The sequence below is a fragment of the Phyllostomus hastatus genome, unplaced genomic scaffold, assembly GCF_019186645.2.
Source record: "Phyllostomus hastatus isolate PE091 unplaced genomic scaffold, TTU_PhHast_1.1 phas_contig_40, whole genome shotgun sequence".
In the NCBI taxonomy this organism is placed as follows: domain Eukaryota; kingdom Metazoa; phylum Chordata; class Mammalia; order Chiroptera; family Phyllostomidae; genus Phyllostomus; species Phyllostomus hastatus.
Window position 1 is genome coordinate 63,534,255 of NW_025333872.1, and position 144,179 is coordinate 63,678,433.

At 36.5% G+C, this 144,179-nt stretch overlaps 5 protein-coding genes and 1 pseudogene across 12 annotated transcripts in view; 3 read left to right on the forward strand and 3 right to left on the reverse strand.

Annotated features, from left to right (window-relative positions):
- The first annotated feature begins 551 nt into the window (after positions 1–551).
- On the forward strand, positions 552–13,194 carry RSPH4A (radial spoke head component 4A). Of its 2 annotated transcripts, XM_045843712.1 has the most exons (6): positions 552–1,312; positions 4,266–4,500; positions 6,453–7,187; positions 8,496–8,631; positions 9,426–9,543; positions 10,935–13,194. In XM_045843712.1, exons 1-6 carry the CDS (start codon positions 648–650, stop codon positions 11,155–11,157), a joined length of 2,112 nt encoding a protein of 703 aa, XP_045699668.1. In that variant the 5' UTR covers positions 552–647; the 3' UTR covers positions 11,158–13,194. The 2 variants fall into 2 exon arrangements, with proteins under 2 accessions (XP_045699668.1, XP_045699669.1); XM_045843713.1 differs by lacking the exon at positions 8,496–8,631 and having other exon boundaries at positions 10,935–11,068.
- A 143-nt stretch (positions 13,195–13,337) lies between these two features.
- On the reverse strand, positions 13,338–41,655 carry ZUP1 (zinc finger containing ubiquitin peptidase 1). Its single transcript, XM_045843714.1, has 10 exons — positions 41,413–41,655; positions 39,824–40,393; positions 34,294–34,404; positions 30,644–30,765; positions 27,299–27,467; positions 24,501–24,689; positions 23,831–23,996; positions 19,985–20,136; positions 16,341–16,561; positions 13,338–13,456 (listed from the first exon to the last, which is right to left on the reverse strand). The coding sequence occupies exons 2-10, from the start codon at positions 40,377–40,379 to the stop codon at positions 13,409–13,411; spliced, it is 1,734 nt and encodes a 577-aa protein (XP_045699670.1). The 5' UTR covers positions 40,380–40,393; positions 41,413–41,655; the 3' UTR covers positions 13,338–13,408.
- On the forward strand, positions 34,579–38,699 carry LOC123821423 (annotated as a pseudogene).
- A 2,552-nt stretch (positions 41,656–44,207) lies between the features above and the next one.
- On the forward strand, positions 44,208–94,503 carry KPNA5 (karyopherin subunit alpha 5). 5 transcript variants are annotated; one of them, XM_045844059.1, is made up of 15 exons: positions 44,208–44,397; positions 47,062–47,191; positions 49,927–50,060; positions 53,358–53,459; positions 53,588–53,687; positions 57,735–57,829; positions 59,572–59,703; positions 61,539–61,627; positions 65,482–65,581; positions 69,871–70,034; positions 72,029–72,107; positions 76,851–76,976; positions 83,716–83,843; positions 86,431–86,609; positions 91,130–94,503. In XM_045844059.1, exons 3-15 carry the CDS (start codon positions 49,932–49,934, stop codon positions 91,315–91,317), a joined length of 1,611 nt encoding a protein of 536 aa, XP_045700015.1. In that variant the 5' UTR covers positions 44,208–44,397; positions 47,062–47,191; positions 49,927–49,931; the 3' UTR covers positions 91,318–94,503. The 5 variants fall into 5 exon arrangements, with proteins under 5 accessions (XP_045700015.1, XP_045700014.1, XP_045700012.1 ...); XM_045844058.1 differs by having other exon boundaries at positions 47,082–47,191; XM_045844056.1 differs by lacking the exon at positions 47,062–47,191.
- Positions 94,504–98,375: 3,872 nt separating this feature from the next.
- FAM162B (family with sequence similarity 162 member B) lies at positions 98,376–106,610 on the reverse strand. 2 transcript variants are annotated; one of them, XM_045843789.1, is made up of 4 exons: positions 106,388–106,610; positions 106,142–106,250; positions 102,852–102,960; positions 98,376–99,406 (listed from the first exon to the last, which is right to left on the reverse strand). In XM_045843789.1, exons 1-4 carry the CDS (start codon positions 106,557–106,559, stop codon positions 99,308–99,310), a joined length of 489 nt encoding a protein of 162 aa, XP_045699745.1. In that variant the 5' UTR covers positions 106,560–106,610; the 3' UTR covers positions 98,376–99,307. The 2 variants fall into 2 exon arrangements, with proteins under 2 accessions (XP_045699745.1, XP_045699744.1); XM_045843788.1 differs by having other exon boundaries at positions 106,142–106,253.
- Positions 106,611–124,494: 17,884 nt separating this feature from the next.
- The window catches only part of GPRC6A (G protein-coupled receptor class C group 6 member A), a 21,086-nt gene continuing 1,401 nt past the window's right edge, over positions 124,495–144,179 (reverse strand). Inside the window, exons 2-6 of one of the 2 annotated variants that reach the window (XM_045843593.1) lie at positions 142,259–142,562; positions 138,965–139,801; positions 132,392–132,604; positions 129,301–129,424; positions 124,495–127,011 (exon numbers count right to left, since the gene is read on the reverse strand). In XM_045843593.1, the coding sequence (XP_045699549.1) occupies positions 125,897–127,011; positions 129,301–129,424; positions 132,392–132,604; positions 138,965–139,801; positions 142,259–142,562 (2,593 nt within the window). In that variant the 3' untranslated portion in view covers positions 124,495–125,896. The remainder of the gene's footprint in view (positions 127,012–129,300; positions 129,425–132,391; positions 132,605–138,964; positions 139,802–142,258; positions 142,563–144,179) is intronic. The other variant, XM_045843592.1, reaches the window with a different exon arrangement.

Consider the following 144,179-nt stretch of genomic DNA (forward strand, 5'->3'; position numbering starts at 1 on the left):
CTTTGTCTCTCTCTCTCTCTCTCTGTCTCTCTGTCTCTCTGTCTCTCTCTCTTTGTCTCTCTCTTTGTCTCTCTCTCTCTCTCTCTCTCTCTCTCTCTCTCTCTCTCTCTCTCTCTCTCTCTCTCTCTCTCTCTCTCTCTCTCTCTCTCTGTCACTCTCTCTCATGTCTTTGTCACACATACACACCTACGCCCTGTAAATGTGCAGTTCCTCTGCTAAGGAACAACTCGCCCCTCACCGAGCCACTGGAATAAACTTCTCAGATCTTGAAACTCCTCCGGCACCGGGTCGTGGCTCCTCCTCCTTTGGGCTCCGGTGTCCTACACTTGCTCTGGTTTCCAACCAGACCGTGGACTGCAGGTTGGATTGGCTGAGCTAGGAAGAGGAGCAGAAGCTTCACCAAATCACAAATCTAGGATTTTCATCTTTCTTGGTCTCCTCCCTAGAATCCTGGCAACCAATGAGCTCCTGCATTTCCCTTCCTGGAACCTTGCCTGGGGTTGCTATGGAGACTGGACGCCGCCACTTGCAGAGCAACTAGGACCCAGAAATCGCTCAGCAGATCTCTCAGCAAAGCGACTGTCCTGTGTTGTCTCCTTCCATTTCTGCACAACGTCTTTCATCCAGAACCTTTTTGTTTTGACTCTATGGAAGACTTGACCGCCCAGAAGCAAGAAAAAGAAAACCAGGAATCAGGGGAAGAAGAGAGGCCATTGGGAGAAATAACAGCAGCTTCTTCCCAAGATCTTAAGTCTGGGTTATCTGAACCTCTGGAGTCGGAGCAGGGGCCTGAGACTGGACCCCAGTCCCGCAGCAGCCCGCCTGAGAGCCCGCAGTCTAGAGACAGCGCACCTCTCGGTGACCTCACAGAACCGGGTGCATCATCTCCACCTTCGCCTCCTGAGGAGCCCTCTTCCACTCCTCCTCTGGCTCTGTCCGGACAGGGCCTTGAGGCACCACTGCAGGCACACCAGACCACTAGTGTGATTCCCGAAGCTGAGACGCCTCACTCTGATCATTTGAAACAGTCATCTGATATAGGAGAATCAACTCATCAAACATGTCAGTCAACGGGGAACGCCTTCCCACAGTTTCAGCAAACAAATGGTTATTTGTATGAACCAAGGGATGTGAGCTGTAGCAACTCTAAACAAAAAGAGCTGAGGTTTGATATTTTTCAGGAGGAAGACTCAAACAGTAACTACGATCTGGATGAGGCTGAGCCCGAAGCGGCCCCCAGTGTGCTTGAGATTGCCATTCAGAACGCCAAGGCTTACCTCCTGAAGACCAGTAGCGAGTCGGGCTTAAATCTGTAAGTCCTGGAGAAAAAAAAAAAATTAAGAGCAAAGTATGGCTAAGAAAAGCGAGTGTGAGTATCTCAATGTGAGAGTGTTTCTGTGGTTGAATGAAAATATATTTGAAAAGTCTGTGTTAGTAAGAGTTAGTGACTTAATAATCTTTAACATCACAGGACTCAACATAGATCATTGATGGGTATTCTTCTACTTCTTGAAAGATCCTTGGCATTGAGAAACAAAACCTAGGAATTATGGAATCTTGGGTTTGAAAGAGACCATAACGATAGTGAAGTAAGTACAAGCATCTCTCTGAGATGCTTGTAAAAAGTAACTTTCTGCTGGTGACAGGGAGTGCATGCCTCTACTCTAGACATTCTAATGCTTCTGTGGCTTGGTTTTGAGTCTCACGCAAGGCAGTCCGGGGTGACCAGATCTCTCAGTTTTTTGGGATCTATCCTGACTGGAGCACTAAAAGCTCTGCATCCTGAGAAACGCCTTGGTCTGGGCAAACCAGGAGAATTAGTCACTGTAATTTTAAGGTCTAAAGAATAAAAAAAATTAACACTTAATGTGTGAAATCTTTAACAAAACTCAAGAATGACAATTTAAAATACAACTTGTACATTACTGTTTTAAGCTTTACTTAAGCTTCAGGGATGTGGCCTGCTGCTCACAGTGGACTCTACTTGGATTTCTGATGTAAACTTATCCTAATGCCCTAGGTTAAATAACAAGCCTGAATTTACAAATTTTGTTAAAACTCAAAAAGAGCTTATTATAAATGCTTGAACTCTCACTATTTAAAACAATGCACAAAACACAAAAGTGGGAATTTTCTTTATTGAATTGTTTAATCAGTGATATTGCTTAAATGCCTAAGTTTTATTCTCTTTCCAAATGCTACATCTCTGAGGTAATAAATAAATATTTTCTATAATGTTCATTATTATCTTCTAAATTCTTTACAGCTTGAAATTAAAAATGGCTTCCTAAAAAATAAAACCCTCAGTTTCTTATATGCAGATGACAACCATAAAAATGACTTTTTGTTGTAATTAAAACAATCTTTGACTAAAATACAAGATCTGGTATTGGTTTTTATATTGCTGCAAAGAAAGCCTTTAAAAATTGCTTTCTCCTATTCCACTAAAACAAAATATTAATCCTCTTAAATTGAAAAAACTTTAACTATGAATTAATATCTAAAACATATTTCATAATTTGGCAAAAAAAGATAGTTTTACAAAATAGTGTGGACTCTTTAAAAAACAATATCTTCCCCAAAGAACTATGAACGAAGCACATATAGACATTATATTAAAACCTGAAAAATAAAGTAAATATTTGGACTTAGAGTCCTTCATTTGATAGCATACATAGCCCCTTTTCGAGCAAATTAAAGACTCCAGTTGCAACTCCAGCCAGTGCTTACTAAGCAACAATATTTTTGGTCTGGAGGCATTTCTATGAGTTTCAATACTTAACAAATATTTAGAAAGCTTGAGTAAGTTTCAAACAAATCCCTAGTCATAACATTCCTGTTCACTTACAAGAATAAAAATATTCTGAGAAATAAATGATATATTCTTTATATATATTATTTTAAAAACTGCCCTTTAAATTGGTTGTGCATATAATCTACATATTTTGCTTTGACACTCTTAAGATCCATTGGATAAACACAGATAATAAATAAAAGATAAAAAATGATACTTAGGGTCAATGAACAAAAAATAAGCAATTATTGAGCATCTATTTTGATTCACTATAATAAGGAAACACATTAAGATAACAATAAACAAAGAACAAAAACATAATTTTGTCAATGTAAGAACCTAATGCAGTTGCTGAATGGGAAATATATAATGAACACACACATATAACAGTGTATTTGTGAACTCAGAAAGGCCCCCTCCAAACTGAAGAAGAATGGTTCAGGGATGTCCTCAAGTCTCAGGGATGACTTGAGGACAAGGTGGTTCCAAATTTTTTCTTCAGAGAAATGATATATGTGGGATAGCAAGCAAAGTCTCTCAGATTAGATTTAGCAACTATATAAGAGTGATTTTTAAGTAGATTTACCTCACTGGGAGAGTAGCTATAATTGAACTAATTGTTAGGAATGAAATTGGAGAGAAACAATACTTATCTGCCAGAGAGGAAATTTACGCAAGTTTCTATATTGGACTGAGAAGTTTCTATTTAACCTAAGAGCACCTTGACAGACAATTTGGCTCTTAAATAGTACATTCACATTGTAAGTCTGGTATTTGAAAAGGCACACCTTAGCCCTTCTGTATAAAATGTAATGAATTAGTGAGAAGTTAGAGGATGTTTCACTTACTCAGTTATAAAATAAAAAGCTAGGACAGTGTTTTTAACAGAACAAACATAGTAGAATGCATTACATTTTTTATAAAGGTGAATAATATTTATGACATTTTTCTTTCAGTTGTATGTGGGCAGGGGTTGCAATATGAAATGTATTTCCTATAGGTTTAAAATACACTGAAGTAGATTATTGGCCTAGGAAATGAAACAGAAGAGAACATATGTTTTAAGAGAGTCAGTAGAATTTAGAAATCAAATTGGATTTGGCACGGGTGGGGAAGGGGATGGAAAAGAAATTAAGGTAAAAAGAGAAAAATGTTAATCACTTTAAAATATATAACTAAGAGATTTCGGTCTCAAATAAAATGTGAAAGTGTTCCTGGTGTAAAGTATGTATCTTTTAAAATATGCTTTTCTTCAATATCTTAAATATTTATAGCATATTGGAGATATTTCCTAAGAAAAATTCTAGAATAGGCTTTTCCAGCAGTGGTAGAAGTTACTGTGTTTATTCACTTAAAATTTACGAAGGCTCTGACCCATGGACACTTCCTAAAAACCAGCTGAGTCTGCATGAAATGCTTCTTCTAAAGCTTTTGACAGGTGTATTATCTGTAATTTTCTCTTTTCGGGTAGATATGATCATCTTTCTAATGTGCTGGCCAAGATCTTAGATGAGCGACCTGAAAATGCTGTGGACATCATTGAAAATATTAGCCAGGATGTGAAGATGGCACATTTTAGTAAAAAATTAGATACACTCCAAAATGAGAATGAGATGCTTCCAACATATGAAATAGCAGAGAAGCAAAAGGCTCTTTTTCTTCAGGGACATTTGGAAGGAGCTGACCAAGAACTGGAAGATGAAATAGTAAGTCACTAGTAAATTTGATTAGTTCAATCTTAAGGTTTTATTCGAGGTGAGTGGGTGTGGTTTTACATTCACATCAATAATCTTATAGCTTTCTAAATGGTATTTTCATCCTCATTTCACACAACTCATTGCCTTGTTTAGAGCTTATTTTTTCACATTGTGTTTGTGTTTCACAGGCACATGTGAAAGTCGAAGTTACTCCTTGATTCATTGGCTAGAGAATGGAGGTTGTGTTAGCAGGCATGAAAACAATATAATCTCACTGTACATTTTCACCAAGGCTCCAGTCACCAGGGGTTATTGTCAATGAGCCAGAGTATTTTGATAGGAATGTTTTCTTTCTCTGGGCAGTAAATCCAACAATTCATTTAAAATATTCACCTATCTATTTTGTAAGCAGGCATGCTGTGATTCAGGCTTTGTTCCATGTATAGAGAAGATTTAGCATAATTCTTCAGGATCCTAGGATTTTTGGGATTGTAAAAAGGGATTTGCTTCAACTTAATGTCACCAGCTGCATTAGGTCCTATTAAGGGTCGGCCTGTCTTTTGAAGCCTTGAAGCCAATCATCGACATCTCCTCTCTAGCTATCAAAGTCCAAATGGCATCTTCTTCCAATTCAAGGCTCTTCATCTACACTGAAAACCTGTTGTTTAGGTTAGCCACCTGCATTAGTTATCTTAGCTAGGTCTCAATAACTTGTTACAGCTTCTGCATTAACACTTGCTGCTTCACTTTGCACGTTGCTGTTATGGAAATGGCTCCTTTCCTTCAACTTTATGAACCAACCTCTGTGAGCTTCAACCTTTATTTCTGCAACTTCCTTACCTCCCTCATTCTTCACAGAATGAGGAGTTAGGGCCTTGCTCTAGATTAGGTTTGGCTTAAGGATATGTTCTGGCTGGTATGATCTTCTATCAACAGCACTAAAACTTTCCTCATAATAGCAATAAACCCATTTCACTTTCTTGTCAATTATGTGTTCACTAGAGGAACACATTTAAATATTTCAAACACATTTCCTTTGTATTCAGTTTGGCTGTTTGGTACAAGAGGCCTAACTTTCGGCATACCTTGGCTTTCAATATGCCTTCCTCACTAAGCTTAATCATTACTAGCTTTAGATTTAGAGTGAGAGATGTGCAGCTCTTGAGGCCATTGTAGTATTATTAATTTGTCTAATTTCAATATTATTGTATCGCAGGGAATAAGGAGGCACAAGGACAGGGAGAGAGATGGGGGGCAGCTGGTTGGTGGAGTAGTCAGATAAAACAACATTTATGGATTAAGTTTACTGTCTTATGTGGTCATGATTTTTGGTGCTGCAAATAATTGCAATAACATCAAAAAGCACTGATCACTGATCAGGATAACAGATATAATAATAATGAAACAGTTCAAAATATTGCTAGAATTACCCAAATGTGACACAAAGACATGAAGGGAACAAGTGCTCTTGGAAAAATTCTGATAGATGCATTTGATCCAAGGTTGCCACGAACCTCTAATTTGTTAAAGAAAAAAAGTGGTATCTGCAAAGCTCAATAAAATGAGGCATAACTCATTTTCTAAATATGTGTGTGTGTGTGTAGGTAGGTTTTGATATATTTTATTATTTCAGGATAGTATGTGGGCTACTTAAACATTTTATATAAACAGGGAATGTTGAATTTTTATCATTTATAATTATTAAACTTTTTTCTGCCTAAGATACATACATACATGATTATTATAATATTTGGTAAATGTAAAACACAATGGTAGAAGCCACATTTATAAGTAATGAGATCATTGAAATTTGGAAATTAACAGAGTGAACTAAATCTTGGAAGAAATGTCAAAGAAGTGGTATAGAGAGAAAGTACAGCTAATATGAAGACATTTAGCAGGGAAACAGGAAGCAAGCAGTTCTTTTTATAAAGTGATAACCACGGCATTTGCATCCCCAGGCAGGAAACTCTCTTCCAAATGTAATGGAATCAGCGTTTTACTTTGAACAAGCCGGAGTTGGATTGGGCACAGATGAGACCTACCGCGTATTTCTTGCCCTCAAGCAGCTTACTGACACTCACCCTATCCAAAGATGCCGTTTCTGGGGCAAGATCTTGGGCCTGGAAATGAATTATATTGTAGCTGAAGCGGAACTTCGTGAGGGAGAAGATGAAGAGGAGGCAGAAGAGGAAGATGTAACTGAAGAGAGAGACAATGAAGACAGTGAAGGTGAGGAAGATGATGAATTACCAAGATCCTTCTACAAGGCCCCACAGGCTGTACCAAAAGAAGAAAGCAGAACAGGTGCCAACAAGTATGTCTATTTTGTTTGCAACGAGCCAGGAAAACCATGGGTGAAGCTACCATCAGTTACACCCACGCAAATTGTTATTGCAAGACAAATCAAGAAGTTTTTCACTGGGCAATTGGGAACTCCCATCATAAGCTACCCACCTTTCCCAGGAGATGAGAGCAATTACTTACGAGCACAAATTGCCAGAATTTCAGCAGGGACCCATGTCAGCCCTCTAGGTTTCTATCAGTTCAGTGAAGAGGAAGGAGAGGAGGAAGAAGAAGTAGAAGGTGGGCGAGATAGTTTTGAAGAGAACCCTGATTTTGAAGGCATCCAAGTGGTTGATCTAGTGGAATCCCTGTCCAACTGGGTTCATCACGTACAACATATTCTCCCTCAGGTAGGGGCTTTGCAATTCTCAATCTATCAGCCAAGCAGCACATATTTATTAAATTCAGTCTACAAGATATACATATGTTCAGACTCTAGACAGAGAAAGAGACCATTAAAAAAGTCAACTAAAATCCCTGGCTGGTGTAGCTCAAAGGATTGAGCGCGGGCTGCAAACCAAAGGGTAGTAGGTTTGATTCCCAATCAGGCAGATGCCTGGGTTGCAGGCCAGGTCCCTAGTATTAGTGTGGGGCACGCGAGAGGCAACCACACATTGATATTCCTCTCCCTCTCTTTCTCCTTCCCTTCCCCTCTCTCTAAAAATAAATAAATAAAATTTAAAAAATAAGTCAAATAAAAACACAGAGTACTATATAATTAGCAAATACTATAAATCTGGGATCTTCAAGCAGACTTTTATTTACAAACAGAAATGATAAGTATTTCTATGAAGTATTTGACAAGTCATATAAGGATTTCAATCTAAGTGTGTCATAAAATTATCTTTTTATATGTTAATATAGATGGTGCACCAATTATGGAATTATTCATTTTATTCTATTTCTATAATATATAGATTTTATGCCAAGCAATAAAATATTATGATAAAAACAAAAACAAGCAAACAGTGCTAAATAGCAGTTACACACTACACATTCTGCTAGGTGCCCATAGTTGCGCTTCATATGCATTACCTTACTTAATACTCATAACTGTATGAAAGCTAGTACTATCCTTAATTTACAGGTGAGAAAATTGAGGCAAAGTTTAGGGAATGTAAAAGTGGTAATATGGCTAAAAAGCAACAAGGTCAGATAAGAATAGGCAGAATGGACTGAGAGTCCATCTTAGTCAGTCTGCTCTACGGCCGTATCTGCAGGTAGAAGAATCTGATTCATTATACTTTGACCTGTATATGAGATATTCTTACACATCTTTAGATAAGTTAATTAGATCAGAAATTAAAACCCCAAATCTCCATACCTAATCTTATCACATTTGACTTTTTATTATTAATAACAGTACCTTATCTCTTTCTCATAAACCTATTACAAATTAGTAAAATGCATTATTCCTTTTATTTTACAAGGCACTAATTTTAAAATGTAAATGTTCTGTAACTTAAAATTCTTGAAATAAATAGTACAATCTTTTGCTTGAAAAAACCTAGATCATAATAGCACTTGGCAAATATATGTGGAATGAATAAATGAAAGATTAAATTCCCACAGAGTGGAACCTTGTGCAGATAATTGCTTTGATGTAAATGAATACTCTTGATATTTGAAGGTCCTCATCTTGCAATATTCATACTCAGGGTCGCTGTAATTGGTTCAACCCCATTCAAAAAAGTGAAGAGGAGGAAGATGATGATGAAGAAAAAGAAGAAGAACTTGACTACATAGAACAGGAAGTGGGGCCTCCTCTCTTGACACCAATCTCTGAAGATTTAGGTATTTTCACAAAGTTTATATGTAATATACTATGTGTATATGGTATTAAGTATACATAGTATATACAACATACTATATTTTATATAGCATATATGTATACATGGTGTGTATATTCTATGTACATATACTATATCCATAGATTTACACACACACACACTATAGCATATGGTGATGAATAAAGAATACACCTGGACGAACCACCAACTTTCTCTGACAGAAGTTAAAGAAGGGCCAGGCAGGGAGGAAACATGAGTTGGTTGTAGCTTTCACTGAAATGCTGATTGTTATCTTGTGTATGGCTCCTGCCTTGCATTCTGCAGACCATAAACAGATGACCATAAACACATGACATTATGATATAGTGTGTAAATATCCAAGTTTCATTGTTCCAGAATGCTCACAAAATTCCCTCCTAATTTTACGTCAAGCTGCTGTTTTTTTAAAAAAAATTTTTTAGATTTTATTAGTTTTTAGAGAGGGGAAGGGAGAAATATAGGAAGAGAAACATCGATGTGTGAGAGATATATTGATTGTTACTTCTCGTATACCCCAAACTGGGGACCCTGCCTTCAACCCAGGCATGTGTCCTGACTAGGTATCAGACTGTCAACCTTTCGGTTCGCAGATCAGTGCTCAGTCCACTGAGCCACACCAGCTAGGGCAAGCTGCTGATGTTTTTAACTTTTCTATGTCAAGTGTGTGTGCTTTATGGTTTATAAAAATTGCTTCTTTGTTATACTACATATCCTTGTCTATTTAGGAGCTAAGTTTTTGAGTTTCTCACTGATTTACAGAGATCCAGAGAATACCACCTTGGACAACACGACTGTGTTCAAACCTCATTCCTCAATATGCTATTGCTGTTCTCAGATCCAACCTCTGGCCTGGAGCATATGCCTTTTGCAATGGCAAGTAAGTAAATCACAGCTTTCAAAGTTATTTTTGGAAAGCATAAGTTATCGCTGGAATCTTACTATTGTTTTAACTCATTTCTAGTAAGATTTATCCACACATCATACAATAAAGCATCAAACTAAATAAGAATATTTAGACTTCCTTCTGTTCATCTGAATTAATGAAGCTAAAATATGGTTTTGTTTATAATTATTTCAATAACTGACTTATTCATTTAATGGAAGTAATTCTGAGCAGTGTTTAAATTAATTTAAGTCTCCCATTATTTTTGTTGAACATCTTGATAAAAGGTAATTTAAAATATGTGTTATGTAGGCTGTCATTTTCAAGAGAATTAGGATCAAGAAGATACTAATTGTCCTTTTATCCCTCACTCAGTCTTATGCTTCCACTTTTTACCTAATAACCCAATGTCAAAAGATCAGCTGGGCTGAAGAGAGAGCTGAACTGCTAAATGTCAGAGTAACCATTAAAGCAACAAGCCAAACAACCAAAAAAAAAACCTTCACAAAAACAAAAAAAAAAAGATTCCCTCCACCCCGCCCCCTTTTACTTTTTCCCCATGAAATGGTATACCAGTGGAAGGTCTGGTGGATCAGCTTAGAGATATGGGGGTCTTCTCAATGATAAGGAAGTCCCTGACACATGGGTGGGGGGAAGAGGAGGAACACTAGGGAAAAGTACTGGATACTGAGAGTGGGGAAAAGTGCCTTTAGGGTTTCCCCCTCTCCCACAACTGCCATGAAGAGGCCTTGGCAGAGGGACCCGGAAGACCTCTTCTGAAGGTCTCAGAGACCTAGGAGTGAAGGCACCTGTGCGAGGAGCGGAACTATGTGAAGAGCATGAGGCCAGAGGGTCCACAGTCCTGACACAACTCCCCTCAGAGACTGCGGGGCACTGAGCATGCACCAAGCCTGGGGTGGAGAGGGCAATTTTCCCTTTAGGCATGTGGGGAAGAGCCTTTGTCATTGCCTGTGGCTGGGCCTGAAAATTCACACATAGGTCTTTAACCACAAGCCCACTTATCACCCAGACAAGCGTTTGCTAAACTTTTGAACTTTTTCTAATTCTAACGAAGGTAGTAACTTTTTTAGTTTTTTCTCCCAAGAAAATAAATAATCAAAGGTTGTGGTTTCAGTATAGGGTACATTGTGACAGGGTCTGGCCCCATGGTTTTTTTAAACAGCTTAAGCTGGTTTGGGTCATAGAAATTTCCTGTGCTAGAAGAATCATTTAGGGATATTTCATCTCTCATGCATTTTAAATGCATTGTTTTAAAATTATGGGACTATGATACTTTACGCACTTTATCATTACAGAAGAGAAAGGTCAACTTTTCTTACTGAAAAATAATACAATAATCGTCTACGTTTTTTAAAAACTTATAGGAAGTTTGAAAATCTCTACATAGGCTGGGGTCATAAATACAGTCCAGAGAGCTACACACCCCCAGTTCCACCACCAGTTTGTCAAGAATACCCCAGTGGACCAGAGCTTACAGAAATGGATGACCCCAGTGTGGAAGAGGAGCAGGCGTTCAGGGCTGCCCAAGAAGCAGCTGTACCTCCAGCTGAAGAAAATGAAGACACTGATGAAGAGGACTATGACTAATAAAAATAAAATTGAGCCCTTACGTCAGCAGCAAATATAGTAAAATTAGTCTAGTTTTATGATTTACATACATACTCCTTGTGGGTCTAATTACATATATGTAGTTGGCAGCTATTCATGTGCAAAATGTCATTCTCTGAAAATAGCAAACTTGGGATTTCATATTTGGAACTATTAAAATGTGCTTATAGAAAAATATGCAAGGGATTATCCAGAGGCTAAATGACATGTTCCACATCACAGTTCTGTTACAATTAGTGAAATGTGCGCTCCTGTATTTTTTTTCAAATCTCAGGTTTCATTTCTATCGTGGCAGACACGAAACTGTATAACCCACATAATGTTCTTGGTGACTTCAATTTTTTTTTGAGTGTCAAGGGGTGCTGAGGCCAAAAACATTGATTAGGAGAGAATTTATAATTCTACCACCTGCTCAAAGGCTTCAGAAACTTTAAAATTTTTAACCTTTTACCTGTTACTGCTTAAAGAACTTTCTCAAAGACACCATTATCCTACAGAAATTGGTTTGCTTTGTTTGGGGGAAAAATGGTTTGCACAGAGATGGCTAGCTGGGATACCCAGAGATTTCAGACTAGTATTTTCTACCACTGCTTCTCTAAAACTGTGTTTTCATTTCACTTAAAAAACTATTTTTAAGCCCTGTTATATGTGCACTGAGGCTACTGACCAGCAGTTTGGAGATCATTAATCTACAAACATTGCTTGTCAAACACTTAGAAGGTACATTTACTCAAACTTGAGCAGTACAGGAAGCCCTTCTAAGTGGTGGGGAACTAAAGGTAGAAAGGTCATAGGCACAACCAACTATATTTTGGGAAGGACTCTGGGTTAAAAGGAGTGGAATTTTGAGTGGTGAGAGACAAGCTGGATAGGTAAGCGGGGCCCAGACTGTGTGGGATATCTGGATTTTATCCATGGACGAGGAAGAGGACTCCACTAGGAAGTGACGAAATCAAATTTGTAAGGAATGTTTTGGCTTCAAAGTAGAAGAAAGACTGACAGGATTGACACAGGGAGACCAGTTAGTAGGCTGTCGTTATCTAGGTAAAGCATAATGGTGGCATGAAAGAGGATTAGTGCACAGGAGATGGAGCAGAAGCCTGCTTACTGGTCTAAAGAAAAAAATATTCGAAAAGGAGATTTCCAGAATTTCCTACTTGGCAATACTGTTCATTTTGGAGTGCAACTTTCAGTATTTGATAGAGCAGTTAATATTTGTAAAACTTCACCCAAGTATATTTTGTTCACTTTTCATGGTATAGTAGACATTTGCTGCTTTCTTTTTTGATGTTTCATATCCATTTCCACATCCACACTGACTCCCATTTGAGAAACTGCCTCTGTGCATGGCATGCCTCATGACATCAGACATGCCCTCTGGAATCTGAGCTGTGGGCAGAGCCATTCTACCCTGGCTCCTAACCTCATTCCTGCTGTAAAGTAGACCACAGTCTAGCCTCTACAGTTGCCTCGGTTCCTGCACACAGCCCTAGTTCCTATGGATTCTGTGAGCTTCTCTGATAGTCTTTCCATGAATTCCCTTCTGCTTAAATCAGCCAGAGTAGGATTCTTTCTTGCAACCTTATATGGCACATCCAAGTCTGAAAGTTTCTTTTCCACAGGACACATTCAAAACAAGACTCTAAATCTGTTGTATAGGTAGGAGTGAGAATATTTAACAAAAGCAAATCCCTCTTTTCAGAGCCATACCTGTTAAATATTAAGGTTATTTTTTAAGTGGCAAGGAGGGAATTTCTACAAAAGAAAATAGAATGTTTTACTGGTAAGAATTTGGAAGTGAGACAGCCTGGGTTCGCACTCTGGATTATGATAATTTTCCCAGCCAAATTATTAATTTGCAGAACTTCAGTTTCCTCATACAGCTAATAAGAGTACTTGTGTCACAGAACTACTTTGAAAATTAAACTAATTAATATACGAAAAAATACTAAGAATGCCTAACACAAATAAGTACCCAATAAATCTTACATATGACATACTACAAAACCAGTTTATGAAATGTGGATAAGAATAGAAATATAAAAGCCACAATGAAAACAAGATATTTTTTGAAATAATTTCTAAACAATGAATAACTAAGAATATAATTTAGACATTTTACAAATTAAAGTTGAATATTTAGAAAATTCACAGATTTGTAAGTTGTATTAAGGACTTTAATATTGAATTTGCAAAATAAAATTCCACAATCACTGAAATGCTTTATTCTTCAAGGAATCTTCTCGGCTATAAAGACTTGAGATGCTTGTCTCCTGGCCTTGAAAAGAAATTTTAAAAAATTGTTACAAGAAATCAATTAATTAGAATACAAATTATCATTCTAATATTAAAAAATAAGATTTGCAGTGATCCAAGGGGTGAGGGGAGGGGATAATGGGGGGAAAGGGTAAAGGGCTTACAGGAACAATTATAAAGGACATATGAACAATAATAAGGAGGGGGTGGAAAAGGCAGAAAACTACTTAAACAATAAAAAAAATAAAAATAAATTAAAAATAAAAAATAGTTCTAAGTTTACAGCATAATTGAGAAGAGTAGAGTTGCTATCATTCCATATCGTATTATTAAACATGTTTCAAATGCTAAAAATAGAAAAATAAAAATCACAATCTTTCATTTAAAAAAATAAAGCATTATGAGATAAAAAACATGGAAATTTTTCAAGATAATAACAATTTCTTAAGTAAAATTATGATTTTAAATTTAACAAGAATAACATGTTTAAATTTAAGCCATAAAAATAATTAAATAAAATTTCAGAGAAAAACAAAACAGAAATAAAGGGAAAATCTCATTTTAAAAATGGAACAATGAGTCAAAAATGAAAATGCTGGCTTACACTCAGAGAAAGAATTAAAAACAGAGAGAAGGAGAAACAGAGAGGGCTATGAATAGAGAAACTTTAAAAAAATTATCTTATACATTATGGCCTTAAAAATGCCACCTAAAAGACTTAAATATCGGTGCTACTTCTACAACTTGAGTTACAAATCAAGGCATATTATATAACAAACTAAAACAAAGTTAAACCAAGTTAAGAGTAGATGGGTCACACGATGTAAGCAGTGATGTAATTTACCTCGAACATATTAAAATGTGAAAAAGAATTGAAGAATATGGCTATTAAGTAGATCTATATTTATTATTATTGATTGAATTTCATTAGGAGGTACTTAAAATAATTGCTCCAACATCCAGAACAGAATTTGGAATTGCTATTACCAAATGTTTGTGGCAAAAATATGGTAATTATAAGAGAATTACCAGGATAAAATTTTTTGAAAAACTGACTTACTCCTTGAGTAACAGCCACATGATTATTAAAATATACTAAATGTAAGCCCAAATATGAAGAACAAAACATAAAATGCTGTTATACATATCTACATTTTAAGATACTTTAAACAGCAATCTTGTTCTGAAATTCCTACAATTTAAAACTGTAATTATCACTACAGAGAAAAAAGATGTTTTAAAAATGAGCTGTAAAAACACACATAAAAGTAAAAACATTATTTTGCCCATATTTAAAGCTGCATATTTCTATCTGAAGATATAAATCAGTACATCAATATTTGCTAAATTCCTACAATGTAGAAAGCACTGTTAAAAAGAACAGAGTAACTGTAGGGCAGATAGTAAAAAGAAAAAAATTAAAACACAACTTTTAAAACAATATGCAAAAGCAATGTTATATTAAATTGGTTAAGATTTTCTTCATTTTTCAAAATATAATATACTATCTTTTCAACAATACACTGTGACACTGTTCACAAAAAAGCTTAGCAAACATAAAACTATGGGACTCTGTATTCTCACAGAAGTAACACAGGGCAAGGCTGTGTAAAGTGCCTAAACTGGAACCCGGATTCTGTTACTTAGTCCGGATTAGTGTGGCTTTAGGAATGGAACAACTTCTCTGAGAAAAGGCATGCTCATCTGTAAAATAAAAACCATGACTACTTTACAGGGCCATTGTGTGGATTAAATTAGTCACTATATGTGAAGTGCTTAGGATAGCACGTAGAAGAAAGTAAGCATTATACAAATGTTACTTTTATTACTATAGTAAGTCCTCACTTAACATCATCTATGAATTATGTGACTTTAAGTGAAATGATGTATAACAAAACCAATTTTACCACAGGCTAATTGATATAAGCAAGGATTACGTTCCTATGATATCTCATCACTGTTATTATAACAAAATGACATTGAACAAAACAATGTTATTTGAGGGCCTGCTGTATTACAATTATAATCATAGTATTATCCCTTCTCTATCTGGCAGCACTGTACACTGTCAGCCCAGTTTGGATTCTTATGGTTCAAGATACAGCTATTCTCCATGACCCCTCCTCCCAAAAAAGAACAGTAATGAGTGTACATTTTTAGTATTCGAACACTACCAAGGTCTCGGTTTCTAAACCAGAAAGAGAATAATTAACTAAAATGTTCAGCTAGACTCCATGATAGTATTTAACCTCATCTCTCTCTTTAAAGGGAAACAAATCAATGTGAAGTACCCTGAGGGGATATTTTTTCTTTAAAATTCTGAGAACTATACATTTTCTAGACTTGATATGCTACCACGTATCTTCTTTATACCAAGTGGAGGGCTTGCAATCCCTAATTTTTTTTTCTACAATGTACCACTCATCACTTAACTGATAAAGAGGCAACTATCTGGAAGTTAAATTCTAGAGCTGTGAGTATCCAATAAGCCCAAGTGAATAACACAGAGCCTCAGAAATCACATGAATCACACTTAATACACATTAATTGCAAGGTCAACGTGAGCTAGGTTTTTTCTCGATTAAATTAGGTTTTCTTACCATATATCTTGTATATGCTGGCATTTTTAATCACTCACCTGACATTAAAAATTAAAGTATTTTCTATAAAATTAAGTATTTTATGAAGCTCTGAGAAAAATATTTGAAAGTAATAGGTACAATTTGAAATGTAAAGATATCCATTAGAAAAATTAAATGACATAGAAACAAAATATCTTTGTCAACTTAATGATATAGAATATATTAGGAGATACAAAAGGATAATAATGTTGATTTTAACTAAAAATTTTAAACTCTGAAGTTCAACTTGTTTAAGCTTCACATAATAAATATTTAGACACTTACAGTTTTCTCCTCTGCAGTAAGAACACCCTCTACTGCCACTATCTGGTATTGTTTATGCTTTAAATTTCCCACAAATTTCCGAAGTTGCTTGAGACTGCTTGCCTCCATGTCTTGCTTTAGTAGTTTCTGCATTTCTCGAGAAGGACATCCAGGATCAAATATTAGCAAGCATAATGTTCGGTTTTTTCTTTCTTCAATTCCAATAACTGTTCGACTATGACCTATCAAAAAGTAAAGTAACAGCTAACAGCTATACATATGTAAGTATAACTATAACTATTCTCTATAACTATTCATACAGATAGAAATAACTATGTATACACATACTACATAATCTCTGTGTATGCAGAGTGTGCAGAAATGTGTGTTTAGAAAATAAATACAGCTAGTCCCTCTGACGTGGAGGTACCTGAGCTCTCAATCCTAAGATGTAAGAGTTTTAATTCTACTTTCTAACTGTCAGTTTTCCTTTGTTCAATTTTAGTTTTCTAAAGCTTTCATTACAAAAAATTCCCTACCGTGCCATGCATTTTAGTTTTTCTTTCCTAATTCTTTGATCCTTTCAATTTAGGTATCTCAAATGCAAGGATCTGAAATGTATCTGTCACAAAACAAAGCTCTAATGGTTCTAAAAGGTAAACAAAAGTAAATCTATACAAGGAGGGGCAAAAGTAGGTGTACAGCTGTATGTGAAGCACAGTTTATTCTCGTATTATAATTTATTAATTATTATATTATTTTCCATGTGAATAACTATAAACCTACATTTGCCCCACCCTGTATATATTGGGTTGGCCAAAAAGTGTTTTTCTATATGATGGCTCTACCAGCACTTAGTTGTCTTTAACTCCATTCAAAACAATTTTGTTAGGTTGTATTGTGACAGCTGTTATATCAGCGTGTATCTTCTAAAAACTTATCAAAATTGGTGAATATTTGTGTAGCCATTTTAATATTGAAGATGGGATAAAATATGGAACATTTTAAGCACATTATGCTTTATTATTTCAAGAAAGGTAGAAACACAAAAAAAGATTTGTGCAGTATATGGAGAAGGTGCTATGACTGATTGAACAAGTCAAAAGTAGTGCTTTCTCACTGGATGATGCTCCACCCTTGGGCAGACCAGCTGAGGTTGACAGTGATCAAACCAATGTATTAACTGAGAACAATCAATGTTCCACCACAAGGGAGATAGCCGACATACTCAAGATATCCCAATCAAGAAAGTTATTGGAGAAAATGAAAAATGTGCCTTTTACTTTATGAAAAAACTAAATGAATTTCTTGGCCAACCCAATATTTTGACTACTTTTGCTGAAATAAAAAGCCGAGTGACAATTTTCCCCAAAACAAAGGGACATTCTGCCCTCTTAGATAAATTCAATCTTCTCCTGAGAAATATAAAATATGCTATCAATTTTAAAACAAAAAGTTCTCATAAGTCCCAACGCCCAATTAGCCATCAATTTAAAAAGTACTTGTGTCCTGTTTCATATGGGGAACGCTGTTATATTAAAAAAAAGATTTATGAAGCGAAGGGCATTGGTGGTACTTGGTAGCAATGCAGAGTTCTATAATAATTGGACATAACTCTTATGTAATGCTAGGCACAAATAATTTTAAGTGAAAAATATATTAACATTTAACATCCTGCAGTGAATACTAATAGTAACTATACTTTACATAATCAATGTTAGGCACAGAAAAGTTACATGACTTCCCCAGTTAATAAATTGGAACTGAGATTCAAAACCAGACAGCCTTGTGAAGCAATCCTCACCTTCACATGTCTAAAAACAGCCAAAAATGTCAGGGAATATAACACTAAATACCCTGGTTCTGTAGAAAACCTACTGGAAGTCAAAAGACTTGGGCTTTAGAACTTACAAAACTAAGTTTTTACTCTTAGCCCATTTTATTTTTTAAAGTGCCCCCCATCTTCTTAAAAGATTTTATTTATTTTTAGAGAGGGAAGGGAGGGAAATAGAGAGAGAGAGAAGCATCAATGTGTGGTTGCTGGGGGTCATGGCCTGCAACCCAGGCATGTACCCTGACTGGGAATCGAACCTGCGACACTTTGGTTCACAGCCTGTGCTCAATCCATTGAGATACGCCAGCCAGGGCTCTTTTAGCCCATTTTAACTCAAACTGATATTCTCTTGGTAATTCCTAATTCTCAAGTGATTTTTGGCAACTGAGAAATATTGAGATCATTTCATTCAGCATTATGGTAGACAGAAAAATAGTTTCCCAAAGATGTCCACATCTTAGTCCCTGAAACCTGTGAACATAGTATTTACAGGGCAAAAGGAACTTTGCAGATATGATTAAGACTATGGATCAGGAGATGTAGAGATTTTCATGGTTCATCCTGATGGGCCAAATCTAATCACATGAACCCTTAAAAGTGGAGAACTTTCCAGGGCTGTGTCAGAAAAATGAAATGTGAAGATTCAGTTGGCCATTACTCGCTTTGAAGATGGAGGAAGGGGCCATGAGACAAGGCATGTGGTGGCACCTGGGACATGGGAACAGCCATCATCTGACAGCCAGCAAGGAAGCAGGATATCAGTCCTACAACCACCAGGAAGAGACTGCTGCCAGTGACGGAATAGGCAGGAAAGGACTATCTCCTAGACCTTGAGAAGAAATTCCAGCCTGCTGACCTCTTAATTTTAGTCTTGTTATACCCAAAGCAGACTTCTGACCTAAAAAAGTGTAAGATAATAAATCCGTGTTGTTTTAAGCCACAAAGTTTGTGGTAATTTGTTATGTTAGCAACAGAAAAGTAGTACAAGCACCCGGAGCTAACATTTGTAAGTGTTCACATGACTTCTTCTCCACCATTCAGGGACTAGGAAATCGGCTAATTCTTTCACCTTAATTAAAGAATATTAAAGAGCTATCACTTTATGTCCACAGTGTATCATCCTGTTACATGTCTGAGGAAATGATACACACGCTGGACACACCCACACGGGTACTGAAGGTGCTGCCAACCCAATACTCGAATTTCAATATGGAGGCTCAACCTTCACAGCTTGTGTTCCTAAATGATAAAATGCCCAACATTTACTTTTCTATATTCCTGTCAATCCAGATCATCCGTTCCAAAAATTTATCACATATGCGTGTGCCAGGCACTACTATAGGCAGTTAGTGATACAGGAGCGAACAAAACAAACATTCCTGCTGTCCTGGAGCTTAAATTACAGTAGGAAGAAATACTCTATAAACAAGATAAGTAAGTATGTATATTATGATATATATATTTTTTAAAAAGTTGTGATAGAACTAGTGGTTGGAGGTTAGGATAGTGAGATGCGATTTTAAAATAAGGTGGTTAGGGAAGGCCTCATTGAAGTGACATACGGGTAAAGACTGAGGGTGGTGGGGGGTGGACGAATAAACAAGAAAGGAAGTGAACCAGGCAGCCCTGCAGATACAGGGATATCATCTCTCATTACCCAGGAATGAACTGTAATGAAAATGTAACTATGAAAATCAGATGGACCATTGTCACAATACTGCCCTCCTCTTTATTAGCAGAATTGTAATCTGTCCTAAAGCAAAAGCCAATTCATTGTCTTTTAAAAAGATGGTCTTATAAACTATACTTATTATCCATGAGATTTACTAACCTTGATGCTGAAGATAGATAGGAGGTTTAGATGTACAAAGTACTTTTGGACCCCCTTCCCTCTCCGAAGAGTAATAGTTCAATATCCATTCAAATAAGCGAGGATGTGTACCCAAAGGACCAGTTGACTTGTGAAAATCCACAATACGGCACCTACAGAAAAAGGACAAAATAGATTATTTGGAATATATTTTTAAAATTATTTTCATCAGTGGAGTTATCAAATACAAAAAAATTTTAGTTTAGAACTAATTCTATCTTATTTTCTTAGGAGAAAAATATACAAAATTTTATTATTTACATAGAAAACTATCATTTATGAAAAAATAATTATTTAAATAACTTCATAAGGTTGATTATCTAAAATTTACAAAGATTTTCTGACATAAAATCTCTATGAATAGTAAATGAGGATATTTTATCTTTAAAAGTCATCAACATATAACTTGAGACACAGCTTTTATTCTAAAGCCTCTGAACCTGATAATCAATTAGAAGCAGAATTCTAATTTTAATTCTTCAACAGCCATTCTTATCTACCAAAAAATATCCTGAATATTCTTCTTGTCAGCTCTCCAAAATTCTAGTAATAAATGAGAAAAGAATACCTGTAAAAATCATAGAAAAACCTGGATGTATCCCTATCTAAACGTCCGTCTATCTACCCATCATCTCCCATTTGTCACCAGACTCCAGGGGTGGTATTGTTTCCTCAAAAGGAAGCCAACCTTGAATAAACAAAATTATTTTAACCAGAAACACTGTTTATATTCTTCAACAACTATTTTAAAAAGGTCAGGTATAAACAAAAACAATTAAAACCTTTATTTTCACTTTAAAGTATAGCACAGATATTCTGTTCTTATCTCTCTTGGCAATAAAATCTTCAAATATACCCAAATTGTAATGGTTGTTAATCTTGAACTAGTAAGTTTAATGCTGATAACTTTCAAACTGATTACTAATGAGCTTTAAATGTTGAAATGAAGTTTTGTATAATTGTTAAAAGGTAGAAACAGTGCTTGGGTTAGCAGTTGACTGCATTATTGATATTTAGAATGTGAATAGTAACTAATTCACAGAGTGCAAAAGGAAGACACTTAAATAACTAGTAAAGAAATTCAAGGTTAGTAATAAAAAGGCTTTCTTAAGAGGACGGCTAAAGTATTTCAGGTATCAAGAAAAGAAGCTGGACATATCAAGTATTTTAGATGGAAAATTTCCTTTCCTTAAAACTTATTTAAAAGCTGAAACATAATAAAAGAAAAAAAAAGGATAAAAGAAATTTAGAGGGCATAAAAATAGTCCCTTCAATTCAAGTAATTCAAGAAAGTTATTATACACATTAGTTTTTTTATTTAAATTTTAAAAAATAGCTTCACCTCTAAACCTAATCAATTAATATGGCAGAGATGGTGTAAAACCCTGGCTAAATTACCTAGGAACAAACATAAAAGAAAATATGGATTCAGGATGCTTAAGGCAAACTTTCCATTCAAGATGCTCAAGAGTGTATACCTCTGCTCCCTCTTCAGAGTCCAACAACATAATAATGAAGGAAAAAGAGATTCAAACACCCAGGGACAAGGAGAATGAGGAAAGATAAGAAACTGCCACACAATTCAGAAAAGTGGAAAACTGCATTAAACTGAATGTAAAGACACAAAGATAACTGTCTTAAAACCCCACAGAGGCTGAAAGGTTAGAGGCACAAGGTAGTGGGGAGAGTAGCAGTGGGAATAAAAATTTGACATGGACTGTAAATTTGCATAAAGAAGGCAAATCATTCCTCACCCCCTTCATTTGTTCTACCCCCCCAACCACGCACACAAAGGCAGGAGCTATCACAGCAGAGTGGAGAACTCTTCTCTGAATGGCTTCTGAGAAAAGATCTCTCTGTATGGATATTTGACACTTGCCCAATCAAATAGCGAGTTTCCACCTAAGACTCCTTAAACAAAGTCTGCTAATCTGCAAGCTCCATGCAATCCTACAGGACCTCCAAGCAGCTTTTTAGAACCCCATTCCTAACTTTAGGAGTAGAAAATTAAGGGTTTACAAAAGTTAGAATGCCTTCAAAATGGAAAAGACTAAAATAGACATGAAAACAAATTAACATGGAGGAAAGAGAAAAATGCAAGGAATAGAAAGGTACAAAATGTTGGAAAAAAACTGTGCAATCACAAAAGAATATGATGCTATAAAATTGAGCCTTAGAATTAAATACATGATTGCTAAAATAAACATTTCAATACAGTAGCTGGGAGGTAGAGTTGAGTGAATCTAGACAGTAAAACAAAAAGTAAATATAAAAAATGAGACATGACCAATAAAATTACAAGTTAAACTGGTAGCTGTTACTACATTCCTGTCACAATTCCAAGCACTTTATTATCTCATTTAATTATCACTATAACTCTATGAAGCAGTTACTATTTATATGTTCTTTTATCAGGATAGAATTACTCTGTACACAAGGTAAATAAGGGTTAAGTCACAGAGCAGGTAGACTAGAAAGCCTGCAGCATTTACAGGTAGCTTGACTCCAAAGTCCAGCTTTTATATACTATATTGAGATCTTACAACTCACCATTTCAGATTCAGAAGGAAAACCAAATACTCAACACAATATACCAAAGCCCCACATTCCAGAGTGAAATGTCATCTTATCAGGGCTAAAAGAAGATGCAAAAAACTCCCAAAGAAAGTAAATAGATTATATATTCAGGAATGAAAGTCATGTGGCATATTATCTTTTCTTTTCTTAAAAACTTAAGGTTTCTCTTTTTTAAAGCTTTTTATTTATTTATTTTTAGAGAGAGGAGAAGGGAGGGAGAAAGAGAGAAACATCAATGTGTGGTTGCCTCTCACGTGGCCCCCACTGGTGACCTGGCCTGCAACCCAGGCATGTGCCCTGACTGGGAACTGAACCAGCGACCCTTTGGTTCACAGCCTGTGCTCAGTCCACTGAGCTATATCAGCCAGGGCTTCTTTTCAATAGTAATACTAACTGCTAGAAATGAACAGAGTAAAAACTTAATATGGTCTGAAAATGATTCTAAATTTAGAATAATATAGTACATTTAAGTAATAGGGACTAGGCACCTTTTTTTAGAAAGTTGATGAAGGAAGTGTTTAAGCAAAAGGCAGTAATCCTAAAAGAGAAAGACATGGAATTTAGGAAAAACCCAGTCTCCAATTCAAGAAAAAAGTGCTACATGATTAGCCATGGAGAGGATCTAGACGTGAAATAACCCAGACTGGAGCAGAGAGGATGGATGGCTTCACGTGGAGGGGTCCAGGAATAGGCGTGCCGCACATTACATGGCAGCAGAGTGTTCAGAAAAACTTAAGACTGCAAAGCAGTGAAACAGTAAAAAGGAAAAGGAAAGGCAATTTTTAACTCAAGGAACAAAGGTTAAAACCTTCAGGAAAGAAAATAAAATCAGTGATGAAATGTTTACACAGTCATAATGTAAACTCAATGAACACTGAGATTCAACCATATTAGGAGGATTGTGAGTGAACAAGAGGGAGATGTGAGAGGAACGCAGCAGCCGATGTCTAAAACTGATAATCAACAACAACAAAAAAAGCCATGAAAGCATGTTATTTAAAAACAATGGAAGCAACAGCTAGCTGCCTCTAAGAAATGGGACTTGATAGGAGAGAGGAACATGAAATAGAGAACGAATTGCTGGTTTGCTGGTTTTCATTATAAACCTTTTAGTGCTACTTAAATTTTATTTTTTAACTATGGCTTTGATAGAAAAATAAACACATAAAAAGGAACAATAAAACCTGCCAGATGTGACAGTAATAGTAACCTGGCTTTTTAGGTACATACTTTACCCTTAGGGAGGTCAGAAGTGTATATATTTCACATGCTCCAATCCAGGCCTTTGTTCCCTGTAACTTGTTATTGAGTTGAGAGGCACCCTGAGGATCAAAACCTTCCCTCCATGCATCTTCAATCATAGACTGAATTTTTGGAATACAAGGAATTGACATACCTAAAATCATACAAGCAAACACGTTACATGACAGGTACTGAAGTGCAGAATATCATTTAGCAGTGTACCATTTATTCTAGGGGAGTCAACAAAACAGTTTTTAAGACGATTATTCCTGACATCTTCTTCTTCTTCTCTTTTTTAAAAAGACTTTATTTATTTACTTTTAGAGAGAGGAGAAAGTGGTTGCCTCTCACGCATCCCGTAGTGGGTACCTGGCCCACAACCCAGGCATGTGCCCTGACTGGGAATTGAACCAGCTATCCTTTGGTTCGCTGTTTGAGTGGCAGGCTGGTACTCAATCCACTGAGCCACACCAGCCAGGGATGACATCTTCTATTGTATCAGTTTCTCTTCTTCCAATCAGAATTCAGGATTTTAATGTAAATATCCAACAAAAGACTTCTTCGTTAAAGCTATTAATTGTGCCCACTATGTGTGAATTCACTCCATATTACATGTAGTGCATCGGATGACAAGTTCAAAGTACTGCACTTCACATACCTTTCAAGCAATCATCATAAGCATCATTTTGTAATAATGATGACAGGAGCATTTGGAAATTTCTGTAACCGCAACCCCAGCCTTTGTCACCATAAGATGAATGAAAGTGATCCAGCACTGCAGAAAGCCACACACGTCTCACATCTGGGGCAGCATTCTGATAATACCTATAAAGTGCTTCAATAATTCCTAAAGTAGGAAAGAGATTTAGAAGATTAAGAAGAATTAGTTATCTTCCTATGGCTGTCTAATATGTCTCTAATATTAATCTGTCCCTCAAGCACCACATCTAAAACCTGTCAATTCCATCTTGTCTTTTTTTTTTGTTTTTTTTTTCCTATAAATTTTAGAGAGAGGGGAAGGGAGAAGGAAAGGGAAAGAAACATCAATGTGAGAGAGAAACACTGACGGGCTGCCCTTCATATGTGCCCTGACTGGGAATCGAACCAGCAACCTTTTGGTTTGCAGGACAACGCCCAACCAACCAAGCCACACTGGCTGGGTCTTCTTTATCTTTTTACTGATATAACCTTAGTTCATATCCTGCTTTGCCATTAAATCAATCACTTCTAAACTTCAAGGCAGCTTATCAAAAGGACATATTATATGATAGTGCTATGTTCTATAATCTTTTACATTTATATTTATTTTAAATTATATATAAACTAGTGGTTCTATAGTAACTTTAAATATATATGCACAATCCTGGCTGGTGTGGCTCAGTGGATTGAGTGTTGGCCTGTGAACCAAAAGCTCGCTGGTTTGATTCCCAGTCAGGGCACATGCCTGTGTCATGGAGAGGTGATGGACTGATATATCTCTCACACGTTGATGTTTCTCTCCCTCTTTCCCCCTCCCTTCCCCTGTCTCTAAAACTAAATAAATAAAATCTTAAAATATATGCACAAATGGAAATGAAAGAATGACACAAATTAAAAACAAATACAAGTTCTAATATTTTCTCCCTGTACACCCCAATGGAATCATGTTACACATTTCCCAGGATCTACTTTTCCACATAGAAACTTTTTATGTGAAGACCCTTAGAGAAGTGTATGTGGAGAATGTGCAGAATCACTAAGTTGGTGCTGAGAAAAATAAGCAATAAGAAATTTAACTATTGTTATAAATAAAGGGAAAATATTTGATCCATACCTTCTCTTTCTCTCCCACACATATATGTACAAATAAATTCCAAGTGGATTAAAGCCAAAATATGAAAATAAAAGTATGAATATTTAAAGAAAATAAAAAGAAACATGTTTATAATCTAAAAGATGGGGGAGTTTCTTAAACAAGACACTTGGGATACAAATAAAGGGAAAGATTGAGAAATCTTATGTTCAAATGTAAAACTCTGCGTAAGACATCCCATACAAAAATACTAAAAATGGTCTTATGATCCAGCGGTTCTACTTCTGGGTATATATCTGAAGAAATCCAAAACACTAATTCAAAAGAATATGTATAACCCCAATGTCCATCACTGGATAACTGGATTTAAAAAAGCTGTGGTATATATATGCAATGGAGTATTACTTGGCCCTATAAAAGAATGAAGTCCGACCACTTGCTAGAGCATGCATGGGCCTACAGGACATTATGTTAAGTGAAGTAAGTCAGTCAGACAAAGACAGATCCCATATGATTTCCCTTGTATGTGGAATCTAAAGAGCAAAATAAATGAACAAATAAAATTGACAGACCGAGATACAGACAACAGACTGATAATAGCCAGAGAGGAAGGAGTTTGGGGGACTGGGTGAAAAAAGTAAAGGGATTAAGAAGTACAAATTGGTAGTTACAAAACAGTCACAGGGACATAAAGTACAGCATAGTGAATACAGTCAGTTATACTGTAATAACTGTATGGTACCAGGTGGGTACTGGAAATATCAGGGGCACCACTCTGTAAAGTACGACTGTCTTACCACTATGCTGTACACATGAAACTAATACAACGTAACACTGACTATAAACTGTAATTGAAAGTTAAAATAAAAAAAATACATACTATATACAAAATTTAAAGGCAAAAAATTATAGACTTGAAGATATTTACACCTCATAAAATCAGCAAAAAATTAGAATTCTGAATACTAAAAGGAGTCCCACAAATTAATAAGAAAAACAATCCAACAGAGAAAGGACAAATGAATGGAATAGGTTATTTACTAAAGAAGCTCCTGCCTCAGGAGTAATCTAGGAAAGGCAACAATACAGTTGCCACAGCAGCCATTACCTACACGGGGCTACTGAGTGCTTGGAATGTGGCGTGCCCCCTGGAGGTGTTACACCCAGGATAAAACACATGCTGGGTTCTGAAGAACGCACAAAGACTGCAAAGTATCTCATTAATAGTTTTTAATGTTGATTACATATTAAAATAATATTAGGAAACAAATGGACTTAAAAAGTATTAACATTAATTTTACATGGTCCTTTTTACTTTTTTTAATGTTGACTACTGAAAATTTAAAATTGTATCTGTGGCCCACTTATACTTCTATTAAATGGCATTTATCTATAACATAGGAAGCACTTAATAAAAACTTTTTTAAACAGTTAATTTTCAAATACGAAGTAAATTTACACAACATAAAAGTAAATTATTTACTATAAAAACAGAAGTTTAAAAGTTTCAAAATAACACATCTTAAAAATTATTTGAACACAGTCTAACCTAAAATTATATAAACTGTGGATTATGAAAATTAGGCGAACTTCCAATAATTCCAATTATTACTTCAGTAATATATATAGTATTAAAACCGTGGTTTCAATGTTTAAGTACTCACCAGAAGTTCTTGTTTTCCCATCATCAATACCAACAGCTAGTGATTCCATCATGTCAGCTTTCCTTCTATGAAACTCAGACGGAGGCATTCTTCCATGATTCACTTCCCTCTCCAGACTTCGGAGGTGCTGTTGCTTGTACCCTCCAGAACCGTCTAAACCGTATTGTTGCTATTGAACATAAAAACAAGTAACTTAATTTTTATGTGATTTTATGTCTACAATAAAATTGTGGAAGGAGACTTGCCACAATTTTATTTATCTTAAATTGCATTTTGAAACATTCTGGTTTACAGACTTTTATAAAAGTCAACTTCAAGATTTTTATGAAAAAATAAATCACACACCCACAGAATCCCTGTGTTAGTAACAGCCTTTCTCTAGAAACAACCATCATGGCAAGAAACTTGCTTTTCTTGAAGTAGAGAAAGTAGAGAATCCTGTCTTCCTACTAGAAGAACTGCGAAAGGCAGACGAATTCTGAACATACTGCTGATTTTTTCAAGGAAACCTGTCAGTACTTGATATTGGGTTCCCAGGCAAGCCTACAAATGCCTACTTAATTCATAATTCATTCAGGCATTCATTCTAGTAAATGAACTGTTCTGGCACACTGAACAGAGAATCTCAAATATGTATAATACAGCTGTCATTGAAAGAGTGTCAGAGATCTAAACAACTAACTTGCAAAGTTACATAATAAAATTAAATCCCTTTTAATATTGGAAACTTTTTGTATTCATAATGTTCAAAATTACATTAAGCAAGAAAACTTGGGAAAAGCCAAATATTTTGCAAGTAAATGAATCACCGATGAGAAAAATAGCCTAAATTAGATATTCTGAAGTAGAATTAAGCTACACTGTTCCTTAGGCCCTGATCCACTGAAACCAGCAGAACAGAGAGACAGCAGAACAAGGGGGGTTCAGGGTTCTGCCCACCTCAGCGCCTAGACAGAGCTGCTCTCTGAGCCAAGCAGGAAAGAGCCACCCCTTTACACAGATTGGCTCCTCACAGGAAATGGACAGCTAATTTACCTGAAACCACACATATTGGAAAAAACCTGATACCGACCAAGTCGTGTAGCAAGGGGGCAGGGATGCATTCCCACTATCTTCCCTGAAAACTGAACAGCAGCCCCTGAGGGGGTGCCCCAGGGTTTCCACTCTCCCAGTTGGAAGAGGCCCCTCTGGAGGCAGGTGGAGAAGATACTGGCAGTCCCCTTGGGTCATTAAATGAACCACTCCTGGGCCATGGGCTGATGCAAAACTAGCACAACAGAACAGTGGAGACTAGTCAAGCCTGCAGGGGACAGCCAGACTGTGGATCACTTAGTCTCAAACAGGATGCCTAGGGCCAGAGTAGGACATCATCTGACATTACCAGGGGCAGATCCAGAAAGAGAAGATAGTGGTAAACACTGGATTCTACGGGCATGAATTCCACTGTGGTCTTTTTCAGTATTTGTGTTATTCTTTCTTCTGCATAGCTTTTTAACATTCATTTCTTTTCCTTCAAGTTTGTGCCTATTCTTTTACTAGTTTTTTAATTTTAGTTTATTTCAAATCTCATAGTTTGCTCCTCCCTTCTCTTACTCATTTTACCTTCTTTATTCCTCTTATTTTTATTTTAAATTTTATTTTTTCTCTGGCTACCACTTGTTTCTATTCTGCATTCTTACTATTTCTCCCCACTCCAGATTCTCAAAACCATTTTTCCTATCATTACTCATCTCACATTCTTTATCCTGTTCTTAAAATACCAGTATTTTCTCTCCACCTTTATCGATCTTCACTTGTTGGTTATTGATATGGTGGTTGTTGCATTTCTTCAATTCTATTCCTAGATCTTCACTATTTTTGTATTTCAAATCTCAAATTTTAAAACTCAAAACAATTCAAATACATGGAGACTGAATAACATGCTATTAAAGAATGAATGGGTTAACAATGAGATCCAGGAAATCAAAAAGTATCATGAAACAAATGAAAATGAACACACAAGAGCGCCAGACCTACGGGACACAACGGAGGCAGTCTTGAGAGGCAAGTTCATAGCAATGGAGGCCTACCTAAAAAAGATAGAAAAATCTGAAATAAACCACCTAACCCTACAACCCTATAAGAACCAGATGAATGACAACAAAGCCCAGAGCAAGTAGAAGGAAGGCAATAATCAAGATCAGAGTAGAATTAAATGACATAGAGACTAAAAAAGCAATTTAAATGATCAATATATCCAGGAGCTGGTTCTTTGAAAAGATAAACAAAATTGACAAGCTTTTAACTAGACTCATCAAGAAAAAAAGAGAAAGGACCCAAATAAATAAAATCAGAAATGAAAGAGTAGACGTTACAACCAATACCACAGAAGTACAAAAGATTGTAAGAAATTACTACAAACAACCATGTGCCAAGAAATTGGACAACCAGGGCAAAATGGACAAATATCTAGAAACATACAATCTTCTAAAACTGAATCAAGAAGAAGCAGAAAGCCTGACTAGACACATAACACCTGGTGAAATTGAAGCAGTAATCAAAAACTCCTGGTACACAAAAGCCCTGGACAGGACAGATTCCCTGGTGATTTTTACCAAACATTTAAAGAACACAGCAGTGTTATTTACAGTAGCCAAGTGCTGGGAGCAACCTAAGTGCCCATCAGTAAATGGGTGGATCAAAAAACTATGGTACAGTTACACAAGGGACTACTATGCAGCAGAAAAGAAAGAATGAACTCCTACCTTTTGTGACAGCATGGGTGGAACTGGAGAACATTATGCTAAGTGAACTAAGCCAGGTGGTGAAAGACAAATACCGTATGATCTCATCTATAAGAGGAACCTAATGAACAAAACAAACAAGCAAAACAGAACCGGAGGCATAGAAATAAGGAACAGATTGACTGAGACCAGAGGGGAGGAGGAGGGGGATAACTGTGGAAAGAAGGGGAAGTGACTAGTCAAGGAACATGTATGAATGACCCATGGACAATAGGGTAAGGAACGACAATGGGAGAATGGGGTGGGGTGAGCTGGGCAGAGGAAAGAAAAGGGGGAAAAACTGGGACAACTGTAATAGGACAACAATAAAATATTTAATAAAAAAATAAAATAATTTCTTCATGGAGTTGTTGTAAGGATTTTGGGATTTATAAATGAAGTGCTTACCCCAGTACATGACCAGAATGAGTACTTACAAATGGTGGCTGTTATGAACTATAAAATATTGAATAGGTATTAAAACTATTTAGTATAATAACTTGGACAAAATACACTGAAGTCCTGGCAGCACAACTGAAAATTAAGAATTCTACCAGTATTATAACAGTTACAATCTATGTACCTGCAGCTTCTGAAATTCGTCCCTTTCTTGTATTGATTCTTCAGATCTCCTCTTCTGGTCTTCTTCTTGTTGAAGCTGGTGAGCCAGTTCCAGATCTCTAGAACACTGAATTCTCTCCATGCCTGGTGGATACTTTTAGTGTTTAGAATAACTACTGAAATCAAAGCTTATCTATTATATACCTATATATATTTTTAAATGGAGTAAATGCTATCACTTTGCCATCTGTACATGCCTGTAATGTCACAAAAACAGTATATACAAATTTGGCAGAACTTAATCTATAAGGGTATAAACTCCATTTAAGTCACTAATATTCACTGAGTGTTTAGGTTGTGACAAGGACTTTTCATTAATTACCTCATTTGGATCCTTCTAATAATCTTAGAAAGATAGGTTATCATCTTCTGAAGAAACCAGAACTTAAGAGATATTAACTAACATCCTTCAGTGGTGTTCCTTATTAACACAAATCAGATAAAATACAGGTATCAGATCATACAGGCATTAATTATAGTCTGCTCCAAACAAATAATACAACTTTACAACATCTTTGCTCCATTTCCTCTCTATATCCAGTGTTCCACAGGTCCATTGGTTTCTGGCCAGTATCTTATCTTCTTAACCTCCCAATTTGGTGGTTTATGTATTTGAATATTCTTTCTTTCCTTTCAAATCTCTCACCTTCCACTACACCTTCCTATTTTTTTAATATATTTTATTGATTATGCTATTACAGTTGTCCCATTTCCCCCCTTCACTCCCCTCCACCCTGTACCCCCTCTCCCACCCACATACCCCCTTTAGTTCATGTCCATGTGTCATACTTAGGAGTTCTTTAGCTTCTACATTTCCTGTACTGTTCTTGCCCTCCCCCTATCTATTTTCAACCTACATTCTATGCTACTTATTGTCTGTACCTTTTCCCCCCTCTCCTCCTCCCACCCCCCCTGTTGCTAACCCTCCATGTGACCTCCATTTCTGTGGTTCTGTTCCTGTTCTAGTTGTTTGCTTAGTTTCTTTTGGTTTTGCTTTGGGTGTGGTTGTTAATAATTGTGAGTTTGCTGTCCTTTTACTATACATGTTTTTTCTTTATCTTCTTTTCTTAGATAGGTCCCTTTAGCATTTTATAAAATAAGGGCTTGGTGATGATGAACTCCTTTAACTTGACCTTATCTGAGAAGCACTTTATCTGCCCTTCCATTCTAAATGAGAGCTTTGCTGGATAGAGCAATCTGGGATGTAGGTCCTTGTCTTTCATGACTTGGAATACTTCTTTCCAGCCCCTTCTTGCCTGTAAGGTCTCTTTTGAGAAATCAGCTGACAGTCTGATGGGAACTCCTTTGTAGGTGACTGTCCCCTTATCTCTTGCTGCTTCTAGGATTCTCTCCTTCATTTTTACCTTGGCTAATGTAATTATGATGTGCCTTGGTATGTTCCTTCTTGGGTCCAACTTCTTTGGGGCTCTCTGAGCTTCCTGGATTTCTTGGAAGACTATTTCCTTTGTCAGATTGGGGAAGTTCTCCTTTATTAATTGTTCAAATACATTTTCAATCTGTTGCTTTTCCTCTTCCCCTTCTGGTACCCCTATAATTCGGATGTTGGAACGTTTAAAGGTGTCCTGGATGCTCTTAAGCTTCTCCTCATTTTTTCGAATTCTTATTTCTTCATGCTTTCCTGCTTGGTTGATTCTATCTTCCTTCTGGTCCACTGTATTGTTTTGAGACCCAGTTTCCTTCCCTTCACTATTGGCTCTCCTCCGTGTATCTTCCTTCAACTCTTTTATGGTAACCTGCATCTTTTCATCTAATTTGCGCCCAAAATCAACCAATTCTGTTAGCTTTCTTATCATCAGTGTTTTCAACTGTGCATCTGATAGATTGGCTATTTCTTGGTCGCTCAAAAGGATGAGTCCTGGGGGACTGATCTGTTCTTCTGTTGGAAACGTCTCTCCCTGTCTCTCCTTTTTTTTTCCCCTTTTTTTCCGGTCTGGTTGCTCTTGTTATGGTGGGGGGCGGAGCCTTAGGTGTTCACTGGGGCTGGGCACCCCAGTCTCTAGACTGTGACATTATATGTGGGGTGGGGGCAGGGACAGGAGGGAACAATGGCAGTAGTTCCGTTCTCCTGGGATCTCAGTCCCTTCTCTGGGATCCTGGGCTGCCAGCTCTGCCCTGGTCCACAATCGCTGCCTCACTGGGTCCGGCAGCTGCAGCTTGCGAACTCAGGGACCACCGTTGCGTTCTTGTGCGCCCCAGATGGCCGAGTTCGCGGCAAGTTTTCCCTGACCTCCGCCCGCCTGGCTCATCCTCGGCCCCTCCTACCAGTCTGGATGTACGGGTCTACTTCAACTTCTTGGCTGACCGACTTCCATTCAGCTAAATCCACTATCAGTTTTGGGTGTTATTCTGGCTGTAAATTGTTGTTGTTCTAATCTTGGTTGTGCGTGGAGGTACGGTGCATCCACCTATTCCTCCATCTTGCCGGAAGTCCCACACCTTCCTATTTGGTTCCCACATCTATTGTTGGAGATATGCAATTCACAACTGATTTTTAGTGTATACTTCTGGGGCTGTCTGCAGTGATAGTGATATATTCAGATCATATGTTTCTCTCATTATTCACTATGGGCTTACAGAATAATTTATTACCCACAGAAAACCTACCATAAAAAAAGTAAGAATGACAAGATATTAAGCTTCAGAGGGTTATTCTTCTACAGTAGTTAGTAAAGAACCAACAGAGTAGAAAACTGTTCCACCCTGGCTGGTGTGGCTCAGTGGATTGAGTGCCAGACTGTGAACCAAATGATAGCAGGTTTGATTCCCAGTGTAGGGCATATGCCTGGGTTGCAGGCCAGGTCCCCAGTAGTGGAAGAGGCAATCACACAGTGATGTTTCTCTCCCTATCTCCCTCCCTTCCCCTCTTTAAAAGTAAATAAAATAAAATCTTAAAAAAAGAGAGAGAGAAACTGAAATCCATTAGAACACAATTGGTTTTTCTTAGGGTCTACTGTACATTTCCTTTCAGTGGGACTATGCAACTCACATAAGATTTTTCCACTTCAAAGTCACTGTAGTGATTACTTAAACAATACATTAAAAATATAGGAGACAGAGGAAAACTTATTGTAGAGTCGCTTATAAAACTAGTAAGTGGTAATGTAAGAAATGGGGCTAGCAGCTGGAAAGGCATTTGAAAAACCTTTTAGTCACAGAGTTCACCTTCTTTCTAAAAATTACAAACACCACATGGCAGCTTCCTTCCTACTTCACCAATAATTCTGGCTGACAAAATGCTAAATTCAGTTACTTCCAGCTGCTGATAAAATAGCCTCAACTTACAAATCAAACAGAATTTTTAAACTGCACAGCATTTCATTGTCTTCTGAATATTGTTGCTCCAGGGCAAAACCTGGGATGCACATTTCTATTTCAGTTTTCGGTCACATTAGTTAATTCTTCACAATTTCTCTGCAAAAAAACGTCTTTTAAAAAGGTGGAACTATATTAGAATTATTTAAAAGGACAGATTAACTTTTAACCAGTATGCTTTTTCCCCTCTCTACATCACTAATCTAAAAATTAGATGTGTCCTAGGAAGTGGAAATTAAATAAGTAATGACATTCTTATTTTAAAACATATACACATACCTTGTCTAAAGTTGCTTTCTTCCAAATGCAAGTCAACATGTTCCTGGAGAATATGGTAATTTGTACAGATGAGCCCGCACATAGGACAGTCATATAGTGGCTGGTCACAGTCTGTATTAGAGATAATTCAATTGGTTTTATTTTAGAACTCCTAGATTTTCACCCCCAAGTCAAAGACTGTTTTGGTGTCATGCCAGAGAATATCTACAACTTGAAAAGTTGAGTGTTTGAATCCTCCTGTCTGAGGATTTGAAGCCACAGTTTAGATGACAGACATATACGGATATGCTCCAGCACACTCGTTTCCTCCTTCTATCTTCTCTAGTTTCAACCAGCACACAAGAGATTTTCCTGGTTTGTAAGTTTAAATACAAATAAATAAAATATCTGTTTTCCCACTTAAAAAAAAGAAAAGGAAGATTTTTCTCAGTCACTTGAAAATTTAAAAACAAAAAGGAAAAATCTGATGCAGCACATGTATTCTCAATTTAGGAAAGAACTTGGGAATATTTAGTTATATTATCTGTATGATAATAGTAAAGCTGCAGAGCACATCCAGATAAGCAAAAACACTAAAATATTCTTCTTTCAGTTTTGAGATACAATTGACACACAGCAGTATATATCATACTTTTTGGACTATAAGATGCACCTGCCCCCCAAATTTGGGAGGAATAATGGTTGTTAATGCTGCTGTTGAGTTCTGTTTACATTTACATTGGTGAAATATTATGTTATTTATGTTATTAAACATTTTACCACATTTTTTGTTTCAAAATTTTTTTTTCCTATTTTCCTCCTCTAAAACCTAGGTGTGTCTTGTGGTCTGAAAAATACGGTAAGTTTAAGGTGTACAGCATAATGACTTGAGATACACATATTGTGAAATGATTCCTACAATAAGTTCAGTTAGTGTCCATCATATCATACAGAAATAAGAAAAATTATTTTTTTTTCCCAATGTGATGAGAACTTTTAGGGTTTACTTTCTTGGCAACTTTTAAATATATCATACAGCAGTGTTAGTTATAGTCAGCATGTTATACATTACATCCTCAAAACTTATTCATCCTATAACTGAAAGTTTGTACTTTCGGCCACCTATATCCAATTTACTCACCACTCACCCCTGCCTCTGGTAATCACAAACTGAATCTTTTTCTCTGAGTTTATTATTTTCATTTTTCAGATTCCACATATAAGTGAGATTGTACAATATTTGTTTTTTTATGTCTAATTTATTTCACTTAGTATAATGCCATCAAGGTCCACCCTTATAAACACAAATGGCAAGATTTCCTTCTTTTTATGGCTAATATTCCATTGTACATATGTACAACATGTACCCATTAAGCTTGTTAAATAAAGGTTCTTTGTAGTTGGATTTAAAGCTATTTTTCTACTTCTAGAGTCAAGATGGAAGATGAGTATGATCACAAACCTTTCTTACCACTATAATAAAAAAATAGTATCAATGACAAACATAAGATCTGTACTCAGAACAAGAAAAGTAGAAAAGAAAATTAAAATGGTAAGTAGGGGCCTGTCTAGAAAATGGACTTCATGGACTAAATGCTCATTGTTCTCCAACTAAGCAGTAAGATACAGAATTCAAGCATTCAGCATAAAGCTAGCAATTTGGAGTCTTCTACCTAGCTGGGAGCAGGAAATCAAAGAGTTGGATCCATCAACCAGCACCGAAGAAGTGGTACCTCTGCAAAACCAAGGTACAGAGACTGGGCACCAAAGAGGAACTCAGATACACACAGTGAAAGCCTGAGTAATTCATACACTAAGGTTTGGTTTGGAAGTGGAATAACTACATTCAGAAATTAGTTTAGACAGATGCATAGCTGTTTATTTCTGTGGACAAAATGAATGTGACTGGTCTCATTTTAGCTGGATCAGCTGACTTTAAAACTGAACTAAGTCAATCTGATACGTTTGATCAGGGGTTGCAATCACATCTTAAAAATTAGTTGATATAGAGTTTCTGGATTCCCGGGAGCCGCAGGGACCATGGCCACCTCCTCCGTGTCCAATGGCTGCTTTGTGTTTAAGCCAAAATTAAAGAAAAGAAAGACCTCTGTGCCTATAGTTACAATTTATTAAGATTTGGTTAGACTTCCAGCCAAGATGGAGACATAGGTGGACACACTGTACCTCCACACACAACCAAGATTGGAACAACAACAATTTGGAGGCAGAATAACACCCAGAACTGACAGAAAATTTATCTGAATGGAAGTCAGATAGCCAAGAAGTTGAAATAGATCCGTTCATCCAAACTGGTAGGAGTGGCGGAGACCAGCAGCCAGGCACGGGTCTTGGCGCGGAGAGCAGAGAGTTGGGCGCATAAGGCATCCGGGAGTGTGTAAGATCGCAGCGGGTGGACCCTGAGTATGCAGGCGGCAGGTGGCAGACCCAGTAAGGTGGCGATTGTGGAGCAGGGCAGAACACACAACCCAGAACCCCAGAGAAGGGACTCAGGTCCCACGGGGAACAGAGCAACCTCCATTGTTCCCTCTCAACCCTGCCCCCACATACAACATCACAATGTAGCGACTGGGGTGCCCAGCCCTGGTGACCACTGAAAGCTCCGCCCCTCACCATAACAAGAGAGACTGGAACAAAAAAAAAAAGAGAGATGGCTCAAACAGAAGAACAAATCAATGCCCCAGAACTCATCCTTTTAAGTGACCCAGAGATAGCCAACCTATCAGATGCACAGTTCAAAACACTGATCAGGAAGCTCACAGAATTGGTTGATTATGGTCGCAAATTAGATGAACAAATGCAATTTACGATTAAAGAAATGAAGGAAAATGCACAGGGAACCAATAGTGATAGAAAGGAAACTGGGACACAAAACAATAGAGTGGACCAGAAGGAAGAAGGAAACAACCAAACAGGAAAGAATGGAGAAATAAGAATTCAAAAAAACGAGGAGAAGCTTAGGAACCTCCAGGACACCTTTAAACATTCCAACATCCAAATTATAGGGGTACCAGAAGGGGAAGAGGAAAAGCAACAGATTGAAAATGTATTTGAACAATTAATAAAGGAGAACTTCCCCAATCTGACAAAGGAAATAGTCTTCCAAGAAATCCAGGAAGCTCAGAGAGCCCCAAAGAAGTTGGACCCAAGAAGGAACATACCAAGGCACATCATAATTACATTAGCCAAGGTAAAAATGAAGGAGAGAATCCTAGAAGCAGCAAGAGATAAGGGGACAGTCACCTACAAAGGAGTTCCCATCAGACTGTCAGCTGATTTCTCAAAAGAGACCTTACAGGCAAGAAGGGGCTGGAAAGAAGTATTCCAAGTCATGAAAGACAAGGACCTACATCCCAGATTGCTCTATCCAGCAAAGCTCTCATTTAGAATGGAAGGGCAGATAAAGTGCTTCTCAGATAAGGTCAAGTTAAAGGAGTTCATCATCACCAAGCCCTTATTTTATAAAATGCTAAAGGGACCTATCTAAGAAAAGAAGATAAAGAAAAAACATGTATAGTAAAAGGACAGCAAACTCACAATTATTAACAACCACACCCAAAGCAAAACCAAAAGAAACTAAGCAAACAACTAGAACAGGAACAGAACCACAGAAATGGAGGTCACATGGAGGGTTAGCAACAGGGGGGTGGGAGGAGGAGAGAGGGGGAAAAGGTACAGACAATAAGTAGCATAGAATGTAGGTTGAAAATAGATAGGGGGAGGGCAAGAACAGTACGAGAAATGTAGAAACTAAAGAACTCCTAAGTATGACACATGGACATGAACTAAAGGGGGGGATGTGGGTGGGAGAGGGGGTACAGGGTGGAGGGGAGGGGGAAATGGGACAACTGTAATAGCATAATCAATAAAATATATTAAAAAGAAAAAAATTAGTTGATATATTTTACAGTGGTGAAAATGAAAAGGAAAGTAGTGAGATACCTATTTATGTCCTCTCCAAGGTGAATTTATTCAAAAGAAGAAATGAATTCAACAATACCTTGACAAGTACTCTGACACAGATAAGTACTGTTTTGGAGATTAAGATACACTACAGGCTTTGGAAGTAAGAGCTGCACAGATTTTAACAGTTTATGAAAATCTGGATAAAAAGAGATACGTTTCTCATTGCCAAGGCATATAAGGGGAAACTTCTCAATCTAACTATAGAACAAGACAAGTATACATTTTATTTCACAGGAAGGAGAGAAATATGAGCTGAGAACATGCCACTGTTGTAATGGGCTGCTAACCACTATAAAGAAATTTGGAGCCCTGAAAACTCACAACAAGCATCTCAGTGTGTGAAAGGCTTTATATGAATTCGAGTTATCAGGCAGTACCAAGTAGATTTCCAGGGAATGGAATTCCAAGGAGGAAACATAATTTTTTGTTTTTTACCTTGGTGAATACCAGGTAGTTTTCATGGGTTCTGTAAAATGTGGCGCTTCACCCTCTAGCATCCAACCCAGGGAGCATACCCCTTGTGGAAGCCAAAGAGATCCCTGCCTTACCTCTGGAATATTTCCAGAATTTAATATGCGAGTATTAGATGCTGAAAAGAAGATAAAACCATACCTAACCCTACATTTTGGTTTGTTGTAGTGTTAGCATAGCAGCCTATGGCTCAGTTCCCAAACATCACTTTGGACTAATTTAAAAAGAAATCCAGTTTTTGCTTTTATCTGATGGCAAAATTGGCCGCTCCTGCATTTTATGGGGAGAAAAAAAATATTTTTTAACCTTCATGCATACAAGTAAAAATACATTCAGTGCTATAAATCTGAAAGCTAACAGAATTAAAATCGTAAGTGAAAGAAATTCTAGAGATAAAACACTGACAGAAGTATTTGATGGGCTCATTAGCAGGCTGGATATGACTAAAGAAAGTTTGAACTTGAGGATATCACTAGAGGCATTTCCCAAACTGAAAAGAAAAGAAACCAAAACAAAAAAGGAAAAAAGGAACAAAATATCTGAAAAACTCTTAAAAATCAACAGGAAAAACAAAAACCAGATTAAAATATGGGCCAAGGACCTCCACAGACACCTCACCAAAGATATACAGGTGAGGTGCAAAGAAGCATATGAAAAGATGTTCATCATATATTAGGAAATTGCAAATTAAAACAAGATACTACTACACACACATTAGAATGGCCAAAATCTGGAATACTGAAAACAGCAAATGCTGGCAAGAAATGAAATCATAGTGTCCTTTGATCATAAGAGAATCAAATTAGAACTCAATGAACTCAATAACAAAAAATCATAGTCTGAGACAGCGCAGCTGCCATTGGGTTGGTGTTGTTTCTCCTCAGAAAGGTAATACAACTATTCTCAGTGTAGTTGAAACATTTAGTATTAGCATACAAATTCTTTTCCACTATTGTATTTTTATATTGTAACAACTGCAATAATACACATTGACTTTTAAAACACGGTAGTAACCTGATTTAAAAACCAACTTTTAGGACACCACATGTTAAAGTGAGACTAGTGCTACTTATTATATAAGATGAGAATTCTTTACCTTCTACTGCAGTGTCTAAAAAATTGGCATGCTTTGTCTTCACATGAGTTTCCATATCTTGAGAACAATCTTCTGTTTCCCCACAGAATGGACATTCAGGAGGACTATACATTGTGTCATAAATTGATCCTTTTATCAGGGATAGGTTACACTGTTTTCCCTTACTTCTTGGTTTTCTAGATTCAGTCAAGTTCTCTGAATAAAAGGCTTTATGTTTTAAAGTACTGTCCTCAGGCAGGATTTGAGCTGAAATTTTTGGATTAGACGCACAAGCGGAAGGCATACTTGAATTAACGTCCATTCTGCACTGCTGGCTGTTATCCTTTCTGTTGTCAGAAGTCCCGTACTGTATTTTATTGGTCTTCTCCAAGTTTCTTTCTAGTTCATTGTGCTCGAAATGAGCAGTTTCGATATGAAAACACACTTCATCATAATTCACACCTGACAACTTGCAAAATGGGCATATAACTTCGTTTTCCATGTGAACAATCAGGAGATGAGACTTCATGTCCAGTTCTGAGGTTACTGTTTCACCACAAATATCACAAGATAACATGGTATATCATGTAGCTGTAAAAGAACACAACATTATTTTAAGTTACATGGTAAGAATTAGAGAAAAAGAAAATACATTTTATAAACTGACCTGGAACGATGAAATGTACTTAAAACTTGATTATTTAGATGAATACATTTTCAATGTACTTACTGTTCCTGAAATGTACAAACTTAATATATCTCAACCAAAATTTCCGTTTCAATTTTGATTTTAATAAAGCAAATGCAATACTAATAATGAAAATTAAAACAACTTTTCAAATACCTCTAAAAGTGTGATTTGAGGGAGAGAAAAGTAACATTTACAAAATCATCTAGGTATATATCAGACAAGAGAAAACCAAGAAGCCTTATCAACTACGTATCTAAATACAGAAACTTAAAGTTGTTAACAATGGGGAGGATTAATACATCTTAATAATAGCAGTTACCAGTTAAAGACCTTTATATATATCAAACTAATTTAGGTGTAATTCTACATGGAGGACATCCTAGCTCAGGTATGTCACCACGGCTAGAAAATGGTTAGCTAGCCACAGTGCTAACCCAGACAGGCTCCAGAGTCTGTACTCTCGACCTGAAGAATAGAAGCGGAGCGAGCACAGGACAAAAGATCACTGACTCCAGAGTCCAGAGAACCGGATTATAATCTCAGGTATCAGAATTTTAGGTAAAACATCTCACCTCTTTGATGTTCGGTCTATAAAATTAGTTGTGAGAAATCAGCAGTCACTTTTGAGCTTTGTGTACTAATAAGGTACTAGCTACAGACAAAAGATGATTTTGCTAAGATATAATTTTTTAAAAAGCAGTCACCGTCACAACCTTCCTACTCCAGTCCATCATTCAGCTAAGCGTTAGTTTTAAAATAAGCAGGAAAAGGTAAGAAAACTATTCCCATCATTCAAATAAATTTAGTTTCATAAGAACTCCCTACGCTATCTTTTTCTCATTTCCCTTCAGACAAGTGAAAACAGTCGCTGGATTTTGATGGAAATTCCCCCACAGCACCAGTGGAAAGAGCGTCGTACCCAGAGATCCCAAAGCGGCCACAGTGCCCTGGGCTGGGCTTCCTCTTTGGTTCCGCAGCTGAAACAGTCTGGCTGCCCGCTGCAGAGTGCGTGTGCGGCCTCGATGACCTTTCCCGGCTTGAAAGGCGAAGGCAGGCCCCTTCCTCACCCAGAGGTTCACAGTTAACGGAGAAAGAAAACAGCGAATCCAAAAGCAAAACACTTTTGTGGCCAGTATCACATTCAAAAGAAGCTTTTCCTCTGGTCCCCGGAAGGAAAAGATTCCCAGCATCCACCGCTCCACGCTGGGCGGGTTGTGGTGCATTCTGGAAGACGTAGTCATTTTTCCATCCTCCTATCAGGGCTCGGAGCCCTAACTTTCTAGGAGAGACCGGGATCTGACATCTTTCTGAATGAAAGGGCGGGTCCTAGAGCATCACTGGAGTCCAAAGCACCCACTGTCTAGGGCCTGAGTAGCACTCTATTGTATTATCAATTAAGGCATTTTAATGCTACTAGGTGTCACACTGCAAACTGTGCTCTGCAGGTGGAGGGTGACCAAGACAGCTTCTTGCCTCAAGGATACAAGATCACACGTACCTTATTTCTATGGTTCAGCTCTTATTTCACTCAACAAATATTTAATGAGTGTCTATTAGAAAGGTATTCTTCTTGGAACTGGAGCTGCAGCGGTAATCAAAATACACAAAATTCAGGTCATTTGCAGGTTACACTCTGAGATTGAGAGAAAATGAACAAATAAACTGATCATGATAGGTACTATGAAGGAAATAAAACTGGGTTATTTATAGAAAGGACAAAAGTAGTTAGCAGAAGTCTTTCTGAGGTGGTGAGTGTGCTTATGAACAAACTTTGCACCAACAGGAGGAAGAGTATGCCAGGCAGAGAAAATAAAAATAAAAACAAAGCCTTTAAGACTGGAGCAAAGAGAACAATGTTATTCATAACATTCTAGAAGTGGTTAGAACATGAAGTCAGAGTTGCAGACAGGGGCCAAATAAGGTAGGGCTTTGTAGAAAACTATTGGAGTATTTAAATAGGAGAGTAGCATGATCTGATGTTGTACAATATATGTTTTAAAGATTATTCTAGGTGTTGAGTAGTTAAACATGGTAGATTGAACACATATAGTTATATCCACTACCTCTCAAAATCTACTAAAATGACAGTAGAAAAATAAAAATAAATGCTAGAAAAAGGATGGCTGAGAAGTAACTAAATAAATAGAGGAGTCCACAAAAACAAGTCAATTCATATGCCAGAACTCTGGGGATGTTCAGAAATTAAAGAGGAGATATTTCTGAGAAAGATGGTAAATTTGGGCCCAAAAAGAAGAAAATTTTGCTGAAGTTTTGAATAAGGAGCAGTTAGAACCTTCTTTCCACATGTCCTTCCCCCATCACAAGATTGCCAAGTGACTCATCTGTTCCTCCCAGACAGAACACTACAGGTTTAGTTTATGAAGAAAATGAACCAGAGAGGCTATGAAGTGAGAACTGTGCAACTAAGAGTGAGGATCAAGGTGTTGGGCTGAAAGTGAGGAATAATGAAAGCTAAATACTGATTATGAGGTCCCTAGCAATTTCCTCCCATCACATTCCGATGTCTGATGTGTGCCTCCAAGTCAGGAGACTGGAGAATTCTCCACGGAAAATTCTCCATTGGTCCAAGATCAAAGACCTACACATAATGGCTTTTTGAGAATCCTCCAATGAAACAACCAAGATCTCATTTTATCACTCGGTGGGGAGGCCTACAATCAGGGAGTAAACAAGCCTCCCTGATACACTGGCTTCCAAAATAAGTTTCTTTAGTACCTCATTCTTAAATATGGATACTCAAGAATCACCAGGCCTTGGAGTGCAGCTTATCGCAGGGAAGATAAAAACCAAAATGATAAAGGAAAAAAATAAGCTCTGAAGAAACATAGACAATGAATAAAGGACAAAAATATTTCAAGGAAACTACAATTAATATATTTAGAAAGACAAGAAAAGATATTTAATCCTTGAGTCAAAAATAGAAAGTAGCTTTTGAGATTAAAAAAAAACACACACACATATATATTTAATAGAAAGCTGGAAGATAACCAAAAAATTTCTCAGAAAACAGAAAGAACCAGAGATGGAAAACAGGAGCTTCTTAGGGGCAGGAATCATGTGTTTTCATCTTGTGTATTCTGTCCCTAGAATTGAATCTGGGAAAGTCAGTTTTCAATACTGTCTGTTGAACTTGAGGATGGTTTACAACGCTATACCTGTGTTATAATAATTTAGAGTACTTTATCTGGAGTTTATTTCATATAGCAGTGACTACTCTTTTTTTGTTAAAAATCCACAGATGTGATAGAATTCAAGTTTAAATAAACGGCAAATTAAAAAGCTTGAAACAAAGGGGATCATATGGAAAAAAAGTGAATGCAGCTGAAGACGTAAAGAGCCTTTGTAAAGCTCCAAGATGTTGGTATGTTTATCCGTTGTGTACGCTGTTGAAGCTCTTCTATCTGAAATAATGCCTGGCTCTGATTAGGCCTCCATCAACACTATGTTGTAGGATGGATGGAGGATGGATGGATGGATGGACCGACGGACGGACGGACGGACGAAGGAACGAGTGAATGATCGACTGAGAACTTGTCCGGAGGACTGGGTCTGTAGGACAAACTGCAGCCACCTGGACCGCACGGGTTTAAAATCTCGCAGTCGGGGCGGACACCGGCTCCTCCTTCGGTGGGTGCGGCTGGGGCGCGCCTCCTCTCCGCCCCTCTGCGGGTTTGTGCTGCAGCAGCCGCCGCCGCGAGCAAGGGCTTCTGGGAGCCGAGCCTCGGGGTCTCGGGGAAGGGGCGCAGGTGGACGCCATCTTGAGCTGCAAACCTGGTCGCTACATTCAACGCTAGGGGCGGAGTGGCGACCCCACAGTTAACCCGCAGCAGACGCCGCAGCGGGGGACTGGAAGTCAGGGCACCGGGTAGTGCCACATTAATGGGTAAGTGGGAGTGACACAGGCCAGGTTGACTGAACCTCAGGTTTGGTTCCTTTGGTAGCAACTAGTTCCTCGGGCCACAGTTTTTATTTACCCCTTTCCTTGCCCAGGGTTCAGAACCAGACCAGCCGGGGTGTTCTCGGGATCCCCTGAGGGAAACACGGTGGCGGGGGTGTGGCAGCAGGACTGTTCTCTGAGTCGCAAAGGTGCGGGGAGTCCAGATCCTCTTAGACTGCCAGGCTCACCCTCGGAAGAAGCTTGAGGCAGCCAATCTCATCTTCTCGCCGCCGCTCTGCTCCATTTCTCGGTAGTTTTTCTTCTCCGTACGTGGTCTTGCAAACGTTCCCACTCCCTGCTGGGCTCAGCGTTTGCGTCCGGCAGCTTATTAGGAGTACGTAGTGTCCGGAGTAAGGCAGGTCTGTCCTGGGGGGCCCACAAGTCGCACCCTCTACCTCCGCCAGCAGCCCTCTCCTCCGCTGGGATGCAGGTGCCTGCAAGGGCTCGGTCCCTGTCCGCCAAGTGTGGGTCAGATGCCTGTCTCTACTAGTCTGTCTACGAAAGTTGAATAGTGTTTCCTCCATAATGCCTAAGAGGCGAAAGGATCTGGAAGCTGTGAAATCGGATAGTGATACTTCAGAAGAATGTGACATTAACATTTGCTCTTGAACTTTTTGAACAAATTTAAAAAACTCTGATTTGATGTCTTTTCGTTACAACTCTGAATGACTCACATTCTGTAGGAAAGTGACTTCCTTTCTGGGTAAACAAAAAATGGTTCTGTCCTTCAGATCTTGGAGCTTGTTCAGTGGTGGGGTCTGTAGTCGGCCCACTTTCCCCTTTATATCAATCCTGTAATTTTACTAGTAGGCACCCAAACTCATGGAGGTGGAGGCTTTATTGATACAAGAAATTACGATGAGATGTTAGAAAAATTTTAGATTCCAGTTATTCGCCCAACCTCAACACAGGTTTTCAAAGAGCTGAGTCAAAAATAAGCGTATGACTGAAGAAATTCCCCTGTTCTCCAACTTTAGAGTGCCTGAATAGGGTTTCTTGTATTTTTAATAACTTGTACAGGACAGCAGTCTTTAAAGTATAGTCTTCAAAACTATTTTCCAGAGAACAAAACAATACCATTGGTTGAGGAACCTTTAGAGATCATTTTCCTTAGAATTTATGTCCTCTTTAAAGCACCTGCAGTGAGGAGGCAGGCAGAAAGTCACTACTGTAGAAGAAAAAGTAATGATACATTAGTTGTTGGGACTAGATTTTATTTGGTTAACGTGTTTATATAAAAAGGTTGTAATGTGGCCACCTAGATCAGCAACTTCAACGGGTGTGCTGCAAGAGACACACTGGTGTGTCACAAGAATTTTTAAAACATAACTAGCCAGGGGCACTGACCTCATTTCCCTTAGGTTGTCAAAAAAATGACAACAGCCAACACAACAATAGCCGTCTGGTGTGACTGAATCAAAATTATACCTTTTTTTATCCGATCAACAAATAATTTAATATATTTTTTGGTGTGCCGCAGATATTTAGTAATTAGTTTATGTGTGCCATGAGATGAAAAGATTGAAAACAGCTGACCTAGCTTAATGGTTTTGGAATAGGGTCTAGTGTATGTGTTGGGTAGGCAAAAGGTGATTTATTCAGATGGGGAGTAAATATTAGAACTTGATTAGTTTACCTTTTAAAACTATTACTTAAATTTTTTTTCTATTTGTGAATTTTGTAATGGGTAGTTTATTAGGCTAGTAATACACGTACATAAATAAACATACTGAGAATTAATATGCAAATATATTTTGCATACATAAGGATATGTGATCTAAAAAGTTTAGACTACTAGATGATGTCTAATGTGTAGGTGATAAATATTTTTAAGAGCATTATTGCTTTGAAGATTTTGTTAAAATATTTTATACTTATTGAGCATACCGGGTGGGGCAAAAGTATGTTTACAGTTGTGAGTATGGGAAACAAGTGTTTAGTCTTGTATCATTTATTAACTATTGTATTATTTTCCATATGCCAACTGTGAACCTACTTTTGCCCCACCCTATAATTCAGCAACTAATGGTGAAACACAGTCTTTTGAAAATTAGTTATGCACTCTGGTCTCGACTTTTCCCCTCCAAGAGACTAAGCTCTTATCCAGACAATTTTTATATACAAGATAATTAGAGAACAGTGCTGAACATTATAATTAATAAAGCTTGACCAGCTATTTCTAATGACAAATATTTATTGGTGTACACAATATTGTTGAAATCAGTTCATTAAATATTTTAAAGAGGGATTTGGGTAGATTATAAATATAATTTAATTGCTATAATACACATGTTAAGTTGAAAGACACAGAGTACCTTTTAAATCACTCTGAAGTCCTCAGTCCATTCTATTCTACCTTTAGCTCCACCACAATTTCTCTATTTTTAGCAGTGACAATTATCAAATCTTATGTTTCATATGATACTTGGCTTATTGCAGACACATGTGCTGGATGCATCAGTGAATACAATGAAATTGAGTGGCCTGTTTTTGGTGCTATTATAAGTGAAATATTCCTTTATCTTTTGAATTCCCTTCTCTTTTGTGACTTACTTTCTCCTGATTCTTTCTACCTATTTCTTTTATTTTTTTATTTTGTCTTCACCCAAGGATATGTTTATTGATTTTAGAGAGACAGTAAAGGAGAGAGAGACAGAGACATTGACATTGATGTGAGAGAGAAACATCGATTGGTTGTCTCCCATATGCATCCTGGCTGGGGATGGAAGCCACAACCTAGGTATGTGCTCTGACCAGGAATGGAACCTGCAACCTTTTGGTGTACGGGATGACGCTCCAAGCAACTGAGCCACCTGATCTGGGCTGACCTCTTTCTTTTTGGCTTCCTTTGTTCTTTTCTCTTCCGCTAAAATAGGAACATCCTCAAGATTTTTCCTTTGATCATATTTCTTTTATAGCTCTATATGGTGTTGGATGATTAATCAAGGCCATTCTCCTGAGTTTTGAACCATATTTTTAATCATCTATAGATCAGAACCTCCTATATGTGCTCTAAGTACTATAAATTTAACATAATTTAAAATGAACATCACCATACAACTATTTGAATGGCTACAATTAACAACAACAAAAAAATGCTGACAGTACCAACTGTAGACAGGATGCAGAGCAACAGAAACTTTTATACATTGCTGATGAGAATTCAGAGTGGTAGTTACTTTTCAGTTTGGCAGTTTGTTATAAGATGTGAAGATTACACTTGCCATATCATCATCTATCAATCCTATTCCTATTTACTCAAGAAAAATGAAAACTTATATTTACATAAAAACCTATAAATGAATATTGATAACAGATTTATTTGTAACTGCTTTAAACTAGAAACAACTTAAATGCTGTCCAACTAGTGAATGAATAAACTGTGGTATATCCATATCTAGAAAACTACTCAAAATAAGGAGTAAGTTATTTGTATGTGCCCACAATATGCACAATCCACAAATACACTATGCAAATAGAAGCCAGTTTAAGACTACATACTGTTATTCCATTTATGTGAAATCAGGAAAAGGCAGAACTATGGAGGTGGACAACAAATCAGTGGTTGCCAGGTGTTAAGGGTTGGAAGAGAGCTAATAGCAGCTTGAGGAACTTTTTTGGAGATGATAGAGCTGTTTTGTACCTTGATTATGATTGTTATATGTCAGTGCATTTGTCAAATTCATAGGACTGTGTACCAAAAGAATGATTTTTACTGTATGTAAATTAAAAAATAAAACAGTTAAATGCATTATTTCAAAAAAAGTAGGCAAGCAAACAGAACCATCACTCTGATCTGCCACCTATATTTCCTGTCTTGAGTTATTTTGTCATTATATTAAAGTAGCTCAAGCTAAAAACCTGTGGTCATCCTCAACTCCCTTTTCTTCCTCACCACATATTCTTTACATTTACTTGGCTTCTAATTATTGAATCATTTTTCAAAATGTTTTTGGAATCAACCTGTCTTCTGTATTTCCAGTGCAACTACTAATTTAGTTCAGGTTTTCATCATCAAGGTCTGAAACGACATTCTCTTTAGTTTTTGAAATTCTGTTCCTTAGGATTTAGTCCAAATTTCTCTGCCAGATTATAGGAACTGTATGTGCTCTTACCCACCTGGCTTTATCTCTTGCCCCTTCCCCCAGGTGTTCCCTTGTTCAGGTACACTCAGTTTCTTACTGCTTTGTATTTATGCCAGGCTTCTTCAAGAACTCTGCCTTTACATGTGTTCTCTCTGCTTGGCATGCTTATTCCTTTTTCATCCCATTCCCTGGGAAATTCTTGCTCATTCTTTAAGAGAGGATAACCGTGAGTACTTTCAGAGCTCCTTAAAGCACAGTTTGTTGCTATCTATTCTATATTCTCACAAGATTTAATGCATATGTTTTAATGTGCTTTACTACTTAACATTATAATTTGCCAGTTCGTCAGTCTATCTCTTCTACATCACGGGTTGCAGATAAATGTCAATCTCTGTGTTTATTTCATAAGTGCTAATTGGTCACAACATTTTCTCTGGTTGGACATGAGTATATTCTCAAAATTTATCAGAATAATATTTGAGGCAGCCATTAATTATCTCTCTTATTAAGTTCAAGTTGAAACCCTGCATTACACTCATTTTTAATGTGTAAATCCAGGAGAGGTTATAATATCAGTAATTTAGTATCATTTCAGATATAAAAATATCAATATAATACTATTTTTTAAAAGTGTTTATAATTCTTTTTCTAAAAGTAAAACTATTACATATATTTAAAATATAAAATTTCATATTTAATAAAATAAATATTTTAAATATGCTATAAAATGTTTACATAAATGTTAATGTTTTAAAAATACATTTATAATAAAACTATTTCAAAATAAAGTATACCAGATTTCAGCATTTAAAAAGAACTAATTATACTGTAGTTATGAAATCTGGTATGGCAGTCATAACTCAAGTCATGACCTGTGTGGCCTTAGATCTTAAGCAGCACATAAAGAAAGTGAAAGAAGCCAGACCCCAATAAACATTTGAGGTGTGCTTATTAAGCCTAATGCCATATTCCATTGAAAGTAAGACACTTCATTGCTGGCTAGTTCTCAATTAGGAGCTGTGATTTAGATGTTTTTTTACTCAACTATTTCATGATTATTTCCTGTCTGACTGGTTTTAAGATGCATCCCACTTCAGAAAGGTTGAAATACCAGGGATGGGGGCAAGCACCTTAGAATCAATGAACTTAGGGTAATGACTTTGTGTTTAGAATGGGATCTATTATTTGTTCGATAGTTTAGTCCTAAAATATTAGGTCATTTTGCTCCAGTTTGATATAGAAGTGTGGGAGTGTGTTCTTTGTGCATAATTTTCAGAGTGGATTTTGTTGGTCTGTTTAACCTGTGAGCCTGAATTTAGTTGCCCTACGGTAAACATCTCATGTTGTTTGAGAGTTATCAGCATCCATTTTTTTCTCTCCTAATCTTAAGATGCGATGGCTAGTCCAGGGAAAGATAACTATAGAATGAAAAGTTATAAGAATAAAGCCCTAAATCCCCAAGAGATGCGTAGACGAAGAGAAGAAGAAGGAATACAGCTTCGAAAACAAAAAAGAGAAGAACAGGTAGGTGTTCTAAAATAATTCTGTTTAGCACAAAAACATATACAGATTTTAGAAGTTGTATAGTCATTGCTGATTGTTAGATAATTTTAAATGAAAAAGTGTTTTAGGAAAGTGAATATGGATACATCTAGTCTTTAATTTATTGGACCTTAAAAATAATATTAGCAAATTTATGAATCAGAACCCTATGCTATTTTTAATCCCTGATAAAAGGGATAGCTTTTCTATTTTATTGATAAATATTTTATGTTAATCATATTGTACCCCTGTGCTGAGACATTTTTATTCTTGAGCTTACTTAGATCACTTCTATTTGTCATTATAAAATTTGCCTCCTAAAAAACATTGATTATATTCATTTGTTCCTTTGTGGTTTTCATAGCTTTTGTCCCTAAGTTAATTATAGTCTTCCTTCTAAGCTAATCATACTGATCCTCCTAGTCTCATCATCCAGATATTTTCGCCTTCTGTGTTTGAACTTTGTCTGTATGGCATAAGGAATAGAAAAATCTTTTAAAAGAATACATCTCAACATTTTTAATTCCAAGATATACTGACATTTTTTAAAAAATATTTTATTTATTTATTTTTAGAGAGGGGAAGGGAAGGAGAAAGAGAGGGAGAGAAACATCAGTGTGTGGTTGCCTCTTGCATACCCCCTACTGGGGACCTGACTTGGCTTGCAACACAGGCATGTGCCCTGACTAGGAATCGAACCAGCGACCCTTTGGTTTGCAGGCCAGTGCTCAATCTACTGAGCTACACCAGCCAGTGCCCCAAGATGTACTTACATTTAGAAGTACTTGTAAATAATAAAGAGGATATAGGCCTCACATACATGAACTAAAACTAATGTGTGAAAAGGACTAGCAATGAAGAAAGTAGAGAAAAAGGCCTGTTTTAGAAATATGAATTTGATTTGCATCTCCCTATCTATAGTATCTAGCACAGTCCCTATTGTATTATAATAGGTACTGAAAAAAGAGAGAGAAATATGTCGAATAAATGATTAGTAATGATTGAAGAAGAGTGGTATTTATTTAGCCATAAAAAAATAACAGCTTTTTTTACTTTCAATTTTAGTTTGGGAAATGTACCTTTATTTATTTTATTTTATGTTTTTATGAGTCATATGGTATGTTTAATGACAGTTAATGAACTAATACAGGCCATATTATTATGGCAATTTATATCTATCATTCATTAAACATCAAAAACATCTGTTCTATTGCAATGTTATTGTAAATGTCAATGAAGGGTAAACCAGAAAGTGATTTCCATCTACCAGAGTGGCTTACCACATTTCCTTTCGCATTTCAGGGCATTGCAAACACAGACTATTCCTACAGTATCATGAAATCATAGGACTTTGTCCTAATTCAGTCTCGTCACTTTGCTGATAAGAAAATTTCAGAAAAATCGAGTGTTTTTTCCCCAAGGTCAGAGTGCTAAAGGCAGATCTTAGACCTAGAACCCAGAATTGTCCTGTCCAGATCCAGTGGTTTTAATGTTCAAAACCCTAACGACTCCCACGGATCTTGATCATTTGGGCTTTGCATTGGTCTTTGGGGGCCAAATGCACGCATGGGTCGATGAGTTGCAAATTTCAGAAGGGACAGTTCTTGAGCTCCGGAGTGATGGGGGCTAAATGTTTGATATGTTACTCAAGTGATTACATGCTTTAGTTATTTCCAAAAAGAGTTTAAAACGCAAATCTTAACAGGTGTTTTATTTTAAAGAGGCATTAACAAAATAGGCAAAGAAAATGGAAGGTTTATTATTTCATGTTTAGAAAAGAAGAATGGAAATACTGTGCTTAGGATGGCTTTTCTGTTCAATCTTCCACTTCCTAGCTATTCTTCCAGGACAGTACTTGCAGAGCACCAGCAATAAGTCATTCTTGTTTCATCTGGGTTGCATATTTGTACATGTAATTTTTATGCTTCACACACAGATGTTCCTAGTGGGTCTTGTTTTGCTCTGACTCTCCCAGAAATGGGCAGGAGCAGACAGAAAACAGCATTGGGACTGTTTGTAAGAGCTATCATTTAAAAAGAAATCCATATTATTCCTCCGCTGCTGTTTTCTCATGGAAGGTGTTCCCTTGCAACCTTGGCTGCCAGCCCTCTGCCCCTTAGAGGCTTGAATACTAGGACTAAGGGAGATCGACTGCTCAGTAGTAGAACCAGAAATGACTGAAGTTCCATTCCAACCCAGTTAGTCTATATATCTTGGTTTATAAAGATAATCCTTTCTATACACTTCTTTGAAATTGATAGTCTTGATGATTGAAACCACTAAAGTGGGTACTGTTTGATCAAGGAGGTCTTTCTCAGCTAGCCAATGTCAGTTATAAATTTCAAGCAGAAGAATATAAAAGAGGGCAGGAGAGGGAAGAGGAGAAATGAAAGGGAAGACAAAGAATGAGAAATGGAGAATGGAGTGAGGAAGAAGAAGGGGCAGGAAGAGGAGAGGAGAGTAGAGGAAAAGGAGAGCAAAGAATAAGGCAGCATAATATTTGGGATGGCACACCATGAAGTTGGTGTGCTGGAGTAAAAAGAGCAAAGATTTTGGAGCCTGAATAACTGTGTTTTACTTTCAGCTCAACTTTTATTCTATATGTGATATTGAAGAAACTAAATAAACTTGCTGTCTCTCAATTTACCTACCTGGCAGAGAAAGATAAAACACTGCCTGTATTATTTTGTGGGGTTCTTGTGTGATGAAGTGACCCATGAAATATACCATTAAATCTCCCTTAGTTACCTCACCATCGTCTCTTTCCTTCTTTCTTGTTTTCTTTATTTTTATTCATTCCTGAATTAATAAGCTTAGGGCCATCTTTCCTGAGAGTAGTTCTCTATTACTTGTTAATCTGATATATTAACTCTGTTACTATACCACTTTATCTCTCCCATGTAACAGATTTACTTTTTAATTAAGATTTTCTTGGAAAAATTCTTAGGCATATCATCATCCATTGTGGGCATATGTGCTTTTTCAGATGTTGTAAAATATGAATGTGTATTCTCATGGGACTGGACTTTGGTAAAAGATCTGAGATTAAGAATGACCCAAAACAGTCTGCAGGACAAGAGCTAACCTAGCTCAGAATTCTAACTTCTCATAGATAATGTAGGTCTTCACAGTAAAATGATTGAGAAATACTGAAATATTTAGGTTTTTAATAATAAAATTACTAGCTTGTTTTGTTCACTTCAATGAAAAATATAATTTCATGAGAATTCATTGTTCTGTGGAAAACTCAATGTTTAGAGTGATTTCTCTTTATTACAGCTGTTCAAACGCAGAAATGTTTCTTTGCCCAGAAATGATGAATCTATGCTAGAAAGTCCTATTCAGGATCCGGATATCAGTTCCACTGTACCCATTCCAGAGGTAGATATTACAAAAATCTATTTCAAATTATACCTCAACAGTATTTCAGAAATAGTGGACACAGCAAATATTATCCATATAAAGTATTTAAGTGATAAATTAATTATATTTTCTTTTCTGTGTTTTAGGAAGATGTCATTACCACAGATATGGTTCAGATGATTTTTTCTAATAATGTTGATCAACAACTAACAGCAACGCAGAAATTTAGAAAGCTGCTTTCTAAAGGCAAGACTTATTTTCAGTATACTTATTTGATATTACGACATTCTGTAATAGTGTTTTATTTATGAGGTATTTTTTATTTCGATGTACTTTTCATTGCTAGAGGGTCTTAATTGGTCTTTAAAATATTATAAGTAATATCAATTTTTTAAACTTTATATTGTCAAAGTAAAATATTGATTATAGAATATTTGCAAATATAAAAAAATTAAAGAAGCAAATGTAGAAATCATTATTCCTGCTGCCAAAAAACATGTTTTTAATAAAAATTTCTATAGAAATATTTTTCAGATACAATTTTTTAAATGGCAGCATAACATCAGAGTATGAATATAAAATAACTTGATCAATCAGACCTTAAATTTTTTCACAGTTTTTGATTGTCATAAACAAAGCTACATAAATCCTTGTGCAACATAAAACTTCCTTAGTACAAATTCATAATGTGAAATCCTGGGTCAAAGGGAATAAAGAACATATTAATTTATACTACCATCTTCAGATTTTATAAGTATTCATTTTACTACTGGTAGATTCTTAACAGCACAACTATCTGTAAAAAAGACAAAATGCTTGTGAAATAGTAGCTCATTGTTTGGCATTTATTGAGTAAGTTGAATATTTTTAATTATTCACCTTTGAAATTTGTCTATGCTATTTGTCCAATTTTATATTGAGTTCATAAAAATTTCTTATTAAATAAAAATTTAACCCTTAGTCTATCTTGTCTTTTATATGTATAATTTATAGAGTTCGTAATTCCAACTATACTGAGTTGTATATATGAACTGATAAGATTTTTAAAATGCATTTGGCTAGCTGCCTCATCTTCCTAAGAGAGGCAGAATTTAATAACAAATGAGGAGTAAAAGGAATCTTTTGTTCAGGTCAGCATAGATTACAAGGCTTTCTTATTGTAGTTCTTGTTTGTAAATGCATTATACTTTTGTTTTCCATTTCAGCCAAGTTAATATAGTTTAAAAATGACTTCCTCTTCCTCAGCATACTCCACAGTTTTTGTTTTTGAAATTGGGATTATTTTTCGAATCAGGTTATTATTTAAAAGTTTTTTTACATTATCATATTCTCTTTCAAGATTTCTTTTTCATATATGCATTATATTATAATGAATTAACAGGATTCATTTAGATTTAATACTGTTAAAGAATGTTAAAGTATGCCAACAGTGTTTTTACACCACAGCTTCCCCATTAAATTCTTTTTTTTTAAGATTTTATTTATTTATTTTTAGACAGAGGGAAAGGGAGGGGGAAAGAGTGAGAGAAACATCAGTGTGTGGTTGCCTCTTGCGCACCCCCAACTAGGGACCTGGCCTGCAACCCAGGCATGTGCCCTGACTCAGAATTGAACTGGCAACCCTTTGGTTCACAGGCTGGTGCTTAATCCGCTGAGCTACACCAGCCAGGGAAAATTCTTTAGTCTTACCCTCATTTGCTCTAGTACTTTATGGTATTCTTTTTACTCTAGAATTGTTTCATAGAGCCAATGACTTTTTTCTGTTTCTTTGTAGTGAGGTTATGTTTGCCCAAGTTGGGTACATAGCAGAAATTATAGATGCTTTCTTTTACTGATTATTGTGATTTCCTGCCAGATCTTTCAGGCCTAGAAAAATAGTAGATTTACTGTAATTTTATTTGATCCATCACTGTAGGAAACAGGGGAAAGGAGCTTGAACTAGAACTCTGACTTAAGTCATGGTAATGACATTTTGCTAGAACCTCCTATTTACTTCCCTATCATGGCCTCTTTTGTAGATGTGAATCACAAGTTGTTTTTTTCTTAATACCAGCTTTGTAGAAATTTCTCCAAAGCATTCCTGTCATGGAGGACTCTTTGTTTTAAGTACTGAAGCAGATAACCTCTATTGTACATTTGTTTATATTGCCATGTTGGCTAAAGTCTTCTCCATGAGAATTGATCACTTTTGTAAGATAACATAGGCTATTATTCTATCAATATAATACCAATGTAAGAGTTAATAATAGTTCATGATACCCGTTAGATTAGCACATGATCCAAGTGCACTTCAATTGCTTTATTTTAGATGAAAGTAACCATGAAGTCATTTTGCAGGAAGAGACCATCTATGGTCTTGTGTTCTTAAACATCTGTATATCTTATCTATCTATTGAATATGTATCTATATATCTATATATTAATTTATCTACATATTTAGTTACAGTTGACAGTTTCAGTACCCACTTTTCTCACTCTCACTGTGTATCCAGAAAATCCTGTGTGTTCTTTCTTCTCACAACTTCTCCTTTCTCTCCCCACAGATAAAAAGAGCCAAACAAAATTTTGTCCCTTTAAAAAAAATGGAAGAGTAGATTTAGAATTCTTTTTTCTTTTTTTGGAAGAAAAAAAAAACTAGTGAGATCAAGGTGGTGACTATAACCATACAATTTTGTTTTAATTTTTTAATAGATTAGGGTAAAGGCATTAATTATATGTATTGTTTTATCCTGTTAGTATTTTGTAGGGATAACAATAGTGCGAGCTGGCGTCTAGAGTTGACATTTTGAAGAATTCAGACTTTTCATTTAGAACACCCAAATAAAACTTGATGCATATGGCTAAATTAACTTTGTACAAATAACCTAATGTTTGAACAAATTAGAAGGATAGCAAATCTGTGGGAAAAAGAAAAGGAAGAAAGTCCATTCCTAAGTAAACCTCTTAATAATTGAGAACATGATTTCTAAGATTTAAACTGATTTAAAACTTATAATAATAAGGTTTTTCTGTATCAAAAAGACAGGATTGATACAGATCTTTCTTGGTTACCCTTGATTTATTCATTCTACTGATTACATACTATGTTCACATTTATATATGAGTTATTTAGGACCAATAACATAGTCAAACAGAAGGATTAAGAAGAAAAGGAGGAGTGAAAAGTGAGCATGAGATTTTTCTTGTGTGAGTAGGTGGACAGATTACTAAATAAGATAAATTTGGGTGGTAGGTACAGGGCAAGGGGAAGGTGTAAACATAGGGATATTATGAGTTTGGTTTTGGTTACACTACATTTTGAAGAAGCTGTGAATAAAAAAAAATGTGACCAGTAGACACTTAAAATGTGGTCTAGAATCTAAGAATAATACAGTTATAGGGGTTAGATTTGTGAATTATCACCAGTGATAACCATGAGTGACAAGCGAATTAGCAAAACAGGTACATTCTCTAGAAAGAGAATAAATAACAGAGAGAAAACTAACCCAAAGGAGCATCGACAGAAAAGTTCCTGGAGAACTCCAGGAGGATACTTTTTGCTGAAGCCAAAGGCAAAGAAAGAGTTCTTAGTACTTAGATTAGAGTAGCTGAAATATCTTTAAAAATTTTTTTGAATGTCTTTGTTTTAAAATTCCTTAAGAGATTTTATGATTCTCAAAATCCCTTCATGAAAATATATCAAGAATTCTAGATAGTCTGATAGCATTGGTGTAAGTAATAAATAATACCCTGACAAAATGAGAGACATTAGACAATTTGTGGCTGATAGTGAAGGAGACATCCCTAGAAATTGGGGTATGGTTATAAAAAAGTAGTGGGAACATTATTCTTTAGTGGCGTTTTGAGTATTGGACTGAAATAGCTTCCATATTGTGAAGGTGACCTCCTAAGTAGTCTGTTACTTATAAAATTTAAATATTTTGCATGTAAATATTTAGTTTATGATTTTTATTTATTTATTTTGGTCTTTTTAATTAATTGGGGTGACATTGGTTTGCAAAACCATACTAGGTTTCAAGTATACAACTCAACAAAACATCACCCATTTCCCTGAGCAGTACTCCCTGCCCTCCCTTTGCTCCCCTCCACCTCCCTTTTTCTAAATGTTCTTGTTATTATGGCTATTGAATACATTTGTTTTGCAGTAAACATTGAGATTATGAGAACATTTGTTTTCTTCAATTATATCTAGCTAAGTTTTAAACTTGGTCAGTGTGCCTGTTATTTGACGCAGACACCAGATCATTGTCTTTTTTTTGTCTATGTAATAACTTAAATCTTTTGAACTTTTAGAACCTAATCCACCAATTGATCAAGTTATACAGAAACCAGGAGTTGTACAGAGATTTGTGAAGTTTCTTGAAAGAAATGAAAATTGTACTTTACAAGTGAGTTCTATAGTTTTCTTTCTTTATTGTTTTCCATAAATGACATATTAAAATTTCTAGTGAAAGCAACTTCTGCAATGCTGAATATATTGTAAGCTTCAGTGAATACTTTGGTCATGGTTGTAATGTTAGTTTCTTATAGGAATATTAATATTGGGAAAAGTTTATAAAATTATTTCTAATGTTAACAAAAATTTTGTAGTGTTGTCAACCTTTAATAACTTACCTGTTTAGGGAAACTTGAGGAAGGCTTCACAAAGGTAGTGTTACATAGCTAATCTTGAGGATAAATGAGAGATTGGCAGGCTGAAAAGAGGAGAATTAATTTCAGGTTGTGAGAACTGCATGTGTACAGAGCACAGAGTAATCAGGAAGAATAATGGGGACTTGAGCACCTATTAATTACTATAATTAAAACCCAATGAAATTCAACAGTATGGTCTTGGGACAGCTATGTGTTGGGCCATATTACTCAAGTTGGCATGAAATATGCCAGCTCAGAACAGTCTAACAGAGAGGCTCTAACCAGGGGCCTACAGGTTAGTTTGGCCCACAAACAAGTTTTGTTTTGCTTGTACATGTGTTAAAAGATGTGAATCAGATACTGGACTTTAAAAAAATTGGGAAATTTCAAAGGAAAATGTAGATTTTTGTCTTCTTTTGACAAATCGGAAGAGGTGGCATGGTTAGCACATAATGAAGATCTAGTGGACATGATAGGTGCTCTCTCTCTTTTTAAAAAGTTATTTTTTCCTTTTTAAAAAATCATAGCCATGCTCTCCAGTTTGCCAGTTTCCCACTTGCTCATATGACTCTTTTTATGTTAGTTGTCTGTTTCATAGACTTGTGAATTCATCACTCTTCACTAATATATTTCCCTGGCTATACCTAGGAGATTTTAATGCAGTAACCTTTTAATTGTTATTTAGTTTATTCCACCATCTATAATTGGTTAGGACTGTGTTCTCCATTTTTTAAAAATACAAATTCCTTTCTTAAAATGTTTTCCTACTCTCACACAAAGTAGTAACTGTATTTTTCATGCTTTTTGGTAATGCTTTTAGTTGCATATTTGTTTTATTAATCATAATGATATCTACCTTAATGTGAAAAGTTGTCTATGCTAAATACTTTTAAAACTGTAGTTACTCCTTAGTTTGCCTGTGGATTTGCAGGTCATTTAGTTTATTGTTTGGGAGACACGGGTTGAATTTTTTTAGTTGCTTCTATTATAAATCCATCACAAGTAAATATATTCAAATTCTAATTGAATTGTTATGACTAACTTCTCAGACGCTTTGCTGAGGAAGTTCTAACTAGATGATCCTTAGGAAAACAAAACTAACTTTTATGATTCTAAGTTTTATAAATATACTGTTGTTCTATTATGTAGTATGTCATTAATTTTAAACTATTTGCTTTAGAACACTTGGCTCTTTAATAGTAGACATTAAGAGTTTTGTGAATTATAAATTCAAATGTGTTCATTTATTGTTCATGAGTTTGTTAGTTGTTGTTATATTTTTCTCATTTCTTATTTATCCAGATCAGCTCTTATTTATCCAGATTGAAGAGGATTTTTTTATACAATTAAGGGTTTTATCTGTGAAATATGATTTCACATTAAATATAAAATGGTCTTTTTCTGAGATTTGTCCATCCAAGTCTTTACTCCCCTTCTTCCCTTCTTCTTTTTTCTGACATTTATTTGGTGCTTTCATTCTACTTTTATTTTTCCTTAGTTTGAAGCTGCATGGGCATTAACTAATATAGCTTCTGGAACTTTTCTACATACCAAGGTAGTGATTGAAACTGGGGCTGTTCCAATTTTTATCAAACTTCTTAATTCAGAGCATGAAGATGTTCAAGAACAGGTAAGTTTTTGTTTGAACTGTTATATTTACTAGATTTTAATTTTCTCATGAAAGTACCAATTGTGATTATAATTTGAAATTTGTTTTTACCAAATTGCCTGTAATTACATTTGTTAAAATACAGTAATTTCTATCATGTCCAGTTGGAGGGGAGAACTAACAGTCTCAGGCATCATCCTGTATTATATATGTGTGATCTTGGTTATAAGGAAGTACTATACCCATTTATAAAAGAGCATACTAAGGCCCAAAAAAGTTAGTAATATACCCAAAGTCACAGTAAATGGCTGAACCAAATTTTAAATCTGAGCTGTTCTGACTCATTATTCTTTGCATGTTCATATTTTGTTTTTCTTAAAATTATTGCATGATTTTGGAGAGAACCATTTTAAATTAAACTTTATGAATAAATTCTCAGAGTTGTAACAGAAAAAATTCAAACATATACAATTTGTACCATTCAAAGAAAACCAAATGTTTTGGTATTTTGTTTTGAATCCTTTTAATGTAAATTGATCTGATACACATACATATTTACTTATATTCTCCCACTTAATACTAATATTGGGAGCCTTTTCTTATGGCATTAATTGTATTTCAGGAAAATTTTACTGATTACTCATTATCCGTTCAAATATATATCATAATTTATCCATTTCTCAACTGTGTATATTGGAGTTATTTCTAGTTTAGCAGTTTTATTAATATTAATATTGTGATACCATCATTACATATTAGCTTTTATGTGCCTCTTGATTATTTCATTAGGGAAAAATGACTTTGCTCTGTTAAAAGAAAAATTTTTAAAGTTCTTATTACATATTTCAAAGTTGACCTCCAAAAAAGTCATAGCAGTTAACATCCCCACCAACAGAATATTAGACTTCACGGGGAGAAAAATGTCATTACTTTAAAAGAATTTTCTTAAATAAAAATAAGTGTAGGTCTAGAGTAGATGTTAAAACTATTAACTCATGCTTTAAAAATTAAAGTTTTCCCAATTGAAAGAGTACCTTATATCTACTTTTGTACTTATATGAAAAATTTGAAGTGAGACTATAATAAAAAGATAATTTGCATTTGTGTAATTTCTCATCTAATTGAAATGTAATACATAAATATTTTGATCTTTTACTGTCATTTATTTAAAAACATAATGAACTTGGACTGATTCTAAGCTTACTTATTTTATTTTTTATTTTTTAAAGGTATTATTTATTTATTTTTAGCGAGAGGGAAAGGAAGAGAGAAAGGGAGAGAGGGAAGCATCAATGCAGGGTTGCCTTTCGCACGCCCCCTACTGGGAACCTAGTCTGCAACCCAGGCAAGTGCCCTGACTGGGAATCGAACCAGTAACCCTTTAGTTTGCAGACCAGCACTCCGTCCACTGAGCCACACCAGCCAGGGCCTAAACTTATTTTTAAGGATTAGTCCAAGCCAATTCTCACATTAGCTTTACCTAACTTTTCCACGCTTTGTCTTTTTCTTCTTTTGCAAATCAGTTTCTGCCCACTGAGTGGGTTCCTTGTCAAAGGAGCAGACCTCTAGATAACTGAAAAATTCAGTAAATATATTTTGTCTCTCCTTGAAGATCTGGTATTTATTGAACAGAATAAACATTTCAGTAATATGTAAGGAAATGTTTGAAAATGTACTATCCTTCAATTTGATTAAAAACATTATTAAATAACCCTTCTGCAGTTTTCCTTTCTTATTCTGAAATTTTTTTGAACATCTTCAAAACTTTATTCATCCTGTTCTAAAATCTCATCTTAAGAGGGGGCATCTTATTTAATATCATGATAATGGAATGTTTTTTTTTTTTCTTTTCTAAGGCTGTTTGGGCACTTGGTAATATTGCTGGTGACAATGCAGAATGTAGAGACTTTGTTTTGAATTGTGAAATACTTCCACCTCTTTTAGAGTAAGTACTTTAAATTTATCACAGTTAAAATAATGCTGCTCTGTACTATATTTCTATATACATAATTAAGTTCTTAAGTGATATTTTTTAAAGAATACTGTCTTTTTATTTTTAATTTTATTATTTTTTTAATTGTTGTTCAAGTAAAGTTGTCTCCATTTTCCCCCCACTACTCTCCCCGACCCCACCCATCCCCGACCCCACCCATCCCCACCTCCTACCCTCAGTCCTACCCCCTTTGGCTTTGTCCATGTGTCCTTTATGTATATTCCTAGACAACCCTTCCCCTATTTTTCCCTGTTATCCCCTCCCCCTTCCCCTCTGCTTACTGTCAGTTTGTTCTTTACTTCAATATCCCTGGTTATATTTTACTTGCTTGTTTGTTTTGTTGATTAACATTTGGCTTATGGCCCTGGGTGGTGTAGCTCAGTGGATTGTGTGCAGGCTGTGAACCAAAGGGTCACTGGTGCAATTCCCAATCAGGGCACACCTGGGTTGTGGGCCAGGTGCCCAGTGGGGGCCATATGGGAGTCAACCACACATGTATATTTCTCTCCCTCTCTCTCTGCCTTCCTTCCCCTCTCTAAAAATAAATAAATAAAATCTTTAAAAAATCAAAATAAAACTGAACAAAAAAACATTTGGCTTATGTTTAGCCATGTCTGCAGTAGCTGGAAAATATTTGGAAATTTTTTTCCTGTTGTTTCATATCTGTCTCTTATGTTCTAAAGCCATATTTCACAATGGTCATTGCTTACTTGTTGCTTACTTGGTGTTAAAATAATAACTACAAAAAAAGGATATGTTCAATCTTTAATGCAATAAAAATTTAAATGTTGCTAAAGCAGGGACTCTTTAATACATGAGCAAATGGTGTATTTAAGATTTCATGTTTTTATATTTGATTTTTAAATGTTCAGAGAAAAAAGCAGGTGTGAAAACTAATACTTCAGTTTTCTTTTTCTCTTTTTCAAGATTAAGGATTGCATTGAATTACTTTGGGGAGTATTGCTATCTTAACAGCATTAAGTCTTCTATCCATGCATATGAGAAAGCTTTTAGTATACAGGCATACTTCATTTTATTGTTCCATTTCTTTTAGTGTCTTAAGATGAACATTTAGGTTATTGATTTGAGATTTTCTTTTGTAATGTAGATTTTCACAGCTATAAATTTGTCTCTGAGCATTGCTTTCACTACATCCTGTGTGTTGCATTTTCATTTTAATTTAATTAAAAGTATTTTGTAAGTGTGACTTTTTTGTCTAATTGGTTAAGTATGTTACTTAATTTCCACACATTTGTGAATTTTCCAGTTTTCCTTCTATTAGTGATTTTTAGTTTCATTTTTTGTGATCAGAGAATATACTTTATATAATTTTAGTCTTTAAAATATATCAGATTTGCTTAGTTGTCTAACATGTGGTGTACCTTGGAGAATGTTCTACATGCACTTGAGAAGAATATAGCATATGGTGCTGTTGATTATAGGATTGTATAGGTGTCTGTTATATTTAGTTGATTTACAGTGTTATGGAAGTCCTCTATTTTTCTAGTGATCTTCTATCTAGGTGTCTTATCCATTATTGAAAACAGTGTAGTGAAGTCTCTAACTATAGCTGTCTGTTTCATCCTTCAATTCTGTCAATTTTTGCCTGTATATTTTGCTGCCTTGTAAGATCTTATAAGTTTATGTGTCCTGTCTTCATGATGGATTGACTTTTTATCAATATGTAATGTTCTTTGTTTCTTAAAACAATTTTTGACTTAAATTCAATTTATCTGATACTAGTATAGCTACCCTGGGTTTTGGTTATCATTTGCATGGCATATCTTTTTCTATCCTTTCACCTTCAACCTATTTATGTCTTTGACTCTAAAGCAAGTGTCTTATAGAGTATATTAAAGATGGCTCATGGATTGTTTGTTTATTTTTGTTTATTTTAATACATTCTGGCAGAGTGACTTTTAATTTGAGAGTTAATCCATTTACATTCAATGTAAGTACTGATGAGGAAGGATTTCTGCCATTTTGTTGTTTTCTATATATCTTACATATTTTTTTTCTCAATTCCTTATTACCTTTTTGGTTTAGTTGATTTTTAAAAATATACTGTGTTGATTCCCTTCTCTTTTCCTTTTCTGTATATTTTTTGGTTATTAATTGTTAACTAAGGGAGTATAATTAATGTTTTAGACTTATAACAACTTTGTTGGGATTAATATTACTTCACTCTCAATATTCTACAAAAAGTCCTGTACATCTATCTTACCCCCTGTGAGTTGTTGTTACAAATTACATCAGTATACATTTTGCTCTCATTAATATATATATATATATAAATTTATAATTATTGCTTTATGTATTTACCTTTAATTCATATAGAAATAAAGAAAAATTACAAGCCAAAAATATGATATTACTGCCTTTTATATTTACCCATGTCATTATTTTTGCATTGTTATTTATTTCTACTATGGTTTTTTAGTCATTGTTTATTGTCTTTTCATTTCAACTTAAATGACTTGCAAAGCAGACTGCTATGACAAATTTCTTAATCCTTTGTTGTTCTGAGAATCTTTTACTTTCTACTTTATTTTTAAAGATAGTTTTGCTGGATATAGAATTTTTGGTTGACAGTTTTTTCTTTTGGCACTTTAAATATACAATTGCATTGTCTCTAACTTCTATGGTTTTTGATGAGAAATCAGCTGTTGATCTTAATAAGACAGTTCCTTGTTAGTCAAAAACAAAGGCAAGCTTCTTGCATTAGTCCTTCAGGAGGCACCCAGACTGGTCAAAATAGGCAAACACAATTCCTTGCAAATAAAGCCTCCTTAGCTCATTTTAGAACCAGGAACTCATAGTGGGAACTCCAGCTTTTGTGTACAAGTGTCCTGCCAGACTGGGGAGGGGATTGGGTAAGGAGAAGTTACCCTGCCAGAAAGATCTCCCGCTACACTTCAGCTCTTTCCTGGTTAAAAGTTTTCTTGGTTGATCTAAACTTTTGACTGTCTTTAAGAGTTCAGATAAAGTTGATTATGACAGGATTTGTAATTGTTTTCCCTGTTTCTGGGGAGGGATGGACCCCAGAGTTCCCTTCTCTACTGTTTTTGCTGATGTCATTGCAGAGTAGGGATTTTTTTGAAACCTAGGTTCTCTATACTTGTAGGTTGGAGATGAAAAAATACTAAGATGGACACTTTGTTCAAAAAAAACAAAACAAAAACAAAATCCAACATCTCTTTTTAACAGCTGATCTTCATTCAGTTTGATGCTGTATTCCTTGCTAATGAATTTGTATAATGTATTATTTTCTTCGTTAAAAAAGTAAAAGTAATCTAATACTCTTTTAAAGTACATAGAGATAAGTAAGTCAGTTTCCCATGGCACCATTTATTTTGAACATGTTTTATGTCTTGTAAGAATCCACTCAGATTGTAGATTCAAATTTTTTAAAATAAAGTCGTGTTATATTTATTTTTGTTTCTGGAAATATAATGAATTTTAAAAACTCCCTTTTCTTATTTTACCAGTTTTTTTCAAAGGCCTTATGAAATACTGGGTCTGGCAGAAATAATACCTGCTTGAGTGTGGTTCGTAGGGTAATAATATGGGTGTAATAATTTATAGTTTTAATTTGAACATTTCACCTAAAATGTCATGTGGTGTGCTTGAGTGTGGTATTTTTATGTTACATAATTACATGCTTATGATTTTGTAATAAAAGATTTTATAATAAACAAAGGGTGTTATTTGTGCCATACCCTGTATATTAAGAATTATGTTATGATAGAAAATAGCTGAAGAGGAAAAATGAAAGTAAAGTGATAATTTCTTCTTTTTCTTGGCAGGTTATTAACAAATTCAAACAGACTTACAACAACCAGAAATGCTGTATGGGCCCTCTCAAATTTATGTAGAGGCAAAAACCCTCCTCCAAACTTTAGTAAGGTATGTGTAAAATATACAAATTAAAGAATCTGTCTACTTAAACTTTTAAATCTCCTTGTAATGATTTTTAGAGATGGAAGGGACTTTATTCTTATTTTAGTAATTATTTTCCTTATTGTCTAGCTAATATTTGTACTTATACTTGTATATACGAGATGTACAGTGAAAAGGAAGTTTTCCTTTCTACTCTTTCCTCACCCACAATTGTCTTTCCTCAGGGGCAACCACTGTCACCAGATGTTTACATATCTTAGAGTTGACTTTAGAAATCTTCTAGTCTACTTCTTATTTAGGAAATTGAAGCCCCACAAAATATTGAGGTAGTTCATCCACGTCCACTGTTAGAAAATTAGAAAAGTAGCTAGTCCAGAGTGGCTTGTGCTTTCACCTTGTACTTTTTAGCTGCCGTAATACTTTTCCCCTCTCTACTAATATTCTGCTGCTAAAAGAATAGAGTATTTGTAAATTCCCAAACTAGTTATCTTACCAGTGAGATGTTGTTAGAAAGATAGAATATGGGTAAATTTGGGGGATACCATTTAACTCTTTTTTGTATTCAGTGTCTTTGTGAATTAAAGGGAACAATGACTACCACACTAAGAAAAGCTTAAAATCTGGTAAAGATGTAGTGATATAGTTTCTGGAGGCAAAGGTAATAAATATCTAATTCAAAAAAGATGATGCATGGATTAGTATGCCTTCTCATTAATACTTTCATCATTGTAGCTTTCAGAATTCATGATTTAATCACATTTCATCTGAACTGCCAACATGACTTTAGAAACTCATTGTCTGTTGATCTTTTACAGCACCCCATAGGTGTTATGGGTTCAATCATAGTTCATGAAATTCTTCCACAACCTTCCATGCCTATTCTGTTTTGTGTTTATTGACAGATACACAATATGCCTAAGAAGCTGGTTTAAGACATTGTAAAGTGTGTTAAAAGTAAAAGGGTAACAGATTTATTATTGTAACCAGAAACTTGGTTTAATAGGTATACAATTGACCCTTGAACAATGCACTGGTTGGGGTACCAACCCCCGCTCACAGTCAAAATCTACATACAACTTTTGACTCCCCCGAAACTTAGTTGTCCCTCAGTATCCACTAGGAATTGATTCCAGGAACCCACTTGAATACCAAAATCTGTGGATGCTCCAGTTCTCTATAATATTGGCATAGATCAATACATATAGTTGGCCCTCCACATCTGTGGACTCTCAACTGTGCATGGAAAACACTATTGTTATTTATGAAAAAAATTCACATGTATATGAATCTGTGTAGCTAAAACCTATGTTTCTCAAGGGTCAACTATATATCTTTAAAAAGTTTTGAGTAAGCTTATACTTTATGGAAATACATTATGAAATAATATTGCAGCAGTTGCCTTACTCAGTTTAAAAGGATTTTGTATGATTTTCAGTTTAATAATAGAAGGGGAAAGAATGAATATTTGGACTGGGTATAATACAAGAAAAAAAACTTTATGAGGTTTACAAATATCCTTCAGATAGCTTTTAAAAAAATGTGTTACATTTAAAAACTGATGATTCAGCAGTAATTGTTTTAGAATTGTAAGGAAAGAAAATGTCCATATTTTGTCTGAGAAGATGAGGGTCAGTGCATAATGATGAGGGTCTGATAATGATGATTCCTTTACCTGCTATTTTTATGTTTAGACTTGCACATATAATGGTATGCATACTGTTTATATTCATGGTTTTAACAATCTTAGCAATTTTTAATTTTGCCTCTAAAAATAATATGGAATAACCATATTTTAGTTTTTACTAAGGGAAATTTGGTTTATGTATTGCTTTTCTAAATTTTTTTAAATACTTTTTTTTTAGAGTTTTTCCCTTTTAAATATCGGGCATTCATCTATATGTGTGTATGTTGAGTTAATTTTGTGGTAATAGTTGTGAAGATATAATTAGTTTAAAATATTGTGTTTGTTTTTTCTTTTTTTCTGCTTGTAGCAGTACTGGATTTTTTTAAAGCAGTATTTACATTTTGAGATATTTTTGTTCAAATTATATTACATGGATTTTCAGTGTTCTTAGCCATAGGCAAGCAGTAAATTTTTTTAAGCTTGTAATAATGAGCACCTTATATAAATTACTTATTTTTTAAAAGTTTTTTCCATTTGGGTAATACCTTTGAAATTGATGTGGTATGTTTTTCCTAAAGAATTTGCTGTTTGAAAGATACTAAAATGTATCAAATTGATCATCCATAAAACCTGTAGTATAACCACACTTTTCTAAGCTTTCTTTTTAAAATTACTACCTTTATTACACCAGTATCAAATTCCCTCAATGTAATAATTGTAGTATGGAAAAAAGTAATTATACTATGGTAGACGAATGTAGAAAAATGCCATTTTTCTTAAGACATATGTGCTAAAGTATTTAGGGTTGAAGTGTCATGATAATATCTGCAATTGGCTTAAATAAGCCAGTAAAATTTTTTAAAAATACCTATTTTATGTATATGTGAAACTGAGGAGAAAGCAAATGTAGCAAAATGTTAACTGGTGAATATAGATGAGAATCATATGGGTGTTTATTTTACTTTTTGTTGTAAATTTTATTTAATTTTGGAATTTATCAAAATAATTTATTGAGGAAGGAAATATGAGTGTATCACCTCCCTCGATACCACTGTCCATGCTGCTGTCTCTCTACAGCCTTGGTCACTGCAGTAGTCTCCTAGCCCATCTCATTCTTGTCTGCCCACCCATTGTTTTCTATACCCACGGTAGCGGCCAGGGTGATGCTGTTAAACTGTTAGTTAGTACTACATCTCTGTTCAGACCCCTGCTCCCCATATTTTATTCAGAGTAAAAGAAAAGTGTTAAATATTTTATAAGAATTTTCATCATTTGGCTCTTCTGTTATCTCTCTTATTCATATCCTACTATTTTTCTTCTCACTTCACTGTAGCCTACTGGCCTGCTTACTGTTTCTCAAGTCATTAAGCATGCCTCTTTCTTTGCTCTAACTGTTCCCTCTACCTAGAACAAATTTTTTTTTAAATTTCAGGACCCTTTTTCACTCTTAAAAAGTATGGGGACCCAATAGCTTTTACTTAATGTAGTTTATATGTAGCAGTATTTACTATTTTGGAAATGAAAACAAAATTTTAAATATGTGTTAATTTATTTAAAAATAACAATAACAAACCCCTTGCACGTTAAGTAACATTTTTTCTATGAAAAACACTTCTCAAAACAAAAATTTTATGAAAAGAGTACTATGAGTTTACATTTTTACAGAGCTCTTTAATATTTGGAGGTATTAAAGAGATATTCATGTTCCTTGATGGCCCTTTCCCTATTTTCCCCTATTATCCCTCTCCCCCTTCCTGTCTGGTCACTGTCACTTTGTTCTTTATTTCCATGTCTGTGGTTGTATTTTGCTTGATTGTTTGTTTTGTTGATTAGGTTTCTCTTCTATGTAAGATCATATGGTATTTTTCTTTTACCACTTGGCTTATTTCACTTAGCATAATGCTCTCCAGTTCCATCCATGCCGTTGTGAAGGGTAGTAGCTCCTTTTTTCTTTCTGCTGCCTAGTATTCCATTGTGTAAATGTAAGATAGTTTCTTGATTCACTCATTTACTGATGGGCACTTAGCAAATCAACAAACAATAAGTGCTGTCGAGGTTGTGGAGATAAGGGAACCCTATTACATTGCTGGTGGGAATGCAGACTGATGCAGCCACTGTGGAAAACAGTATGGAATTTCCTCAAAAAACTGAAAATGGAACTGCCTTTTGACCTGGCTATTCCACTGCTGGGATTATACTCTAAGAATCCTGAAACACTAATTCAAAAGAACCTATGCACCCTAGTGTTCATAGCAGCATAATTTACAATAGCCAAGTACTGGAAGCAACCTAGATGCCCATTAGTAAATGAGTGGATCAAAAAACTATGGTATATTAAACACTTAATGGAAACATTTTTACTTCTCTCAGTTTTGATATGCCGTTTTAGGGTGTGTGTATGTGTATGATTTAGACATAGGGGATCCCAAATACATGTTTCCTTATTTAAAGAAACTTTAAATTATCACATCTTAATCAATATAAGATAAAAAGGGGTTATAATTAGTGTCATGTTTATATCTGATCATAATTTAAAAACAGTATAATGTTTAATTTCTCTATTTTTTGTAGCATTAAATTTTAGTTTAACAACTAGTTTCTATATTTTCCTAAAGGAATTTGGTTTTAGCTAGAGGAAAATTTTAAACATTGGTTCTTTCTTCCCTTACAGGTTTCACCTTGCTTAAATGTCCTATCACGATTGTTGTTTAGCAGTGACTCAGATGTATTAGCAGATGTGTGTTGGGCCCTTTCTTATCTATCTGATGGACCCAATGATAAAATTCAAGCAGTCATCGATTCTGGAGTTTGTCGAAGATTGGTGGAACTTTTGATGTAACTATGATTTATAATTAATAATTACTGGTATATGAATGTGAGTTTAGCAGTTATTGTAATGGCCTCATAAACATCTTGAGAATCATTATCTACAGGAAGGGTTGAAAAGCAACTAATCTTTGCAGAATAGCTATAATGCTAAAAAGTTGACCCTTAAACTTGTATCTTATGTTCCTTACTTGGGACTAATCACTTTGTTAATACATCCTATTAGTTTTAAGCTATTTATGAATGGGAGGGACTTAATTCAAGAAGTATGTATGGAATGCCTGTTACCCATTAGACTGTTGTGCAAAATACTGTTACTTGAATATAGGACATAGTTCCTGCTCTCACAGACTGAGTAATCTAGTTAATTGTTCATTGCAATAATTAATTTGTGTAAAAGATCACATAGTAAAAAATTACTTAGTATTTCACTTGTGTTAAACATAATATGTTTCTCTGTGCTGAGCTACTATAGCTACTTTTTTTTTATAAAGAACAGATTTGTGTTAGAAGTTAAAAACTTAACAAGAAAACTTACTTTAAAAAGGTATTATAATTTCTTTATCCCTTTCTTTAAAAAAATGTATTACCTTCATTTTTTCTTTTCTAAAAACCATTAGGTAAGCTCAAGCAAGGTAGATGGCACAAAAACGAGAGGTAGGATAAGGGGTTGTGATTCCAGCATGAGGACATCATCGGAGGAGGGTGGGCAGGCACATCCTGTGCGGGGATCAGGGTCCACACTTGAGGATGGTGCCAGCAGAGCAGATCAACAGGCTGTAGCAGGGGCGGGAGCTAGCACACTGTGACATAGCAGCCTAGCTGGATCAGAAGATTGGTCGTTTATAGGGAGAGATTTGCATAAAGAGGCCAATTTCTTACTTTAAGAGAATGAACTTATAAATATGGGAAGGAGGAAAGCCAGGAAAATCTTGTGATATTAAATTAGAGTTGGAGGTTATCATTGTGAACTCACGTCTTTCTACATGAAAGAAATATATCTGGAAACAAATATATAATGAAAATGTGGGTACATCTGTTTGTATACCCCCTTAAGTCAGTATTCCCCCTTAAAGGGCCTAGGAACAGTGACACATTTATACTAATAGGTTGAGCACACAAATGCCTAGGGCTTGATTTTGAAATACTGCTGTTCATTAATAAGAACCAGGTTTCTTAGAGAAATAGCTGATTCCAGGGCGGAGACTGATAAAAAATAAGATGAACATAGAAAGTAATGGGTGCTGAAAGAATAGATAAATGTTAAAAGAACACAGAAGCCCCACTGAAGGGATTCCTGCTGTTCAAACTGGGGATGATTTGAGCATTGAAATAAATTATAGTAATAATATATTATAACTTATTGAATAAAATAAGACTCCATGAGTTCACACTAAAATAAGTAGATAGATTGATAGAAAAAGCATGTAGTTGGAATGATAGTATTAGAAAATCATCATTGGCAACAATACTAATAATTATTAATAATTCGGACACTAAACATCAAGAAGTGCTAGAGCTATTGGTGAAGGAGATGGGATTTTACATGGTCTGAAAGTATATCATATAAACTATGAGTTATAATGAGAAAAATAGTAATGTCAAATTGGAGAAATCTGACAGAAACAGTCTTAATGAAACAACCAGAGTTCAGTGCCATAATAAAAGGACAAAACAGATACCATATACCAGCCAATGTTGTGTAATGAAAAGACTGTAGCATTTGTATTATCCCAGCCAAAGTATATTACTTGGGTCTTAATCATGAGGAAACATTGGTCAAGACCAGATAACTGGCTCACAATCTTCAAAATTGTCAAGACCATGAAAATCAAAGGCATGACAGCTAGGTGCAACACATGATCCTGGATGAGGATCTTTGTTGTGGAGATAATTATGGCCTAATTAGTGAAACTTTAATGGGTATTTTTGGTACTATTTTTGCAAATTTTCTATAAATTTTAAATTCTTACATGTGTAAGTTAATATTTTTATTATTTTAGGCACAATGATTATAAAGTTGTATCACCTGCATTAAGAGCAGTTGGTAATATTGTGACTGGTGATGATATTCAAACACAGGTGAGTTCAAACATTTTAATATGATAAATTAACATAAAGGACTTTAAGAAGTTTATCATGTTTATACCACTTGATTAAGTTAATCAAGATTTTAGCATTAATATAATTATATAGGTATCTATAATGTAAGTGTATTCTTTTTTTTTCATCCTCACCTGAGGACAGTTTTTCATTGCTTTTTAGAGAGACTAGAGGAAGGGAAAAAGAGAACAATGTGAGAGAGAAGCATCAGTTGGTTGCCTCCTATAAGCGCCCGGACTAGGGATTGTATGCACCTGGACTGGGGATTGTACATATCCAGACCTGTGATCAAAACTACAGCCTAGGTATGTGCCCTGACCAGTAATCAAATCCATAGCCTTTTGGTTACTGGACTATGCTCCAACCAACTGAGCCACACTGGCCAGGGCACGTAAGCATATTCAGATTCAAATACATCTATGTAAAAGCACTGCCCTAGACCTAAGTCATTACGAAGTTGAACAAAATAGGAGTTCATCTCTTAAGGAATTTACAATTCAATAGGAGAGAAAATGTATATGAAAACAAAGTAATTACCCTGTGTAGTATATGTTTTCTGAGAGCTGTTTGGTCAGTAAATGCTATACAAGTTTAAAATAGAAATAGTGTGCTAAGACATTGTTGTAGATTCCTTAAAAGAGCTGGAACTAAATCTAGATCTTAAAAGTAGAGAACTTAAATATTCCAGAAGAGATTTATATGCCAGACATGTGTGCGGTATGTGTAAGAGGCATTAAACTTGACTGGAACAGAACTGTTAGTGAGAGGATGACTGATTATAACTAGGATAGTAGTGGAGTTAGAAATTGAAGGGCTGTTAATAGTAGATTGATGACCTAGATTATAAGAATGAAAAGAAAGATAGCAAGGAAACACTCCTGAATTTGTAATTATATGTATGAGATCTCATTTTTGAGATGACCTTTTTAGGTATGATGTCAGGATTGGTGTCAGATATGGGATAGTCTCTCTAGAAATTTAGATTCTGGACACATTAGATTCTCTTTTGTTTGCCACCATATAGTAAAATTTTTATTCTTGTGTACATTATTTTGTACCATTTTAATCTTTACAAGTTCTATTTAGATGTCCGCCTGAATTATTAAACAGTTGATCCTTAGTAATTGATGGTTTTTAAACACAGCTTTTTTAATGAAAATGCCTTCCAAAACATACACAGTTTTCCACAGAATCTCGATACTCTGCTTCATACAGTCTTCACCAAATCTATTTAATTTAAATCATTGTGGGTATTTTGAAAATAAGTACATAATCTTGCCATGGAATAAGAAACATAAATGAACAAAGCAGAATATACTTCTTTACAAAGGTGGAACAGTAAATTTTTTAATGAAACTAATAGACTTATCTCTTCATGTTCAAATTTCTTAACAGTTACGAAATTAGGTATTTTCAAAGTTTGAGAGAGAGATATATATATATTTTCAAATTATGTTGCATTGACTATGCTATTATAGTTGTCCCAATTTTCTCCATTTGTTCCCCTTTTCCCAGCACTCCCACCCCCTCAAGCAAATCCCCTTACCTTTGTTCATTTTTGTGGGTCATGCATTATAAGTTCTTTGGCTACTCCATTTCCTATACTGTACTTTACATCCCCATGGCTATTCTGTAACTACCTATTTGTACTTCTTAATTCCCTCACATCTTCACCCATTTCCCACATCCCCGTCCATCTGGCAACTATAAAAATACTCTCTGTATCCATGGTTTTGTCTCTGTTCTTATTTGCTTAGTTTGTTTTTTAGATTCAGTTGTCGATATATATACACATTTTAAATCTTTTTTAATTATTGTTCAAGTACAGTTGTCTGACTTTTCCCCTCATCTCTCCCTGCCACCCCAGCCATCCCCTGATTCCACACCCCCCCTCGGTTTTGTCCATGTGTCCTTTATAGTTTTTCCTGAAAACCTTTCACCCTTTCCCCTCCATCATCCCCTCCCATCTCTCCTTTGGTTACTGTCAGTTTGTTCTTAATTTCAGTGTCTCTGGTTATGTTTTGCTTGCTTGTTTTTGTTAATTAGGTTCCACTTAAAGGTGAGAGCGTATGGTGTTTGTCTTTCACCACCTGGCTTATTTCACTTAACATAATGCTTTCCAGTTCCATACATGCTGTTGCAAAGGGTACGAGCTCCTTTCTTTCTGCTGTATAGTATTCTATTGTGAAAATGTACCATAGTTTTTTTTATTACCATTTTATTGTTCATAGTTTTGATCTTTTTCTTAAAGAAGTCCCTTTAACATTTCATATAATAATGGTTTAATGATGATGAACTCCTTTAGTTTTCTTCTTGTCTTGGAAGCTCTTTACCTGCTCTTTTATTCTAAATGATAGTTTATTGGGTGGAGCAGTCTTGGCTGTAGGTCTCTGCTTTTCATGACTTTGAATATTTCTTGCCAATCCCTTGCAGCCTGCAAAGTTTCATTTGAGAAATCAACTGACAGTCTTATGGGAACTGCCCTGTAGGTAACTAACTGCTTTTGTCTTGGTACTTCTAAGATTCTCTCTTTATCTTTAACTTTTGGCATTTTAATTATGATGTGTCATGGAGTGGTCCTCTTTGCATCCATCTTGTTTGGAACTCTCTGTGCTTCCTGGACTTCCATGTCTATTTCCTTCACCATATCAGGGAAGTATTCTTTCATTATTTTTTCAAGTAGATTTCCAATTTCTTGTCCTTTGTCTTTTCCTTCTGGCATCCCAGTAGTGTGAATATTGGAATACTTGGTGTTGTCCCAAAGGCTACTACACTATCCCCATTTTTGGGGGATTCTTTTTTCTTCTTATTATTTTGATTGCTTGTTTTATGCTTCCTTATGTCCCAAATCATTGATTTAATTCTCGGGTTATCCACAGTACTGTTGTTTCCCTGTAAATTGTTATTTATTTCAATTACTTTATCCTTTGTTCCTTACTGGACCTTTTTTATGCTATTGTGGTCCTTACCAAGTTCCTTGAGCATCCTTATAACCAGTATTTTGACTCTGCATCTGATAGATTGCTTATCACCCTTTTGTTTAGTTCTTTTTCTGGAGTTTTGATGTGTTGTTTCATTTGGGCCATGTTTCTTTGTCTCCTTGTTTTGGCAGCCTCCCTGTGTTTGTTTCTATGTATTAGGTAGAGCTGCTATGGCTCCCTGGCTTGGTAGTGTGGCCTAATGTAGGTGTCCTGTTGGGTCCAGTGGCACAGATTCCCCTATCATCCAAGCTGTGTACTCGAGGTACACCTTTTGTGTGGGCTGAGTACACCATCCTCTTGTAGTTGAGCCCTGATTGCTGTTGGCAGGTCAATGGGAGGGCTTTACCTAGGCCAGTCAGTTGCAAGAATTGGCTGTGACCACTGACCACCAACCTCCATCCTCCATGGAGAATCAGGTATGCAGGGGCACAGTGATGAAGCTATGACAATGTCTGTAGCTGTCCACTGGGTGCACAGGCTCTGGGATTTCCTGGGTGATGAAGGCCAATGTCAGCCCCAATTATGTTCTGCCTCCGGGCACCCTGCATGAAGTATGAAGCAATCTAAGATGGCTGCTACTTGTGCTGGGCTTAGAGAGTCCCAGGGAAAGCCAAACTATGAATCTAGGAAGGCTGTTCCCAGTGCTGGACATAGGGCCACTTGACAAGTGTTTTGGGGACTGGGGGCTTACTGAGGCCAGCTCTTTCTTGTTTGATAGGATTTAGGAAGTTGTGAAGCATGAACCAAGACCAGTTATTCATATGAAAGGTCACAGTTAACAGTTCATGTGGTCCCATAAGGTGGGTGGGCAGAGTCTCAGGATCTGTGGTGTGGGCAGACAGTGTTAGCCAGGTTAATGGAGTCTCAGATATGGTACCTGCCTCCTGACTCTGTGGCTCTATAGGGAGAGGGCTAAGAGAGGTACAGTTGGCCTCTGCCCACCTTTCTGTCTGGAGAAAGCTGTCCCCCAGGCCTTGTCTTGATTCTAGATACTTCACTTCCTCCTCAAATGCCACTGGTGCTTTTCAAATTGTTACCCTGGTGCTTGAGCTCAGAGGGAATGAGTCTGAGTAAGTACGTGCATAGGTTCTTTAAGGAGAACTGCTTGGAACTCCAGCAGTTTCTTCCACTGACTCAATACCTGCTGGTTTTGCAGCCAGAAGTTATGGTGACTTATCTTCCTGGCTTTGGAATCCTGGGCTGGGGGCCCAATGTGGGGCTGGCACTCCTCATTCCCCAGATTTCCCTCCCAGATTTGTATCCAGCATATATAGATGTGGGACCAGCCCATTCTGAATATCCACCCCTCCTTCCAGTCTGGAAGAGTATGGTTTCTTTAATTCTGTAGTTGATAGACTTCTATTCAACTAGATTTCTGATGATTCTGAGTGATGGTTGTTCTGTACTTTAGTTGTAATTTTGTTCTGTAATTTAGTTGTAATCTATGTGTATTTTTTTAATTAGTTCTTCTGGTAAAACTAGAGGGTTGATCCTGACCAGTCACTAAATCTGTCCTCAAGATCAGGGCACTTCACTACACCAACATTAGAAAGGTTTTGGCAATGGGAGGGAGAAGGGAGAAGACAGCATGTGTCATAGTTTTACTTTGAGAGGAATGTTTTTCTTAATTTTTCAGAATGGTTTTTATATTTCTAAACAATTTTTTAGTACACTTTTGTTTAGTTTTCTCTCTCTTCTTTTTTTACTAAAAAACTTTTTTCATTTCTAACTTTTGTTTTAGGTAATTTTGAATTGCTCTGCATTACCCTGTCTTTTACACTTACTGAGTAGCCCAAAGGAGTCAATAAGAAAAGAAGCCTGCTGGACTATATCTAATATTACTGCTGGAAATAGAGCTCAGATTCAGGTACATACCTTTCAGATCTGAGAAAACAGGAAGATCTCAGAAATTAGTTTGGAAAAAAGTCAGCATTTTATTAGTGATGTTTTTTAGTGAATTACTGAAAAAGATTATTAAATGATTCTTGAAAAGTATTTTAAAGAACATAGCCTTTTTTCTAAAGCAATTACTTATACATTTCTAATGAGGAATAGCAATTATATACATATATAATTGGAATAGCAAATATATATAAAATTGTCTGTCACAGTGCTTGACACATAAACGTTTGTTAGTCTTTAAAAAGAAGTTGGTTAAGGTGAAGTATGGATGCCTCTGGATCAGCTACATCTTGCTGAGCCCTGTGGTGGATTAGTTTGGCTGACCCAAGATGGCAGAGAAGTAAATGGAAGCTACACTAACCTCCTCCCAGACCAATCTGAAATAACAATTAAATTGTAGAGAAATCATCCAGAATAACCAACTGAACACTAGCTGGAGACAAACGTTATAACCCCGGACAGATGGAAGAAGCCACATCACTGCAATGGGACTGGTAGGGAGTGTTGAGGAGGTATGAGAAGACTGGCTGGGGTCCACAGATGGCAGCTGAAGTGCCGGAGATATTTCAGTGTCCAGGGGTTCCCCCAGAGCAGTGTGGAGCCTAAACCCCAAGCTGGGCTCGCTGGCCTACATCACCAGAGCTGGAAAGGACCCAGATAACATCCAGCTGTGAAAATCAGTGGGGTTTCTGTCTACCAGGGAGTGATGGCTGGAGAAATAGAGAGCATCTTAAAGGGCCAACACACAACATTTTGTTTGCAGCTCCTTACCCTGGGCTCTCACAGAGGGAAGGCAGAATAGGATACACTTGAGGAAAATCTGGGTTTGATGGCTCTGGGGAGAGAACAGAAGGAACATCCAAGAGAATCCCTGTGCTGAGTCATTCCCCATCAATCTCAGGCATAGAACTCCCCTCCAGGTGGCATCAGCCTGAGGGGAGGCAATAGCCCCACCTGAAGGAATTACTCTGTGCTACCCTGTGGAGCTTAAGATGGGCTGCTGAGTACAGCTTAAAGCTATGTAAATGATTAGTTTAACAACTATGGTAGATCTTGGGGAGCTCTGAGACTTCAGCTGATCCTTTCTGGAATCTGGTGCTGGTTAAAACTGGCCTTTGTGTGCAGCCTGATTCTTTCTGTACACACCCAGGCCTACCAGAGGAAGCCACAAGCTGTGGATAGCTGATAGCTCCAAATAGATTGACCAGGGTCAGATATAAGTAGTGTCTGACAAAAGCCTGCACCAGAGCCTTTGCAGAGCTACCTAATACATAGACACATGTACAAAGAAGCAGCCAAAATGGGAAGACAAAGAAACAGACCCCAAACGAAAGAACAACACAATTCTCCAGAAGAACTACATGAAACGGGGGCAAGCAATTTGTCAGAGTTTAGAGTAATGCTTATAAAGATAAGATACTCAATGCCTGAAAAAAGACATAGAACCCATAAAAAAAAGACCAGTCAGAAATAAGGAATGCAATATCTGAAATAAATGGTACACTGGAAAGAATGAACACTAGTTTAGGTGAAGCGGAGGTTCAAATTGGTGGTTTGGAAGACAAGGTAGAAAAAAAGCACCCAAGCAGTGCAACAACAACAAATAAATAAATAAATAAATAAATAAATAAATAAATAAATAAAATGAGAGCTTAAGAAACATTTTGGACAACATAAACATCAAGTGAATACCAGGAAAGAGCAAGCAAGGGATTGAGAACCTATTTGAAGAAATAATGACCAAAACCTTCACCAATCTGATGAAGGAGAAAGACACATAAGTTTAGGAGGCTCAGAGAATCCCAAACAATGTAGGCTTCTTTGGACCCAAAGAAGTCTACACTGAGACACATCATAATTAAATTGGCAAGACTTAAAGACAAGGAGAGAATCCTAAAAGCTGCTATGGAAAAGCAGGTAGTTAAACATAATAACAAAGGAACACCAATTACAATAGATTGTCATCTGATTGCTCAACAGAAACATTTCAGGCCCAAAGGGAGTGTTGTGAAATATTCAAAGTGATGAAAAGAAAGGACCTAGAACCAAGGCTACTTTACCTAGCAAGGCTATCATTTAAATTTGAAGGAAAAATAAGATGCTTCCCAGACAAGAAAAAGCTAAAGGAGTTTGTTAATACCAAACCAGTAATGCAACAAATGTTAAAGGGTGTGCTGGAAGAAGAAGAAGAGAGAGGAAAATAGTCTAATAATAAAATGGCACTAAACACATATCTATGAATAATTACCTTAAATATAAATGGCATAAATGCTCCAAACAAAAAACACAGGGTAGCTGAATATATAAGGGAACACGGCTCATATAAATGCTGCTTCCAAGAGACCCATCTCAGATCAAAAGATACACACAGACCAAAAGTAAAGGGTGGGAAAAGATATTTCATGCAAGCAGAAAGGAAAAAAAAACTAAGGTAGCAGTACTTATGTCTGACCAAATAGACTTTAAAACGATGGTTATAGTAAGAGACAAAGAAGGACACTACATAATGATAAAGGGAGCAATCCAACAAGAGGACATAACCCTTGTAAACATGTACACACCCAGCATAGGAGCACCTAAATAAGTGAAGCAAATCTTGATGGGCATACAGGTAGAGATCAACAGAAATATAGTAATAGTCTGTATTTACATGGTTTTAACAGCCCATTGACTTCAATGGATAGATTTTCCAGACAGGAAATCCACAAGGAGACAGCAGTCTTACACCACACTCTAGATCAAATGGATTTAATTGGTATCTTCAGAGCATCACACCCCAAAATAACAATATACATACTTTTCAGGTGTACATGGAGTATTTTCTAGGATAGAGCATATGTTAGGGCACAAAACAAATCTCAGTAAATTTAAGAAGATTAAAATCATACCAGACATCTTCTCTGACCACAATGCTATGAAACTAGGAATCAATAACAGGAAGAACACAGAAAAACCTGCAAAGATGGATGCTAAATAACATGTTATTAAACAATGAATGGGTCAACAATGATATCAAGGGAGAAATCAAAAGATACCTTGAAACAAATGGAAATGAGGACATGACAATCCAAAATATGTGGGACACTGGAAAAGCAATCCTAAGAGGGAAATTCAGAGCATTATAGGTCTACTTCAAAAAACAAGAAAAAGCTAATAACCCATCTAACTTTACACTTAAAGGAACTTGAAAAAGAACAACAAAGCCCAAAGTGAATATAAGAAATATCAGAGCAGAAAGAAAAGAAATAGTCTTTTAAAAATTGATACAAAAGATCAATGTATCCAAGATCTGGTTCTTTGAAAAGATAAACAAGATTGACAAACCTTTAACCAGACTAATCAATAAAAAAGAAGCCCCAAATAAACAAATCAGAAATGAAAGAGGAGAAATAACAACTGACACCAAAGAAATTGAAATGATTGTAAGAAATATGAACAACTGTATACCAACATACTGGACATCCTGGACAAAATGGATAAATTCCTAGACACATACAACTTCCAAAACTAAATCAGGATGAATCAGAGAATCTGAATAGACAGATTACAGCCTGTGAAATTCAAGCAGTAATCAAAAAAGTCCCCAAAAAACAAATGTTCTGGGATGGATGGCTTTACAAGTAACCTGGACCAAACATTTTGTGAAAAACACCTCCTTCTCAAACTATTTCAAAAAATTCAAGGAGAGGGAAGGCTTCCAAGCCCATTTTATGAGGCCAGCATTATCTTAGTTCCAAAACCAGATAAAGACACTATAAAGAAGGAAAATTATAGGCCAATATCCCTGATGAAAATATATGCTAATAAATTTATTTTCAATAAGATATTAGCAAACCAAATACAGCAATGCATCAAAAAATTATACACCATGACCAAGTGGGATTTATTTTGAGAATGCATGATTGTTACATTTGCAAATCAATAAATGTGATTCACTACATAAATGAAGGATAAAAACCACTTGATCATATCAATAGATGCAGAAAAAGCATTTGATAAAAGGCAGCACCCACTTATGATAAAAACTCAGCAAAATGGGATTAGAGGGAACATACCTAACCATAATAAAGGCCATATATGATTCAGCCGACAAACTACATGTGTTCCCCTTAAGATTGGTAAGAAGATAGGGATGTCTACTTTCACCTGTCTTATTCAACATAGTACTGGAAGTCCTAGCCACAACAATCAGACAAGAAGAAATAAAAGGCATCTAAATTGGAAAGGAAGAAGTAAAGCTGTCTTTATTTGCAGATGGTATGATACTGTACATAGAGAAACACAAAGACTCCACCAAGAAACTACTAGAACTGATAAATGAATCCTGCAAAGTAGCAGGATACAAAATTAATGTCCAGAAATTAGTTGCATCTGTTTTTGCCAATAAGGCACTAACATAAAGTGAAATTAAGAAAACAATCCCATTCACAATTGCTTCAAAAAGAATAAAATACCTAGGAATGAACCTAACCAAGGCTGTAAAAGACTTGTACTCAGAACATTATAAGGCACTAAAGGAAAAAAAATAGAAGATACAAATAAGGGGAAGCAAATACCAAGTAAATGGATAGGAAGAATTAACATCATTAAAATGTCCATACTACCCAAAGCAATCTGTAGAATCTATAGATACGATTCATAGAATTCCTATCAAGATTCCATTGACGTATTTCACAGAACTAGAACAAATATATCAGAAATTTATATGGAAACATGAAAGGCCAGGTATAGCAACTGCAATGCTGAGAAAGAAGAATTAAGTTGGAGGAATCATGCTACCTAATGTCAACCTATACTATAAGGCCATAGTGATCAAAACAACATGGTACTTGCATAAAAATGACACATAGATCAATGGAACAGAATAGAGAGGCCAGAAATAAGCCCATGCCTTTGTAGTCAATTTATATCCAAAAGAGGGAGCAAGCACACACAATGGGCTACAGATAGTTTGTTCAATAAATGATGCTGGGAAAGTTGGTTAGATACATGTAGAGAAATGAAACGACCACCATCTTACATCACATAAAAGAATAAATTAAAAATGGATTAAAGGCTTAAATGTTAGGCCTGAAACATAAAAATTGTAGAAGAGAACAGGCAGCAAAATCTTGGGCATTGCTCATAACAGTGCAGATATATCTCCCCAAGGAAAATGAAGCAACAACAACAACAAAAACATGAGATTACATCAGACTAAAAATTGTGCACAGAAAAGGAAAACATCAACAAAATAAAAATCAACCCACAGATTGGGATAGCATATTCACCGATACATCTAATAAGGGTTAATATTAAAAATTTATCAAGAACTTTCAAAACTAAACACCAAAAAAACAACCAAATTAAAAAATGGGCAAAGGACCTGAATTGACACTTCTCCAAAGAGGACATAGATATGGCCAATAGACATATGAAAAGATGCTCAATGTCACTAATCATCAGAGAAGTGCAAATTAAAACCACAACGAGATATCATCTCATATCTGTCAGAATGGCTATCATCAACAAATCAACAAACAGCAAATGTCGGTGAGGATGTGGAGAAAAGGAAACCCTTTTGCACTTTTGGTGAAGATGCAGACAGGTGCTGTCACTGGAAAGCAGTATGGAGAGAGCTCAAAAAAACTAAAAATGGATCTGCCTTTTGACCCAGCAGTCCCACTTACAGGAATATATCTGAAGGAACCCAAAACTAATTTGAAAGAATACAAGCACCCCTATGTTCAGAGCACTGTTGTTTACATAAGATATGTAAATAACATATCAGTAATATATGGAAGCAGCCTAAGAGTGCATCAGCAGATGAGTGGATAAAACAACAGGACATTTACACAATGGAATACTACTCAGCTGTAAAAAAGGAAAAACTTTACCTTTGTGACAGTGTGGATGGACCTGAAAAACATTATGCTGAGTGAAATAAGCCAGTCAGAAAGAAAAATACCGTATTATTTCACTCATGTGGAATCTAATGAACAGATTGAACCAACAAGGAAAACAGAGACAGAGAGCTAGATGATAGCTAAGGTAGAGAGAAGAAGGTAGAGGATGGAGGGATTGAGCAAAAAGGAAAAAGGTTTTATGAACATGGATAACAGTGTGGTGATTGCTGGGGGGAGGGCAGTGTAGGGGAACTAAATGGCAAGTGAAAAAATATATAAAAACAAAAGAGATTGGTTTAGTTTTTAAAAAGACAATGATCTAAAAACTATTATGTAATGATTTATTAGGGGCCTATCAAGCTCCTTGAGTCAATAATTACTTGATCAATATTCTGCTTCATGTTTTATCATCTTTAAAATTTATATTCCAATGTGTTCTCCATAATTAAAAGGGAAGTATGTGAATGTTGAAAAATGAGAAATAATATTTCCAAAAAGCCTTATTTTTTTAAAGATTTTATTTTTATTTATTTTTAGAGAGAAGGGAAGGGAAGGAGAAGGAAAGGGAGAGAAACATCAATGTGTGCTTGGCTTCTGCACACCCCCTACTGGGGACCTGGCCTGCAACCAAGACATGTGCTCTGACTGGGAATTGAACTGGTGACTCTTTGATTCACAGGCCAGCACTCAATCCACTGAGCCACACCAGCCAGGGCAAGCCTGACATTTTAAAGCCATTGAGTTTCAAGATTCTTCTACTTACTAATGTATTTAAATCTGTATTTGCATTGATTTTTCTATATCATTTTTCCTCTTCAGGCTGTTATAGATGCAAATATTTTTCCCATTTTAATTGAGATTCTTCAGAAAGCAGAGTTTCGTACCAGAAAAGAAGCAGCTTGGGCTATAACTAATGCGACATCAGGAGGCACTCCAGAACAAATAAGGTGTGATACAGATTTTTAAAAAATTTTAATGTAAATGGGATGTTTACAGGCTTGAAATAATACATACTTTTTATTTGTTGATAACACTAAAATGTTATTTCTGTCCATTTATAAGCATGTTTTGTGTGAAGTGATAGCATTTGTTATATCAATTACATTATTTGTGTATAGTGCTTTATTTTTTTTCATTTAAATATGATTAACATCATTCTCCTTGGCAGACTATGAAATCAGAAATTAAAAATCTGAAAGAGAATATTCTATGTCAGTTTGAAATAAATACTGTTATGGGCATTAACTATTTCTTAGATCATAAAAGTCATATACGTTTAACTTTATTATATAGAAATGACTAATAAATTTGAATATCTACTTATATAAAGTAAAATTGAAATACACAGTTGTTTTTATAATAATGCTTTTCTAATCACCGTTATCCTTACCTGTAGATTGGCTCTTACTGTTATTTTTATAACTTTTTGAATCCAGCCCTTTTATTGTTTGCCTTTTTTTTTTTTTTAACAACTCAATAGTGGGTAGATGGGCTTTGAAATCAGCCTCCCTCCCAATCCTGTTCCTTGAGTAGAAGTTGTGTGACCTTGACAAGGTCATTTAACCTCCCTAATCCACAGTTTATTCCTTTTTTAAATGGATTCAATAATGGATAGTACTTTATAGTAGCATCTTGACAACTAAATGCTTGACATTTAAAGTGCTTAGCATGGTGACTAAACAACTTCTATGCTAAGATTAGTTGCTATTGTTATTTGTAATAATCATAATTTTTATCATCAGTATTGCTTTCTAAGTCTCTTTTCAACTTGTGCTTTTACTTTTTTTTCCCTCCTGTGTAGCAAAGTTCCACTTTGCACTTCTATAAAAGCCTGACTTCCTACAGAATCTTCTTGTTCTGAGGACCCTTCCATGAAACTCAGGACTTTAAGCTTTTGAAGTGACTATTTAGGAAGTATTTTCTAATGAATGTTGTGTTTGTTTCTTAATTTATAAAAGAAAAAGTCAGGCTACAATGCTATTTTATAATTCACAGGATTTGGAAATCTACCTATTGTGAGATCATTGTTTATTATTGCCTTTATTTGTACTATTATCTTGCTCTTCAGATTCATATCTCCATATGTTAATGATATCTTTCTCTGCTTTTTATTTTCCATTTCACCTCTTTGCTTTAACCAATATTTTCATTTCATTTGTGTCATGAATATAAGCAGTAATAAAACAAGCTCTTTCCTTTGCTCTAGCGTGTGTTTTTTTTATGCTAATGTTGTTTTTATGTGCTTTGGGACCCCAAGGTTTGTTTGTTCACCTACAAACAGTTGTATTTTTTAAATTTATTTTCATCAGTATGTCTATTCTATATATTATTCCTTAAGTTTATTAGTGTGAATCAAGTATCTAAACTGAGATTATTATTTTTCTAACCATTTTCACCGTTTCACGAAGTCTACATATATGGGACGAGATCTGTTGATCTCAGATTAAGGTTTGCATGCATACCACTAATATTGTTGCATGTCTAACGTTGCCAGCTGTGTTAAATCGTTTCAGTTATTGAGCACCAGTAGTGCATCTGGTGCTTTCACGTCTTTTATTTCCTTTAACTTCATAACTCCATGAGATAGTTATTCAGTTTGATGAGTTATAATATATGGCAAGTGAGTGCTCCAGTAAAGGTATGTACCCTTTTTTTAAGGGATGGAAACTAACTATTGAATGTCTGCTGTATTTTCACAGCAACCCTCTAAGTTTGGTACTGTTATTACCCCCATTTTAAGATGGGAAACAGGTACAGAGCAGTTAGTCAGAGTCACACATATGGCGTGAAAATGGGATTTGAAGCCATGCAGTTTGACTTCAGAGCATATGTTATTTCGTTTTGTGTTTTTACATTTATGCCTAATGACTTTTTGCCAAGTGAACAAATCAGTTACTTAATTTACATTATAGGGAATGGAAAAAAAGAGCTAATAGGAATTAGAAAAGAACAAATAATTATGAACATGATTAATTATAGTAAATATTATTTATTAAAATTATTCACAACATGGCCTGTTTTATTCCTGGAAGCCTTCTATGGTTCTGAAACAGAACATATGTTCGGAACATTAGCTCTGATTATTTTTGTGGAAAATTTTCTGAAGCTTGATATGGATGTCCCTCCTTCCTTTCCATTTCTACTTACCCCCCCCATGTGACCCTTATGTGTGTACATAGGCTCACCCTTAAAAACAAACAGAAAGACTTCTAACCCACTTAGTGTTGCCCTGCCATGAAAAAAATAGGCCCAAATACCAATTTGCTTGCATTCCTTGCATGTATGTTTATAATTTTTGTAATACCATTTATTGCTAATTATGTTAAATTATTAGAACAATAGAGTAAAAATGTTTTTAGGTTTCTATGTAAGTGAATATTTAATTGTTTTTAATGTTTAAGTAGGTAGGAATACTTTTCTCAATTATTTGTATAACATTTCACTGAAGAATATTTTCATGTCATCGCTATAAACAATATTTAAGTCTTTTTCAATGTTATTTCTTTCTCCACTTTTTTTTAAATTACTCTGAAGGTATTTGGTGGCCTTAGGCTGCATTAAACCACTTTGTGACCTATTGACTGTTATGGACTCTAAAATAGTCCAAGTGGCTTTAAATGGACTTGAAAATATTTTACGTCTTGGAGAACAAGAATCTAAGCAGAATGGGATGGGTATTAATCCATACTGTGCTCTCATTGAAGAAGCATATGGTAAGCAGTCAGTTAAAAATTTATAATTACAGTAAATTGTCTTTGAAATTAAGGTGTAACTGACATACAACATTACACTGGCTTCAGGTGTGTACAGCATGACTCAGTGTTTGTATACAGTGTGAAATGATCGCCACAGTGAGTCTAGTTAACATCTGTCACTATACATGGTTATAACAGATTCTTGTGATGAGAACTTTTAAGATTCACTCTCTTAACAACTTTAAAATGTAGTGTTAATAACTATAGTTCCCATTCTGGACATTATATCTTATGATTTATTCATTTATAACTGGAAGTTTGTGCCTTTTGGTCCCTTTCACCCATTTCATTTACCCTCCACCCACTGCCTCTGGCAACCACCAGTCTGTTCTCTGTCTCTGTAACCTTGTTTTTTGTGTGTGTGTGTGTGTGTGTGTGTGTGTGTGTGTGTTTTCAGATTCCAAAAAGGTGAGAAAGTATCTTTCTCTATTTGATTTATTTCACTTAGCATAACATTCATGGTCCACCTATATTGCCACAAGGCCTTCTTTTTTATAGCTGAATAATATCCCATATATATGTACACCACATTTTTTCATTCATCCATTCATGGACACTTAAGTTGCTTCCATGTCTTGGCTTTTGTAAGTAATGCTGTACTGCACATGGGGATGGATATATCTTTTTGAGTTAGTATTTTGGTTTTTTTTTTTTTCAGATAAATTCCCTGGAGTGGAATTGCTGGATCATATGGTAGTTCTGTTTTCAATGGTTTGAGGAAACTTTACACTGTTTGCCATAGTGGCTGCATCAATTTGCATTCTTACCAGCGGTGAATAGGGTTCCCCCTTTTCTTCATGTTCTTACCAACACTTATCTCTTGTCTTCTTGATAACAGTCATTCTAATGTGTGAGGTGGTATCTCACTGTGGTTTTGATTTCTATTTTCCTGATGTTGAGCACATTTTTGTGTGCCTGTTGGACATGGACCTGTATGTCTTCTTTGGATAAATGTCTTTTCAGCTCATCTGTCCATTTTTCAATTGTGGTTGTTTTTTTTATTGCTGTTAATTTTTATGAATTCTTTGTATACTGTGGATATTAACCCCATCTCAGATGTATGATTAGCAAGTATTTTCTCCTATTCTGTAAGTTGCCTTTTTATTTTGTTGATGGTTTCCTTTGTTATGCAGAAGCTTTTTAATTTGATATAGTCCTGCTTGTTTATTTTTGCCTTTGTTGCATTTGCCTTTAGTGTTAAATACAAAAAATCATTGCCAAGACCAACGTCAAGTTTATCACCTACGTTTTTTTATGGTTTCAAGTCTTATGTTCAAATCTTTAATCAGTTTAGAGTTAATTTTTCTGTATAGTGAAAAGTAGTGATCCAGTTTCATTTTTTGCATGTGTCTGTCCAGTTTTCCCAGCACCATTTATTGAAGATACTGCTCTCCCCATCCCCCATAGTGTATTCTTGACTTATTTTGTTGTAAATAGACTTATCATACATGGGTGGGTTTATTTTTGGGCTCTCTGTCCAGTTCCATTGGTTTGTTTTTATGCTGGTACCATACTGTTTTGATTATTATAGCTTTGTAATATAGTTTGAAATCAGGGCTATGCTCTTTTTTTTTTTTTATCAAGATTGCTTTGGTATTCAGGATCTTTTGGGGTTTCGTGCAAATTTTAGGATTGTTTGCTCTGTTCTGTGGAAAGTACCTTTGGAATTTTTATAGGGATTGCACTGAATTTGTAAATTGCTTTAGATACTATGGATATTTTAACAATATTAATTTTTCCAATCCCTGAGCCCAAAATATCTTTCCACTTATTTGTATCTTTCAGTTATTTGTATTATAGTGTTCAGTGAACAAGTCTTTCATTTCATTGGTTAAATTTATTCCTAGATTTTTTTGGATGCAATTATAAAAGGTATTATTTTCGTAATTCCTTTTTCTAATAGTTTATTAGTGTACAAAAACACAACAGATTTTTGCATATTGATTTTGTGTCCTGAAATTTATTGAATTCATTGATTAGTTCTAACAGTATTTTGGTAGCATCTTTAGGATTTTCTGTGTAAAATATCAAGTCATCAGCAAATATTATTTTGCTGCTTTTCCCAGTTGGATACTTTTATTTCTCTTTATTGCCTAATTGCTCTGGCTAGGACTTCCAATACTATGTTGAATTAAAGTGTTAAGAATGGACACCCTTGGCTTGTTCCTGATCTTGAGGAAAAGCTTTCAGCTTTCCACTGTTGAGATGATGTTAGCTATGGCCTTGTCATATATGGCCTTCATTATTTTGAGGTGCATTTCCTCTATTCCCACTTTGTTGAGAGTTAGTCATTTCTTAATTATCTTCCATAGGCAGTTGCCCTCTCTAGTTCCATAGAAATGTTTCTGTGTAAAAGCAGTATACTATTTAAAAATATATTTTTATTACCCTTAATTTTATTACCATAGCAATTGCCTTTCATTATTTGACTTCCTTTTTGCTTGTCCTTATGCACAAATACATTATATTGATATAACAGTGCATAATAGATTTGTGTTCTACTTTTTAACATTTTGGAGAAATTTTATATTTTTACCTAATATTTGTAACTTTTAATAGCCACATAATGCTGAGTGAGTAGTACTGCAGGTCACTTTAGCTATGTTGAGTGCAGTTTTAGCCATAATTTTGTGGTTGGTCACTGGTGTTGTTTCAACTTTTGTTACCACTGTACATATGCTAAAATCAACATCTTTCTGAATATATTTTTTTCTGTTGAAATAATATCTTGGTGTAAATTTTTAGGAATACTATTGCTGAATTTTAGGCACAGACTTCTTTTTAAGCTTTTGATGTGTTTTCTCATTTTGCTTCCCAAAGTCATGCTACTTGAGAGTGTCACTGGCATTGTATGAATTTACTTGAACCTCTTGTTAATTTTGCTGATTTAGCAGACATAATATGGTATCACCAAATTACTTTTATGTATCTCTTGTTTTATTTCATGTAGAAGGTAGTGCGTATTTTCCATTTATGAGTGTATTTCCTCATGTGAACTGCATGTTTGTTATACTTAGTTCAATTTCTTATCTTATTTTGTAAAAATTTAAACTAATTTTACTTTCATTTTTTAATGTGACTTTTCTCCCTTTTATACCTTTTTATTTTAATAAGGTAAACGATACTCATTAATGTTTAATAAATAAGTTAATATAATCTTTTACTCCTTCAAAATGTACAAAGTCATGGCCCCTACAGAGATTTGATGAATTCTGTTTTATTGGCTAGATATTTCTGATTGGATTCTTAAAACATTGAACTTAACTCAAATGAATCTATTTTAGGATAAGGCATGAATCTAAGTTGAGTTTTTCCTTTTAACATATTTCTATTAAATATTCACTCTGACTTAAGTCCCATTATATGGTTGATTCAAGCTTTTATTTATGTTTCTTAAACCAAGCCTGGGATGTTTGTCTTTATTTCACAATTATATAATGTCATTATTCTACATAAATGTCACTGTTCTTAAATAAAGGTTTAAGAGTATTTCTTTACTATAGTCATTATTTTAACTTCAAGTTATAGTAGAGTTTGGGCTATTCTGTGATTGTATATAGATATGACTACTTTGCTAATTCTTTCTATTCTGCAATAATATAATTAAAGAGGATTATTTCTAATTAAATGAAAACTCTTTTCAGCATCACCCAGACTTAGGTGTAGATTTTTTTTCTTGTGAGCTATAAATTCTCCTATCAAAGTGGGCTTTTTCAGTTTAATTTATAAGTTGTACTTTTTGTAAATTATACAGTAGCTATATTGAACTTGCAAATAGTACTCACTTATTACATCTTGATAGTCTCTGGCTCATTTATAAGAGAATGTGTGTCAGTTTACAAACATTTTACTTTTTCCATTCATTTTTGTTTTGTTGCTTTCCTTCTTTGTGCTTTTTACTTAGCATAATTATTCTGGAAAGGACCTGTAGAATTAATCTAAAACTGTCATTTATAGTGTGGGGATTGCTGGAGGTGGTGGGGGCTGTTGCTTGGAGGTCAGAAGAGTGGAAAAAACTAGGACAACTCTAACAGCACAAACAATAAAGCATATTTAAAAATAAAAATAAGTAAATAGAAACAAAGCAAAATATCAATAGCAGTAGAGTGAAATATTAAATTCAAATAAAAATGTTAAAAAAATAAAATGCTTGGGCCAGTAGGGGCAGAAAGTAATAAAAAATAAAATTGAGAACTGTAGAGGAACCAGACTTATTTGGGTAAAAATCACACAGTTAAGCAAGAGTGGAGTCTCTAATCTTCTTACTCCCAGGCCTGTGCTACTTCCTCTTACCAGACTGTCCCATAGGTTCATTTCTGAAGTAAAAGACATCAGTGGTAGCTACAGTATGTGCAAAAATTAGATAAAAATAACAGTCCCATTGCCAGTGGACTGATGGATGCTATTGATTCATTATTTTGATTAAATGCATGTTGAAACTTGAATAACAATTTTTATATATATGTTTTGAATAATAGGTCTAGATAAAATTGAATTTCTGCAAAGCCATGAAAATCAAGAAATTTACCAAAAGGCTTTTGATCTGATTGAACATTACTTTGGTGTAGAAGATGACGACCCCAGCGTTGTACCTCAGGTGGATGAAAACCAACAGCAGTTTGTATTTCAGCAGCAGGAGGCACCCATGGAAGGGTTTCAACTTTAACTTTGTGGAGAAAAAATTAATGGCCAATAAGGGTAGTTTTAGATATCTCTTTGTTACCATGTCAGTAGGAATGTTTGATGTGCTTTTATGTAGAACAGAAAAGAAGTTGATGCACTTTTAAAAGCAAAGCGAAAGTTTCCATTCAGCTGCAATCTTTCAGGATAGTTTTGATTTTTATTTTGATGTGCCTGTATTTATGTCTTTTATTGTTTTATCTATTTCTTAATCTATTTATGAATTAAATACATTGTGAAATTATTTATTAACTTAAGCTTGAAAAGGAGAACTTGGTAAAGTATTACATATGGTTCTGAATTTTTTCTAGCATCCTTGGAAACTGCATAGTGGCAGTACAGATTTATAACTGTATTTTGGCAGTAAGTCTGATGGGCCCAATCTCTACTAAATCTACCTCTATCTTGAAGCAAAAACAAAATAAAACAAAAGCTTCAGAAACATTGAATAGTGTAAAAGCTAAATTAGAGTGTGAAAATAATCTATTACCTTAAATTATAAATCACTGTGCTGTAGGTTATACTTTGCAAAAAAAATTATAACAAAAAATGCTATAAAATTTATTTATGAAACACAAGAAATATTGTACTGATAATCAATTAAAATGTGGCAGTTGTGAAGAGAGAAGTCATTCTTCATGTTGAACACATAAAAACTACTATACAACTTTAAATATTTATGTTTTTAACATATATAAATGCTATTAGTATATTTTGTAATTTGACCAAATGTGCTACCATTTTTGAAATAGTGTTTTATAATTTTTCACTCTTCGTTTTAAAAAGCATCATTTTAAGGGATGCCATCATGAATCTAAAGTAATGCTGCATAGCAAAAATAATACTGTAATTCTTTCTCTGATTTTTCAGAGCAGTAATTGTAAAGTTTCTTTTTCTGTTTAGTAATGAATTTAGGTACTTGAATGGCAAAATTGTCCCCAAAAAAGTCACCTTGATATGTGCTAAGGTTTATTAAATATACTTAATGTTTGGACACTAAAAGATGATATTAATGAAAATTGTGAAGAATTCTTTCATGTGGTTGAAAGGATTTTAGGATTTTTTTTTTTTTGGTAATATTCGGAGGGTCATTCTGCTGTTTGTTATCAATCAGTGCATTAAATTACATTTGTATCAGATTGGTCAATATAATGTATGTGTTTTATGTATTAAAGGCAAAACCTCTTCAAATAGAAACTTTTAAAAAAAGTTTCAATAGGAAAATTACATCTGTATTTATCTATGGATACACATATATATATGTGTGTGTTATGCTCACAGTAGTATACTTGGTAGAGTTTTCTAAGCAAAAGCTACTGTTGAACTCTGTCTTCTCATTTATAGTTATATTCAGGTTATTTACATTTCCAATTATATAACTAAAATATTTAAAAATTAGTTTACAACTCTTTTAAGATGGAAACTAAAACATTTTTGATATGATTCATAGTCTATTCTGTAAAGAAAGACTTCATTTATGATAGCATTTATAATGTTTCCACTGGAAATCAGAGGCATGTTACAAGAAGAAAATGTATATATGAGTACTTTTAAATAATATGACACTTTGTAAATTATATATCATGAAACCAAGCTTTTGGCAAGACACTAAAACCTACAGCTATGAAATACAGGTTTAACTGGTGTCCATAATGCTGACTGTATCTGCCAAACCTCTTTTATATTAAGTAGAGGATTGTATCTGTGCCCTTTTTATTGTAGTAAAAATTATGAAGTTTAATATAAAAGGTTCCTTTTGCATTATGTATGTTCAAAAGAACAGGGTGATTATATTAAAGATCAGCAAATTGATAGTGAATTTGTCAGATAAACACTTTTTTGTGGTATAGATGATTCTAAGTAGAAGGTGACAGGGTATTCCACTCTTTCTATTCAATTGAACTTAATAATGCAGCATAATTCATAAACTAGCCAGCTGTGCCTGCTTTTGAGGACCCTGTAGTCGCATTAACAAATCTCTAAGCCACGTCTTTTAAACAAATAATTCTTACAGAAGAAAAAATAATATATAGGTTTGTGCAAACACACATATGGAATGATCTGTGAGGGAAGGAGTTTTAAATTTTTGCCAATAAAATAAAAATTATATCTCTAAGTACAGATGTGACCATACTTTAAGCAAATATATGTAATTTCATGGATCTGTTACTTGGGTAATTAATTTGATTAGATTTGAATGCAAGAGAACAATGGTTGGGATCAGCTGTTGGTGTGGTGATTAGTTTATTGAAACAAGACTAGCAAATATTTTGTTCTTAATTTTTTTCCATATGACTACTCCCAAATGTACTATTTAAAATGCTCTATAGTCTTTTTTTAATTAATCTTCACTGACCCTTGTGGGGGAAAAGTGTTTTTAACTTGCTTTCCTAATATCATTATATTTGAATCCGAGAGAAACTGTGCCAAAAAAAAAAAAATTAAAAATTAAAACATGTAAAGGGGAACATATGTAAGATTAACATTAATGCAGAAATCAAGAAAACACTTGAGAGTCCTTTACATTTAGTTACATAAATTTAGTTTTGTCTGAATTTGAATTTACTAGTTAATCTATGCAATGTGCTTACTTGTTTTATATTTGTAAGTAACTTTTTTATCTGTAAGTTCTACTTTGAAAGGTGTTCCTAGGATTTAATTCTTAGTGTCATTTTGTTCATTACTGGTAGCATCAGAACAAGAAAACAAAAAATGTAATAAAATTTGGTGGCACAGAAATAACATACCATTTGGAAACTGTAAAACCTGTTTGCAGTTAAAGCTTGATTTGTTTGATGAAGGACTAAAAGCAGCATTACCTTTGCCTTCATATTTTTCTTCTCTTAAGGAGCATTATGGAAAAAGTAACTATCATACCAAGTCTTAATGGGTTTGTGTTGCTGTTCTAATTCAGCAATCTACCAGCTACTCTGTGAAACTGAAGTCTAAGTATTGTTAACCTTTACTCATTTTAGTTCACAGCATTACTGTTTTATTTAATGTGACATATAGGGAGCCAACCTGATAGGGCTCTAAAAGGATAATGCATCTTTAAGTTCTGGTTGGGGAGTGGGATGGGGGGATATTGTTGCCTAACTAAGTAAACCCACATTTGAACAGTATGCAATATTATGAAATGTTACAGCACTCTATTAAAAATAATAAAATACTATTTTACAGTTGCATTTATATGTGTCTATTTCATTTGTTCTCACTTAGATAATATGTATATGCCTAGCAGAGCAGAAACTAATGCTCTCATTGATTAAAATTCCATCCACTTCCTAAAACTAGTAAGACTGTAGCATATCTGCTCAAAGCAGTATATTGCTTATATTTTAGAATCTCTATATTTTGCCATCATAGGGAAAAAATCTAATTTATCTATGTATCTCAAGCCTTGACAGTTAGTGGACATTCACCTGTTTAATTGAGATCTTTTTCTTTTCTGCTATTTAAACCAGTACAATGCATTTATTTAAGGAGGAGTTTTAAACCTAAGAAATCAGAGGGTCTAACTTTCTTAATGTACTTTGGAACATAAGGTCACACAGCAGCCCAGCCTAAGCCTTCCTAACCTAGAGTTTTTATCTTCTTTTGTCACGTTTTTTTTGCTTTGGTTGGCCTCATTGCCTTCAGTATTTGACACTTGCTAATCAGAGGGTAGTGAAAGTAATTGGATCAGTTGTTTTCAGGGTTCAGTATACCTGGTAAGGCAGTCTGCAATTTTAGTGGCAAATGAATTACTAAAAACATTTGAAAAACGCAATGTACGGGTCCATAAACAGACTTCAATTTGCAGCAGAGTTCAGTCTCCCAGAAATCCCCAAGTCTACCGTTCAGTGTACGTACAGGATGACACTCCAACCGAGCCACCTGGCCAGGACATGGATAAATGCCCAGAACTGGAATTGCAGGGTCGAATGGTAGTCTTTTTGAGGAACCTCCATACTGTTTTCCAGAGTGACCGAGGATTCCCTTTTTTCCACATCCTCACCAGCACTTACTTGTTGACTTTTTAGTAACAGCCATTCTGAGCAGCCCCTGAGCAAACATGTCGATGTCAAATATTGTCTTCACTCCTCACAATAGCATTGCCAGACAGGGATATGTGTTACCTCCTGACCATACATTTATGGACAGTGTTAGTACCCACTCCAACATCAACCAGCGAACCTTTGGCATCCTGTCTTCCGTGAATTCATGCCTTCCAAACCTAGGTTCCACTGCTACAACCGAGGCTGTCTTGACCTGATTAACCAGTGGTGTCAAATGCTGTAGTTTCTGATTTGATGGCAGGCTCAACTTCATTTTTTCTCACAACTGCCTTTAACCCAGGGGTGTCACTTAACCGGGGGCCACATCAGCCTCGGGTTGCCTTCAAAGGACCAAATATAGAGCTCCTTGACCCTAGTTAAAGAGTAGTTATATTTATAGTCCTAAAATAACATTTGGCCCTTTGAAGGCAAACTCGAGCCTGATGTGGCCCCAGGTGAAAATGAGTTTGGCACCCTGGCCTTAATCAAAGCCCCAGATTCTCACCAACCTTGAGATTAAAGGTATATTGATTGTTTTCTGATACAGCCATTGGCTTTACTCACTGTTGCAGCTTGGACACTATTGTGTGTATGTCAAAGCCTAGCTGCTTGCAGGGCTTTCTACCCCAGGGTGACCATAGGTGACGCTGGGAACAAAGTGCATCCAAGTGCGGAAAGTCAGCCCTTGAGTCTAGCATCATCGGCTCTCAGCCACTAATTTGCCAGATTGCTGTTGAGGGTGCACAGGCCAATTCTGTAGTTGGATGCCATGGTATTCATTACCACGAGGATGATACCTTTTGATGCACTAAATCTTCTGCTAATATGTTGTGATCCTTTATCTCTAGTAATTCTTTTTCTCTTAAAGGTGTTTTCATTCGATGCTAATATAGCTACTGTAGCAATGTTTTGCTTAAGAATTGTCTGCTATATCTTCAACTCATTTTACCTTCAACTCTGTCGCTCTATTGTTTTAGTTGTGTACTTTGTATGCAGAATATTATTATTTTTAATACATTTTAAGTATTTTTATATTTACTTACCAGAGTTTGGTTTACTATTCTGACTACATCTGGATTCATTTTGACTGTGCTATTGTGTCCTATTTCTCTTGTATTTTTCCTTTTGTCTCTTTTTCTTTCTCTTTCAATTAGTCAAAAAGCAAGAAAGATGTTTTACAACCCCTACTTGTTTGAAAGTTCAAATTTTTCTAAGTTACCCTGGGGATTTTACCATATATGTTGAATTTAACAAAATCTCAAGTTGATACCTTTACATTCCTCTCATTGCAAGAATCTTATTTCTCTATAACTTACATGCTGTGCATTTTTTTCTGACCCAAAAGTTACTTTTAGAATATACACTCAATGTTTATTTTCACCTTTTTTCACTTGAATCTAATCATTCACTTCTCTCTCTCTCTCCATATATACATATAAAATTTTCTTTTACTGGTTCTGTTTCTGTGGTAGAACCCTAATTGTTATATCAGGCACATCACTGTCACCATAAAACCCTAGTTCAATCCTGTGACAGTATTAGCTTCTGGCTTCATGTGGATAGCCATCCTCTCAGCCTTTAGAGGCCTCTTGTTTTTGTCTGTTCTCCCTAGCATGCAAAACCCTAGGACAGCCAGATGCCCACTTGGCAAATAGCAGCCAACCTTAGATTGGTTTAATGTCTTGGATTTTCACTTTTTTTTTTTAAGATTTTATTTATTTATTTATTTATTTATTTATTTATTTTAGAGAGGGAAGGGAGGGAGATAGAGAGAAACATCAATGTGTGGTTGCTGGGGGACATGGCCTGCAACCCAGATATGTGCCCTGACTGGGAATCGAACCTGCGACACTTTGGTTCACAGCCCGCGCTCAATCCACTGAGCTACACCAGCCAGGGCTGATTTTCACTTTCTTATCTATAGCAAGGATCTTCCTTCTTTTCCCAACATTTCAAACAAGTGTTTTTAAAGATGCTCTAAAAATTATTCGGAATTTTTAGTTCAATACTAGATGACTTCTCTGGACATCTAATTTTCCATCTAACATGAAATGGGCACCATCATATTTACCCTTATAAACATTTTCTTTGAGTTATTCTCTAACATTTAGAATGTCCCAGGAGTCTTGAAGCAGGGTGCACAAGAAGACTTTCAAGGAAGCATACAGAGTAAGATATTTTTAAGAGAAGTGATGTCCAGATCTTTAAACTTGAATATATAGTCTTTCCTAAACTGATTTGTCTGAGAAAAGACTAGTGTGCTGGTTCTTTCTCACCTCTTTTCTTAATCAACTTTGTACTATTGTGCCAAAAGAAAGGACGGAAGGAAGGAGGGAAGGGAGAAAAGAAGGAGGGAAGGGAGAAAAGAAGGAAGGAGGGAAGGGAGAAAAGAAGGAAGGCAGGGAGGGAGGAAGGAAGGAAGGAAAAGGAAGAAAGGGTACTTGTTATCTTACTCATGCTTTTCTGGATTCTGAATCTTACTCATGCTTTTCTCTGTGTTGCAGAAAACTTCTGGGTGACAAAAGGGATAGTTTAGCAGTGGGTCCCTGCTGAGAGAGTTCCACGGGGGCAAAGCAGAGCAAGCTGGTGTGTGAAGAGTTAGAGCAGCGCCTTGGTTCACCCAAGGGGTGGGCGCACCAATGCTTCATGCCATCTCTGTCCTAGAGCAGCAATGCTTCATGCCATCTCTGTCCTAGAGCGGAATGCAGGAGTGAGACAACCATCACAGAAATGTGTGTTAACACTTTCATCTCCAAATCAAAGTCAGGCTTTTTCTAATGTAAAGTATAAGTTTGATCTGGCTCTTTAGTTTGACAATGAGGATCGGCCTTTTCCTTAAGGTTACAAAGCAGACATCCTCATTAAAATGAGGGAGCTAACTAGGTAGCTTCAGGGTTATGATGGAAAACGTGCAAGGTACATGTAATTACAATAAGCTGGAAATCATGTCATTTCAGCTACTTACATTGATGATTTAAAAATTATACAAATGACATACATGGTGATGTTTTAAACCCAATAAATTTAATTAAACACACAGATGCTAAATCAAAACTGCAAGAGGAGATACATAATTTTAAAAGCTGCTTTAGGGCTTAGTCAAATGAGTTTGAAGACCACTGACACCATTTTTTTCTTTAATGTTTGTGTTTTTAAAATTGCTTGTACAAGTACAGCCTTAGTACTTTCATAATTTTGAAATAGATTTTGAAATGAATAGTTCTTGGTTTATCAGAATTTTAAATTCTGTTCCATCTAGTTCCAAACTAATAAAAAGTAACTAGAGGGACTATCCAATTACCAAATACAGTAGAACGTGGGCTCAAAAATTAGATTTCAAAGACCCCTTAGTGATTTTAGTTCAACAACATTTGAATGACATGTACAGAATGACATTTTGGCATTATCTGTGATGACCAAAAACTGGACCAAATAGCCAGATAAATTGTGACATATTCATACGATGGAATATTATAGCACTAAAAGTAAATGAATTCATGTTACACATAACTTGTGGATACATCTCACAACATAATGTTGAGTATAAGAATCTATATCTGCAAGTGCATACTGTGTAATTCCATTTACATAAGGTCCAAAACTACTGTGTGGTGATAAAACCCACAATGACGGTTCTCTTTGGAGGGCAATGAAGAGCAGAGGGAAAAGAGGTTTCAGGGGCGCTGATGGTGTGCTGCCTCTGCACCTGGACAGTGGTTACGCAGGTGTGCTCACTATGTGAAATCTATTTATTGTGTACTTGTCTGAATGTATGTTTCAATAAAAGTTTACTAAAAGGTAAAAATACAGAAGGCATTGTGCTTCTTGACACTAGAATATGCCATGGCAAATATTTTGTTAAATATTCCATTTTACCTATCTTTTATTGTTGTGGATAATAGTGATGATATTCTGATCAATTCTTCATCACTCAGAGTATCATTTAGCCTTAGCCTGCGCAGCCAACGCAGCTTCTTCACGCCACTTAGCTTTCTTTGCCAGGTTCCAGCTTGTTAAAGATTCATGTCTTTCTACAGCCTGCAAAAAAAAAAAAAGCATTGTAACTCTTGAGAAAAAAATTGTGTTTTAGGTAGACATACATAGAAGAGATTCTGTGAAGAGGAGAAAAGTAATTTAAAACATCTATCATACATAGTATCCAAGAAAATGATGCTTTGGTATAGAAAAAAATTGCTTCAGTTGCTAGACTTTCAGTCAATAGGGCAGAAGGTATCAGAAATCTGCCCTACCCTCTCTGGGCACACATAGATAACGTTGGTGGATAAAAAGTAACAAAAATGTTAGCTCAAAATAAATAAAGGGAAATCCTCAGGTACCAGAAATGAAAAGAACTGAAAAGGCATGAATTGATGGGGGAATGAGAAGGACTGGAGCCAGGGCAGAAGGAAATGGTTTCATGCTGGGAGCGTTAGGAACAAATGCTGGCTTTAACAGCAGTGGCCTGGGAATGTAACCTCCATACCAACAGGAATGTCCAGGATTGGGATTTTGGGAATAGAGCTGAGCTACCAATAAAAAATTGGAAGTATCAGGAAATGAGATTTTAAAACTCCTCTCAGCAGCCATAGGAACTGGCAAAGAAAATAGGCATTTATCTGAGAAGGAAAAAACCACCAGTGAAAAGAAAAGATAATTAGTATCTTAATTAGGAAGAACTCTGGCTAGAAAATAGATCTGAGGAAATAATCTAAATGCAGCACAGAGATAAAGACACAAAAAAATAGAAAAGAGAAGAGATACAGAGAACTGAATTGGAAGTTGCAACATACATTCATAACATGTATGCAACATACATAATAGGTAGAGAGACACTAGATACACTGGGGGAGGGGCTGTATTTAATGTTATGACAGCTTCTTCAGAAGTAAGGGAAGTTGTATGAGGGGAGACCCAAAAAAGAGAATTTATTTATAAAAAATTGTGTATTTATTCTTACATGTTTAAACTTCAGTCACCTTTAAAGAACTCTCCTTCTGATGCAGAACACCTATCAAGATGTTTTTTCTACTGCTCAAACAGTTTTTGAACTTGTTGATTTTGATGCCTTTTAGTGCTTCTGCCATTTTTGGTTTCTCCTCTTTCACAATGGCAAAATGTTTCTCTTTGAGGACTTTTTCATCCAGGGAAACAAAAAAAAGTTGCTTGGGGTGAGATCAGGTGAATAGGGAGGCTGGAGCAGAGGGATCATGCTATTTTTGGTCAAAAACTGCGGAGTACTCAGTGTGCTGTGGGCAGGTGCACTTGTAGATCTGTGGAATGGGTAAACACACTGAAAGAGTCTTCAAAAAAATTCAATGAGGCCAAATGCAGCCTCTCACAACACCATCAGCTGGTACACTGATATAGATGGGTTCTTAGAACACTCACTTAGCAGGGAAGCCTGTAGTACAAAGGCCCACCCTCCAGGAGATAATTCTGATTTTGGGGGGCTCCCCCCTTGTAGATTCTCAGGCTAAAGAGCATACAATGTCCTAAGCAGAATAAATAAAAGTTTGACATTGGTGGCTAATATGCACCTCACAGTTCACATATCTAAAATAGAGGACTGTCATGCCAACAAGTTCTTTCTCCAGCCTTACCTCAATAATGGCACTATCATCCATCTAGTTGTTCAAGTCAAAAACCTGGGCTTTTGGGTTTCTTTGTTCCATTTCCTCACCTCTTCTCACTTTGAATTTATCACAAAGCTCTATTCTTTGTGCCTCCCCAAATATATTCCAATTTCTAACCTCCTCCTCCATCTGTCACAATCTTAGTTAAGGTAATTGCATTAACAACTCAAAATAAAAGGTGAATTGGAGAGAGGCAAGAGGGACAGCAGTCCCATCTTAGAAGATACTGCAATAAACCAGGCAACAGATCCGGGTAATACCAGGAGAGATGGTGAGGATGGGTCCAGTTGTGGATATATTTTCAAATAGAGCCAACAGGATCGATGACGTGTCATGACACTCATGAGCAGCTGGAAAGATGATAACGTACTAAGTAGCTGGGAGTGGCCATCGTGGATGGGGTGGTCAGTGAAGCTTTCTCAAAGGAGAATGAGAGGAAGCCATCTAAGCCAAGAACAAGGAAAGGGAGGAAAGCCCAGAGAGGAGGAGGAGTTTGGTGTGTTAAACAATAGAAAAGAACCAGTGTGGAGGGAACACAATGAGCAAAGAGAAGATGATATGAAATAAGGAGGGCCCAGACAGTCACAAGCTTCAACCTGTCATTTAACAGCCAGAAAACCATCAACCTGGTGGGCAGTCATTTTATCTAGGGTAGGCTAAAAACAAGAGATGGACAAAATGCTTTATTTCTGTTTAAGTGTTAGCCTGGCAAATATTTAAGAAATTTTCCAACTGATGAAAATAATTTCAAAGTATAAGTCCTTTGCCAAGATAAGATAATAGAAGTACATGGACATATACATAGCATCAGTAAGCTTAGAGACCCTAGTTCATATGTGAATCACGGGGCTCAAATGCTCTTGAAAACCTGGAAAGTAGAGAAAAACAGAATCATGGGAGTAGGCAAAATTACCATTGTAAATTACCATTCTCTGGGTACTAGCCCAGAGAATTAAGATGTATGGATCCAAGCAAAATATTCTGTGTATGCAGCAGTCAAAATCTAGTTCAAACTCTTAGTGCACTACTAAAACATAACATTCATAAACAAGAAGGTTCCAATCACACTCAAACAGGCTTAGTATCACAATGAATAGAGACACTAATAAACCGGACTGTGTCCACAGGACAGCTTCAAACAGAGGAAAGTTTTTAGGGATAGAGTAATTAAGACTGGAGAAGACTCATAAGGATGTATTAGATGTCTCCCAATATGCGTGGGGCTGCTATGCTTGGTAAAAAGTGGTAAGCAGATGGAAGGATCTGGGGAAGCAAAAAAAAAATTAGAGAAGAATGAATTAGCTCTTAATTTCACTCTGGAAACCACATACTGAAGATGGCAAGAAAAGCGTTTAGATACAGGATATAGACAAACCAGTCAGCCTTTGTGATTACTTCCAATTTTTGCATTTCAGAATTCTATGCAATAGCTAATTGAGTTCATAATTTAAGGAATGATCTAGTCTGGATAACTTTCATACAACAAAGTTCTTCTTGTGCAGATTTTTAATCAGGTAATACACTGTTCTGGGTTTTTTTGTTTTTGTTTTTGCTTATTTTACAAATGAAAACAAGCTTTTGTCCCTCCTGCTCATATAGTTAATTAGTTGACTCAAATTTCCATGAACAAGTTTATTTCCAGTGTAGCAGGATATATGTGCATGGCTCAAGGCATCTGAGACAACATTGTTCTTATGTTGAAAGAATAGCAATAGTCCTCAAATTGAGAAAGCTCATAATATTTCTTAAAATTCACTTCTATTTTTTCCCCACAATCCAAAGTGAAAACATACTGTACTTCTGTGTGTCTTTTATTTTAAAGTGTATCTTTATTTTAAAGAGGTACTTACCCTTTTGGCGGATGCTATCACTGCAAAACAGGCGATAATAGTGAGTCCAATCATTATGTAACAAGCTTTCACTCGAGCTTTGTTTCTTGCAGCATCTATCATTTCTGGCCTAAATCAAGATATGTATTCTGTTAATTATATTAAAGCAAGGTGACTTTCTGACTGGCATAATAGGCAAATATTTGTAATGTTAATATTCCAAAAATTTCCCTGAATGCAAATTATAGACATGAAAGACCTTAAAATGCTAGGTCATTATCTTATTAATTTCAAATGAACAGGTATTTATTTAGGTGTTTACTAATGTTAGCCACTGAGAAACCACAGTGTAGTATTTAGTTTCTAACTGCTCAAAATAGAACTACTTGGTATTACGGCCTGACTCTCCATCCTTTCCCCCTCCACTGATTGGGCGGTAAAAGTAAGAATTAAAGCCTTGCTATGTCTATGACTCACGTTCATTTTGTCCTTGTGGTCTTTGTTTTCAGTTTTAAACAGGCAGTTTTTTAAAACTCGTTTTCATCAATTTGTATTTTACTGGCCTCCCAATGTCTTCTTGTCACCTCCCATTGCATCGAAATTAAAGAGACTTTACAGAGACTCCATATTAAACAGACTTATGCATAAAGTAGTCTTATGCATTAACAAAGTTATATGCAAGTTGTCCAAAATTTTAGATATACTACTTACAAAGTAGTATTACAAGGCTAATTATGCTGTAAGCCTTTTATTTTGAAATCAACTTCAATAATTTGCAATAATATGAAGTGGCAGTTTACAGATAATTAAAAAGTGATTCTGGAGAATGTATTCAGCACTACATTTTCTTATCTAATGTCAGGTTTAAATAAAATGCAGTTACATTAAAAATTTCCTTAAAGACAAGTTGCAATTTCTTTTAAAAATGAAAAACTTGCCTTGGCTGGTATTGCTCAGTGGATTGAGTGTGGGCTGTGAACCACAGGGTTACCAGTTCGATTCCCAGTCAGGGCACATGCCTGGGTTGCAGGCCAGGTCCCCAATAGGGGGCATACGAGAGGCAACCACACATTGATGTTTCTCTCCCTCTCTTTCACCCTCCCTCCTCCTCTCTCTAAAAACAAATAAATAAAATCTTTTAAAAAAGTGAAAAACTTTTCTACTAGTTGAAAGAGCACAGAAAACCAATACCTAGCCTGTTTTCCTTAGATTTTAGGCAGATTGATGTAAGTTTTAAGATGTTAGTTGCAAATAGGTGAATATGAAGACATTATTAGATTATATTTGTTGTCAACTTTTGGTCCAGATGGAACCTAAAAGATCTAATCTTTTTTACCCATCCATCTGGCTTTGATCTACTATACTAAATTAGTTTAGCGCTGAAAGAACAAGAAAAAGGACAGTCTTTATTAAATATCATTAGTGGCTGGTACAACAATTATAGGTCACTTGGCAATTATATGTCTATTAAGAGCATAAAAAGTGAAAGCTGTTTACCCTGTAAGTCTAACACTTAGCACAAGAGGCATATCCCTCCTAGGTAATAATGCTTTTAAAAATTATACAAAATAAAAAAATGAAAAATATTCAAATACTTTCACATTTCTAATGCAAAACTATAATACTTTTCATAAGCATCTTGTTTAAAGTTAAATTTCCCTGTTTGGTGTTGCAGAGTGAGGGGGGTATATGGGGACTAAATGATAATTAAAAATAATAATAATAAATAAAAGATTGAAAGTTAAAAAAATAAAAAGAAAAAAAATTCCTGTTTATAATACTACTTTTAACTGTGATCCTGAGGAAATTATTTCTATAAAATGGGTCCTCACACATACAGATATGTTAATGCAATACTGGGACTAGTGCCTCTTTTTAAACTAAATTAAATTAAATCTCCCACCCCAACACTATTTATCCCCCTAATCCCTTCTTGCACCTCCAGGGCCTAGTTTACAATAATGCTGGTTCTTTACATTCTTGATTACTTTGTTTACAGCACTAGAACTCAAATACCCCCAAATTGGAGGGCGATGTTTTAGCTTGCTGAGGCTAATTTCTTCTTTGGGCTGTCTGCAGTTTGGAGTGTATAGATCTCAAAAAATTGTTTTATAATATTTTAAAAACTCTGTGGATGGATAGATGCTGAAAACACATTTTATATTTCATGCTATTTCAAAATTTAATCTATTCTTCATTGAATAATTTCATCCAAGAAAGGAGTGTTTGAGAATTCATTATTGAGTGGACATTTTTCAGCACGTTTTATTTTTTCATTTAATTAAGATGTTTTTGGTGACTTGTAAGCTAATAAGCAATGAAAGTGTAGGTAATATGTTCAGAACAAGATGTACGCCCAGGTTTCATTATCTATTCTAAAAGGAATTGATTATATTGTATAAAGATAACATACTGTCCATCTTAAGTTCTTATTTGATGTTATAGTTCTAGTCTACTTTAAAAAGCAATTTAAAAAGTATTGGATTGGTTTTATTCTTAGTTTCCTTCCCTTTTCACCCACTACCTCGCAAAAATGCTGCGTTGTGTTGCTTTGCATAGACTGAAACTGCAGAAAGAATAGTTTACTTTTCTTTAGTTTACATTTATTTAAAAAAAAAACAAAACAGGCTGCATTTACCCTGGAGATGTGGTTGTCAGCTTGTTTTATCACTTCCAGAACCTTTTACTTGGGTTTGGGATGGTGAAGAAGCCAGCGACGCTCGCGTCCAAGCCCGATTAGAGCCAGTGCCCCGAAGGCCGTAAAGCCACCACGCACGCCAGGCGTCCGCCACCCCAGAAAAGGAGGTCGCACGGGTGCTGCCCCTTCCCAGAGATTTTCCAGCCCACACATGGGCCACGATCGTCCCTTGGGTGTTGCAGGGAACCGCCAGCCGCCCCCGCCCCCGGAAGCCCCAGTAGCCTCCCTGGGTACAGACGAGGACCGCGCCTTCTTTTCGGTCTGAGAGCTTCGGATCCTCAAGGCCGGGAGCTCTCTGAGAGCTCGCGGGGGGCTGGTGTCTGAGCTTTGGGGGTAGTGCTTACTGAATTTCTGGGTTTTCACGCAACTTCAGCAATCTCCCGGTAAGCTTAGCTGCCCACTGTTCAGTCAGGGAACTTGACATTTACCCGAGTGGGGGGCGTAGGTAAATTCCTTAAAATAGTAGGTGTTAGTGCAAGGACTGTGTAGCACTAAGGCGGCCTCCGTTCCAGGGCGCGCCCAGGTCGGGTTGTGGATGGACCCCGCACCCCTCCAAGCCTGGGCCGGACCCTCCCCGGCGCGAAACTCCGGTCGCGGCACAGAGCACACTTACGGGACTCGAGGCGGGATGTCCTCCATTGCTTTGAAACGCCCGGTCCACAGCAGGATTTTCTTGTCGAATTGGGAAGGCTTGTGTTCGGCGGGGACCCTGTGAACCTTCCCTGCTGTGAAAGTGGCAGAGATGGATGGAAGAACCGAGACAGCCACAGCACAGCAGATCAGCGCGTGTTCACGCCTAGAACCCCAGCCCTGGCTCCTCGCCCGCCCTGCCCCAGCCCTCTTCCCAAGCCTGGCTCACCCGGACCCTGGGGCCCAGAACCGCTGGGGGTCCCGCTGCTGGAGTAGCGGGGTAGACCCTGGAGACGAAGACCCGCGACCCGCCTTCGTGCGGCTTCTCGAAGAGCCCCCGGGGCGCAGCGGAGGATGCGCCCCGAGAGGAGGCGCAGGAGGCTCCCGGAGACAGCCAGCATGCTGCGCCCTGCTCCCGCGCCTGCAGCCGCGAGTCGGACCAGAGCACTAGCTCCCCGCACCCCGGTCCCAGTCCGCGCGCTCCCTGGGGAACTGCGAAGCGCAGCTGGAGCCTCTGACGCACGTACAGTCGGCTCCCGGTCCGCCCCCCTAGCCCGCCCCACCCGGGCCAGCGACCCGGGACTGGGGCGTCTCGACCCTAGAGGCAGATTCCCTTTGCAAGCTGGGCCCAGGGAGCGGCCTGCCTCTGTTTGAAAACTCTCAGCGCTTAGACTCACCATCTGTTTTCAAAGACTCATGTAAAGGCGAGTATTTCTTTGTATTGAATAGAAACGTGTTTCTATCAGGCTTTCACCCTTTGGTTCCACTTTTTGGTATACAAGGACACACTAAACGCAAGTACAGGACACTGCAAATGTTTGCCAAGTAAGTGTAATGACAGGCACACGCTTCTGATTTCGAGGTTAGTTCCTCGTCCCTTCACTCCCGTGCCCATGCTTTTTGTCCTTTCCAGGCAACACCCCCTAAGTTGTTACAATTGTTTTCCTCCGCCTCTCAGTAAGACCACAGATTCCCCAAACTTGTTTCAATCTGAGCCTTTCTTTTACCTTCCGCCATCTTCCCTCTGCGAAAAGCAGGGCATATCTATCCACTGTTCTGTGGTGTCTAAGTGGCAACAGGGACTCAGAAGAAGGGCTTGTGGAAAAGCTGTCTGTACTGAAGGAATTTACTTACTCCTGTTGCAGAGACAACAGGCCCCAGGCAGGTGAAAGTGCTCTGGAGACCCCGACCAGGCCCAGCCTACCCTCTTCTTGTCCACTGTCGCTGAGACTTCTGCACCTAGGCATTGCCTTACAACTTTCACTTGGATCTCCAGATACGCTTTTTTTTTCTTAGTAACTATAGTGTCAGGCCCTTGAAAACAAGATCTCTGTACCTGTACGTGTCTTTCACAGAATGATGTTTAACAAAAGAAGACAGAGTCTTACCTCTGTAAAGAAATGTGCATTGAGCGGAGTCATTGCAGAAAAAACGCGGGCTTTGCCTTCGTACCGAGGTTGAAAACTCCTGATCTGTGACTTAAGTGTTGCATGATCATGAACAAATCATTTACACCATCAATCTCGGTCTCATTCGTAAAACAAGGATTACTATCTCTTAAGTTCATTCATGCAGTGCCTACAAAAAACCTACTATATGCCAGCCATTCTCAGAGCAGGACAGAACCGTGAGCAATGCAAAGTGGGGATTAATAGAGGAAGAAAAAAAACAGGATTTAAAAAAGTAAGCAGGGGTGCTGTGGAAGCTATTTAGAAAGGATGGTTAGGGATCCTTCTCTGAAACGTGCCTGGCTCAAAACAGCACTTCGAAAATGTATGGTTTCTTTCTTTTCACATTCTGTTGTTTGTTTAACTAGTCCCAAAACACAAAGGCATTTTAATTCATGACATTTTTTGTGGGGAACTGTAGGAGACTGAGCTCCCTGACTGTATGGATTCCTCGGGCTTTAGCTGAAAATTTGGCATTTAGCAGATACTTCATTTGTTAAATAAATGAGTACATGAATGCAAGTCTTCAATAGTAAACTGGACTCTCTGGGCTAGTTTCAGAAAAGACTGAAACACCTGAGGACTTGCTCCACAATGAACTGAGAGAATGCCTGCCTGATGGAGAAGGCTGCCATACACAGTATTTGATTGTTCCAGGAATATGCTACTTGACAGTTATTCAAATGTGGTATTTTTCCGTTATTCAAATGTGTTATTTTTTCTTTTAATACTTTATTTTTCTTCATGTTACTGAGAAGAAATATCCATATAGGTAGAGGAAAACATCTCCGGGAGACAGCCAATCATTATTAATAGTTCACTAAGGAATATAAAACTAGCTAAATAAGTTTATTTCCCTGGAGAGATCCAAATGTTAGGCATCTACACGTGATTTTCTATCTCACGTTTTTCTAACATGGGAGGACAGGCACGAGGATAAGGGCTTCTGTTATGAGAGAAAGGGCAATTTACATTCTAGTCTCTATTCCTGATGGGATTAAAATATCACTATTTGGCAGAGAACTACATTTAAAAATTACAGCTGCGTGAGAGATGTTTTCCTTAGTTCTAGAATTGGAACAAGTTCAAAAGAGACTTGAATCAATTTCTAATAAAAGAAAAAGCTAATTGTATTACATTATCCTTCCCTTTCCCTTGCCCCCTTCCCTCTTCCTCCTCTTCCACCAGAATAGCTCATTTATTCATTGAGTGTCTCCTATGTTCTGGGCACTCTTCTAGGCTCTGAGGTTGCAGCAGGTAGGCACACAAAAATCTTTGTCCCTCACAACATTTATTATTCCATGGTGTTTTCAGTTTAACTATTCTGTACTGTATTGTTTTTCAATCCTATGGTCCATCTGATTTCTGTATAGTATTTTCAGTTTTGTTCCTTCAAGACTTGTTTTTGATTAGTATGGTTTGTGTTTCCATTTCTCAGAGTAAATTAGTTACTTCTTAAGGTATACTGTTATAACTAGGAATACATTTTAAATAAAGTCATTATGTAGATTGAGTGGAAAGTGTGGATCATTTTAAAATCACTATTATTTTTTATTATTAAAAGATACCATGTACTTGACATGCGCTAAGGCAGGAAATACAAAGATTGCTGCAGAGTTGTCCCTGAGAAGCTCCAGTCTGGCTGGGATATTCCCTCATCAGGAAATGCCTTGCTCCATCCAAGAGGATGGGCTGGGAGGGGCCCTAACTAACTTGTTGTCCAAACCCCTACTTGTCTCTCTTTAGGGGAAGTTCTAAAGTGACAGTTCACTGCAGACCCAGCTTGTAGTTGTCTCCAGGACTTGTGGCAACCTTAGCAGTGGGAGGTCTAGGCCAGGGCCAGCCACTTGCTGGTGCTAAGCATGGGCTTAGGACACCAGCAGAAGCTGAACATGAGATCTCAAAAACTATTAGTGAGTTCCTACACACAGATCTTCAAGTTATTCCTCTTAATTCCCATTTTCATTGTTTTCATTGTAGCTCAGTCTTTTATTCTCTTTGAACCATCATATTATCATGATCTTCAAAGTATTTCCCCACCTCTGGTCAATTCTTCCTCCAATCCTTGTTCTGCCTAGACTTCAAAGACAGTTTTCTAAAACAATCATGTAAAACTTTCATGGTGCCACTCTCTTTTTTATTCCTTCTCTTTCCCTGCAGCTATATCCTTAACCACAGACCACAAAAATAACTGAAAAAAATCATGATGAGCCAGGAAGAACTCTTCCCAAGCCTCCTGCTTTGGTATTTTGTAAGGTCTGATTCAAATTTTCTACCCTGTCATGTCCCTAGACCAGTGATGTTCAGTGATGTGCTGTAAGAGTTTTTAAAACACACAAGTAATACTTGACTATTCAGTCAGGGGCACTGACTACTTTTGCCTTAGATAGTGAAATAAAAAAAGTGACAACAGCCAGCATAACAATAGCTGTTTGGTGTAAACAAATAAAAATTATGCCTATTTTTGTTGTGCCACAGAATTTTAGTAATTAGTTAATATGTGCCATGAGATGAAAAAGTTGAAAACCACTGTCCTACATAATTAAAATGGCACTAGCCACAGATTGGTAGGTCACACTGAATTTCTCTATGCTAATGGTGATGCTAGAAGCTATCACCTAGCATCGCGGTTTGTTTAGTTCTGGATCGGACAGCTGGGTAAGCGCTGCGTGTGTGACCAGTGCTCATCAGGGCGCTGCCGAGTTCTGACTGGTTGAGTTAGCTGCTGTCTCATTGTTATAGACATTAGTCTGAGAAATGCATGCAGAAGAAAAGAGGTTAGGTTTACTGCTCCCTGCAGTGTTCAAAGTCTTATGTTTTCCATACTACGTAGCTTTTATTTGTTCTAGAAATAGCAAATATGAAATGCATGCATATTTATGAAGTACTGTTTTATGCAAACTGCCTTCAGTACAGTGAAGAGGCATCTGCAATGGCCCCCAATGATTGATTTCAAACTCCAGAGTCCCTGCTAACCATATTGCATGACAAAGTTAGCATTTTGTGGTCCAAAGAACTAGTAAATCTGCTGTATACTTTTCATCCTTGAGGCACAATAAGGACTTTACTTGGTTCAATTCTGCATGCTTCAGTAGAATTCTATGGTGACTTGCTGCTACTTCTCCAGCTCCCAGGCCCACACTGCTCTTCACATACACATGTGCATTCGCATACACATAGGAAAGGGGACTTGCAAAATCAACCACACCCACTATAAGTGTACAATATAGCACCCTTCTTTCACAAGCATGATGTGAATGATGCCACCCCAAATTCCCTTAAAACAATGACCTCTTATCTTACATGTGTTTATACAATTCTTCTTCGGCTTCTCTTAGCTGTTTGTCTCTCTCTTAGCTTATATGCTCATATTTTCTCAGAAATTGGGAACTGGCCTATTTGAATGTGTTGCCTGTTCAGGGATAAAAAAAGACCCCAACTTATTAGAAAAATTTCTTTTTCTCTTTCAGACCTTTTTACTTGGGATTGCTCATACTGATTTCTAATTTTCAGTGTGAAATATACTTATATTGAGACAGACCTAAGTTAAAAAGTTGAGATTAAGTTGTTTTTTGTTTTGTACATTTCCACATTTCCCATTATATCACCATTTACTAATTAAAACGTAACCATTATTTATGATAGTTATAATGAATATTTATAAGAGAATTTCTTAAATATAATTACCAGGGCACTAGTATTACAAATCACCTAAATTATCAGAGTTCTCCAAGAAGCGGTCTGGGTTGGGTTAAAAAAACAAAATCTATGTGAATTTTTTAAGGCCAAATTGGTAAACCTAAAAGACAGAATGTGAAATAGGGGAAAAATAATTGATTTCTTCATTTAACCAGAAAATGTAGATTAAATATGTATTACTACATATCCAAGAGTTATCCCTACTAAGCTATCCAAAAATCAAGCATTAAAAATATGTAAAATAACTGTTTCCTTGAATGTATACCCAATTTTTATGTCTTATGTGTACTTGGACTAAATACTAACTCTAAAACAAAAGCATTTATGACATTGACATGATGACACGTATTATTCAGTAACACAGTTCTGTTTAGATCATACTAAAAAGATTAAATGAGATGGGATGTACATACCTAAGTGTTAATTAGTGTTTGCTTCTGCTACAACCATTATGTTCTGAGATTGAGGTGCTTCGTAGCTTCCTCTAGTAGACATCTAAACTCTTGGCAGCTAGCTCATGAAGAGCTAGGCTGTTCGAAGAGGCCATTAAAGAAGTGCTCACAGCACTTGGTAGTTATGCAAGTGTTTTATGAAAAACTGAACTGTGAGGTCACCTTTATGTATACTATCGCAATTGCCTTTATAGAATAAATTTGACTACACATAAGTGAAAAATATCCTGCCTCATCGAGTAATTGGCTGTAATTAACCATAAGATGAATCTTAACCACAATGTACAAAATGCACAAAAATACGCAAAAAATGCACAAAGAATACTGTGAAATATTAGCAAAAAATTAATCATATGTGAATCATATAATAAAATACAAAAAGAAAAATGTTAAAGTCAGTAACAGTTCCCTAAATACAGACTTATGGCTACTATTCTAACTGTAGAATATTGTGGTATTTGAGGAGGCCAAATAAATGATACCTCTATTTCCTGCCAATTTTAAACCAATTGAGAAATAAAAGAGTTTGCTGACTGGAGACTGAAGTTTTACCTGTATTATTCATAAAATTGATTGGAGTGTATGGCATCCACAAGGCAAGTGGACTTCTTAATACAGAAGCCAATAATTAGGTAGACTGGCTCATTAAATCCTAGACCACCTGGACTTGCCAAAGTCTCGACTGTGCACGAGAGTTGGCATGTGAGGTAGATATTCTGAACTTTCCTTAAAATTAAACTTGCCTCTTTCTCTGAGGTCAGGTCCATTTTCAGATGAGAGCCTGCTAAAGAAGGGAGCATGTGGTCAGTTTCTCTTCTACCATTTCCCCACCTTGTACTTCTCTTGGTGCTCTGACTGGCTCTAACTCCTCGCCCTTTTCACTAGTCCTCTAGGTATTCTTTCAATTTGGAAATGAGAAAGTTTGGGAGAAGAGGAAAAGCACAAGAAAAGTCTCGCTGAACAGATTCTTTTGGGATCTGATGTTGGCACTCTCTGTCTTTGATGGCTGTTACCAAATGACTCTTTTTCCAAGAGGGAAGTTGCTTTGTGTAGGCTCCTGGGAATACCCTCCACCCCCTCCCACCACGTCAGTGGAGTTAGAGCTTGCTGGATATGTCTCTGCTTTGCTGCTTTAATTACAACCTTTTGCATTTAAATTTCACAGTCATGGGTCAAACTCTAGGCTGCATGTGTCAAGTTCTCCAAATGGTTCTTTCAAAATTTCACTCCTTTGGTTTGAGATGAGAGAAAAGAACCTCTTCTTCCCCATTCCACTCTCCTGGCTTTTCCAGCATCTTAAGTATTCATAGGTAAGTGATGATTCTGTGTTTTTTGAGTGCGACAGAATCCGTTTTAATTTGTCTGAACTGCATATTTTATTAAGGATATTATAAAGCTCATGGTATCATGGGAATGCTGGAGGACTGGACTCTTAGCTGAGATTTCAGTAAATACACTTGGAACCACGCACAGAATTGGCCTAGTGGGAGCTCTGCCTCCTACTGCTCAGGAGCTCTGTTCTGGTTGGGCAGCTGTTGACCCCAGAACATGTTGCCTCTTCCCAACTCTCCATATATGTCACCGCTAAACCAAAATCTCATACGGGGGCATAACAGCAGTGAGGAAGAGTGGGAAATACATGCTGCTGTTTTTATTTCGTCTTGGAAAGGCAGCATTCATAATGGGCATCCACGAGTATGTCCACATGTCCAATATAAACCACAAAGTTCTTTTTGGTGATTTATTTTTCTTTTCTTCTGTTTTTTATTTTTATTTTTATTTTTTTATTTTAGAGAGAGGAAGGGAAACAGAGAGAAAGAGAGGGGAGAGAGAGAAATATTGATTTGGTGCTCTACTCATTTATGCATTCATTGGTTGAGTTTTGTACGTGCCCTGATGGGGGATGGAGCCCACAACCTTGGATTATTGGGACAACATTGTAACCAACTTTTAGCTCCCTGGCCAGGGTGGTGATTTCTTTTTCATGTCTTCATAGACAGTGTAGTACCTTGCTTTGAGACATGGCGATATTTAGCACCTATTGCTCTGTGTATGTTGTAAGTTAGGGCTCTAATTTATTTATTTTTCAATAAGGAGAGCCATTTTTCCCACCATCATTAATATTTCTGCCATCCATATTTTGGCATTGGTTTTTAATGTGGCCAGAACATATCTGGTATTCATTTCTGTTTCATTGGTTGGATCGCTATCCCTTCACCAGCGCTGTGCTATCTTAAATCCCCTTTCCTTATTCTTCAAGAGTATCTAGACTCTTGTTCTGCCCTATGTATCTTACAGTCTGTTTGTCAATCCTGTTGAGATGTTTGCTGAAATCGTTCTTGGAGAGTTGATGACATAGGCAGTGTTTACTGTCCCTGTGATAGCAAGTTTTCTAATCCGTGATTTGAAGACTGCTTTTATCCAGATTTTCTTTTATATCCTCAATAAACAGTTATTTCTCTGTAAAGGCATTTCTCTGTATTTCAGTTGATTTATTCCCAGGTACCTTATAATTTTTATTACTTCAAGATATGACTATTTTTTGATGATTATTTTTTGATGGGTTACTACCAATGAATGGAAATGCTATTTAGTTTTCTATCCTGATCTTGTAGCCATCAATCTGTTAGACTTTCTTATAGTTCTGTTAATTGCTTTGCATGTATTCTTCAATTTTCTATTTATATAATAATAATATAAAAAACTAGGCATTTCAGTTTGTTTCTTTCCCATTTTTATACCTCCTTGTAATCATTGGCTATGACCTACAGAACAATGTTTACGAGAAGATAGGATAGTGGATTTTGTCCCTGAATTTAATGGGAAACTTTTCACATTTCACCATGAAGTCTAATATCGGTGCTATGATCTGAGTATTTATGACCTCATTCCTTGGCTCCCCCTTCCACTTTTGGGGGTTGAAATCCTAAAGGCCAAGATGGTGGAATGATGAAGTGGGTCCTTTGGGAGATCATTAAGTTATGATTGTGAAACCCTTGGGAACGGGATTAGTACTTTTATTGAAAATGACCAAGAAAGCTTCCTTGCCCCTTCTGCTATGAAAGGTTACAGTAAAAAGATAGCCATTTAGGAAGTGGGATTTCAGCAGACGTGGACTCTGCGAGCACCTTGATTTTGGACTTCCCAATCTCTCAAACTGTGAGAAATAAATGTTTGCTGTTTATAAGCCACCTAGTCTATGATATTTTTGTTCCAGCAGCCTGAATGTACTAAGACATTTGGCTTGAAAGTTGGGGTGGAGTATTAGTCTCCTAAGGCTACCCTAACAAATTATCACAGTCAGAGTGCCTTGAAACAACATCAATTTATTATCTCAGTTCTGGAGGCTAGAAGTAAAAAATCAAGGTGTTGGCAGGACCCTATCTCCTGCAAAGACTATAGGGAAGAATGTTTCCTTGACTCCTCTAGCTTCTGGTGGTTTCTAGCATTTCTTGGTGTTCTTGGTTATAAACACGTCTTTCCAATTTCTGCTTCTATCTTTACATCGCCTTCTCTTCTGTGTGTTTATCCCTGTTTCCAAATTTTCTTCTTGTAAGTACACCAGTCATACTGGGTTTAGGGTGCACCTTAATCCAGTATGACTATATCTTCACCAGACTACATCTACAAGGCTCTCATTTCCAAATAAGGTCACACTCCCAGGTCCCAGATAGATGTGAATTTGAGTTGGGGAGATACTATTCAACCCAGTATAAGTAGATAGATTTGATCAGGTAAAGAATGTTTCTTCTATTCTTAATTCACAAGGATATTCTATCATCTATCTATCTATCTATCTATCTATCTATCTATCTATCTATCTATCTATCTATCTATCTATCTATCAATCAATCATCTATTTTTAGAGAGGGGAAGAGAAGGGGAAAGAGAAAGAGAGAAACATCCATGTACAGTTGCCTCTCATGCACCCCCTACTGGAGACCTGGCCTGCAACCCAGGCATGTGCCCTGTCTAGGAATTGAACCAGCAACCCTTTGGTTTGCAGGCCAGCACTCACTCCACTGAGCCACACCAGCTAGGGCTTAATTAGTAAGTATATTTTTAAGAGAATGAAAGAGTGTAACTTATTAAAAGAGATTCTATATTTTTGAGGGGCAACATGGGGTTATTACATTAGCAAACTTTGGATGCTTAGATTGAAGGATAATTGTGAAGTTGTATTATTTTTGATATACTAGTGAATTTCAATTAGCCAATAGATTGCTTTAAAAAACACTTATTCTTCTTTTACTTCTTTTAAAAAATTATTTTATATTTTTCCATCACCATTTATCCCCTGAATACCTTCTTCTACCTCCACCTACCCTCCTTGCCCCCTGCAATCATGAGAGAAGCCTAATTCTTAATCAGAAGTTTGCTAGGCATAGAATTTTAAGATGGAAAAAAATTATTTGCTTTTAAGAATTTATCTTTGCATTTCTATTTCTTAATTTTCTTATGTTTGGCAAGCTAGTAGAATATATATTTTAGTTTAATACTTGCATTTGTCAGTATTGGACTAAATGGAAACATCAATATTAGTGTTTATCATGAAATTGCTCTACAAGTATTCCATGAGGGTCTTAGTTCCAGTTACACAGGGACAGGCAAAATTAGGTTTATAGTTATAATAGAAATACATGATATAATAATTAATAAATGATAATGCTTTCACATACTCACACCTACTTTTACCCATACCGGTATTGTCTATAAGTAAAAAGTAAAAATGTAATTTCCCACCAGGTGGCAGTAGTATTTCAAATTGTTCTCCAGACGTCGAGACAGAGTAGGGGCCCTTCACTAAATTCAAGGGATATGATAAAGATTCTGTCCTTGCCCTCACAGTCTGTATTCTGAATCTCAAACACATGTACTTTTTTTTTTCCTTTTGGTAGTTAAAGATTCTAAGTATAGACTATTCTCATGTGTCGGAAGTGTGAGTGTATACTATTGCCATTTAGCCTGAATGACCAATGAGTTGGGTGATGTGTCTGGAACCAAATTATGAGCTTAGTGCCATACCTCCACCCCCTCAAAAGTAAATCTATTAGATATTCTGTAATAATCTTTCCGCTAAAAACAGATGTGGTTTCATACATGGCATTTTTTCAAGTTTTTTCCCCCTCTGCCTCCAGGCAATTAAAACTGGCATTTATTCATTAGAAAATAATTGTGCTTTATGGCATTCAGTTCACATTTATTATGTTCACTTTATAGTGTATTTTTTTACTCTAACTAATAGCAATAGAGTTGCAAAGTTGATGGGAACAATTTTACTCTTATAATTTGTAAATTTCTATGTATTCCATTAGGTTGTTTAAATATATATTAGAATAACATTAAAGGTAACAAAATTATCCCATATTTATATATCCTGAACAAAAACATTTTCTATTTTTTAATAGAATCTTTATCCATATTTATAGAGTTCTAATTAGAGTACCCAAAACATTTAAAAATGTTTACTTATGACTTCATAAGCAATTTCTATTTGCAGCCTAATCTTTATCTTTTTAAGTAGTGTCATAATATTTGGTTATAAAAATAGGTTATATTTTATTTTGTTTCTGCAGTGGACACAGACTATTTCTAATTTTATCTTTATCATTATCATTCTGTTTTAGAATATTCTTTATCATTTATTTTTCCATTTTTATTGTATAAGACATGATTTTCATGGAGATAACAATAAATCAGCAAATGGACTGGTTAAGAAGTTATTTTTATTTAGTTTTTGTTCTGAAATAAAACATGCTCATTGTCAGGAAAATGCAAACAATCATGAAACAGAAAGAGTCTACTTGATTGTGTGGTCTTGAGGAGAAACAAATGTTATCAGTTAGATACTTCTTTCCAATCATATATATAATAAATGCAAAAATTAGACTTTTCTGCTATTGGTTTCTATCATTCACAATGAATGATATGAATGAAAGAATGAATGAGTGGATGAAAGTACAGGCTCTTTTCATATCTGTTTACATAAACTTACCTCACTTTTTCAAATGGTTGGACAATCTTTTGTTAAACACGTGTTCCATTTTATAGTGGATTCTTTATAGACATTTAAAGTGCTTAAAATTTTTAACTTTTAAAAATTATTATAAAAATTGTTACAAAGAATATAGCATAAAAAATCTCTGAGTAGTTCAGATTATATTTCTGAAGATTAAATTCCTAGCAGAGGAATTGCTAAATCAGAGACTTTTTCTTTAATTGTGATGAATATTGACAAATCCATCTCCCAAAAGTTGTTCTGTAAATGTTACAAAATTTGAAGTCTGAGAATACAGTATCTGTTTTTTTCCATATCTGGTTTTGATTTCTTCACTGGAAAAACAGGTTTATGATTTTAACCTGATAGTTTGACTTGGATATCTGTAAGATTATTAATAAATCTTTTTTAAAAGTTTAAATATTTTAGGTTGAATGAATGAAAAAGTGTTCATATACAACTCTGAAAATCTCTTCTTTTCCTGACTTTCAGTGTACACAAATTTGTATAGTGTACTAGTAGGTAAGCAAGTCTGAATTCATAACAACTTGGCCACCAAATAGCTGTTTGACTTCAGGCAAAACATGTAATCTTACTGTTCCTTAATTTCCTCCTTAGTAATAGTTACCAACCTCACAAGATTGTTGTGAAAACAAATAATAACAGTGATGAGGATAGTAATAATATTTTGAATAGTGATTTATAGCTTTCAAAGCACTTTAATGTGCATTATCTGTTTTGATCTTTATGAGAACCTTATATGGTGGACGAGGCAAGTATATTTATCATAACTTTTTCACGTAAGAAAACTAAGGCACAGTTAAGACTTGGTAACAATATCAAGAAATGTTTTTGAGGTGTTCAAGTTCCTATGAAAATGTAATACCAAGGACACGGACACACTTGCGTAGTGTTCCTGGCAAGGCACTTCAAGAGAACAGTGTGTGCGTACAACATTTCTTCTTGTAACATTTCTAAGGACCCCTTTCTCTCTGCTTTTCCCACCCAAACTCCTTATTCATGGTTATAGAGAAAAATTTAAGTACCAGAAAATAGATAGGTGTGTGATTTATAAGTGTATATATTATATGAATACCGAGAATTATTGAACAGTCATTGCTTTTATATAGAAATTCTTGTCACCCACTCCCAATAAAAATAGGATAATTAAGTTTTATTCTCTCCATCACCACTGGGAGCCTGGGTTGTCCATCTAACTAGTAACTTATATTTTCTCAGCTTCCAATAGACCTTCATTACCATCAGTGATTTAGGGCACTGCTAAACTCATTCTGGGTGGGTTGCACACCAGTTCTTGAGTTAGCCCAGCACACTGTGCATACTGTCTTAGAGGAGAACAAGAAAAAAGAACTCTTATGTGCTTAGCAAAGTGATTTGTTATTTTCTCACCCAACCTGCAGGGTCAATTAAGCTATATATATTTTGGGGGTGGGTGGGTGGGTAAGATACTTGAAAAAAAAAGAAAGAACAGACATTAACAGAAGTATGACCTAAAGTTCCAAAAGTTGGCTTAGCCTTTTAAAAAAATCTACTGATCCAATCAATTCTTTCACATTTTTTGTTTTCTATGAGCAGAAAGCAAGAAATATTAAATCTTAAAGTTCATTATGATAGAATGATTTTATAATTAATAATTTATTATATTATAATGCATCTACATTATAATAATATTTTTTCTCTAGCTTGTATTATGTCAACAATATATACCTTTTGGAGTATTTTATTTCCAATGGAATCAAATTTACAGTATAATGCATATTTCTCAGTTGGTGATTAAACACATTCAGTGATTTAACTACATTATTTAACTTCCTTCCCAGAGAAGGGAAGCCTGTGAGCTCATGTCTGACTCTGCTTTATTACGGACACAGAAGGAAACAAGCAAACAAAAATGATGAAGGTAAATGCTTTATAAAAGGATATGCTTGAGAATGGCCAGCCTGTTTTTTTTAATTGACTAAAAGAAATAGTTATTGAAAGCCTACTAATTGCCAGTGATTTGGATACCAAAATACGTCCGATAATACCCCTGTCCAGAAGTTCACACAACTAATGTAGGGAAAACTATGGAACTTTAGACTTGAAAGGAAAATTTGAGATAAATTTATTTCATTCCTTTTCATTTTACAGATGGAAAAATGTAACCAATGGTGTGAAGCACAAATGTTTTAATCATGATTTTTCATTTTAAGTAATAGAAATCTGAGAAAATATGGTGAAGGAAAAAATGCATTGGGTCTCACTGGCAATAGTTTAAGGATAGTTCAGCTTTATGCACAGCCGAATCAAGATTGTCGACTCACTCTCTTCCTCTCCTTTTTCTTTCCCTTTCCTTCATCTCCTCCCCCCCCCTTTCCTTTTCCTCTTTTCCTCCTTTACTTTACTTGGCTCTACTTCACTTTTCATTTTGAACTCACTTTCTTCTGTTTCAAACAAGTGTCCTCATGTAACAAGAAAGATGATGGCTAGAACCTTATCATCCACAAATTAAAATCTGGGAGAGTGTTTCTGTCTCCCTCTGAGGACAGAAAGGACTCAGATGGACACTTTGGCTCAGTCAGAGTCACCTTTCCACCACTGCCGTCCTCCAGGACTGATAATCCCTCCAGTGGCACACAGAGCAGACAATTCTTCAAAGAATTGCGAGGAGGGGTGGGGACTTGTAGAGTTACACAGCAAATATAGGAAGGGCCAAGAAGAGAAAACAAGCCCCCTAGACTATGACCTTCTCAACATCACTGATGGTTGTGCCTGTTGAAGGTGGTAGTGTCCACTTCTTTTGACTGGATGCCCAGAACTGCATTTAGTACAAGAGCCGCCACTATTCCTAGACTTTAGTTCAGTTATCTGCCTTGTTCCAGTATATATTTGTTTTCAAAATATTTATTTTAAGAATTTTATTAAATATATATTTTAAATAAAAGTCACTTCATATCTTTTTAATATATAATTTATTGATTATTCTATTATAGTTTTCCCAATTTTTCCCCCTTGGCCACTTTATACTCAACACCCCACATTCCCTCAGGCAATCCCCACACTTTTGTTCATATCCGGGTGTTGTGCAACTAAGTTCTTTGGCTACTCCCTTTCCTCTCTTGTACTTTACATCCCTGCGGCTATTCTGTAACTACCTATTTGTACTTGCTAATCCCGTCACCTCTTCACCCATTTCCCCACAGCTCCCTCCTACCTGGCAACCATCAAAATGCTCTCCATATCCATGATTCTGTCTCTGTTCCTCTTGTTTGCTTAGTTTATTTTTTAGATTCAATTGCTGATAGATATGTATTTATTACCATATGTATTTATTACCATATTACCATTTCATTGTTCATAGTTTTGCTCTTTTTCTTAAAGAAGTCTTTTTAACATTTCATATAATAATAGTTTGGTGATGATGAACTCCTTTAGTTTTCTCTTGTCTTGGAAGCTCTTTATCTGCCCTTCAATTCTAAATGATATCTTTCCTGGGTACAACAATCTCGGCTGTAGATCCCTGCTTTTCATGACTTTGAATATTTCTTGCCAATCACTTTTAGCCTGCAAAGTTTCTTTTGAGAAATCAGCTGATAGTCTTTTGGGAACTCCCCTATAGGTAACTAACTTCTTTTCTTGCTGATTTTAAGATTCTCTCTTTATCTTTAAACTTCAACATTTTAATTATGATGTGTCTTAGAGTGGGCCTCTTTGTATACATCTTGTTTGGGATTCTCTGTGCTTCCTCGACTTGCACATCTATTTCCTTCACCAAATTAAGGAAGTTTTCTTTCATTATTTTTTCAAATAGATTTCCAGTTTCTTGCCCTTTTTCTTCTCCTTTTGCCACCCCTATGATGCAAATGTTACCCCAGAGGCTGCTTACACTATCCTCATTTTTTTGGATTCTGTTTTCTTCTCACTGTTCTGATTGGCTGTTTTTGCACCTTTATATTTCAAATCATTGATTTGATCCTCAGCTTATCCACTTTACTATTGTTTCCCTGCAAATTGTTCTTTATTTCAAGTAGTGTATCCTTTGTTTTTGACTGGATATTTTATATGCTGTTGAGGTCCTCCCTAAGTTCCTTGAGAATAGTTATAACCAGTGTTTTGAACTCTGCATCTGATAGATTGCTTATCTCCCTTTTGTTTAGTTCTTTTTCTGGAATTTTGATCTGTTCTTTCCTCTGGGCCATGTTTCTTTGTCTCCTCATTTTGTCAGCCTCCCTGTGTTTGTTTCTGTGTATTAGAGCTGATATGACTTCCTGTCTTGATAGTGTGGCCTAATGTAGTAGGTGTCCTGGGTCCAGTGGCACAGCCTTCCCCATCACCCAATCTGGGTAGACAAGGTGCACTCATCATGTGGGCTGAGTTGAGTCTTGATTGCTGTTGGAGGTCAATAGGAGTGATTTACCCAGGTCAGTCAGTCTCAAGGGCATACTCCTTTCCTTTTAAGGTCACAATCATTTCCATGTTTCGCTGTTCATATGCTTAGTTTCCATGTTTTTTTTTTACTTTAAATATTTTTTAAAAATTTTCTACTGCAGTTGACATAGACATATTAGTTTCAGGTGTATGACCCAGTGACTAGACATTTTTTTGTTTTTTAACCTTAGTTTTGAGTTAATTTTTTGCTACTCTAACTTGATGTGTGTCTTATTTTGCTGGTAATGGCAGTGAGGGCCTATCTGAAGTTTTGGTTTAAAGATAGTCCAAGAGCCGTGGACACTCAATTATTAGAGGGGAAGGTTGTAAAAAAATCACTGAATTACTGTGCTGACCAAGATATCAAGAATATTTGTGAGAATATTAAACTTACTCATTCAACATTATTTTAAATACAAATTTGGGGGGTGGGCTTCTGAATTTTTTAAAAAATTTTAAAATTCTCACACAAGGGCATTTTTTTTCATTGCTTTTAGAGAGAGGGGAAAGGTGGGGGGACATCATTGCGGGAGAGAAACATCCGTTGGCTGCCTTTTCATACATGGCCCCAACCAGGGATTGAACTGGAAGCCCTGGTATGTGCCTTGACTGGGAATTGAACTCATGACCTCTTGTCTATGGGACCATACTCCAACTAGCTGAACCACACCTGCCAGGACATGGGGGTGGACTTTTTTAAAACCCAGAGTTCACAGATAACTATTTCACTTGGACTTTGCTCTGAGATCCTCATGGCTTGGATTTGGTGGCTTCTGATTTCATTTTGCCAATAAAGGCTGTGGTACAATATGCAGTATTCCCTGATCCCAGCATTTGAACAATAAAATAATTTTGTATGGGTGTTTCTGCAAGCAGGGTCAGAGGGTAACTCTGTATGAGTCAATCGGTTATAGAACTCTAGATGCTTTCCTGTCCCCCTAGCTCTCTTTGTTTAGAGCAATGGGAAGGTTTCTGTCTGAACAGTGATTTGGACTTGATGAAGACAACCTGTCAAGTTGACTGCTAACATAATCAAGGACCGTTGGTTGGTTATACAGTGTGGGTCCTTTATGTGTTTTTTCCTTAGTTTTATTTTCTTATTTGTTTAAAATATTTAGGGATTGCCTTTGTAATAAAGAGGAAGCATTTTATTATAAAAAGAGTAAGTAAATCATTTAACTGAAATCCAATTGATTTTAAAACCCTCAAAAGTTAACAGAAAAATTAAAAGTACAACAGTCATTTTCTTAGCTGTGTGATTCACATGATGGAATGGATATAGTTTTTGCTTCATGGAATTCAGAACTTAATTTCTTATGTTGAGTAGCATTTTTTTTCTGGAATATTTGTTGAGAGCTTTCTAATTGTAGTAAAACTGACAACTCTTATGAAACAATATTTCTTTTATTGTTCTATTGGCACAACACTGCTGGGATTTCTGCTTTGTGTGATCACACTCAAGAGTCTGGAAGCTCTCCTGCAGCTTTGCTCTCATGTCAATAGGAGAAACTGTTTTCATATCAACAGAGAAATGAGTCAGTGAAATCACAAACAGACTACTTATTTCTTACCATGTTCATGTACATCAGAATACTTTATACCCTTAGTCATTGAATGAGAGATTACCACTGTATTGTACATGAATACATTTAGACTAAGCAGTAAATTAGAACTTGATTGCAGGTCTTAAAACAACTGAGTAATGCAAAGAGGTGTTTAAGTTATATAAATATATCTAGTGGAAATGAGTGGAAGGTTTAGTGAAAACTTCTGTAGTTCAGGATGAAACACTGGGAGAGCAGAGTCAAATTAGAAGGTTACTGCAATAATCTGTGAAAGAGATGATGCAGGCCTGTGTTAAGGAAGCAGTGAAAGGGGTAAGGATCATGGCAAGGTTTTGGGAAAGTGCAGGAGTTAGAAAATAAAAAACAGCTGATGTACAAGGGTGAAGCATAGAGTAGCATCAAGGATGGATAGGATGAATCCCAGGGCTCCGCTTAGGCCAAAGGTGGTACAACATACTGAGAAATGGAAAATAGGAGGAGGAAGAGTTTGGAGAAGAAAATAATGAATTGAATTTTAGACATACTGCCTTTGAAGTGTTAGAGGGATAAGCAGGTGGGATGGTTAGAGAGTGACCAGGACCATGTGGGTTTCAGAGGTCTGGGTCATAGTTAAGACATGAAGTTGGCTAATAATGTAATGAGAGAGTGTATTGACAGAAAGGGCATTTAGATTGAGGCTGGAACTCTGTGGAATACCCACATTTAAGGGTCAGGTGAAGGAGGACATACCAGCAGCACAGGCCAGAACTAAGTGGTCAGGGCTGTCAGAGTAGGACCAAAGGAGCCTTTACATCAGACTGAAGAGTTTTGATAACTGAAAACTTTAAAACATGATGAGAATGAAGAAAAAATTAAGGAGGAATTATACCATAGATGTCATTAATAACCACTGAATTTGACAGTAAAAAGTCACAGGTAACTTTTCTGTGACAATTTCAGCAGAGTGATGTAACTAGGAACCAGATTTCAGTGGCTTCAGAATTAATGGGTCACAAGTTAACAATGACACTGTCCTTTCAAACACTCAGTTTTATTCCACAGCACCCTTCAATAAGCCCAACTAGAAGCCTATACTCTATCCTTCACCAGCTACTTCAAATATATTATCACCTTCTATATAGTTTGATTACATATACATTTTCTCTTTTCTATTCCTGGTATAGATCCCAGTCTTCTCTCAGCTAGGATCCATCCTCTACCCTGTCTCAGAGTCATCTTCCTAAAATGAACCTTTGAACTTGTCATCTTTCTGCCAGAAACTTTGATGGCCACTTTCTAACCACATGATGAAGACCTAAGCTCCTTATAAGAGAACTTGTGTTTGGCATTCATTCATGACCCCGCCTTTACATGTGAAAGAGGACTCCTCTCTAGTAATGCCAAAATAACTGCACTTCCCTCAACGTACTTTTGGTGGCTGCTCCTGCTTTCCCCCTTTATCTGGAACAGCTTTCTGTACTTGCTTTGACTAGCTCACTCTTATTCATCTTTCAGGATTTCACCTACACATCATATCCTTTATGTGGCCTTCCTCATCGCCTAGGGTGGCTAAGTGTCACTTCACTATACTGTTAGAATGTCCCACACAGATTACAATCATAGAATTCCCATACTGAGTTGCAGATGTCTGTGTGCGACAGTCTCCCCCTGGATTTTGAGCTCCTGGAGTGTCAGAAATGATGCCTTGACCCTCCTGTTCCTTTGTATTTAGTGTCCCCTGGCACAAGGTGGCTGCTCAAAGGCTTCTTCAGCTGGACTGAACAGTGGGGATGGGAAAGTGACGGTGCTCAAGAGACAAGGAGAGATCCCTACAAAGAGGTTTGAAAGAACTGGTGGAGCACACAATAAGGATGCTACATCATGGGCTAGTTTTGACTAGGAGAGATACCTTTAACTATGTGCCTGTGAGGAAGGAGGTCAAGGTGGAGGCAGGTGGAAGTCATAAGGAAGGGAGGTTCAGGTTGAAGAATCTACCTTCTTTGTTAAATGGATGGTTGGACAGAGTGGGAGTGTTCAACCAAATTTTAATGAAAATACTGACAGAGAAGAAACACATAGAATATGCTTGCTGGGAAAGTAAATGTACATCTTAAATACAAAGACCCTAAAACATTTTATGCTGGAATGTGCCATCTCTTAAGGACACATTCATATACTTGAAGTTCTTTTTCGAGGCCAAGTTTTAGATGCACTTGTAGCATTTTCCTTGCATGTGTGTGCACATGCTGGTATCTGAAGATCTTTGCTTTTCTGCCAGGCTGCAGGCTGGCCACCAGAGCTGGGAGTGGCCATGGTGATGTTGCTGTTAGTGGAAACCAGTGAAGCACGACTCATGGCAAGACTGTCTGCACTGTGGGAAGAGTAACTATAAATCATGTTGAGAAAGGCAGATTTTGTGTTAGTATCTTGCTTACAAAGAATAACATAACATTTGGGGAAGAATGTGCAACATAGGATCCCATAGTTAGATGTTAAAATAACAATAATCTCCACAGCTGGCAAATATTTGCCAAATGTGGTAGCGTATACGGGGATGAATGGGATCCAAGCTATGAAGTAAATGAGCATGCCAAATGTTATAAATTTGGCTTCATTGTAATTCTCAGGCAATTTCCTGCCTTTGTAGGCAAATATGAAGCAAATGAAGGCCAGGATGGCAATATAGCCCAGCATGGTGCCAAAGGCAAGGAGGGACCCCTCCCCACATTCCAGGATAATGACTCTGGTCAAGGACATGTTTTCTTCCACAGCAGGGGCTGCAAAGATTAGCCAGAGTGTGCAAATGACAACCTGGATACCTGTGCAAGTGAAGATGATGGGGACTGGCTTGTAGATGCACTTCAGGAAGTTCTGTAACTTGGGATCGAAGCTGAAGGCTAGCAGAATTTTCAGGGACTTTGTCAAAATGCAGGAGATGCAGAGAGTAAAGCTCACACCAAATAGCGTCTGCCGTGTTTTACACATGAAGTCTTGAGGTTCTCCAACAAAGAAGCCTATACTGGCAAAGTTGAGGAAATGACAGAGAAGGATCACGTAGCAGACCATTAATCCCCCAGATGATTTCACAACAGGTGTATTCAGGTTTCTTGTAAATATTATGCCAACAGCCAGAACAAACATGATTCCCAGTAGGGAGAGGGCCAGGAGCAGGATAGCCAAGGAGTCATTCCAGCTGAGATATTCCACTTCCTTTTCAAAGCACATTGTGCTCTTTACAGGGGCCCAGTGAGTTTCGTTGTTGCACGAAAGGCAGTGATCCATGTCTAAAAGACAGAGGAGATTCAGTTACATCGCAAACATTTAAGCTAGGCAATTGTCCAGAATGCTGTAAATAGAATCCTCCTCAGCAATAGTTCTAACTTGAAAATGGCTATGGATAATTGTCACAATGGTTACTTACTCAAATAAAGCATGCACGGGACCCAAAGAAAGTGAGAAAGGATGAAGGCGAGGGAAAAGGAAGAGAGGTAGAATTAAAAAGAGAAAGGGGGAAAAAGCCAGCTAGGCTGTGAGTCTTTAGGAAATTAATATACTCAAGTTAGATGTTAGTCTGCTAGGAACTTGCTGTGATAGCTGGCAGTTCAGGGGCTCTGTTAAGAATGAAGGCTTTAGAATCAGACATATCTCGAGTCCTTCTCTCTATCACTTATAATCCCTGTGATCTTGAACAAGTTAATTGAATTTCCTGAGCCTATTTCCAATTCTCTTAAAAAAAAACTCTGCCTCATTGGGGTGCTGCAGTCGGTGAGATAGTAACTATAAAACGCTTGTGTTTCATAAAATGCCATAGAGCAGACACTCGCTGTGGTGGGAGCTGCTGTTGTACATAAGGCTGCAGTTCTTTTAAAGCGGAGACAATATGGCTGGGTCACCCTAAAGCCCTCTAAAAGAGAGAGAACACCAGATTGTCATCAATGACAGCTGATAAGAATTCAAGTTTATTTTCCCTCCGGGAGGTAAGGAACCTTGAGCCTCTCACACAGGCAGTGATAAGGTTGGAAATGATTTATGCCCAGTCTGACTGCAGATGCCACACTGACAGTTGATATCAGAGGGCTGCATTTGCTCTCCGCTTCCACCCCCTAGTGATAGGGTCCCAGCTACATCCAAAAAGCGTTATACAGTGCCTACGTCTCTTCCACCTTAACCTCAAAGTCAGGTTGTGTTTCTATTTATAAACTTCATTACCTTCCCAGCCTCCTCCTCTTCCAAATCAATTGCCTTGCAAATATCCATTCTTCCCTGTCTTTCCTTAACCACTGCAGCTAGAGTCTGCCATTTTTATTCATTCAGCAAACATTTATTGGCCTTGTCCATGGCCAGCTATGCACTGGAGATGTCGAAAGGAGTAGATGCTACACTCTAGATTAGCCTAAATCTTTGCTTTTCCTCCAAATTTGTAATCAGTCTTTTGTACTTGTTCTTGGAAGCAATTTGCCCTGGTTATTAAAAGACAGCCCAGGTTGTATCTTGAAAAGCTCTTGTACATCTTTATGGGAAATAAATGCTACATACTCTCTTGGTATTTTGACTTATACCACTTGGCAGAGAGTTGCTAGATACCATATTGCCTGGAACTCCCACCCCCCAATCTCATTACCTAATTATTTATGGAGCAAAGCCCATTTCGGTTTGGGGTAAATGGCATTTTTGTAAAACAATGACAGAACATGGATATTGGAATGTTTACATTGGGATACTCTTCCCCTTTGAGCCAATAAGAAAAAAAGAATAAGCATTTGGAGGCTATTCTGGCTCTGGGGTTCTCAGCGTTTATAGGGCGAATAGCAATGCTACCATAACAAGGGGATATGATGTTTTTAAAGTAGGCTTAACTCCAGGGAAAGTGCCAATAACCCCTTTTAGGGTTCCAAAGGCTTCTGACCTTACTCCATTCTCAAATTTGTGTATTTTGCTCTGATTTGTCAAATTGTTAACAGGTTCGGCAAACAATCAGTTAGTAGCATCTCATCTCTGTCAACAGTTCATCCCCTTGTCTCATAGAAAGTTCTTTTTTAGGCTTCACTGTTCCCTCTTTGTAGGAATGATGAGATCTCCAGGGTATGCAAACCTCTGTGCATGCAAAGATATCTAGCACGCTCAGTTTAGTTAGCTCAGCATGTATGCATTTACAGTTATTGTGCCCCTACTGCAAGTCAGGGCTGTGTGTGTGTGTGTGTGTGTGTGTGTGTGTGTGTGTGTGTGTGTGGAGAGAGAGAGAGAGAGAGATACATGGCTAACAGCTGACAGAGTATAGCCACTGTTTTAAGAACCGCTGGAGAGGAATCCAGCTGAGGGGATGACATTTTCCCTTGGAAGAGAAGTTACTTTTTTATCTCTATTATACATTGGTTGCAAGTCTGCTAATATAATAGAAACAAATCCAAGATAAAATGAAATTTCACTGGAATTTAACCTAGCAGTAACATGAGATGCTTTTTATTCCTCCAAATGAAAAAATAACCCCAAATAGGATTCAGATAAATGAAAAAATCAACCTGAGAGTTACGGTTCGGGTGTGTCACTGTACATGTCATAGGGACTGTAACTACCTGTCTGATTAGTGTAGTGGTTTTCGGGACAGTTCACACATTCATAGCAGCAGGTATGTTGACTTTTTGTGGTTTTCTTCATTTGTCCAGGACTGCATTCCTTGGAACATTTGGATTGAATTTGCTGCAAAGTGAAAAGAAATTCAAATAACTTTTGAAAAGATTCATTCTAATTAACTTTGACTTCATTTAAAGACATATTTACTACATAGATTTTGGTATTTTTAAAAAATAGTGTAATAAAATTGTTTGTCATCTGAGGAAATGTGAACAAGTCTAAAAAAATAGAAAATACTGCAGACAGTAAAACTGCCTTGTGGGTTCTCCAGGGCCAACTTTGAACCTGAAATGCCCACACTCCCAGAGGACGCTCCGAGAGCACCAAAGGGTTTAACCCTGAGGTAAACTGGGCGGCATTACAGGGACAAAAGTGAAACCTTTCTTCCCAGCAACACAGTCGCTTGTATCCCCCCACATAAGGGACAACAAACACATTCTAAAGTATCGATAACTTTGAGAAGTCAATAGATTCAGGATTATCTGATTTGTTGGACTACGAGTTTTGAGGAGTCACCAGAAATGCTGATAGTCCAATTAGCTTGCATATTGACGAAGGGATCTTGAAATCTGACCTCACTGATCTCAGGTATTATTAGTTTCTACTACTCCCTTGACATATTTATGATGCTCCCATCAGAAAGGCAAACTTGTCTCTCTTTTCATGGCGGTCATCCCCTTCCACTTAGTCACTGAAGGCACCAATCAATTATTTGTCATTGTATCACCTCCCCCTCACTGAGTATCTCTCCTAAAAAGTCTAAAGATAACTCTTGGTAACAGAAAGACAACTGCATTTCTATCTTTCAAGGAAACAGTTCTTTGTGTTACTGAAACATCAGAAGGGAAATTAGGACAAGGACAGTGGCTTGAAGCATTGCTACATTTATTCTCTCATCCAACACATATTTTTTGAGCTCCTGTTATATGCCAGGCACTATTGTAATTGTTGAAACCACAGCAGGGTTTAAAACACAAAAATCCATGTTCTCATAGACCTTCAGTTCTAGTTGACAAAATTGACAATGAATATGACAAAAATAAACAAAATATATAGAATGCTAGACAGTGATAAGTGTTAAGAAGAAAAAGAAAGACAGGAGGGTGTTTAAGAAGTATTAGGTTGACACTGCAATTTTAAACAAGGTGATCAAGGATGGACTCCCTGAGATGGTGACACTTTAGGAAAGGAAGTAAGAAGCAAACCACATAGACAGGCAAAGGAAACAGGAGGTGAAGACGTTGAGCTAGAAGAAGGGAAGGTATGAGTGCAGGAGAGAGAAAGCCTGTGGGGTTGTAGGAAGGGATGGGAGCAAGGGCAGGGTAGTAGGAGACGAAGTGGGGAGGTACAGTGGCGGGTCATGTAAGGTATTTTAAAGGCATTGACTTTTGCTCTGAGAGAAATAGGGTATATGGGGGGTTCTGAGCAGAATATTATATTTTGCAGGGTTACTCTGTCTGCTGTTTTAAGAACACACTGAAGCGGGCAAGAGTGGAAGCAGAGAACAGTTAGAAACCTGTTGTCTTTGTCTAGGTGACAGGTGATAGTAGCTTGGAGTTGGAGTGGTGGCAGCCAAGTAGAGGACAAAAAGTGTTGGATTCTGGACCCATTTGAAAGTAAAACTTTGATTAGATTTGAAACATAACAGAAAGAGAAATGACAAGGATTGCACCAGATTTTTCCATGAGCAACTAGAAAGAGGTGGTCATTTATTGAGATGAGGTACTTGTGGAAGCTCAGTTTTAGAGAAAATCCATGTATGTGACTATTAGACACCCTGGTAGAGATTCTATCCATTAGGCAGTTGTGCATTTATTTGGGTTGAAATTCAGAAGATAAAAATCTGGGAGTCATTTGTCTTCTATACAATGACATTGTTTAAATCCATGATCCTGGACGAGATCACTAAGAAAAAGTGGGGATGAAAAAGGACCATTCTGAGCTCTGGGCACACCGATATTTATAGGCAGTGGGAATGAGGAGGAGCCAGCAGATGAGACCGAGAAGCAGTGGCCGGAGACAGGAAGGAAGTCAAAGTGTGGTGTCATGGAAGCGACTGAGGCATTGCAAAGAGGGGAGCATGATTAGCTGGTAAATAAGATGATTTTTGGATTTATTAACATCGGTGAACTAGACATGAAGGGTTTTGATGGATTGGAAGAAGTAAAATATTATGAGAGGAGAGAAATCAGGGCCAGTATACTGAACTTTTTTAAGGAGTTTTGTCTTAAAGGGAGATAGAGGAATGGGCAGCATGTGGAGGAGGAGGTAGAAGGATTTTCTTCTCTTTTTTTAAGAAGAGGGGAATAAGGGGAATAAGAACATATTTATGCTGTCATGTAGATAATGCAGAAGAGCAAATATCTGAGGATGTAGGAGAGAGTGGAGAATTGCCAGGGCAATATCTTTGAGTAAGTGAGAGGGGTTGGGATCCAGAGGTCCATGGGAGGAGATGACCTTGGCTACGAGCACAGATAATCTATCCACAGTGCCAGGTGGAAGTCAGGGATACAGGCACAGATGTGGTGGCAGGGGAGCACTGGAGTTCTTCTCTGATTGTTTCAGTTTTGTTCATGAAATAGGAAGCAAGGTCAGCTGAAAGTGAGGATGGGGAAGATGTGTCGGGGTCAGAGAACAGGAGAGAGAGTGTAAAATAGCCATGTATGTAGGTGGGAAAATTAACAGACTAGGTTAATAGTCTGATTGACCAGCAGCATTAAGGCCCACTAGAGGTTAGAGATCATGAATTTAAAGTGAGAATGGTCAGTGAGATGTTCCCCACCCAAGTTCAGCTATGTGGGGCTACATTGATTATGTAGAGACTTTAACGAGGAGTTTGCTTTGGTCAAATGAGAATGACGAAGAGAGAGAGAAGAGGACAAGGGAATTGAGGGCATGTGCGAGGGAGAAAACACACAAGGGGGTTGTGTGAACAGGCAATAGGATTACTAGAGCTCCTGTTGGGGCCAAGGACTTTTGCAGTTGAGATACCAATTAATTTGAAGGCTACAAAGCAACTTACAACAGGATTACCTTAAGATTCCTGAACTCATTTTTTGATTCCTGGTTTGTGACAGTAAAGACATCGTGCTTCGGGTCATATTGTGCCATCTTGGTGACAACCATGTGGCCATTGATCTCCTTCCAGAGCACAACCTCATATCCAGTGTTTATATCCCCGTGGGCATCGAAATGAAATAGCTTCCCTCCATCCATGAATGTCACATTTTTCAGTACATCAAGTAACTATAAAAATAATCATAGAAATAAGCACTAACAGAAATATTGTAGGTGTATCCATTATATCGACTATAACACTGCCTTACAAAGAATATCACTTAAAAATGAGGAAAAAGATATCTTGAATCAGTGAGTGTGGTAACTACTTGTGAAGGTTCTTAAGTACCTGGCAACAATTTGAGAATTCTAGCCTCATCTCTGCCAAGGTCTTGTTCTGTGAATTTGAAAATGCAAGTTAATATTTATGGGAGGTAGCTGTTCTCACCCCTACAATTGAAACCTGGGCATCTTCATTTTCTGACACTGCAGAATTTCAGAATGAGTCCTCTAGAGCGATGCCTAGGCTCTGATTCTGGTTCCATATCTCACTAGTGGTGTGATCTTGACAATTACAGTTTGTCCCTAGAGCTCAGCTTCTTCATTTGCAAGGCAAAGTAAATGAAATCTACCTGATAGGGTTATTGGGAGGGTTAAATATAATTCTGAATGGCAAAAATGTAGCCCAGTACCTGGGACAGATTGTGTTAATAAAGGCTATCTTCATACCTGCTAATGCATGTTATTAGTGAATGGGGATATTGTGCAAATAAATAAACATGCTTTGAGTCTGTCAACTAATAATGTCACCTGATATTCATAAACTACTTGCTAGAACTCAAATCTGTGATATCCTTTTATTCCATAACAACTTGGTGAAGCACACTGAGCAGGGATCATCTTCCTGTTTTCTTACATGAGGACCCTCAGCCAAAGGGTGCAATCGGAGACACACATCTTGACTTTCTTTTTGTGGTCTTTCCATTGCACCTAACATTATATTAATTCAAAGTCTTCTCACTGTTTTTTTTTTTTCTGACTCAAAAGTAATCACTTATGTGCCATTGGAGCTATGGAGGGCAGGAAAATGCATCCTTTTTAACAGTTCATTTTTACTGTATTTTTGTCCCATTATCATTTGCATCTTTTCCTCCTAGAGTCACAGTGGGCCTGGGTCATTGGTCCAGTCTGAGTGGGTAACCCAAGCCAGTCATTGTCCTGCTCACTGCCCCCCAAAGGAAGGCTGAGGGAACAGAGATACAAATCTGGGAGATAGTCCTTTAACAACAGCACCCTGCTCTTGGGCATGTACTGGGTAGCATTCCCATCAGAGAAGTTTAGTTGATGGGTGTAATAATGTCCACCCTAAGTCCATACCATGTAACTCCTGTGGGAGTTCTGGATCTTATTACCTCCAGTGGTTTTCACTTCTGCTTCAGCGATTGGATGCGTAGTATAATGACTTCTGAACTTTATTTATAATTTAATTCATAAAATGTCTTTTTTTTTAATTGAGAGGATAGGAACACAGTGAAAAATTACTTGTCTCATTACCCAGTTTGTTCAGTGAGCACTCGTATGCAATATAGCTAAAACGAGAACTGTTTTATTGACAAATGAGGAGCCACGTTGAGCTTGTGCTGCACAGGAAGAACACTGAATGGGGAGGGAGGGAAACAGGTTGCCAGTCTGGCTCCACCATTAACTTGATATATAATCGTGGCTAAGTAAATACCCTCTGTGAACATGCCAGACCCACTCAGTATGTATGTCTATGATGTCTTGTGGCTTTTGTTGGGTGCAAAATCTATGAAGTGAGGCAAAATTGTTCTGTTTTAATGGAATTATTTTTACTTTATTCTTTTTCAGTTAATCTTTTATGAATGCTTCTTTCCTCCATATTTTTTTTGTCAATAGAAGAAAATCAAGTTATATTTTAAGGTAAATATATTAGCTATGACAGTCATGCCAATGACCAAACATCACTTTAGTAAACTCTCTAAGTATATTGATACTATAATGCATCATAGATTTCATAGTTCTTGTAATGAATGTACATTAGTGTGACGAATGTAAACTCATTACCATTACATTAAAGAAGCAGGATATTAGATCTAATCTGGTGAAATTAACCAAAAACCAGATCTTATTCTAGCAAACCCATGGAAGAAAAGAAAATGGAGGGAATAAAAATAAAAGAATAACTGAGGACCTGCTGTCAGTGTTCCCACCTCTACGTCTGTATTGATTTTTCTCCTGTTCCTGCTTAAGCAAATCACTCACATAAGCCCCAGTAACTCAGTTCTTAGGGAGCATGTTCTTTTCCACCCTTGTGTTTGCACTATAACTGCCACCTGTTTTTTTCCAGCATTTAATCAGGTTTTACAGGGTAAAGTTCTGACACATATACGTTCTGTAAATAATGATAACATTGGAGGGTGTAAATAAACTAGTGCAATTCTATGCTTGTTCTTACAGGAAAGAGGGTGGAGGCAAATAAAACAGTGCATTCATTACTAGTTAAATATGAGAGAACATTTGCTCTGCATCGAGGCAGAATTTAAGCATTAAGGTTCCAGTTATTAAGCTATTAAATGCCTTTCCCACTAATTATTTATTTATTTTTCATGGAGCCTCTGAAATCCCCTATAAACTGGCACCGGAAAGTTTAGAGGGTAGGATTTGCATTTCCATTATCAGCTGATTCACCTCTGTATGACAATGATCTGTTTTTGAGAACGAGGTCCCAGGAGGCCACACCAGCCTAGCCAGTGCGGTTGATGTTCCCCACTTCTCCAACTGCTCTGATGTTCGCTCTGTCTCTGCGAGCCTGCTGTGCTTATGAAAAGAGGTATCTCTGTGAGGAGTTTACAGAATAGCAGAGGAAACAGCCTTGTATCTCTGATATCCAACCTATGTTTTTCTTTTTCTTTTGTGAAGTTGTCTGTAGTATAGTGAAAAGCCCACTGGACAAAGGCTGGGGCAATTTCACTACTAACTCTGTGGGTGCCCATGGGCCAGACCCTTATTGCTGAGGTCCCCTCCATCTCTAAACTACTGCGAGTCTCAGTCAGCAATGACACTTCCTCTTGTCACGTCTTTCAGATGGAGAGTAAAGCATATGAGTCCTAATATAAAAATTGCAAATGATGTATGTCGGTGCCTAGTATAGGTGGCCCTAAATTTTTTTAGTTGTCATTTGCCTAATCACTCCAAAATCACTCCTTTCTTTTAACATGTCTCTTTTGACTTCTGGACTAATATCCCACCACCATTGCTACACTAGGATGTCTCATAGGTTTTTCATTTTCAAAATAGAATGCTTACTATTTCCTGTTCCACCTAGACTTTCCCTTTTCACTGTGTTTTCACCTCAGCAAATGGCACCAGTTACCCAAATTTTCAAATGATTTGCAGCATCTTTGCTCCTATCTATCATTCTTTACCTACAGTTTCTTTTCAAATGCCCTCTTCATCCTTCCTCTTAAATATATGGATGTTCCAAGTACAGGGTGGAGCAAAAGTAGGTTTACAGATGTGAGTACGTGGAACATAGAGTTGATTCTTGTATTATTATATATTAATCATTGTATTATTTCCCATAACATTTGTAAATCTATTTTGCCTCATCTGTGTATGTCTTTCCATCCTCATTGTCATGCTTGTAGTGCAATTAAGTACTTGTAGTACTTGTACTTGTAGTACTTGTAGCTTCCTTATCTTAGCCTGGATTGCCAAATTGGCCTTTCTCCCTTTAGTCCTATGTTCCTCTGTCAATGCACCCTGCAGTGAGAATGCTATTTCTATAATGGAAAGCAGATCACATCACTCTCCTGTCAAAAAGTATCTCTAATTGGCTCCCCTTGGTTCTACCACATCCAAAACTAAATATGTGTTGCAGATGTTTGTATCTGAAGGGTGGTCCCTGTACCAGCAGTATTGGTAGCATCTGAAAGCTTGTGAGAACTGCAGATTTTCACTTCTCCCCTGGAACTACTGAATTAGTATCTGCATTATAATAATACTCCCAGACAATTCAACTGCACATCAAAGCTTGAGATGGTCTAATCGACAAACCCTCCTGATGGATCCTTCACAGACATGCCCCTCCCCGCTACCAGTCTCATTTGCCTCTACTTTCCACAGAAGACCCCAGTTTTATGGTGCTATTTTCTGCTTCCTTAAGACACCATGCTATCGCTCCCTTCTGGGACTTGACTGGAGCATTTCTGCCCTGGCTAACTTCTACTCAGCCATCATATTCCTCAGAGGTGTCATGATCTTTGAGAAAGTTTTCTCAGCGACTAACACCAGATCAGTTGCCTCAGTTACGTGCTTCTCTGCCATCTTGTATTTTATATGCACCATTGTCATTGACCACCACCCTGCATTGTCGTCAGCCGCCTCACTGTTCGATTGCACTCCTCACTAGAAAGATGAGTCCTTTAGGGATAAAATGGTCTCAGTTTCTATAATATTTTTAGCACTCAGCACAGTGCCTGGAACCTTGAGACATCCAACAAGTACGTGCTAAATCAATGCCCTCACAGGAGTTTGGCTGTCAGACATTCTCATCCCACATACTCACCAAGTATCTTGTATGTCACCAAAGGGAAACGGAATAAAAATGAAAGCCCAAGTCCCTGATTGTGCTGTCCCTGAATACTGCTCATGGATATCACCACAGATGGAGCCAAAGTAAGGATTATCCTCAAATATTGGAAAGAACTAAATTCTCTAAGTTTATTTGAATCTGAAATCATACAGAAACTATCATTTAAGTATTAGCAAATTTTGCCAGGGGACAAAATAATCTTTAGGAATATATCTTTGGTAGTGATTCTATTATGTTGCTGATCTTTTAAATTTAATGTCTATGAATATTCCCTCATAGTAAGATAAAATTATTTACATTATTTGTTTTGCTGAATATGGCACAGATGTAGCTCACTCCCATCATGATGAAAGGAACTAGTCACTTCCCTCTTCCTCCTTTCCAAACTGTTCTTGTTTGTTTCTAGATAAACAGACTCCCTGGAACATAAAGGATGACCCTGGGCTTCTAGTGTTTAAATAAAGCATTTTAGCAGACTCTGCTTAGATTATGCTATCTCTAGTCTTCTCAGAATGTTTGAGATTTATTCCTGATTGAAAGTACTTTCCCAGATTTTGAGGGGATAAACAGCTCTTCTTATTCTTATATCTCTTTCCTTACGAGGCTTTTTCTCTCTCCATTACTCTTTCTCAATCTCTCATTCCTAAAATTCTATGTTGTGGTTTCATTATGGTGTCCACTTAATTTATAGTTTTTACCAATCCCTTATTAAAAGTCTTATATGACAAAGAGTATGCTTTCAAACAAACATCTTACAATTAGTAGGCACATAAATATGTATTTAAAAATAGAGTTCTAATTTTAAAAGGATCCTAATTTCTAATCTTATCTCTTCATTAGGTTTTGTGTTTTGAATTTCCAAGGTGAAGACTAGCTTTAAAATGAGCAGTCTGAAACACCCTGTGACCATCACATGATCCACACAAATGTAAGCTGATCACCTCAGACCTTGGAGCTCGTGTTTACGGGTGTTTAAAGTAAAAATTACAAAAGTAGAAAGAGCTTGTCCTGGATTCCCACTTGTAAGATCAGAAGAACTGAACACCTTTCACCTTCTTTTCCCTCACAAATTTAAAACAAATATATTTTTGGAACATGATTCTGCCTCAAGGTAGATAAGTTTGGCTTTGAATACACATTTTGAGTAATTTGTTCTTGATGAGTAAAATTTATCATCATATAAAGCAACAATTTACTTTTAAGTGACTTGTTCAGGAACATTTAAAACACAATAGAAAATTTTCACTAAATAGGTCCACCTTAATCTTTGGGTTTGTACAAACTAATCAAAGAGAAAAAGGGATAGTCTTCTTTTATGCAAAATCAGTGAACTGAGATATCATGGGAATTGTTATGAGTGACCTACAAACAGTCATGGGAAGGAGACTGGAGTCCTAGAGAGACCGCCCTAGATGAGAATCCTGACTGGAGGCTTTGAGACTACACGCCACCAGAGACACCATGAAAAGCAAAGGCACGGAGAGCGAAGATCCAGGCTAGAATCACATTTCTGGCACTTCGTAGCTTAGTTTTCTCATCCATAATATTTAGTAACTATAAAAAGAATCATTAAGCATGCTTGGTCTTGCATTTTTTAAGAGCATTAAAGGAGGTAATTCTTATGAAGTCTTAAAAAACCGTAGATCAGATACAAATCCATGAACTCAAGGAAAATAGCACTATCAACAGAATTTTCTATGAAATAAAAAGAAACACAACATTGGTGGGTCTGAGTAGTAGGTGAAGGTAAAATAACTGCTCTATTATCCTCAAGAACAAAAAGCTAATGGTGGAAAAGCAGGTTATCAAACACTGAAGGTGTCTACTAATAAAAGGAATAGTAAGAGCAGTTCCTGTAACTCTGCAAATTAAACCAGTGAAAGAAATGGAAGAGATTATGGTAGGGGAATTTTCTTGGGGGTGTGAGTTAGTACCTCCCATGGCTGAAAGGCGCTGGGCTTCTGACAGTCTCGAGCCTGGCACAGGTCCCGAAGGGCATGACCAAGGGCAAACACGGCGAGCTGAATGCTGTGAACGAGTCCTGGCTCAGTGTAATCCCACAGGATGTCATTTCTCAGGGAGAAGTTCCTGCCCATGTCCTTGTGAGCCTTGTAGGCCAAAGTCCCCTGAGAGTGGTCGGAAATGCATTGACTGAAATCACTGTCCTGGACGTGAGCACAGGCAGACAAGAGTATGAAATATTCATTTAAGGGTTTGTTATGATCCCTGGGAAACGTATGCAGGTTTTGAACAAAGGACCGGAAAGAGGACACATTCCCTTTTCTAAAGGAAAACCCCACAACTTTGCCAATCCTTTGAACATTAGGAATGGTGGCAATCTTGGTAGCAGTTGACCAATTATCACTAGCAATCCAGACCTTGTTTATATTTCTTTCGATGGCTTTACTAAAGAGATTGAAAACGTGGAATTGACTCAGAAACACCACAATGACATTAACGTGGGTTTCTGCTATGATTGTCTCAAGTGTCTGATTGATCCTGACTTCAATGGTGTCATCTGAGAGGAAGGCTGGGATAACTTCTTTGAAGGCTATACACACATTATTTGTCATGGTCTGAATCACGAAAGTGTTGAGAGCCAGTCGTCCATAGTCATCATCTGTGGTTATGATGCCGACCCAGTTCCAACCGGACTTCTGAATCAGGTGGACCATTGCTTTGGTTTGATAGAAGTCACTGGGCACCGTCCGTAAAAATGAAGGAAAGCGAATTTTGTCACTTAGGATTTCTGCCGTTGATTCATAACTCACCTGGAAATTGACAGTATCTTTTAGTTATGAGGTTGAAGAACTCCAGACGGCTCTTCATAACATGTGTTCCTCTCTTTGATTTCTGTGAGTTTTCATAACCTTTTAAAAGTTCTCTGGTCCTTTCCATCCTTCCCTTTCAATGAATCCCACATAACTTAAATCATGCTATTTAGTAGCAGTTTAGAGTCATTGCTCTCCCATCACTCCATATTGTCTATAGGACAAGCTCTTTGAGGGCTCAGGCTCTCTCTTATCTCTTTATGTACACTGCTATGTCACAGGTCAGAGCCAAGAGTGGACACTATTTAAATACTTAGAGGTAAATACAGGAAAAATGCAGTGAGTCAAATAAGCAAATTGCATTTTGGAATACTTAGTATGCTCAAGATTTTGTCTAACTTACAACTTGGGTGATTTTTATTTTAGATGAAATAAATCACTCAGCCAAATGCTCATCCAGTTCGGAAGTCAGCAAACTTTTTCTCTAATGGACCAGATACAAAATAGTTTCAGCTTTGTTGGTCACATATGGACTCTATCATATATTCTCCCTTTTTTTGTTACAATACTTAAAATATATATAATAATCATTTTAGCTCAACAGCTTAAGCAATTGAGAGCCACCTTCAGACTGCAGGCTATAGTTTTCTGAGCTTTGATCTAGTCAAACAAACATCAGCACTTGGGGAGCTCTCCTTGATGTGTACAAAGGTTTGACTCATTTACAAGTGGAGTCTTTTGCAGAAAGTAGAGGCAATGAGAATGGGGGGTTTGTGAAGGATCCACCAGGAGGGTCTTGTCAATGAGAGCAGCTCAAACTGATGTGCAGTTGAATTGTCTGGGAATATTATATAATGCAGACACTAATTTAGTCTAGTGAGAATTATTACCCACTATGCTATAATTGCTCCATGTCACTTGCTTGGTGAATGCCAATAATAATAATTATGATTACTTTCACTATTTAGAGCAGCCACATGGTACAGTGGAAAAAGAGTAGGCTCTGGAGTAAGACTCTCTACTTAAGTAAATTTGGTGAAATTAGTTAACATTTCTTTACCTAGGGTTCTCGTGAAAATTGTAGGAGAGAATTTAAATGGACATTAGCCACAGTGGACCCTCACTAAACCTTAGTTCCCCTCAGTACCTGGCATTGCCATGCCCACCTATGCTGTGAGAACTGGGCTTCTAGAAAATCAGTTTTACCTATGGAGGGTCCCCCTTTTTTTCATGTAGTGTATCATGGAAATTGTATTTTTACATTAAACAATTATTGTCAAAAGAATCTACTTAGCTTAATTATCACCTAACTAGTACTACACATAGTCTAGAAATTTTGAGCCAAAACCTTATCTCTGAGATATTTGGGGGAATAATTCTTTTGTTTTATCATTTTGGATTTAAACTTTCTGTTATCAATTTCATTAGGCCATAACACAATGGAACTCCTGAGTCTTTCATGGGTATAGGCACTTATTAACACTAGCTCCAGAAAGTTATATATTTTGAATTTTTTTGCACATTTATTATATAGTTTCACTTCTATCAGACTGGTCATTTCTTGATCATCTGACTATAAGCCTTTTTATTTTCTAACATTTGGCTTCTAATCTTCCTTGAGCTTAGAAAATAATGACATATCAAATTTTAAAGTGATGTGATATGAAGGTGAGTAGCTCAAAACTCAAGTCAAGGGGACTCGCTTGACTCTGAGTAATATGCAAGAACTTATTGCATTGCTCTATAAAATCTATTTTGTTTTTTTTAGAGACACTTTTGTTTACTTTCTGGTTATTGGCTTGCATTACAGAGATATGTAGTTTCACAGTTTTTGCTCAATGCCTTCTCATCATACTCAGAACAAATGCAAATCATACCACAGCTTACAAGATGCTACATGATCGGCTTTTTGCATCTTTCTCAATAAATGTATCTCTTACCATGCTCATTTCTCCTCAGCTAATCTAGCCACATAGACCTTTTTGTTATTCTTTGGACATGCTAGCTATGTACTTGCTGCTTTTTTTTTCAGCCTAGATACTGTCCTTCCCTCTTTCATCTGCCCTTGGCTGCTGCTTCTCATTCAAATTTCAAGCTAAACATCATCTCCTCGAGAATTCTTCCTTGACCTCCATTCCCCTTACTTCTCACTTTCCCTCCTGTTTTCTTCATAGCACCTAACTGCTGTTATTTCAGAAACAAGGCAGTTGAGGTCTTCAGATATTTGTGTCTGGTCCAAATCATGCTAAAAACTGTCAGAAACCAGACATGACAAATTGAGAAATGACTTCTCCCTTACCACTTTGTCCACTATCTAAGCCACATAGGGAACATGCTTTTTGTAACGTGGAGAAAGGAAAGTGAAAGCAAATTCCTAACTACTTTACCAGGCTACCCTGACCTTTCACAGTAAGGAATATAATCAAACCCAAAGTAAGGCAGTAGAACAAAACCTACCTGCGGCATGAGCTGTAAAGTCAATATCCTGGAGACAGCCATGCTTATTTCTGAGTAGCCAGCCCCTATGACAGCCTTAACCCTTGGCATGTAGCTGGAATAGTCACACTTAAACTCCACAATTTCTCTGGAGCAGTTGAACTTGGAAAGAAACCTCAGAGCAGCTGCCATTGCCACTGTGACTTCTGTGCAAGTGTCATAGATTTCGTACCCCAGTTTGACTCCAGATAATAACGTTGAATTATTGATCATCTCGATGCTGTGTATCATGGCAAGCATTTGAAGAAAAGTTGATATTTCAAACCTGTTGAGAAACAAGTATTTTTTGAAATCAGAATATAACTTTTCTATAGACATGGTGGTATCTCATTTTATTCACATCTCTGCCTTAAAATAGACAATTTCTGGATCAATGAAGCTTATCCTTAAAAGGTCTAAACTTATTCATTTAAAAAATTTTTTTGATGGAAACCTTTCTTAAAGGTATATAAAAACCCATAGTTTCTCAAGTGGATTCTGTGGAACAGGATTCAACCTTGTCTTAATGAATTTTGGGATAATTTTGAACACTCAGTTTAATATTCTGCAGTATGAAGATGTGTTTGATTTTTTTCTTTTTGAAGTTAAATGTCAGCATTTTATTGCTGTCCAACCACCTGCTCTTTAGATCCAAAAGGCTATCTTTTAATTTTCTGATTCTAATCTGTTGTAGTTGAAAACCAAATTAATGTGTTTTAAAAATAACTTACTAAACAGGCTCTGAATAAAATCCCAGTAGCCTTCTCCTAGATACAGTAGACTATTTCAGTTCCAAGACATAGCTATTTCCTATTTCAAAGGGGCTTTTCTGATTGACTTCTAGATTTGTGACTATTCCAGAGCACTGAGTTGTTTGATTACCCATTTACTGTTAAGTTTATTTCATCCGCCACTGCCTACACAAGTTTACAAACACAGTCTAAAACATAGTAAAGGTTCAATAATGTTTTTAAATGAATAAAGGGAGATATTATTGTTCAGGGTTTTGCTATTCTATAGTTTCCTTTTACTTCATTGAGTTATGACAAATTAAATAAAACTGTTTGAATAATATTATTTGTCATTGTGAATCATCTAAATTTGAAGTTTAGCAAATTTGCATTAAGCTTTAATTTAAAGATACAAAGAAGGAAGTTTAAAGTAAGGAATTGTCTGCCTATTAAAATGCATAATATGTTCAGAGTACCCCACATGTTAGTTCCATGAGCAAGAGAACCTCTTTGGTACATTCAACTCGATAGCCCCAGTGCCTGGAATTGGGCCTTGTTGATGTAGGCATTTAATAAAGAGTTGTTTAATGTCAAATGAATATTTTTCTCAAGGAGTGACAATAAGGTGAAAGGATGTTCCAGTTAGTGATTTATTTTCTGGAATAAATTTGCTTATTAGATCAAATCATTCTTTAGTGTTTTTCATTCTTAATTACTGGCCTAAGATTGTGGGTTTCAAATGTGTAGTCACTCTTTGGGTACCAGTTTAGTGCTCTGAAAATCTTTATTAATTATTTTGGGATATCCTTTGGTATTCTTATCTTTTTAATTTTTAAAAATATGTTTATTGAAGCCCTGGCTGGTGTAGCTCAGTGGATTGAGCACAGGCTGTGAACCAAAGCATTGCAGGTTCAGTTCCCAGTCAGGGCACATGCCTCGGTTGCAGGCCATGGCCCCCAGTGGGGGCCATGTGAGAGGCAACCACACGTTGATTCTCTCTCTCTCCTTCTCCCTCCCTTCCCTTCTCTAAAAATAAATAAATAAAATCTTAAAAACATTAAAAAAATGTTTATTGATTTTAAAGAGAGAGGAAAGGGGAGAGAGAGAAACATTAATGTGAGAAAGAAACATTGATTGTCTCCTGTACGGACTCTGACTGGGGATTGAACCCC

What these genes read in the sequence shown, in the direction of transcription:
- RSPH4A (XM_045843712.1), top strand. Translation starts at nt 648, where the DNA reads ATGGAAGACTTGACCGCCCAGAAGCAAGAAAAAGAAAACCAGGAATCA. An exon ending in AGCGAGTCGGGCTTAAATCT is followed by an intron (nt 1,313 to 4,265) that starts GTAAGTCCTGGA and finishes CTTTTCGGGTAG; the next exon opens with ATATGATCATCTTTCTAATG. An exon ending in ACCAATCTCTGAAGATTTAG is followed by an intron (nt 8,632 to 9,425) that starts GTATTTTCACAA and finishes ACTGATTTACAG; the next exon opens with AGATCCAGAGAATACCACCT.
- ZUP1 (XM_045843714.1), bottom strand. Translation starts at nt 40,379, where the DNA reads ATGTTATCTTGTGATATTTGTGGTGAAACAGTAACCTCAGAACTGGAC. An exon ending in TGGGAAAACAAGAACTTCTG is followed by an intron (nt 24,690 to 27,298) that starts GTGAGTACTTAA and finishes TTCCTACTTTAG; the next exon opens with GAATTATTGAAGCACTTTAT. An exon ending in CTGACCTCCCTAAGGGTAAA is followed by an intron (nt 20,137 to 23,830) that starts GTATGTACCTAA and finishes CTTTTTCTGTAG; the next exon opens with GTGCCGTATTGTGGATTTTC.
- KPNA5 (XM_045844056.1), top strand. An exon ending in TAGAAAGCTGCTTTCTAAAG is followed by an intron (nt 53,688 to 57,734) that starts GCAAGACTTATT and finishes TTGAACTTTTAG; the next exon opens with AACCTAATCCACCAATTGAT. An exon ending in GGCACTCCAGAACAAATAAG is followed by an intron (nt 83,844 to 86,430) that starts GTGTGATACAGA and finishes ATTACTCTGAAG; the next exon opens with GTATTTGGTGGCCTTAGGCT.
- FAM162B (XM_045843788.1), bottom strand. Translation starts at nt 106,559, where the DNA reads ATGCTGGCTGTCTCCGGGAGCCTCCTGCGCCTCCTCTCGGGGCGCATC. An exon ending in TTCTGGGCCCCAGGGTCCGG is followed by an intron (nt 106,254 to 106,387) that starts GTGAGCCAGGCT and finishes CCACTTTCACAG; the next exon opens with CAGGGAAGGTTCACAGGGTC. An exon ending in TGATAGCATCCGCCAAAAGG is followed by an intron (nt 99,407 to 102,851) that starts GTAAGTACCTCT and finishes TTTTTTTTGCAG; the next exon opens with GCTGTAGAAAGACATGAATC.